The sequence below is a fragment of the Anabrus simplex genome, chromosome 2 (genome assembly GCF_040414725.1).
Source record: "Anabrus simplex isolate iqAnaSimp1 chromosome 2, ASM4041472v1, whole genome shotgun sequence".
NCBI lineage: Eukaryota > Metazoa > Arthropoda > Insecta > Orthoptera > Tettigoniidae > Anabrus > Anabrus simplex.
Window position 1 is genome coordinate 1,015,248,102 of NC_090266.1, and position 144,179 is coordinate 1,015,392,280.

The window sequence follows — 144,179 nt, forward strand, 5'->3', positions numbered from 1 at the left end:
AGCTTCACTTCTAAGATGTGTTTTCAGAATGACACAGGTGGTGTGACTCAGCAAAACAAATGATCATATGCTTGAGTCATCAAGCCCTTCTTGGAAAGGAGCTCAAATTCCATTCAACTATAAGTTTCTAGTCATAATATTTCAAAAATGATAGACGAGACTATGTTTTCCAAAATTCATCGTGCTAAATAATTGAGACGATTTTGTTAGTTCTAAACATCTTGCGACAGGACGAATATCCAGACTCCTAATAAAATCCCAAACCTAATGTCGATCAAATTGAAGCAGGTTCCCGGCGACGGAAGGATTCGAATGGACTGCGATTGGAAAGGTAACGCCGTAACATTTACAGCATTTGCCTGGTGTGAAAATGGGGACAAAATGAAAACCATCTACAAGGCTGCCGACGGTGGGATTCGAGCCGACTATCTCCCGAATGCAGGATCACAGCTGCGCAACCCTAACAGCAGAGTCAACTCGCTCGGTATATCAATAAAACAAGTTTTATTAGGAGAGAGGGCTTCAACACCGCATGCATGAAAGCTGTATATCACAAGACATAATTCAAACCCTAGGATTCGTATTCCATCGTCACAAAGTTGTTCATGAGAATGAAATGATCACGGTGCATATCATAGGAAATATTAGTCCCCATTGCTTCAGGGTCTCTGCGAGAGTGTTAGGAAATAGTATCCATATGTGTGACCAAACCGGTCGTTTAGTATGTTCTATGCAGATTTGTGCTTCGGAAATAAAGAAAACACGTAGTGAAGTGTACACCAAATGTGATCGGATTCACAGGGTGGTTTTCTACCGACAGTGCCTCCATCTCACAAAGAGCTTAGAAATGCCTTTGACACTTCTCCCTGTGTGCCCATGTTCTTGGCAAGAAAAGCATTCCCGCCATGCCAACGACATTTTATCGGTTCAAAAAACTTCCCGCAGCTCACTGAGCTAGTAAATCAGCGTACAAGGGCAGAATAAAATATCCGACTTACGAAATGATATTGGATATGTCTGAAGAATCTTCCAGTTACTGAATATACATAGAGTATATATGTAATTAATTGCAGTTCTTCGCCTCTTACAGTTAACATAAAGCTCTACCATTCATCCCAACCTCCGAGGTGCATTTGGTTAGTTGTTGTTACCTTTCTTTCTTTCCTAATCCGTTTATCCTCCAGGGTTGGTTTCTTCTTCGGACTCAGCGAGGGATCCCACCTCTACTGCCTCACGGGCAGTGTCCTGTAGAGTGATACTTTGGGAAAAGGGTACAACTGGAGAGGAGGATCAGTACTTCACCCAGGTGCCCTGACCTGCTATGCTGAACAGGGGTCTTGCGGTGGAATGGATATACAAGGAAGAGGGAAGGAAGCGGCCGTGGTCGTGAGTTAGGTAACATCCTAGCATTTGCCTGGAGGAGAAGTGGGAAACCACAGGAAACCACTTTGAGGATGGCTGAGGTGGGAATCTTCTCCCCCTCTACTCAGTTGACCTCTTGAGGAAGAGACGACCCCGTTCGAGCACTCGTACCACTCCTCAAATTTCGTCGCAGAGCCGGGAATCTAACCCGGGCCTCCAGGTGTGGCAGCTATCCCACTAAACACTACACGACAGAGGAGGACGTTACTAGTTGTTATACGGTTCACAAGAATGCATGTTCATCCTAGATAAATTTCGTGGTATTTCAGAGTCTATTTCAAATGACCGAGTAGTTTCAATATATAAATATTAATTTATAACGCACTCTAATTCACTGTAAGATGTTGAAAGATAATATTTCACGTGATATGCACCAAGAGCATTTCGTTAGAAATAATAACTTTATGTCGAGAACTTTCAGAACGGAAAAGCACTGTCGAAGTAAGAAATTTCATGTACCCGTCGTCACCAAAAATCTATAGTACTCGAAATAATGTTCGAAAATGTATCACCTTATCTTTCATGCCAACTAAATGGAAACGAAATAATATACACAATAATTTTTGAAAGTCCATTATTCGACGAGAGATGTGAAATGGAAGGCTACTTACCAGAACTTTGTAGTAAATTTAATCAATTTAAATTGAAATGCCCTTGCTTTAAAGTGGGCTACGTTTTGTTTCTACTGACGGAGGTATAAATGAAATCATGGAGTAAATGAGCAATTTGCGGACAAGAAAACCCATGGCGCAACAGCCCCAAAGATTCATTGCCCACTAACCGACATCTGCTCAGGCCGATTGCCGGCAGTTTTTGAGTTGTAATGTGGTCAGCACGAGGAATCATCTCTGCCGTTATTATTGGCTTTCTAAACTGGGGCCGCCATCCCACCGTCGGAGAGCTCGACCTCGATCAAGCCCTCAGATCGGGTAAAAATCCCTGAGCTGGCCGGGAATCGAATCCGGGGCCTCCGCGTAAGAGGGTGGCTCGCTAACCCTGCACAACAGTGTCGGCAGCAATTTGTGAATACCTTAAGAAAATAATTTTGTCTGATGGTAGGCTTAATATTTCTTCCTTGCAAAATTTTTATTTTCCAGAAAATTGTGAGAATTTCATAAATATAATAAGTCTGGTGCCGAGAATTTAAATATTTTGGCATTACATCTTCTTATACGTTTTGTTATTTAGTTTAATTTCAGAACGTATGAAGAAGCCATCATGAACTTTTATACTTGGTCTTTCGATGTATTAATAAAGGCACCTATCAGAATCATGTTGAGGAATTAAAATTTATGAAAAATGTAATTATACACTTTTAGTGGTGAACAATCTTCAGGTATATGAGGTCATTATTAGTTTCGAGGTCAAGCCTTTAACTTCGGGACGGAGTTAATTTGCTAGGATGACTCCTATTAAAGTTGTATATTTTTGTCGTGAAAATCGACCAATTTGCAGTTAATCATCTGATTTCAGAACATATTTACCGACTATATGTGGGAAATAGTTGTTGGTGTTTTGATACTAATTCTAGTGATGGCCGAAGAGGTTCAAAGGCAATGAGGATACATTCCAATTTCTGATTATTCATTTCAACCTATATTTACCATCAGAATGATCGGCAGTACCATGAATGTTATTATAGACCTAGTTATAATTTTTATCTGAAGGATGGTGTACAGTATATAAAACGATTATTTGAAATACGCTGACACGTAACGTGGTGCTGCATACTTACTTTAGTTCTGCAAGTATGAAAGTCGGTGTAATACCAGAATATTCAACAGAGAGTATATTTCTCTGACACGAAAGTCAGAAGTTAGTGATTGTCGAATTTTAAGAAAAAAGCAATCTTTATTCAAACATTTTGCATTAACCACAATTTTGATCACGTGGATGTTGTAATTTCGATTAATCATAATACTTTATTCAGCATATATCGTAATGTTCTTCCCTAACAAATTAATTAAATCATTTTAAGGGAAAATAGTTTATTATTAACTAAGTAATGAAAGATAATATAGTATTGTGAATGCGATAATCTTGAATGTAGTGTTAATGTGAAGGGAGTGTTGGGGTTCGTGTCTTATTCATAACTTAAAGATATAAAATTACATTTCGAAATGGAATTTTGAGTGAGTGGGGTGTTTACACCGAAGGATGACCAAGCGCTGATTGGCTGCTGTCGGTCACGTGACTGGTGAAGTCACAAGGGTGGGCACTTGCGAATTGAAAAGTCGCGTAGTTGTATGTGACAGCTGCTTCGCCACTGGGGGCGTGTGCTGCGCTTTATCTACGTGCGCGGGCATAACCTAACCAGCTGGCTAAGAGTGCAGGCTTAACCTCATGCTGACCACGCGTTAACCTAAATTAACCGGCTGTCCTTTCGTAAACCAGCTCGTAGGCAGGCTTAAACTAACATGACTATAAGGTTGAAGGCTTAACATCACGATGACCATGCATTAGCCTAACTTAACCGGCTGCCCTTCCCGACACCAGCTTGAAGGCTTCTGGCGCAAGTGCTACTAGGCATTTTATCTGCTACTCATTACCTTTATGGGAGGTTTTGTACTCTCGAACTGTTCTTTTATGTTGTTGTTGTTGATGATGATTTTGTTAGAGGCTTTGCAACATAGTGGTTATCAGACTAGTGCACTTAGAGGTGTATAGAATTTGTCTAAAAACCTGTATTGCTGTATTAACTGGAGTGGAGTATTGAAGGGGTGAAACATTTCTTAAATTAAAAAGTCTACACCTCTTCAACCGATGATCGTAGAAATATTTTTACCTTAGAATTTGTCTAAAATTATCATCAAACCGGTCATATACAGCCTATATAAACTTATCCTCGACAGTATCTTTCCAAAATGTTGGATTAAAGTTACTTTTAACGTTAGAAAGATTTGGATGACACTTGAAATGACTTTTAGAGTAAAAAAAATAAAATTAGGGTGAAAACAACCCTAAAATTAAAAATGTAATATCTCCTCAACCGATGGTCCTAGAAAATTGATTTTCAGCTTATAATTGATCAAACATTATCCTCTAAACGGTGATATATATCTGTCAACCCCAAACTGTTTTTTTCAAACGTTTTGGCATAAAAAATTACTTGGAGTGTTAAAAAGGTCTCGGAGGATAATTAAAATGACGTTTCGAGTAAAATATACGTTGCGGTGAAAACATCCATTAAGCTAGAAATGCATTATCACCTCAACCAGTCGTTGTAGAAAGCCGTTTGTGACCTCAAAATATATCCTTTTGTTTATACTGCATCTTCGCATAAAGTTTATGCTCTTTATCTGTATATTTGCAAACATATGGGGTAGCGGTGCATAGAAAATAACGAATTCAGATACCTTATAGGTCATTCTCTGCATGCTCTTCTTAGACCAACTCTAGTTCTAGGTCGATCCTTTTTCGCTTCGACTAATTATGTTAAGATGATGAGGTTGAGTTGGAGATTGAGGCGGAATTTGACGTAGAAGTTGAGATTTAGGTGGTGGTACAAGCGGAGATAACACACACACAGACAAACGAAACTTTCATCTACAATTAGGTTTAACGAGTGGAACAATGGAGGGAAGATGAGGTGGCATACCAAGGTCAGCCACGCAGTGATTACGTGGACATGTTTATGCATGTTTAGACTTGTTCTCTAACAGGCTCTCTATATCTGCTCTCAAGACTACCTTTTATGGCTTCAGAAGAAATGTAGGAACATATGAAGCAATTCTGACTTTACGTCTGAACTTAGAGGACCGAAGACATGCCCACGTACGTGGTATTTGTAGATCTAGAAAAGTCATTCTATAATATTGATTGGACCAAGTTACTTGAGATTCTGAAGGTGATCGGTATCAGAAACCGAGAAAGGAGAATTATCTACTATCTGTATAAAAATCAGTCAGCAGTGATAAGAATCGAGGGTTCTGGAAAAGAGGCAGCAATCCGGGAAGGAGTGAGGCTAGGCTCCAGTTTGACCCCTCTCCTTTTCAGCGTTTACATAGACCAGGCAGTAACGGAAATAAGAGATGAATTTGGAAACGGAATCAGAATCCATGGAGAGGAAATCAAAACCCTGAGACTTGGCTATGATAATGTTATTTTATCTGACTCTGCAAACGATTTGGAGAAATTCCTGAATGGTACGGACTGAGTCATGCAGAAGGAGTACGAGATGAAAATAAATATGTCCAAAACAAATGTAATGGAGTACGATTGAAGAAAGTCAGGTGAAGCAGGAAATATTAGATTAGGAAATGAAGTCTTAAAGGAAGTAGATGGGTATTGTTACTTGCGTAGTAAAATAACAAACGATAGTAGAAGTAATTAGGATATAAAACACAGACTAGAAAAGGCAAGAAGGGCCTCTCTTAAAAATGAAATTTGCTCAACTCGAATATTGATAAAGGATTTATAAAGATGATTTTGAAGACTGTCACCTGGAGCGTGCTATTGTATGAAAGTGAAAGATGAAGGATAACTAGTTCAAAAGAGAAGGGAATATAAGCCTTTGAAACGTGGTGTTACAGAAGAATGCTGAAGGTGAGATGGGTAGATAGAATCACGAAAGAAGAGATACTGAATCGAATTGATGAGAGGGGATCGGTTTGGCTAAATTTGGCGAGAAGAAGATATAGAATGATAGGAAAAATCTTAAGACACCCAGCAGTTTTTCAGCTGGTTTTTGACGGAATTGTAGTTAGTAAGAAAGGTAGTGGAAACCTATGAACAATATTTCCTGGACGCTACGTTCTTACAGAGGGCAGCATGTACTACACACTTGCGAAGTTCTTGTTTCGTTCACTTCAGATATCATGAAAATGAAATTGCTGTTGTATATCATGACCCAGTATATTGGGGAAATAAGAATCAGGCATACTTACGAATTCGTTGTGTTCTTTTCGTCCAAAGGTAGGATCATGTTGGTATGTCATATTTAGTGTGGGCTTATCTGGTTCATACACCGCTTGTCAAGTTGATGTAACAATTGGGGAACTGAAGGAGTAATCATTGTACATCTCGCAACCAAGTCCTTCCAGGAACTTACACATGATGGCACCTTTACCAGAACAGCTGTCATAGTATAGTTTTTGCCCTGGTATAAATCAAATTCATACAAATCATCATTTGATGAATCGCACCGACCTCACTTAAAACCCTACTTAACCGGTTTAAATTTCATATAATTTTGCAAGGCATTATGTCCCTTGAACTTCATCATATGTTCGTAAATAGAGCGGGAATTCGGTGGCTCTTTTTAGACTGGAAAGCTTCACTGAAGTGTGTTATATTAGGAGACGCACTTCGTACGCACGATGAGATGTTGGATCATTTTTCTTGTTATCGTTGAAGTAGAGAACGCCGTTAATTCCTTAAAATTGATCATTTGCTTTCACCGATTATTTGTAGAGCACTTGGATATCAATATGAGTGAACCAGCAATCCCTGATTGTAGGCAAGGAAAATGATACCCCCTTACAAAGTTCGTCTATAAGTAAGCTTCGTATCCTTCTGCACTAATTAAAACGTCAGAACCTTTTGCGTCATGTATAGTTCATTCACTTTTATGATCTTGGTTACGAGTTCAATAAGGCGTACTGCCTAATCAGGAAGAGAAAATTGTCAAATCTATCCATATCAAAATTATTTTGTATTTCACAAAATGGATAACTGTGTTCTACAGCGCTGAGTCACAAATAAAACACATGCCCACAAATGGAGCAATATTCATAATTCATCCGTTTCCTCTGGTATACCTGAAGTGTCGATGAGAGGACGGGTATCTGTGACTTAGATGGAAGGTTGCTGTCGGGATTAGGAAGTTCAATTTTAACTCCTTCTCCAACAATATCAGCGTCCTCTTATAGAAAAACAAGGAATTTATCATCCAGGGCAAATCATCGTCATCGCCACTTTAATAAGTGAAGTGGTGTAGCTCAATCTCCTCATCTTTATAATCTATATATATAAAATAACTTTTCCTGACTGACTGACTGACTGACTGACTGACTGACTGACTGACTGACTGACTGACTGACTGACTGACTGACTGACTGACTGATTCATCATGGCCGAGCCAAAATTTCTGGACATAAAGAAATGAAATTTTGGGGATGCGTTCATATTAAGATGTAGGTGCTCGCTAAGAGAGGATTTTTGGATATTCCATCGCTAAGGGGGTGAAAAGGGGGTTGAAATTTTAAAATGAGTGTGTCTATATCTCTAAACTTTAAAAGTTTACAGAAGTAAAAATTGGTATTAGGAACGTCTTCAAAAATAAGGAAACACGTATTTTTTTTGTTTTCAGAAAATCCCAATAGGAGGGGTGAAAAACGGTGAAAAAAGGGTTGGATGCCATTAATCAGAATACCGGTACCTATATCTCAGAAACTGAAGACATTACAGACCTGAAAATTGGTACTTTTGATCTCTTTTAAAAATAAAGAAACACGTATTTCTTTGTTTTTGGAAAATCCAATTAATGGGAGGGTGAAAAGGGGGGTTAATTTTTTTTTTGCTAGGGGCTTTACGTCGCACCGACACAGATAGGTCTTATGGCGACGATGGCATAGGAAAGGCCTAGGAGTTGGAAGGAAGCGGCCGTGGCCTTAATTAAGGTGCCTGGTGTGAAAATGGGAAACCACGGAAAACCATCTTCAGGGCTGCCGATAGTGGGATTCGAACCTACTATCTCCCGGATGCAAGCTCACAGCCGTGCGCCCCTACACGCACGGCCAACTCGCCCGGTGGGTGAATTAAAAAAAAGACAGTGCATCTATATCTCAAAACTTTTAAAAGTTTACAGATGTAAAAATAGGTATTTAGAGTCTTCATTAAAAATAAAGAAACACGTATTTTTTTGTTTTCGGAAAATCCCAATAGGAGGGGTGAAAAGGGATGAAAAATGGATTGAATGCCTTTAATGAGGATACTTATATCTCAGAAACTGAAGATATTACAGACCAGAAAATTGGTACTTTTGATCTCTTCTAAAAATAAAGAAACACGATTTTTTTGTTTTTGGAAAATCCAATTAATGGGGTAAAAAGGGGGGGTGAATTTTGAAAATGAGTGCATCTATATCTCATAAACTTTAAAGTGTATAGATGTAAAAATTGGAATTTAGAATCTCCTTAAAAAAATGAAGAAACACTTATTTATTATTTTCGGAAATTTCCAATAGGAAGGGTGGAAAACGGTGAAAATGAGTTGAATGAATTTAATGAGGCTATTTATATTTCAGAACCTGAAAATTGGTGTTTGGGATCTCCTTTAAAAATATAGAAACACGTATTTTTTGTTTTTGTAAAATCCAATTAATTGGGGGGGGGGTGAAAAAGGGATGAATTTTTAAAATGAGTGCATATATACCTCATAACTTTTAAAGTTTATAGATGTAAAAATTGGTATTTAGAATCTCCTTTAAAAATAAAGAGACACATATTTTTTTGTTTTCGGAAAATCCCAATGGGAAGGGTGGAAAAGGGGGAAAGAGGGGTTGAATGCCTTTAATGAGGCTACTTATATTTCAGAACCTGAAGATATTACAGACCTGAAAATTGATATTTGGAATCTGCTTTAAAAGTAAAGATACACGTATTTTCGGAAAATCCAATGAAGTGGGGGGGGGGGGTTGAAAGAATTGAAAAATTAATTGACTAAATTTATGAGAATACATACATCTAATAAAATCTAAAGTTGTTACAGACGTGAAAATTGGTATTTGGTTCTCCTTTAAAAACAAAGAAAACCGCGTTTTGAAGGGGAAACCATCTTGGGCGGCGGGAGTGAATAGGAGATGAATTCCTTTCATGAGGACACACAAATCATTAAACTGAAGAAGTTAAGAGACGTGATAATTGGTATTTAGAAGATCATTTACTATTAAAGAAACAAGTATTTTTTGCCGTAAAATTCACCTTGGAGGCGGGGGGGGGGGGTGAAAGGAAGTGAAAAAGGTGAATTATTATTATGGGGATACTTATATCTCAAAACTGAAGGTAATAGACGTGAACATTGGTGTTTGGAATCTCCTTTGAACATAAAGAAACCCGCCTTCTTTTAATTTTTCTTGGGGGGGGGGTGTAAATAAACTTAACGGCGGTGGTGTGTAAAAGGAGGTGAGACCAATTGATTTTACTGTTCATAATGTACTTACAAGGAGCCTCCGTTGCTCACTCGGCAGCGCGCCAGCCTGTCACAGCTGGGTTCCGTGGTTCAAATGCCGATCACTCCATGTGATATTCGTGCTGGATAAATCGGAGGCGGGACAGGTTTTTCTCCGGATACTCCAGTTTTCCCTGTCATCATTCATTCCAGCAACACTGTCCAATATTTAATTTCATTTGTCATTCATTGCTCATTGCCCCAGAGGATTGCTTCGGCAGCCGGCACAATTCCTATTTTCGCCGCTAGATGGGGCTTTATTCATTCCATTCCTGACCCTATCGAATGACTGGAAACAGGCTGTAGGTTTTCAATGTAGTTATTCTGATCATAAATCGGTCATTTTTAATCTTTCCTTGTTCGATTTCTGCAGCCATCTTTTCCTTCGGAGAACATTCTTAGATTACAGTAGACTCTCCTGGCATATAAATAAAAATTTAAACACATTTGAAATAAGCGATAGGAATGAGATTGACCGTCAAATTATTCACCTCTATAATAAGGTCAATAATGCACGGAAGTATGTCATTCGTATCGCCAGAAATCCCGCACACTTGCCTACGCGCTACAATGGTGCTGGTCACATTGTCAACACTGACAATGGTAGCAGATGTAATTTACCGCCAAGTAGCGGTCTTGCATCTTGCTGCGGGGTCCAGAATATCTACTGATAATAATAATAATAATAATAATAATAATAATAATAATAATAATAATAATAATAATAATAATAATAATAATAATAATAATAATAGTAATAATAATAATAATGTTCTGGACCGTCGTCAAATTGTGCGGACCGCGCTGGAAATGAGTGCTGGCCAGATAATGACTACGAATACAGTCAAGCCGCGGGTTCAGTACCGCCAAGGCACCCAAGACTACACCACGCCGGATCTCCTTCAGGATTTGTTCCATACTAAAAATGCTTATAGGAAAAGATGGCAAAGATTTAGGGACCGAACTGACCGCGTGGAATACCTGGACCTACCTCGGGAAGTACGAAATCGGTTGCTGGAAAGAAAGATTGAAAAATATGAGGAATTTTCCCGTAATCTCTCAGAAAACCAGTCAGATCACGAATTTCGGCGGATTATATATAAAACAGTAAGCATTCAATATAAATTTCAGTATAATACTGTAGCGAAGCACGGGTATCTTGATAGTAAAGTATATTTTCCTTCTGGAAACCATGTTCAGTAAATTTAAAATTAACTACAGACATACGAAGAAACATATTTGTACTTGAACTTAGAACTCATACAAAATTTATATTGTGACTTTCTTATACATGAGAGGAAAGAAGTGGAAATTTGGCAGAGGTAGTACTCTTCTTCTGATACCTAAATAATGAATGAATGTAAGACTGATTGCCAAATATTGAGGTATGCACTCTGATTTTTGCACTAATTCTTATTCATTATTGTCACACATAGATAGGTCATTGTTTCACTGGCAGTGTTATTTGTCACGTCTAGACCACAATTGTTGCAAAACCTTGATATTATTTTGTATCCCGACAGTAAATTCCAGATATATTAAGCTTCATAATTTTTGTATATTTTTACCCTTACCGACATTGGGGTCACCCGTTACGCATAAACTTCATCGGATGATATTGGACAAATGATTACAGGAGAAAATCAAAAGAGATAACAATTATGAAGTGTGCAATTTACAACCTCATTGCGATTAGTTGTCAAAATATCACTGAGACCCTGATGTACTCCCTGTATACCAGGTGGCCCACGAGCGCCGTACATTATACTTATAAATGTCCCGCGTAAAATAATGATGAATGGGATTTCTACTAGCGGATTTTTACAGGAGCAAGACTGCCTGCAGGCACGTTACATCAGAATATGAAGAGATAACATCTGGTCGGCTGCTTGCAGCATGTTCCTCAGCGCTAACCGTCTAATGCAACCCCATGCATTAGTAAATCTCGTTTTCGACCGCATACTACTACATTCGTCTATGGTAGAGCAGCACTACATTTGCTGTCTACATATCAGCAGTGGCTAGTGAGTTCATCGTTGACGAATAAACAGAGGTGAGTCTATGGAGAAACTGGTCGGAATGCAGCCGTACCTAGAGACGGTATGCACGGGAACTTCCAAACATATGTCCGCCTTCTATATATGTATTTCGCCAAACAGAGTGGCAATTAAGAGCTAATGGATGGTTCAAGGCACATATGAGCAACGACAGAGCCGTCTGCGACAATGCTGACGGTGTTCAGAATGTACGGCAATGCTATGAACGCAATCCTTCACACGGTAAGTTGAAATTTACCTTACTGTGATGAAGTACTCGAATTTGGAGAAAATAACAGACGTGATGCGTAAAAGGTAGAATATTGTTATGGAAATATAGCCCGAATGAAGCCAACACAGTTAACAAACCGAATTTTCATTTACCTCCACGAGAAAAAGGCAAACGGGGCATGGTTCAGTGAGGTACAGGAAGATCTGCTGGTGATTGGGATCTCATTTGAAAATATCCAGGACCGTGGCCCACTTAAGAAAAAACTCCAAGAACATCAGAGTTTCCAACGAAAGCGGAAGCTAAAAAGTGGAAAGGCATGGACGAAAGATGGACAGGAGCAACACCGTCTACGAATGAAGGATTGCTGGACCAACATTAAAGCTCAAAGGAGACGTTTGGAATAACGTGGTCCTTAGTTGGCCGGAACGAAACCACAACAATAACAATAAATATAGTAATCTTAATAGTAATAAAATAATAGTGCAGAAACCATCATTGTTACAACGTCCGCATGTTTAATGTTACTTAGGGCAAAGATGAGCTGCAGATGAGCTAAGAGTATCCCGAATGTCAATACAAAGTATCATGAAGGAGGGAAAATGGCACTCTATAAGGCGCACCTACATCAACAACTCTATGGAGCTGAATTTGATCGCAGGATAGCGTATTGACGAAGAACGGCCGCGGTATTACAGCAAGATCCACATGTTATCAGTAATATCCTGTGGAGCGAGGAATGTTACTTTTCGAATGATACCGTCGTTCACACTCGCAGTCTGCCTTATTGAGCTCCAGCAAACCCCCACTCGGTTCGAAGCACAGCATATGCAACTTCAGTTGGGATATTAATGTGTGGTGTGTTATTTTCGGCTTGTTTTCATAGCCCCAGGTTCACCGGTTGGCGTTATCTGGAAATTTTAGAGACCGACTTCTCTCCAGAAAACCTTCTAGAAGATATTGCACTACAGCTAGTAGTGCAACATTAGTTCCAGCACAATGGTGCACCACCTCACTACTTTCGAGCCTTTAGGGAATATCGCGGGGCACGATACCCTGAATGCTGGATAGGTCGTAGTTGACCATGGCAGTGGCCACCACGATCGCCTGGTCTCACCCCTGGGCTTTATTCTGTGGGGATGCATCAAATCGATAGTGTACGAAAATAATCCAGAAAATGCTCAACAATTACAACAATGAATTCGTGAGGCCTATGCTGCAGTGACACCTGTTATGTTGAGACGTGTCCTTGGAGATACTCCGAGATGTGTTCAGTACTGTCTGCAACATCAGGGACATGTTTTTGAACATATATATTATGAGTAATTTTAGAAGTAAACATTCTGGTAAATCCAAGTGTGACATGATACTTGTCTGAGCTTTGAAGTGTTAAAAATATGTAACTTTTTCGTTTATCAAGAATAACTTTATTGGATTTACGTCCCACTAACTATGTTTCCGGCTTTAGGGTACACCGATGTACCAGAATTTTGTCCCTCAGGAGTTCATTTACGTGCCAGTAAATCCATAGACACGGGCTAACGTAACAAATACCACCGGATTGAACCAGGATCGAACCTATTAGTTTATGTTTCATACAAACATCTCTTTTATAGAGTGGAATGCCCGCTCGTGTATACATTAATAAGCTATTTAATATTCTTTTTGTATCTTTGGCGTATTTCAAAATGCACCCTGTTTAGAACCTGTCCAGTGACTACTATTTGTTTCGCAACATCCGAAATACAGCACGTTGTAGCGCTCCTTGGAAAACAAGTGATTAGGCATACCAGCATCACTACTACAAACGGGACATTTGTAAGTAGAATGTACGCCTGGTATATATGGGTGTTTGAACCTCAAGTGTCAATTCGGCTCGGGACTTCAAGAATGCTACTTTAATTGTGGAGGTCTCCCCTGGTGGCGAGATGTAGAGTTTGGGGCTAACTACGGCGTAGCTGTGGCAGTGTAAGGTAAGGCAAAACTATTACCTAAATATGTGAACTTAAGTGTAAAAGCTAGCGTATTTCACAGGGAAGTCACAAAAAATAACGGATGAAAAGATCCGGAACGCTACAGGACCTGAAACTCATACTACACGGCCACATAAGCCCAAAACAAAGGTTACTGGAAAGACCGAGAACAAAACGAATGGTATACTGAACACCTCAAGCAATCCTGCGAGTTGACTAGTCAATAAAACCCAATAGGGCAGAAATCCCATGACACAGGTGATAAGCAATGCTACTTAGTGGCTAAGAAAAGTTGAAGTCCGTAACACAAGTTACCAGAAATAAGGGAAACGAGGTTACACGCTCGTGCGTCCTTGCATTTTACATAGTCCCCGTGGGTTTTACATTCGGGCATAGACTGCCTAGAAAAACTATATTCTAATTCCTAACAGAAAGAAGGAAACACTGCATTAAAAAGTGAAGGAAAACCTTGCGTGACTAACAGTTAAATGCTAAGGGGATTGTTGGAATCGTCCCTTGCCACGTGTAGATAAATTTCACATACATAGGTAATAGTTCCTGATATTTTCGCTCACCTTAGGTTGAGGAGAATCACTTCCCTTGAGTTAAATTTGATTATAAATTTAGGAGTAACACGCCACATGCATATCATTTTCGTAACGGAATTGGCGCAAAGTTACGAATGTACCTCGTATCTCCAAATTTCTATGAGATCATTGTCGAATCCCAATGACGAATATGTAATAATGTATTTGTATAATATATCGTAAATTATGGTGTAAATTTAACCTCATGTCTAGGAGACATACGTCTGATGATTAACACAGAGTCAGAGTGAAATGAGCAATCTAACTTCGGATATGACACCATTCTGCTCACGAATAATATTTTCCTCTTTCTTCTTAAATGACACCAAAATGTTCTGCCGATGAATAACTTTCCTTCGTGATAAAATGCGAATTCATCTCCGTGGAGGTAAATAAGGAAGTTGGATATGTAGGAGGTACATAATGGATAGTAATAGCACGTAATCATTGCTTTCGTCTTTGGTATGGTGAACATCAAATCCTACGAGTTGTATTTTCTAAAATTAACTCGCATACGTCTACAACCACGCCGCCAGTCTCAGACACACACCATACTTTGTATTCGTACTTTGATTTAACGCATCTGTGATATACAGATATATTAGGCATACCACAGGACGAATAATTGAATATGGTTACAGGTAATAGGTAAAATGTTTGCATCGATCGTATGCTAAGTCCGGTTTGGAGCAGTTGTCTATTTAGAAGATGATTCGGAATGTAAGAAAGGGACTTTCGGCTTGTTTAGCCTTGGAGTCACTATAACCACGAACAATTTCACCTTCACCTTTCCTGGCGCGGTAATGCATCGTTACTCATACAGGGATTGTAATTTCATGCTTCTTTTCTCTAGTCATCTAGACACATAGCTGCAAACATACAACGTCCAATTAAAGAACTCATATAGAGTTTTTGCTTCCACGCAACTCATAAGAGTGAGGGTCTGTGTTTATTTTAGCGTCATAAAGCTCCTCACTGTGTTATGATTACCTACAAGGTAACAGTGTCTTCAGGAGTATTATTTGCAGTTGACTTACCCTGAATGGGAAGAATTATATTGTAAATTACTGCGATACCAAGCATTCAAACCCTAAATTGCTTTCTTTTAGTCTGCAGAGATAACTTAATGATATCTGAGAAGATGATCCTTCGATCGAACGACAGCTAAGTGTTCCTTGTATAGTACAGATAAAGCGGTAGCCATCCGTTTACCCATAGTGACATTTAAGTGGATTATTGGCATGATATTCAGCTATTTACAGAAACATTAAACACTTCTGTGTAGCAGTACGATGTGTGAAGAGTATACACTACGTGATTAAATGGATCCGGACACCACTGTGTAATGCGGAATTGAATCCTAGATAATACGAGAGGTGGACGCACTAATATAAAACGAGGTGGGATGTTTTTATGTCAGTAGAGAAGCAGTAACACCAAAATGGGCCGGTCAGGAGAGCTCAGTGACTTTGAACGTGGACTAGTCATCGGATGTCACCTGGGTAACAAATACATCCGGTACATTTCAACCCTTCTAAAGCTGCCCAAGTCGACTTTTGATGATATGAGTGTAAGGGGAAATGAGAGGGAACGACCGCAGCTAAACCAAGACCTGGCAGACCTCATTTAATGACGGACAGCGATCGTTGAACTTTGAGGACGGTGGTCGTAAAAATCTCAAGGAATCAGCAGAAGAAATCGCTCGTGAGATCCAAAGTGCTACCAACAGTCCAGCCAGCACAATGGCTGTGCGTCGGGAGTTAATAAATGGGGCACAATGGTCGAGCTGGTGCTCATAAGCCAAACATTTCCGTAGACAGTGCTAAGCGACGCCTGAGGTGGTGTAAAGAGCGACGTGACTGGACAGTGGATGACTGTGAACGAGTAATTTGGAGTGATGTACCACGCTGGACTCTGTGGCAATCCGATGGAAGTTTACGGGTTCGGCGAATGCCTGGAGAACTTTACCTGCAATCATGTGTAATGTCAACAGCGAAGAACTGAGGAGGTGGTGTTTGGGAATGGGGGGTGTTTCCAGTGGTTGGGATGTGTACACCTTATTGCACTTATACTAAATGCGGATTGATATGAACACATTTTAAACCATTGTGTACTGCGTACATTATAAGGCCAATTCGGAGACGATGAATGTTTGTATTAGCATGATAATCCACTCTGTCATAAAGCTGCATTTGTGAGACAATGCGTATTGGACAATAACATTCCTGAAATGGACTGGCCTGGCACGAGTCCCCACCTTAAAGCACTATACATCTTTTGTATGAGTTAGAACTTCGACCTCGCTCCAGACACCAGCGTCCAACATCACTAGCTTCTCTAGTTTCTGTTCTTGAGGACAAATGGGCTGCTATTTATCCACAGACATGCATAAACCTTACTGAAAGTGTTCCCAGCAGAGTTAAAGCTTCATAAAGGCGAAGAGTGGACCCACCCCGTATTAATGTCTAATAACAGGAAACGTGACACGGTAAAATCTAAGAGCAGTTTCATATACTTGTCCAGATACTTGTGATCAGGTAGTGCAGTTGGTGATTTTAAGCATTTTTAAACAAAGAGGATAGGAAATAATGACAAGTAAGTATTATCTTCGAAGAAGAGGAAATAAGTGTGTGATATTCGCAATAATGATTTATAATACAGTATAATGAATATTTCTGAAGTTTTCAGAAGTGACAAATCACCCATCCAAGTACTAGAGCGAAGTGTGTAACATCAGATGAATTCTCCATGTAGATTAGACGAGTACTAATGAATACCATTCTCATGAAAATGAAGTAACAGCCCCAGTACTAACCAAGCGGTTACCTCATTGTCTAACACGTTTATGGCTTGCGCTATAACTGTCATGCCAAATTCACTGTGTAGTTCCTCTCGTGTATATTAACGAAGTCATTCCTGGAATTTGAGTGGCTTGCAGTGGTGAAATTGACATTCCACCACATATAACTAATCATATGACTGCATTACACATAAACAATGGCTCCTCGCAGGTAACCGGGATAATGTGTAATGAAGGTCTTCAATAGCGACCTCGAAATTCATGATATGTACAGTTCGATACCAAGAGACCCATTTCTTTTTCAGTGACTCGCCATGTAAGAGTGATTTTAACAGAAAATATTATAATAATTTTCGGTAACTGAATCGAGTTTTGTCATTTTCACTTTTCCTTTTTTTCTGATTCTAAAAACATAGGCTGATCTAGTGGTTTTAAAACGGCGTTCCTCTTACCTATACTTCAGTATAAAATTGAATTTCAAATATTGCTGTTTGTTTTAAACAGGTGTATCTCACTGACATACGCCCTTTTAAAAATGGCTTGGCTGCGATGTGGCAGCACCGTGATCATCTGTTACATTTTCGAGTTTCTAATAATATTATTTCCTTTACGTCCCTTTAACTACTTTCAGACATTTTCTCGATACCTACTATCAGTAATTGATACTGGTCGATTTAACACTATTCAGCAGTATTTTCCACTAAGAGGGCATAGTTTATTTCCGTGTGATCGAGGTTTGGGGCTAATTCGTTTCTGCCTAGTGTGCCATATATGGCACAGTGTAATTCTGGTATGATTGTCACTAGAAATGAGGAGAATTTTCATTTTTCATTGTCGGTTGCATTTATTAGTTGTATATACTCTGTGACTCAATTGTCATTCTTTATCAGATACGTGCATTATTGTAGCATTGCATTATTGAAGTGAGAAGTGTGTGCGTTGATGAGAGGAAATGAATGCACAAGAAAGGTATGCAATTATTTACGAACAATATGAACTATTCTGTAGAAAATTTTTCTCATGATAATGTACTGTAAAGGCCATAGTTTAGGTGCATTGTAATGATTTTTCTGATTGTTTATAATTGACCGATAATGCTGATGCTTGTTTTTTAAAGGGGCCAACATCTAAGTTCATCGGCCCCAAACAAAGTTTGACCAAGGTGATAGAACTTGCATCCTTCTCAAATGACTAAAATATTTCGAGAGTTAACACATATAGAACAGTTTCGTAAGACTTGTTTTTTCTTAAGTGATTAACATTTTCAAGTGACTGAAAAATTTATCTGACAAACTGACTTATACATAGTAACAGCGCTATTGAACTTATAATTTTCCTCCAGAGGAGAATAGTTTTCAAGAATTTAAAACATTTCATTAAATAATAGACTAAGAACTGTGTGTTAGGACTTGTGTTTATTCAAGTAGAATAACATACGAATGTTTTAATTACATTTCATTTTTTTAAATCTACCTATAATCCTCAGCCAAGTTTACATTTAAATATATCAGACTAGCAGATAACTAATAATATAGAAATATTAATATTTGCATTACATTTAAAACATTTCCTATTACTAGTGACTACCATACTTTTACAATATTTGCAAACCAAGGTTATATTTACAGGAGACAACATTACCTAATTACACAATAAATTTCGCTTAATGTAGTTTACATATGAAAGTAATTTAATACACATATTAGAATTTAATTTACCTAACTTCGATACTCGTATTCATTCAGAGTTGTTTTCACTCAAATAATAATTTCCAAATTGTAAAGTTTATACCTTATTGTCTCTATTAAATCGCTTATCATCGTTTGATGAAATTGCCAGTTTGTCCTGATGACGTGGAAGTACTAAATATGATCTAGAAATTATACACACTTGAACTTTGTTGACTTCACCATCTTCATAGAGACACTTTCGATGTCCTTCAATCCTCATATATTTGGTGATACTCTTCTTAACACCTTTAGCTTTGCAAGTAACCTCATTTTGATTAAAATCTTTTAAATCATACATTTTTGGTCTTTAGCCCACAAATTCTTCAACAATCTTACCCGCGTTTTCTTCTTTCATCAAACCAATGCCACCAATATTTTTCCTTTGGAGATCATAGGGATTATCTAGCTTATAATTTCATTATCAGAATATTCTGGATTATTTTTCATAAATTCATAACTTTTGAAAGTACAATCATACATCAAACTATCTGTATCTGTGTACAAAATTTGGGGCAAGACGGTACTTTAGGTAGTGTCAAATTATAATGAAAGTGGTTCAATTTCAGTTTAGACAAATCTGAAACAGATGCACCAACATAGATTTTTTGATTATCAAATACTGACAATCTATTCATTTCAATTGCCATACACTGATCATCAAATATAGTTCGATGTATAAAATTAGGTATTGCAATTAATGAACGACCACCACTTCTTCCATAAGACCAAGTAAAACATTTCACATCTCTTAAATTCCTTACATTCATAAGTGAACGACCGAATTATGCGTTGTTCGTTAGCTTATAATTATTCTTTCCAAATTCATTCATTGATTGTTTTCTGTTTTCTGTATTTACTTCAATGTAAGGCTTTAATTATTTACTTTGGTTAAACTGGATTGCTCTTTTTATTCGTACAACTTTTATTTATAATTTACCGCATCGATTTAACACTCTATGGTGTAAATCATATCGCTCCTTATCAGGAAGAATAGTCAGAAGTTTGTCAGGTTTCTCTGGACACAGAGGGTAATCTGAGTGTTTATCATGCAATTATTCTGGGTAATTTAAATCAACCTCTAACTTATAATCAATCTCAGAATTACTATCCACTTTCATAATACCCATACGTGAGACATATTTACCAAATTTAAACACCCTGTTGGAAGAGTCTGCATCGTTGCATTTCCATAGAAATTATTTATATCAAAATATATTTTGTACGATTGACGTTTCTTTTCGTCATAGGTTGGCAAATATTAATTGTTTGCTAGCGTATGAAGAGTTATAAATTGGAAATTTCCTCCGCGAATTGATTTCCCTAAAAAGTGTAGCATGTCAATGTCCTGAAGCAATTGCAACTGAATATTCGTTATTTTTTCATTGTACACCATGCCATAGATGGTGCTCTATAAAAATGAGTGTCATCAATACCGTATGTTTGCATCCCATTTGATCAAAATTTGTCGAATACATTAGCAACGTTTTGCGTATCTACCCTTAAATATAAATCCTCATACTTTTCCAACGTTTTGCGATTAAATTTCTGCCACACTAACTGTGCGAAGGCATAATCTTCTTCTTTAATTTGTCTATTCTAAAGTGAACTAAAGAAGGAAGATTTAGAAAGCAAATTTGTGTCTTCTAACACATATGAACTTGAAATATATTCATAAGTAAATACTCCTTTGCGACATGCAATTTGAAATTTTGCTTCACCATTAAGGCGACACTCCGAAGATAATAATCGATATTTGGTCATTATGGTGAAATCATTTTTATGACTGAAATTGAAAGGATTGCGTCTCTTTTTTTTGTTACGAAGTTATTCCGCTGAATTCAAACAAATTATAACTGAAATAATGCTTTGTTGCCAATTGTAATGTTATATTTAAATCCCATTTCCCCCCCTAATATTCCCCCAGATGTAACAAACTTAGTATGGTATATGTATCACAGTCATATTACCAAACCTGCGTATGGAATATTCTTTTGCAGATTTTTCAAGTAGTAGGGTTTTTTAATCCAAGATTTTAGAACGTAAAAATTACACAAACTTGAGTACGATATATCTCCTTATATACATTATGTACAGAGAAATTGATACGTAGTACTTTGATAAGAAGTACTATCTACATAAGTACGAATTTACATTAACATATTAATCAAATTTCATGATAAAAATGAATTGAACATTTCAAAAAGTTATTTTGGAAAAACAATAAATTGTATATGAAGGAAATATTCGCCATATCTCCATTTTTATGTAGGTGAGATTTCCACAATATTTCGTGAAAATCCATGCGTTAGGTAAAAATTCTTTTTCATCTCTGGAGTGTCGCCTTAAAATACGGTTCTGTTATTCGCATTAAATCAGCATTTAGCGTAGATGCATATTTTCCAGCGAAGGACACAAAAATTAAACGTATCTATAAATCTAATTTGAATATATTGTACTCGTTTATAGTGTAAATATTTCGTAAACCCCTTTTAACTTTCCATATTTAGTGCTAGTAACCTCATTTTACTGGGCATTTTTACGCCTAGCTTTCTTTTACCTCACTTATTTCTTTAATTATAAAATTAATATCAAAAGCCGTTAAATAATGTAAAGCTACTGGCAAAGTCTTTGTTACCTGATAGCTTAAACTACGCGAGTTGTATGCACAACCTCTGTATTTGCTAGTCAAATGACAATAACCACTAACCTTTATTTCATCATCTGAAATGAGGATTCTCCAAATGTGACATTCAGTGGAAGACAAGAGCGAGCTTTCTTCTTCCGGCGATAAAACTGAGATTGGTTTAAGAGTAAAATATTAAGGTGCTAATCTATCAACAATGTTATAGAGTTCCTTAAAAAACCATTCTATGCAATATTTACCTCTATAAATTTTAAATGAGCACAATTCACTATCAACACTGCAGTGAAGGTTATAAGCAATGCTATATGGTTTATGTTGATGTATAAAAGTAGAATCTAATATCTCATCGTCATCTATTGGGGACAGAACACACGCTGTGTCCTCATAAATTATAAAGGGAACCTTCCCTTTAAAATTATATTCAATAAATCTGACGAACTTCTGGCTGTCTTTTGGTATTACGATTTTTGCTACTGGAAAATTCTTTCAATCTACAGTATGCAAATTTAATTTGTTCTCATGATGAAACACGATAGACATCTCCTACGTGCATAAATTCGAGATTTGTGAGGAGTAAGGCCAGATCGTAGGAGACGTGAAAGTCCTTTAATCAAACAGAAATAATAGTTCCTTGTATCTCTGACATGTAACAGTAATAAAACAACCCCTCTTTCACATTCCTTATCGGGGATGTATAGAGGAACAAGCGTAACTTGTTTATTTACGTTGTTACCTCCTATATACTCCCAGTTATCATCATCAAATTGCGCACCAAAAACATTTACTGAAATATCATTATTATTTTCAAGTTTATTTAAATATTGCATTTTCATTTGTATAGGAATGTCTTTCATGTTTGAAACTGCTCTGTAATCTGGGTATGATGAAAGGTAATTAACATTGTTATCTCCAGGAAACAACCTGCTACTGGACTGCATGCAAAACAAGATTCATTTTTATTTAGCAAGTTTACAACAGCTCGTTTGTGAACGATTACAGATGGTAATGATACATTACTTGACATTCCGCCACTGAACCCTACATATTTGTTTATATTCATTCTTAAATCCGATATTTTTACTAAGGTCCAACCTGAACCACGACTGACAATTTTAGTGAAGTTTGTATCAATTACGGTATCCCCACACCAGGTTCTTAAGTCTGTAAATTTGTTTATCTCTTTGCTTCAAGGACCAAAATACTTATTTTCTGTTTCATCCGTAACACATATTCTGCACATAAAACTGTATTTGATTTTATTGCAAATCTAGATAACGCCTTTTGCACATACTTACAAAACCAAATGTACGCTTATTCTAAGAATACTATGAAATAAAAAATGTAACCGGCTTCCAGTTCAATATGTAACCGGTAACTGGCTACATGACACAGAGTAAAGAAATAATAGAATAGAATAGAATAGAATAGAACTTTATTGTCGTTAGGCAACTGACTGTTGCAATGGACAGAGTCATATGTACATAGTTACACAATATTATAAGTATCTCATTAAGCACAGTAAATAAATACAACTATATACACAAGAGTAAGAAATAAACATAACACTATTCGTCCAAAAGAGTGATAAATAAGTACTAATTTAACAACGTGTTAGGATGGCGTTGGCCTTTATAACCCACCTTGAAAATGTGTTATTTTTTCTTCAAATTCAGATACTGAGTATAAGGTATTGGATGTCAACCAATTTTTAAGGGTTCTTTTGAAGTTACATAGGGGCATATCCTTTACATGAGCAGGTAGTTTGTTGAATAATTTAATGCCATTATATGTATAGTTTTCTTGCGTTTTCCTCAGCCTAACATGTGGTAAATCTAAATCATTCCTATACCTTGTGCCATATGAGTGTACATTTCTGCGAGTTGTTAGGTCGAAGAGATTTTCTTTAGTATTGAGTATACTATGATAAATGTATAATGAAGGAAGGGTCATAATTGCAAGGTCTTGGAACATGGGTCTACATGACTCCCTTGTGGCCTTAACTTTAATACATCTTATTGCCTTCTTTTGCCACTTGAACACATCTTGAGCCTCTGTTGAGTTACCCCATAACATGGTACCATATGATAAGTGTGAGTGAAGGAAGGCATAGTATGCATTCATCATCTGACTACTACTGACTGATCCCCTGAGTCTGCGAAGCAAAAATATCACTCTAGCCAGTTTTGTACATAACCTTTGAGTGAGTATGTTCCAGGTAAATTTACAATTCAGATAAAATCTCAATAATTTGATAGAACTTTAATCATTATTACCTAGACTTGAATTGATTAAATGGAAGTAGATCACTTCTGTCTTGATATTATTTAGGATAAGTTTATTTGCCTGGAACCAAGATGATGATTTATGTAGCATTTCTATCCTTTTCTCCTCAACATATTTTAAGTCTCTATCGCTTGTTATGATAGTAATATCTTCTGCATAGAGCACTGACCTACAGGGTAAATTACTAACCATATCATTTATATACACATGGAAGAGGAAAGTTCCTTTAACTGAACCCTGAACCATCCCTGATTTTACTTTGAGAGTCCTATATCGTTGATTTTCTACCAGTACAATTTGATACCTGTCATTGCGGTAGGATGTAATTAATAATAACTCTAAACATTTCACGCCATAGTAGCTAAGCTTACTTAATAGTATATTGTGTGGTACTGAATCAAAAGCTTTGCTGAGGTCTAACAGTGTAGTACTTGTAATGTAGTGAGACTCAAAGCCTTGAATTACTTCAGTCACAACACCTTCTAAGGCTTTAATGTTGGATTTATTTGTTCAGAACCCAAACTGTGCAGCATTTAATAAATTATGCTTTTCAAAATGTACAGATAGCTGTTCCTTTATACAATGTTCTATTATTTTAGATATGATTGGAACAATTGAAATGGGTCGATAACTGCCAGGATCCATGACATCTCCATTCTTAAACACAGGAACTGAAACTGTAATTTTTAGTCAGTCTTGGAAAGTCCCCTCCGCCAGTATCCAATTGATGAGGCGAGTTAAAGGAATTATTATATCAATAATTTGTTTAGAATAAAAGTACTCATGCTATAGTAGTCTTCACAGTTTGAAGAATTTAATTCTGAGACTATTTTGCAGACTTTCTTAGGATTTATAACTTGCCATTTAAAGGGCGTCTGTTATTTTCAGGATTTACGCTATTCCTTAGTAGATTGTTGTATAAAGTTTCCTTGTCCCCCAGGGTGTTACTGATATTCATATGTTTGGCACTGTTTATAAAGTATTTATTAAGTACGTTCGGTTCCATTGGCACAGATTTCTCCCTCTTTGCCCTCCCAGTTTCATCATTTATGATGGACCTGGCCGCCTTACATTTATTTTCAGAGTTATTAATTAAAGAAATATTAGCTTGTTGTTTTGCCAGTTGAATTACCTTACGGTAGATTTTTTAATGAGGGTATAATTTTATTTATCTGTTTGTTTTCCTTCTTTTGCTTATTGTAATAGATCATCATTAATCATGATAATAAGAGTAATGCTTAAAATCATATGTACTTTCGACAGTTGTAAGACAAAACAAAACACCAGCTGAAACTACCTCGAAAAATAAACAAATGAACATCAGGTTCGACAACGTGACGACTATAACAAAGAATGTGAAACGGGTAAGGGAAACCATACCAGGATCATGGGGATACGTGGGCTGCAGATTTAAAAAATCAACAGTGATCCCTTGATCTATGAAATTATTCTCCCGACATAAAAATTACAAAAATAAAATGTGAATAAATTTCGTCAATACCAAAACAAGTTACAATAACAGAAAAATGACAAATCATATGCAGTGTGCTAAGGGCTATTCTTCTAAATCGAAGAGGCTAAGTTAAGGATATAAACTAACATAACGCAAACTTCCAAAACACAACAATTAAGGATAATAAGGAAACACATGATATAAGGAATACAATAGTAAGTGAAAATTAACGGAGCTTTCAGTCAATCGCGCCACATAATTGAAACAAGGTGGAAACCAGGAAAACTTAAACTTGTTCCAGAGGCCAGTTCAACTTACTCCCCACACCAAAAACAATTCTGATGCGGGGCAGAGGAAAAACTAGAGTGCAAGAAGAGACTCGAAGTTTCTGGAGGCTACCCCGGAGGAAGATACAATTAATCATTTAATTAAACAGTTTACCAAATTAAAAGAAAGGGGAAACAAACAGGCAAGCCCAGGTGAAAAGCTAATGCATCTTAATAATTGAGTGGTGAGTCTGGGTGTGTAGGGGTAAACTCCTTATGTGAAAAGAAAGGAAATAAATATTGAAGTTAAATTAAGGTGGAAAAATAAACTAACAGCGCTTACCCCAAGGCGGGACGTCCTGGGCGGAAGGATCGCCGAAGTACGTCTGACTCCCTGGACAGGTTAGAAACGAAAGACGACGAATGATTTTTTCGCTCTCTCAAGGAGGGCGAAGCTGGCCCCGATGCGATCACCAGGTAACCAATCAGAGCACAGAAGCTCACCTCCCACCACCCAGACTCACCAATCAAAACTGCTGTATTTTTTTCAAACGCAAGTACTTGTTGTGAATCTTCCTTTTACGAAACTCTTAAAGACGGAGGACGTCTTTCTAGAATCGACGTTTACGTTTCACAATATTAAAGTCTAGAATTTCAAAATATTAGAAAAGATCACTTGACAATAATGAAAACAACCCTTTACAATCTTTAATGTTACAAAATATCACCGAACGATAATGAAAACACAATATTACAAATATTCAACAACAATAATAATAAGGCCACGCGCCGCTTCCTTCCCACTCCCAGCCCTTTCGTATCCCATCGCCTCCTTTCTGTGTCAGTGCGACGTAAAGCATTTTTTTAAAATCTTTCTACTCAATTTTACTTGTACACTGGAAAGAAGGCGGCTATTTGGAAACTCCTGCGCATATTTTCTGCGAGTTTCGGAAGCATTCCGACCACATTACCCATTATGTATGTGTATTTGTCGTTGCTGGACATACCATGTTGACAGCAGCTCTAATACTGCTCTACCAAAAACCACCTACTACTCTGCGTTCTAAAACGAGGCTTACTAAAGCAAGAGGATAGGTTAGACGGGTTCGCTGAGGAGCAAGCAGCGAGCAGTCGTCCGATTGTTATCTCTTCTTATTGTGACGTAACCTGCCTGAGGCAGTAATACCCCTATGAAAAACAGTTATTAGACATACCATTCATCATTATTGCATGCGGGTCACTATAAGTAGAAAGAATGGGGTTGGCGAGCCACCTCGTATACATACGTCCGAATTATTTAAATACCGGTATTGCTAATTTAATGTGAGAACGAGTTACATCTTTGGCAAAAGTACGTTATCTCCATGTTACAAGTAAGTTAATGTTCTAGGAAATATACTTTGATTGGTGAGAATACTGATTCTTAAATAAAATTACAATTTGAAAGCAGTTATGGAACAAAATCTGGGCGTTCGCTCACCATTCTATATCAGGATGATACTATAAAAAAATTTCAGTCATGTCACTGTATACTTTCACTCAGCTGTAATTGCCAGAGGTTCGAAGCTATTATTTTTAAGTTTATATTAGGAAATAACTATTTCCTGTTGCACATTATGAGATGTATTGGTTTGAAGATACTTGATCAAGATAAGTAATGTCTTCTGTTTACACTCGTATCAGCTGGTAATTATTCACGGTTTTTTTACACGGTCAATAATAAATCATTAACTTGGTAATAGAATCAGTGTGTTTGCTTGTACAGAGGTGTCAATTCAAACCAATACGCAGTTCATCAAAGTACCCAATCTTATATATACTGAAAATACAGACAGTGTTCAGGTTACATGATGATAAGCAAGATCCGTCCGCGCTGAGCGTAATTGAACACTTGCAAAAAACGTGTTCATTATCAGGCATGTGACGGGTTATCGAGAAGAGAGACGAGAGCAATTCAAATCACAGAGTAGCATCGTGATCATCGCGAAATATATTCAAATGCCCAAATTGCACGCATTGGAAAAAGAAAATCTAATGCTGGAACTATAACATATAACAGGTTTTAATAAGGATGACAATATGATAATAAGTGAACAAAACTTCGTGAACGTGGCAAAATCCCGAGATATGAAATCCACAGTTACTTCTCTTATCTCAAATAAATTAAGTATTCGTGACTATTTATGTCAGATACCTTGCTATAAAGTACAAATTCAGGACTTGACAAGGACGATGGGATTTACGCTTATCTGACAAAATCATACTCACTTCAACACGTGTGCACACACACACACAAAATGTACTGCTCAAACTGTTCAAACTGCACATATTGGAATAAGAAAATCCAACGCTGGAACTGTGCCAGTTGCCTTCACATATAGCAATTGTTAATAAGAATAAAAATATAATAAAAATATAAGAATAAGAATAAAAATATATAATAAGAATAACAATATATACTTGATTAAATAAATAATTGTATGAAATATCCAAGTCATGCATCTTACTTTAAGCAGGTATTTTAGTGGTCGAACTGGTTTTTATTGTGACTTGGATAAGTTATCATACTTGCCTTCTGCCGGGTAATATGAGGAGTAATTGTTCAGGAAATTCAGAACATTCTTCTGTATAACAGAGATTGAAAGGCAACTTGTTCATTGCCTGATCTAAGTAGGCTGATAGGAAGGATAATTATATTAAACGCACAGAGCACGTGAGTGCTGACACGGCAGGTCACAAGTAAAAATTCTCTACTTCAGTTTCTTTCATGTGTTAAAGATGTTCAGTTCAATCCTGGATGTCTGAGCGTGTAAAAGAGACGAGTTTGAAAATAAAAAAAGCAAAATGTCAATAATAATCCATTATATAGAAACGAAGTACCATTAAGCATAACTCTGCCGCCTTTTACTTCCTTACTTCTTAAGGCGATTGGTTGTAAGCCAAGCAACCGTTTGTATTATATTGACATTGAACAGTTCAGAGGAAATGGGCTTTGAGATAATGTCGAAGGTGATTCTGAAAATTTGTATGGAACCATTTAATTACCAATTCATCATTTCTTGAGTGAATCAATATATAGAGCTCTCTGATTTACGTACCACAGTCTACTTTCTGATTGGTCAGAAGCAGTGATCTTCAGTGTCATTTAACAGTAAGAGTATGAAGAAACATTCTAGTCATCAAATAAGTCGAGTATATTGGAAAACAGGGCTTAATTTTCACGTTGTGCACGAGAGAAGGAAGAATTTAACGAAGTACCGTCGAACACATGACCGAAAATTAGCCCAGGTTCATAAGCTTGAAGCACATATAAGAAAAGGAAAATCAAGTTGAGATTAACGCAACATTTTAACATAAAAAGACCACAGACATTCACTTTGCAGTGAAACAAAACCCAGACAATATTAATGAACATACACAAGCATAAAACTCCAAAATTCTCAATTTTGAATTGAAAGGAAATTAGGTTCTTTCTATGTGTCTCCTAAAAAACAATTTTTGTTACTTATCAGTACTCCTGGTTGATTTTGTTTTGTGGTTAGTATTATATTATTTAGTGAGCAACGGGTATGTTCTGCAAGCAATTTGGGAATGGGACACCCTGAATACCCCTGTTTACATTAACTCTTCAAGATTGCAAGCTGCACAGTCTTCTTCAGTCTTAAATCCACAGTAAAGCCAGGGATAAATTCCACAGCCTCTTAGCCAGCCGCTGACTATACAAGCAATTGTATCTACCTGCGCAGGCAAGTTAAGTAAAAAATAGTGCTACCAAAGTCCTTCGTGAATTCCTATTACTTTATTTCTGTACTTGGAGTGTTATGTAGTATTATGAATCTTTTACTTCTCCCTGGGAGAACTGAACGAGAAGAAAATACCTTACGCAGGTGCTGCAAAGAAAAGGCCTAGGACAGTCTATCAGAGAGCAGGAAAAACTGTAAAAGGAAAGTGGGCTTAAGTTGATATTGAAGATGACACTGAAAATTTGAATGGAGCAGTAACTCAATGACAAATTTCAAGATTCGTCCATTGTAAATTTATTGACTAGTTTCTCGAATTCTATGAACTTTGACAACTGAAACTTACGGTATATGGGAATGATTAACACATTTAGATCGAGCTGTTTTAAAACTAACTTCCTACAATATTTCAAGTATTGAATACAAGTTTGGAAATTGTGAATAAGAACTTGAAATCTGTCATATAGAAATTATTTGAACAACAACTATGATCACTGTCGAACAAAAGCCACGCGAAATATCATGATCACAATATCGTGCTAATTAGGTCCTTTCTTTCAGTTTTGACGTTAAGATCATGGACACTTATGGATGGCAGGTCAATGGAACATTCGATGGTTTGATGGGCCTTCTTCAAAGAAAGGAAGTAGAAATAGCCGCCTCTGCACTCTTCATGAGACATGACCGAATGAAAGTTTTGGACTTCGCTGCTGAAGCCTTCTATTTAAGGTACGCATACTCGTAACTTGCTAATATATAACTCGTTGAAGAATTTATTGTTGTCTGTAATGTGCCAAATTCACTGAAGAATGGTGTTCCTGCTAGATTTCGAAACGAGATACAGCAAAATCTTTCTTCTTCCAAGAAATCCGCAAAAAGAAATACGGGGAAGAGAAATTTTGTTCTTAATAATAATAATAATAATAATAATAATAATAATAATAATAATAATAATAATGTGTGAAAATGGGAAAACCACATTCAGGGCTGCCGACAGTGGGGCTCCAACCCACTATCTCCCGAATACTGGATACTGGTCGCACTTAAGCTACTGCAGCTATCGAGCTCGGTGAAATTTGTTTATCACATATCTCATACCAATGGCTAGGTAGAGTAAATGCTGTTTGATAGAGATATTTCCCACTGCAATAAATGCAGTTGCGCCCAACAAAACGGTTCACGATTGCATAAGGAATTATATTTTCTTCCAGTGTATACTCGTACTTTTGCTGAAACTCATCCATGGCAGGAATGCACAAATTTTGCAAACAAATTGCCCTCAAAGTCTACATCGCCCATAACCTACATACGTAATGTACCGAGTAAAGTGTGGATTATCTTAAGGTTAAGTATAAAATAATATTCTTCTTTCATCTCTCATTCATCAGGGGAGATGCAATCATCCCGAAGTGGAGTGTTTTCGAAGTGAATAAAAGTTATCCCGATAACGTGCGGAACTCTGACGTCTGAAGATGTCAGTGAAGAATCACGCAGAAAACGAGCCAGTGAACGAAGCGTTTTATGTAGATGACGCCGAAACACAACACTTAGTTTATTGGATCTTTGTAATTCACCAACTATCCTTCATATAATTGTTTACGTTGATTGCAAACATGATCAACTTCTTTCTTTATCGCACCCGAAGTGTTCACGAAGACTTCCCTATGTGGAGTGTTTTCAATGTGAATCAAAGTTATCCTAATAATGTACGGAACTCTGACATCTGAAGACGTCAGTGAAGAATCACGCAGAAAGTGAGCCAGTAAATGAAGCGTTTTCTGTGGATGACGCAGACAAGCAACACTTAGTTCATTGGATCTTAGTAATTCATCAACTATCTTTTATATCATTTTTTACTTTGATTGGAAACATGGTCAAATTCTTCCCTTATCGCATCCAAAGTTTTCACAAAGTCAAAGTGAAGTCGTGGGGAAATTACCTCCAAGGTGCTACAACCCTTGGCCTACAAAGTGACCACTGCTCAGCCCTAAGTCCCATAGATTACGAGGTGACACGCGGTCTGAGGGATGGATTATCACGGCCGTAGATCTTGGCTATCAGGACCGTCAGGTAGCACCTGCATTATTCTCATGTAAGCTGAGTTCGACTACGAAACCAGTCCTGAGAATCGGATATACACCTTGAATTCGCATCATAATTTTTTCCAGAGAAATTCTGATAATTTTCTTTTAAAACTTTTTATCCCTCTATTTGAACAAATCCAGTTAAAATTCCAATACCCCACCTTTGAATTGTTCGCGAATATTTAAAATCACTTTCGTTTAAACTATTCCAGTAGTGGCAAACTTTGTTGCACAAATATTTAAATACTGTTCTCTTACGTCAGAGTCTTTACATATCTTCTCATTTTAAATAATTATATTCTTATTTATTTATTTATTTATTTATTTATTTATTTATTTATTTATTTATTTATTTATTTATTTATTTATTTATTTATTTATGTACTTATTTATTTATTTATTGGCTCAGTATATGAAGCCTGCTGTTATGCAAAACCATCTTATACTTCGTCGCTGCCGGGACAAAAACTCCTATGTGGAATATTTTAGATTAGAACTTTGGCCGGTAAGGTTCTGTAATCTAAGGTGCAATTTTGTGTGAATATTGTCAAGGTATTCTCGCTCTTGATAATACATGTGCTGTGTCAGTATATCTCCAAATATATTATCACATAGGTGGTTTTTGTCTCGGCAACGACGATATGCTACATTGTACAAACTAGATTCTTAAATTTCCTAAAGTAATTATGAAATTATACTGTAAAAATTGTGATAAATGCAAGATAAATTTCATAGTTACTATAGAGGAACATTACATTGTATACTCATTTCTAAAGTCTATGCAAAATTTACAGCATTTTCTTTAAAATACATTTCTTCTATAAATGACTCTAATTTAAGCTGAAAGGTAATATCTGGCGCGTATGGTTGCAGATATGAATGGAATGTGTCGATATTTTTGCGATCAGTCCCGTTTGCGATCACTCAGATAAAATGCAAGATTAATTTATTTTTGACGTGCTAAGCATTGTCCCATTTGCGACCACGCTTGTCGGTGTGATCACTCTTGGAATATAATGGGTGGTGTGTATAAAATGAGCATTCACACTTTACTCGCGAATTTAGAGCGGGCACTCCCATTGAGGTGAATAAAAACCGCTGGTCTGTAGCAACCACTCACAGCAGACCTGTGCCCTTGAATACACACTCCAATCCCTCGAGTAGCTGAGTGTGAGCTCCACCTGGTGAATAAAGGTAAAGCAGGCACTCTTCCAGTAAGCGCTTGCTTCGTGTTTCCTTGAGCTAATTCAGTAACTGACACCAAGCGATAGTGCAGAGATCAATATGATGCATATGATGCATATGATTACATTATATAAAATTCGCAGAAAATCATCTCAACTTGAATGCAAAGTGTTATATAGGTTCAGTAAGGAACGCTTTGAATGGGTAGCGGAGAATTTCCTTGGGAATTCTGAAAAAAACAAGAGACGGTGCACAAAAAACGTAGAAAGAATGAGAATATTCTTGCGTTATGATCGTGACCCTGGCTTTCAGAGTGGAGTTGGCGAACACATCGGTGTAATTCGGAGCACTATGTCAAAAACATTTTCTCATGTTTCGACAACAGTAGAGATGAAAGCCGATTATTGGATAAAATATAGAACAAACGTAGCTGAGATGCACGAAGCGCAGCCTAAGTAGCAAGAACGTTTTACCTGCACTCATGTATACAAATTACAAAGCCGCATATTCATTAACAGAAAATGCGCCCATAGCATTAATGAAAAGACCACTTTCAATGTAATGGAAGACATCACCGATGTAGATATATCATGGCCTGGCTCTGCATGTGACTCCCGAATTTGGAGAAACTCCGATGTTTGCAGAGCTATCTGAAAATTCACACCTGCTTGATGACGCAGGTTACGTAATCTCTCCCTGGATGATGACACCGTTTCAAAACACTGTCAATCTTGAACCCAGGGCTTATAATGCTTGTATCATGAGCGAGCAAGTCGTGATAGAAAGATGCCTTCGTCAGATAAAACAGCACTCTGATATTTCGCTAAGCAAAATTAGATTAGCCAGAGAGAAAATCCCATGTGTCATTTTATGCTGTTTTATTCCTCACAACGTCGCGAAGCATTCCAAGATGAATATTCGAAATCAGAATATTTAAATTCTAAGACGACGATTACGTACCGGTTGAACATGCTGGTGTTCGATCGCTATTAGACAGCAGATAAATCAAAATATATTCATGTAGGCCTCTTCATTTGAAACCCTCTACAATTAATACGGTCTCTGACTTTTAAACCTCAAACTTATGTCCTGACATGAAGATACTTTTGACTGATACTCTTCAGCCCTGGCACGGAAGATATATATATAGCATGTGCCCGACCTTGATCATTGTCAGTAAGCGGCTGCTACAGACACTTTAGTTTGGGCTATGTTCATATTCTACATTTTTGTTCACCCGAAATGCGGAGTGGATGCTTATCAGCAGTTAGACATTCAGATACTCAGCAAGCATACGTTAAAGGGATTAGACTAGTTCTTATTCACACCACCCTATAACTTACAAACATTCAGTTTGCTATGGGGGAATTCCGTACTGAAGGACTGGAACGGGGAGACTGCCTTTAAGTAACTGGCGACAACTTCATGCTAGGATTGTGATGCTTAAATTAAATTATTTATGTTTACCGTACCGAGCTCGATAGCTGCAGTCGCTTAACTGCGGCCAGTATCCGGTATTCGGGAGATAGTAGGTTTGAACCCCACTGTCGGGAGCCGTGAAAATGGTTTTCCGTGGTTTCCCGTTTTCACACCAGGCAAATGCTGGGGCTGTACCTTAATTAAGGCCACGGCCGCTTTCTACCCACTCCTAGCCCTTTCCTGTCCCATCGTCGCCATGCGACCTATCTGTGTCGGTGCGACGTAAAGCAACTAGCAAAAAAAAGTATATGTTTACCGTTTGGGTCTGATACGCTAATGTCCTGACTGACAAACAGACACTAAATAGGAACCACTTGTAACTTTAATTCATGGTTACCGGATGGTGTTGTATGTTTAGTCCTCAGCCCGAAGGCTGGTTGGATCCTCAACAGCTCCGCCATTAGCTGTCATAGATGGCCTAGGCATCACTGAAGAGGCGTACTAGGGAAATGAGGAACGAGGTAGTTTCCCGTTGCTTTCCTCACCGAGCCAGAAGTTGCTATTACATATCAGTCTGCCAAGCCCACTGAAATGCATGCACCAACCGACCCTATGAGCAATATTTTCACACCATTCATAACAGGGACTGGCTGCAGAAGGAATGGCATTACTAGCATCACTCATACCTCAGTCACTTTCATTCTGTCAAAGCCAAGGTTAAATCTGAGACAGATCAATGAAAGTAACAAGATTGCTCTGGCCCATACCAGAAGACATAGTGCACTGTAAACACTAGGTCCCGCCAGCAAAGGCATAAAAAAGGCGGTCAACTTCCCCGAACGCGCGACCGTTTTTAAAGCAACTTAGCAGTAAACTTACTTTCTTTTCCCCGTTACACAACAGGAAACACTATTAAACGAATGCATAAATAATGCTCAAACTGTTCAAATATGCAAACTGACACGTTAAACAACTGCTCAAAATATAATTTGCCTACTTTCAGCTATGAGTATGTATGTCAATCACTTTGTCCCTTTTCTTATTACGGGGTCGGAGATGAGGTGAGATGAATTATACGGTAGGTTTTACGGCCGCATTTCTTTCCTGTTACCAACGTAAGTTAAGAAGATAATGAAGATGACATGCATTCTTCATAAGCAGGCAATTGAACTGTTTTCAAGTGATCCTATCTTGTCATCTCATACCAGATTTAAGACAGGGGGTCAAGTGAGCCATGGACCGGCCTAGTCTGCCCTGACACGGAATAAGGTATCGAAATCACCTTCCCATATGTGAAGAAAATTAGCTATTCGGCTTCTCGACAGTGCAATGTTCCAAGCACAGTTTGTTAAAATGTTTAAAAAACACAGGGGTAAACTTCGTAAACTGTCCAGCTTCGCGCTCTTCCGTTTTGGTAACAAATCTGAGAACACATAACAGGTAACTCAGTCACATTCCATTCATTAGACTTTGAAATATTTCAACTCATGTACTGCACATACAGTAATTCATCCAAATGCCTGTGTGATTATCAGCTCTGGCATGATATAACAAACCAAACACTGCGTTCATTTCTGTGAAATTTATGCTAGAATCATCCCCATGACTATTTCAGGTTTTCCTAGTTTCACTAATTATACACTGACCGATGTGATAAAATATTTGCCGGAAGGAAACGACTTCAAGCATTTATTGGGCTACGTGCACCCGGATCCTGGCCTCTGGTTCCTGGCAGACCTAGCAATATAAAGGGTGAATCACCTAAAACGTGCACCCCAAATATTTCTGAAGTGAAAGGTGCTACTGATGTGCTGTTTCTACAACAATGAAGTGTAACCGTGGGCTCATAATTATATCCCATACACATATTTTGATCATTGTTAGAATGTGTATTATTTTAGAAAGATTTTAAAATGGAACAATGCGTACTGACATTAACAAAATAAAACTATAATAAATTAGAATGTCAATGGCGTTCTTCAGGATTACAGTACAAGTAGTGAACGGGCTATCGTAGTTTGGATATTGTAAATACCGTCAGTTGTCTTCTTCATTATACTTATTCATTATTCTTATGTTTGTTTCTTTGCAGTACACCGATTTCATTGTGAATGCCCTTTTAGTTACTTTGTTATAGTCAAAGAAGTAGGACGTGGTGGAAGGTGGCATTTACCAATGCTGAAAAATCCGACATGTTAATAGGGTGTGGAGAATAGAGGAGGAATTCTGTTCGTTCTTGGGATTTTTTACGCGGAACGATATAGCTATCTCAACAATTATTTCTGAACCTGTTCAACCAATTACGTGAAAGTGGAAATGTAACATTTTGAAAATGTAAGTGAAACAAGCGAGCGACTGGTATTTTACTCTGGCAGGGCTCTGCTGCCATCTCAATTTTCACTTATCAGCACCATGATCTTTTAAATGAAATATAAGAAGAATGATTCGATGACGGTAAAGATATTTTAAGTGAACTGCTTGTGGACAAAATCCATTCTCATTTCCTGCTCCGCGAAGTGGTATATGACACCCTTGTTGAAGCCACTGAAGGCCAAAAGATGTCTTTCGATTTATCACATAGCAAGTGACGGACTAAATTTCCTTGTGTACGCATTTTTGTTCTTTATGTCCTTTACGTTATTTTGAAATATTTTAATTCGGTCGACGGGGCCTTAACTTATTTAATTCTGACCTATGTAAAAAACTTTAATTACCACCACTACTTAAGGTACTATAGTGTAAATCAAAACAAATATAATGTTAGTTTCTAACTACGCAGATAAACATTAAACACAAGAATAATGAAATTAACACGAGACTTAAACCCTGACGGTAGAATTTACCCTGCTATTGAAAATATTTACTGTATGATAGTTTTATCTACTGAACGCCTGCACTACTACAGTCATTAATTAATTTACCTTACAGTAGCTAAATAATGTACACACACACTAACAGGCTAACAGCTACTAGGGCACTCTGCGGATGAGGAAGTACTTAACAATTTGACCAACATACAAATGGTGCTATCTCCTTATAGCTACATTTTAATTATTTATAGAATTGAGTTGTTTAAATGGTCGGTAGCCTAAAATTATATAATTATTTTTTAAATGTTTTGGATTGTACCACTAATATTACTCAACGTAAGACTTTGGGGGAAAACCTAGGTACACGTCATTGTTAAGAGTTTGACGATGTTTCTAAGGGCCCGACTGGACAACCCTCACACTTGCCTGCACTCTTCGTTCCGCTGACAAGCCCGTTTCATCGTCCACGCTCCTCCCTCTCCCCGGAGACAAACCAACTCTCGCAACCAGACTGAGGGCTCTATTTCCATAGCCCCAGAGCCTCATGTCTAAAGAGAAAACATCATGCTTGCTGATCAGCATCCACGTACTGCATTTACTTCATCATGGAAGAAGAAAGTGAAAATATTAAACCAAATAATGAAGAAAAAATTGTATAACAAAGTAGCATCCAACAATAAGTTTGAGTTCGCTACATTTGTCCGTCCCTATTGTACCAGTAAAATAGCCCGACATTATGAATTAATATTAAAATTAGCACGAAGTAGGTCTCAGGGCAATTCTGGGTGGTTTCTAGCTAGGGCTTGGTACAGGAGGCAGGGTCCTATCTACAAGAAATTTTTAAAATAGATTGAATAATATATTTTTATTCAGAAAATGAATTTCAAAGTGCACATCACCTTACTGTTGATAGTTGCTGTCTTCAACATCGCCTTTTGATGACCCGTGCTCCCAGTTCACCGAGCTGAACGGGGCTGGAACACGTTCTGGAAGTTGCCAATATTTCGTTGAGATAAGGCCGGAACACCCTGGTTGGTCTGATATGGGTTTGAGTCTCGAACTATCGATGTTCTGGACGGTCTCCGACGCTCTCCGACGATGTTGCAGGGTAATCACTAGTCACATAACTTACACGAGTGTCCAAATGTACACAGCCCCCCGACACTTTGGTTTAACAGCACTGTTTCATTTAATATGGTTGGGATATGCCGTCGAATTCACTCTTTATCTTGTAGATAGAATTTATAAGTTCACTAAAGATGAATATGTGGGTAGCATCCAGATCGGAAGGAAATAAAGCACAGTTCACACATAGAAATAATGAAACTGAAAATTGTTCACGCACTTGGCACTGTTCGTCGTGATTTTCCACAAAATAGAGTAGCACCTGACATCGAAAGAAATGTATGACTGCTCTAGAGTGTATCAAAGACACTGCTGTCAGTTACGTAATAATACTAAACACTTTGACGAAGAACACAGTTCGTTGTTAGGCGCACTTGACATTAAAAAAGGCGACTGTTCGAGAGTTTAGCAAAGACACTGCTGTCAGTCACACACAAATAATTTACACACTGTTCAGAAGAAATAATACACAATTTTGTTTGAATATGGTAAAGAACACAGTTTGAGTTCGGAGTGGAACCTTGGTGTCGTAGCACACGATTATGGTATTCACTTGCACATTGTAATTAATGATATGTTTGTTCAGAGATTAAGTTCTGACTGATATTTTAAAAAAATATCACAGTTCCTAGTATATCGCAGTAGTGTCATATTTAAATTAATATTGATTCAGAGACTAATTTTCTCGCAGGTAAAGTGGTAATAAACTCTGTTCCACAAGAACGAAAGTAAATTATATAGAGAAGTTTCTACATGCGCACAGAATATAAGTTCGATTCGACTGTTGTCACCTAAGTTCAATACATGACTTGTCATAATCAGAGTTCCAACACACGCAAAATGTGCAAGTTCAACTTGACGGATATAATCCGAGCCTACTATAAAAAGACTTTGAATAATTTGATCTTCATCACACGCAAAAATTACAAGTTCAACTTAACTGATAGGCTCAATGTTCATTATAAAGACTTTGTTATACATTACAGTTCACATGCGCACAATTTATAATTTCGACACGACTGTCAGAGTTCAAGTCCCACATGAAGACTTTAAATATTCGAAGATAACCTCTGTCAGCACTTCGACGAACACTGCGGCGTGGAGAGTCAGACTGGACACCCAGCTATGACCGTGTGATCGGGTCTAGTGAGCTCAGCTTATATTCAGCTTGGGGCTCCTACGTCATCAGATAACGTGATCCCCTTGAAGCAGATTATCTCGTGAATCCCTCGACAGATTTTCTTGAGATTCATAATTTGAGACGTTTATGTTATCCTCTTCAATAATACGTATCGCTTATGTCACTGTGATTATTATTACGGAAGTTAAAAAAATGTTCCACATCGAATGTTCACGAAGGCGTGACGTTCATATCAAGAACATACCAGGCCATGCAGGTTACACGCGGCGTCAGGCGGGTAGTCTATCCTGTCCCTGCAGCTACGTCACACACACAGCTGTCTCTGGCTCGCCTGCTCGCTCCTCCGAACGTAAACTCACCGAGTTCGCTCTGAACGTCTTGTGTGATGATGAAGTACAATTAATAGTAAAAAACAGGTCGTGACCGGTACACTATATATACCGGTAGAAGTCGTTCCAATGCAGCCTAGGAGGAACATGCACTATAAAGTGAAATATGTTAACTGTCCGTGTAAAGACGGTGGGCTAGCGCCTTAAAGACCCTCATGCACGAATCGGCACTGGTTAGTTCCCCTGTAATCGAAAGAGGAATTGGCATGAGTCGGGAAATTGTACTACGCGTTCCGAAACGTCGTAAGTTCCATCCATATCAGGACTCTCCCTCCATCAAGAGTTGCATGGAAAATATTACGAGATCATAGTAACTTTTGTACACGGGTATTAAGACAAGGTACAGCCGATTCATCATGCATTTCTTTAGTGATGAAGCAATAATTACAAATATTGGGCTAGTAAACCCCCGAAACATGCACTATTGGTCCGTAAACAGTCCCCATTGGCTTCGTCAGGTGGAAAGTCAGCGTCCATGGAGTTTAAATGTATGGCCGTGGGTCATTTTTTTCATAGAAGGAACACTAGTTTTTCAAAAGTACCTGTTAACAGACCAAATTTAACAGATGTTAGAAGACGTTCCAATGCAGTCTAGGAGGAACCTGTGCTATCACCATAATGGCTGTGCAGTGTATAATGCACGATGTACTACGGCTTGTCCTCACCGATTTATTTCCAAGTAGTTGGATTGGACGAACGGAACGTGTACCTTGACCAGCCCTCTCAACCGATTTGACCACTTTAAAAAGTTTTCTCTGGGGAAAACTAAAATATTCTGTTTTCGACTACACCAGATACAGTTCAATCTCGATACTTCGGCGGTTGGTTAGTCTGGCACGTTTGACAATCCGGCGCTCTCGGGAAACACGTAGACTATCATATTGTCTTCCCTCCCTCCTCTCTTCACTATCTACTAATTATGTACGACGCTTTCTCGCCATAAGCTTTTTCTCCATTGTTATCAACTTTACAACACAGTGTATACAGTAGTACGTACTGTACGTATGTGTGGTACTGTATTTTGTAGTGTGTTTTTCAAGTTTACTATTTGCAATGCCGGCCGAAAGAAGGCACGTGACTTTAAGTTTGTGTCAAAAACAAGAGATAAAAATTAAACTTGACAAAGAAAAAACCATGGCAAACCTAGCACGGACTTATGGCGTCGGACGATCTACAATCTACGACATCAAAGTCAACCGTGTTAAAATCCTGAAGTACGTTAGGACTGCTGACGGAAACTTTAAGGGAAGAAAGAAAGTTAGAACAGGTGAGTGTCCTGAAACGGAAAATGCTTTATTCACTTGTTTTATACAAGAGCGTGCCAGACACAAGCCATTACCGGGTGACATGCTTCGTGAAATGGCAAAATATTTTTACTAAAAAATAATGAAAAAGGACGATTTCCGGGCTTGCGATGGCTGGCTTGACAATTTTAAGAAAGGACTTGGGATTCTTTTCTTAACTGACACGGGAGAAAATTTATCTAGTGATGTTTCAGCCTTTGACTCTTTTCAGAAGAATTTTGAATTAAAAATCCAAGAATTAGGTCTTCTGCCAGAGCAAGTTTACAATACGGATGAAAGTGGTTTATTCTGGAGGATGTTGCCGCATAAGACCTTCGTACACTCTTCCGAAGAAAGTGTCCCAGGAAGAAAAATGTCAAAAGACAGATTGATATTCATGCCTTGTGCAAATTCCACTGGCACACACAAACATCCGTTACTGGTTGTAGGAAAAGCCAAGCATCCGAGGGCATTTCAAAATGTATCTCACTTACCAGTCACCTACAAGAACCGAACCAAAGGATGGGTTACCCGAGATGTTTTTACCGAAGGGTTCATGCGAGATTTTATACCGGCTGTAAAAAGATTTTCAAAAGCCCACAATTTACCTCCTGAAGCTTTGCTACTTCTAGTTAACGCTCCTGGACACCCTAAAGAAGAGGATCTGTATTCCGAAGACAGGCAAATTCAAGTCCTCTACATGCCTCCGAACAGGACACCACTCTTGCAGCCCATGGACCAACATGTAATCCAGCAAATAAAAGTTAATTACAAAAAATAGCTCCTTTCTGGTATAATAAAACAATCGGATGGAGTATAACATTTTTTGAAAACACAAACATTAAAGACGTCGTTCCCATTCTTGCTCACGGCTGGAACAAAGTTAACACTATCCAGTGTTCGTGGAAAATGGTTTGGCCAACGCACCCTGTTTTCAATTATGAAAACGTGGTTGAACATTCTGAAGACGATAACTCTTCTTTACAATTGGCTTCCCAATTTTTGCAAGAGTTTTCTAACAAATGTGAAGTGGATGTTACCCTGACAAGGGACAAGCGAGGAAAATCTTCAGTCCGTGTCTGGCGAAGGAATCCTCAGCCAAATTTGATCCCTGGATGACTAATCTAATGATGACTTGGAGGTTTCCACTCGGCAAACTGTGACCAACAGCGACGCATTGAATGCTCTCAATGTCTGCACTCAATGGGCAGAAGAATATGGCATGGCAAGTGATGATGTCCTGGTGCTTAAACGGATACAAGAGTGCGTTTTTGATAAAATGTATTTAAAAAAATCAAAGATTATTTTTTCATAGGCAAAACCTGTTTAAGTATTACTATTCCAGAAATGGAAATGTACTGTACTTATCTGTAAAATTGTTCTTTACTCCCGATAATCCGGAATTTTTCGATAATCCGGCTGTTGCGAGGTCCCGTATATGTCGGATTATCAAGACTGTACTGTAATAGGAATCAACGTGTTAGTGTTGCCTGGGCTGAAATTTCTGATGAACTGCTAGAACGTGTGCATAAGTCTTTAAATGGCACATTGCAAGCTGAAGCTAGTTGTCGTCATTTTGAACACGATCTTTGAAGGCCAATTCTCTTTCTTCTTCAGAATACAGGTAATGAGCTTATTCACATTTTCCTTAAGTTAGTGCTGACAATTGGATCAGAAAACCACCAGTATTTTAAATTTCCACACTACGACACCTCATAAACTACTTCCTCTGGAATCCTGGAATAAACGCCATTGGAGAACTATTTTAATCTAGGTTTATTTTGTTAATGCCATCCGCAAAAATAAATACACATTCTCATAAATTGAACATTCTGTGTTAGATATACAATTAGGAACTCTTGATTAGACTTCATTTCTGTGAAAGCAGCACTTCAACAACAGCTTCGATTTCAGAAAAATTCGGGGTGAAAATTTTAGGTGAATCACCCTTCTATGGTGACGAAGGGTGCGCACATTCTCAGGTGGTAAAAATTTGAAGTTTAGGCTGTCACTGTACAGGATAGGATACATGGGCTGGGGGGAAGGAAAGCCAGAGGAGAAATCGTGGAAGACAGGTGGGCTAGTGTTGTAATGCCAAGGAAACTTATGGCTAAGGGTTTTTCCCAAGGATTGGGATTATGAGAGTTATCAGTGAAGAATCGGTATGTGTCAATAAAGGTAAATCAGCAGAGTGAAGAGGGAGGTCGGGGAAGTTTTAGAGAGGAAGGATGGGGCAAGGGGAAATGGACCGGTAGGATACGTGACCCTAAAGTAGAGGAGAGGGAAAGGGAGGTGCAACAGATTAGTGAGAGTGAGAAAAGGGGGAAGGAAGTGGATTATGCAGGGTTAAGCAGACCATGTGAAGATGGGATCTAATGAGGAAGGTGAGGTTGCAGCTCTGATCATGGGTGACTCAATTGTTCGGCATGTGGGGAAAGTATGTGGAGGAAAGGGATCCAGGATACTGTGTTACCCAGGAATTAGTTTAAGGCAAATATTGAGGAAAATAAAAGAGAGGAGAAGGTGGTACTTTTTCACGTCCGTAGCAAAGATGTAAGTCAAGCAGGAACAGGTACTAACGTACACTCATGTTCATTAAAACCAGAAAGACTAGATATAAGTAGTTCAAATTCACAGGACATGTGCATTAGTAAGTTCTGAGGAAGTGATTAGCATTTGAACCATATCGATCCTCAGGTGCAAGGTCCACATAGATATCTCGGCGCACCACCACCGACTGCTAAAATGTCCCTGCGGCTCACGTTGTCGCTATAAAGAAGAGGTAACGGATCAGTGTGATATGAGCAGACGTGCCGGATGCCACGCAGACGTATACGAGGATCATACCGTCAAATGACTGAGTTGTAAAGAGGGCGCATTACTGACATGTGAGAACGGGATGCATCCATCCGGGGAAATTGCCGCTCGTGTTGGACGAAGTGTGTCGGCAATACAACGGGTGTATACAGAACCGTTTACAGAAGGCCGTAGAATACGACGAGATGGGTCTGGTCGCACGACCTAGACCACCCCCCGTGAAGATCGACACCCCATCCGAATGGCATTGCAGGACAGATCTCCGTCCTCCTCGGCTCTGGCGCAACGGTGGAGCAGTGTAACACATCGTACACTATCAGGAGTGACAGTCCAGGGTCGTTTATACGGTCTGGGTTACAGGCGCGTCTTCCACTTCTCCGCCTACGTTTGACTAATGTGCATAAACATGCTAGATTGCAATGGTGTACGGAACGACGTCCCTGGGGACAGGAAAGGCAGCAGATAGTGTTTTCGGACGAATCATTGTTCTGTTTGTTTGAAAATGAAGGCCACATTTTGGTTCGCTGCAGACAGAGGGAGAGGCCTTATATTGACTGCATTCGCACAAGACATACAGCGCCAACTCAAGGCTTTATGGTGTAGGGTGCTATTGGATACAACCATAAATCACAGTTGGTGCGTGTCCAGGGCACTGCGACCAGTTTGACCTACGTAAATGACATCATGCGACCAGTAACTATACCCTTTCTGCACGACACTCCAGACGCCATCTTTCAGCAGGACATTGAGCGACCACATGTTGTTGCATGAACACGTGCCTTCTTGTTGTCACAGGATGTCAGACTGTTGCCGTGGCTAGCCCGATCATCGGACTTGTTGCCAATCGAAAATATGTGGGATATGATGAAACGAGGCGTGCGGCGCTGTGAACCAATGCCAAACACCAGAGACGAACTATGGAACCAGGTGAATACAGCATGGATGGCTAGATCCCAGGACGCTATTCAAGCCTAATACGCATCGATGCCATCAAGCATGGAACAATTTATCAATGCGCATGGAGAACCCAGTTCCTACTAGGCAACAGGACACATGTGAACCTAGGTGACTGAAATGCTAATCGTTTCTGCAGAACATGCATACTGTGAATGTGAACTTTATATCTCTAGTCCTTCAAGGTATACTGTTTCATATTAACATGAGTGTAGTTAGGGATTTGTGGGATCTTGTTATGGAAACATGGAAGAAGTATAAGGAAGCAGAGATTGTTATCAGAGGGATCATGCGTAGGAGGAATATTGACTGGAGGGTGATTCTGGGTTTAATTGAGAATATGAAATCGGTATGTTGGGAATTGGGAATGAAATGTGTAGATCATAAGTGTGTGTGTGTGTGGGGGGGGGTAGATGATAGGGATATACGCTCAGATTGACTTTACTTGAACTGCAATGTTTCATAGAAGAAGTTAGGGAGTTTGTTTGGTTATATGGAGTTGCATTGGTAGAATCGGGGTGAACTAGGAATCGTAGGAAGCCTGAAGTCAATTCAGTATGATATAAGATAGTGTTAAACTGTAGAAGTATTAAAAAGAAAGTAATAGAAATAAGGAATTTCATAGATACATGTAGTTATTACATATTGTAATAGGAATTGAATCATGGATGAGAAATGATTGTATGGACACGGAAATTTTCTCACGAGACTGGTGTATTTATCGTAGAGACAAGTTAGGAATGACAGGAGGCGGAGTATCAATACTCGTGAAAGATGTGTCATTGTGTCTCATATCTAGGCTCCTTTTGGTCTGCAATTGCCGTAGAGAATATGTTACTTCAGATAACAGCACTCACCAATCCATACCTCGTAACGAGCTGCATATTATTGGCTTAGGGAATTGACAATATTGCAACCTGTGTGTTATAGATACCTATATTTTTGCTTCAGTGTTTTATTCCAACAATTTCTGTCATGTTGTACGTTACTGTCTGTATTCTTCCGGAGAGAATGCTGCACAGCACCAACAGAAGGTAAAATTAGTAGCAAGTTCGGCGGTTCAACGTTCACAGTATTGCGACCAATCACTTTAAAACGCTGGGAATTCCTCCAGCATCCGACTAAAGGCGGGTTAAGAAATTTCGGTAGACCAACGTCCAAGACAACTAACAGTCATCACATTCATTCACCATATATTATATGATATCAGTACTCTTCACTAAGTAATCGAAAACTCTCCCTATGTTTATTCATACGACCTGAGCGCTGTGCGATTGAAATGCAGTCCCAGTCGGTCAGATATACTATTGTATACATGCACAAGCTGATATATATTGACTGATTATCACAAATGATGGCTGTACATGATTCTCTTAGGTGCTGTGTACAGCATGAGTATACAATTTGCATCTGTACAGTAGATGATGAATTATTTGTAACTTCTTGTAGGAATTAGAATGGAGTTGAGAAAATTATGTCCAAGAGGTACCAAATTCAAAAGTAAAATTTAGCAGAAGAAAGGAAAAACGCTCAGAGTGAAAAACTTAAATTGAAAATTCATTTTAGCACTTTTATTATGTCCATATAGAGTAAATGCACTATTGTAGGAAGCATTTCTGTTAAAACATTTCCAATAGGGTAAGGGACCAATTTGGTAAATTTTGGCACGCACTTATCAGAAAAGTGACCTATTTAAAAATAAAATGATCATATTTGCGTTATTTGGAGTGAAGTTACAGATTAGTTAAACAATATGTAATAAAATCTTCGAACTCAACAATGCAAATTAAATGGAATTTTCTGTTTCTATTGGTCAGGTTCCCCAGGAGTGGATCCTTATTGGCTGCATGGATACGGCCTACAGTGTGTTTTGCCAAATTCATGATCTGGGATTTGGTACTTAATGGAAGGAAATGTGATTTTCAAGGCCATGTTTGACATCGATTTTGGCTGTCTTGGAAGTTTCTTTTCTTTCATGTTATGGAACTTCCTACCAAAATACACTGACTGACAGAGCAAATGCAACACCAAGAAGGAGTGGTCAGAACTTTATGTCAATTGCAGGGTGGACTGACGTCACTGAGGTATGCTCATGATGTGAAATGCGCCGCTGTGCTGCGCACGTAGCGAACGATAAATGGGACACGGCGTTGGCGAATGGCCCACTTCGTACCGTGATTTCTCAGCCGACAGTCATTGTAGAACGTGTTGTCGTGTGCCACAGGACACGTGTATAGCTAAGAATGCCAGGCCGCCGTCAACGGAGGCATTTCCAGCAGACAGACGACTTTACGAGGGGTATGGTGATTGGGCTGAGAAGGGCAGGTTGGTCGCTTCGTCAAATCGCAGCCGATACCCATAGGGATGTGTCCACGGTGCAGCGCCTGTGACGAAGATGGTTGGCGCAGGGACATGTGGCACGTGCGAGGGGTCCAGGCGCAGCCCGAGTGACGTCAGCACGCGAGGATCGGTGCATCCGCCGCCAAGCGGTGGCAGCCCCGCACGCCACGTCAACCGCCATTCTTCAGCATGTGCAAGACACCCTGGCTATTCCAATATCGACCAGAACAATTTCCCGTCGATTGGTTGAAGGAGGCCTGCACTCCCGGCGTCCGCTCAGAAGACTACCATTGACTCCACAGCATAGACGTGCACGCCTGGCATGGTGCCGGGCTAGAGCGACTTGGATGAGGGAATGGCGGAACGTTGTGTTCTCCGATGAGTCACGCTTCTGTTCTGTCAGTGATAGTCACCGCAGACGAGTGTGGCGTCGGCGTGGAGAAAGGTCAAATCCGGCAGTAACTGTGGAGCGCCCTACCGCTAGACAACGCGGCATCATGGTTTGGGGCGCTATTGCGTATGATTCCACGTCACCTCTAGTGCGTATTCAAGGCACGTTAAATGCCCATCGCTACGTGCAGCATGTGCTGCGGCCGGTGGCACTCCCGTACCTTCAGGGGCTGCCCAATGCTCTGTTTCAGCAGGATAATGCCCACCCACACACTGCTCGCATCTCCCAACAGGCTCTACGAGGTGTAATGATGCTTCCGTGGCCAGCGTAATCTCCGGAGCTCTCACCAATCGAACACGTGTGGGATCTCATTGGACGCCGTTTGCAAACTCTGCCCCAGCCTCGTACGGACGACCAACTGTGGCAAATGGTTGACAGAGAATGGAGAACCATCCCTCAGGACACCATCCGCACTCTTATTGACTCTGTACCTCGACGTGTTTCTGCGTGCATCGCCGCTCGCGGTGGTCCTACATCCTACTGAGTCGATGCCGTGCGCATTGTGTAACCTGCATATCGGTTTGAAATAAACATCAATTATTCATCCGTGCCGTCTCTGTTTTTTCCCCAACTTTCATCCCTTTCGAACCACTCCTCCTTGGTGTTGCATTGTCACTGTCAGTCAGTGTATTATGGTTTCCATTATCATGTCAATTTTGAATGTCTTGAATTTCTCACCTCCCGTAAATAAGCTTCTTAGATGTGATGATGATCAGATAATTACAGACCTAATTTAGCCGTAGATTGTCGTCAAATGGATATTTTTAAAAATTCCTTTCTGTAAGTGACACAATGAATGTTTAACTTGCATAAGTTCTCTTTTCTACGATAAGAAAGTTTGTATTTCCCATCTTATCTGATAAAAACTATACAGTGATGTGTAACTGATGGTATACCGTTTCATTTGAGAAAATGATTTTTGCATGGATACGAAATGAAACTTCCTGCAGCCTATATTCATATAGTTTGATGAGACACATGTAATTAAATCCAGTTTTACTCTAAATTTCGGTTGTGATTTTTTAAATATTCTTGTAATAGGCCAGGGTTCAATAGTGTTTTCGTACCACTTATTCATGAATCATTAAATATTATCGTTAAATGAAATACCAACGATGTGCTAAACTGCATCATAATTATTTAATAAATTAAAAATATACTTTATATTTTAACTAAATGTAAGACACATTTGTGTATTTCAGAACGGCGATAATGTTCCGCCAGCCAACGTTGTCCAGCATGAGTAATATCTTCGTCATGCCTTTTAGTAACCCCGTTTGGGTATGTTGCGGCCTCCTCTGCATAATCACTGTGGGTACCTTTGGACTGCAAGTTTTCTCGACCACTAAGCGCAATATTGAAAAGGAAATGACTAATGCCAAATGGATGGATATTGTAACATTTGTTCTGGGAGCTATTTGTCAGCAAGGTACGTGTTGGTGTATTTTCAGTCAATTTTTATCCCATTATGACATGTGTTTGAAGAATCAATAATATTACTAATTTCATCCAACTTTAGATTGCATTAATCAAATTCCACCTGTAGAGCTGTCAAATATATGGCTTCTTTCTCGGACCTAATTTCCATTATTGTTTCTTCACAACTATTCGAAGACAAGCGATGTTACATGTCGTTCTGCCACGGTCCGAAGAGACTTGATATCATTTGCTGTATCGAATAAGTTCTACATTTTCTATTTTTTGTAGTGATTATGAGTTGGGCAGATATTCATGAGGTCGTACGTTAAAACACAACCTGATACTCGTTCTTCAGGGAGAAAGTAAATACAAATGGTCCTGTATATTTTGTAACTGATTTAGTAGAATAGAATAGAATAGAATAGATTAGAATATTCCCATCCCCTAATTCCGTATCTCTTGTAACTGTGGAGTGAGTAATCATTTATTACAATTCATATTATTCAGGTACTTGCATAACGATCTTTTGACATAAAATTTTTTCTGCTATTCCATTAAACATTACACTTACACCTAATTACTACTTCCAATTAATTTCTAAACTGTAGCTTAAAATAAAGGAACTATTTATTTTTGTCCTAGGCATTAATAATGTTCTATTGTCTAGGACAACATGCATCTTACCTTTACTATTCATTGGTTCGAGTGTGTGTTTGTTATGAGTCCGAACAGATTTCTCCGCAGCTTACAATAGACACCGTGGATTCTCGACATACAGCTACGGAATTTCGGCAGATGAATAAGACACAGTTCGTCTATTGCAAGCTAAGTAGATTCACATGCAATTTAACACATTAACAGTTACACTGACACTACAGCGATGACCTTAAACGTTGACTTTTTTCTTGGTTTCTTTTCATACTTTTAGTTAGTGCTAATCTATTTTTATTTCCTTCTGCCACATACTTCTTTAAATACAAAAAAATTTATATTAGTCCTGGTGTGATCCATTTTTTGATTAACAATTTAGCTATAGTATAGAATTCCTTCTCTCTTTCTATTTTCAATTTATATTCACCACCAAAGTATTTAATTCTAAGTGCATCAGTTCCCCTACATACTCTCAGTAGATGAGCCAATTCCATTATTTCTTCACACAGTAAGCAATGATTTCATTATGTTTCTCTCTCAGCCACTTATATATGCCCATTAGGAACCACTCCACAACCTTTAGTTCTCCATTTGGGAGTCTTTCTTTCCTTATTGACATATTTTGAATAATTTCAAAAAATTCTGAAAATGTTCTTTAGTCTCACATCCTGTCCTTAATATCTGTTTCTCCATGTCCTTCGCTCTGTTCGTAACTTTTTGATAAATCTCTTCCCCTAATAGTGCATCACTTTATCCCTGAATTCTCTCATTCCTGTTCTGTCTAGCACAATTTTCACTTTCGTCATCCAATAATCATCATCTAGGGCTTTCATCTGGTGTTGGTATGCTAGGTTCAATATTTCCCTCCCACCTCCCCTTCTTAGTTACTACTTCCTGATAATTTCTTCTTGGATGCGGATATATTCATATAGTCTTCTAGCTCGACTATTTGCTATGCAAACTGTTTTAGTAATTAACACCAGTTTCATTAATACATCATGCGATGATATTTTCATTACTTATTACGACATTTTGGCTTCGTGCAGAAAGAACGAAATATATTATTTTCTACGAAATTTATTTTATGGCCCGCTCTGTGGTGTAGTGGTTAGTGTGATTATCCGCCACCCCTGGAGGCCCCGGTTCGATTCTCGGCTCTGTCACGAAATTTGAGGAGTGATACGAAAGCTGGAAATGGGCCCACTCAGCCTCGAGAGGTCAACTGAGTAGAGGTGTGTTCGATTCCCACCTCAGCCATTCCGGAAGTGGTTTTCCATGATTTCCCACTTCTCCTCCAGGCAAATGCCGGGATGGAACCTAACTTAAGGCCACGGCCGCTTCCTTCCCTCTTCCTTGTCTATCCATTCCTATCTTCCCATACCCCCGCAAGGCCCTGTTCAGCATAGCAGGTAAGGCCAACTGGGCAAGGTACTGGTCATCCTCTCGAAGTGTATCCCCCGACCAGATGTCTGAAGCTCCAGGACACTGCCCTTGAGGCGGTAGAGGTGGAATCCCTCGCTGAGTCCGAGGGAAAATCCGACCCTGGAGAGTAAGCAGATTAAGAAGAAGAATCATAAACTACTGTCCTACGACTCAAAACCTCTCACAACTAAGGCCCACTGAGGTTTCAACTCCTCTGCTGTCACCAGATTGCATACAGTATGGAAAACCGTCACAATTGAGGAGTTGGATGCAATAACAGCGTAAGTAGACTTACGTTATTTTGTGAAAGAGAAGGTTGAAGTTTATAAATGTTCTGAGTTAAAAGTAATATTAGGAATCAACCTGAATTTCATTTAAGGACAATTAAAAGAGCCAGGAAATGTATTTCCCAAAGAATTTTATTGATCTGATAGCTAATAAGAAAAACAGAGTTATTTAAAGTTTCATTTATACGCTGTTATTGCATGAAGAGCAGGAAAATTATATTCTGCCATACACCAGTATTGATCAGGGAGTTAGGAAAGCATGACCGCCCACTATAGAGGAACAAATGTGGCAGTTTATCGCACCTCAGTTCTCCAAAATGTCTAAACTTACTAAAATTAAGAACAAATTCCTAAACAAATATATTTCTCAACTAAGAAAGGTTTATTCGTTATTTAATATTCACATTTTTGTTCTTTTTGCGCAAAGGGTCGAGAGTATTTTCTTACAGTGCTCTCTCCAACTGTGGTATTAGGCTACGGTAATTTCCCCACCACCACCAATTAGTTGAAATATTATAAAATTAGTAACATTCCTTTCTGAACAACTTTTATTCCTATTTTCATTTACAAAATGATTCTCTAACCTAAAAGAAAAGGAACAAAAAACAGATCACAAAGTATATAACTGGGATTTAGACGTTGTGTGTCTTAATTGTTTGAAATACTCAAATGCATCACTGATCAAAATCAGGATGATTTATCTTCACATGCTGCATTAGCAGACTCTAGGGAATCATTACACTCAGACATGTCTTTCACATACCACTCAACATTTTCAGTTTTAAGTATTTCATTAGTGAAATAACATCAACCCTTTTGTCTGCTTTTATGCCACACTTTCTTACATCATGTAGCCTCAAATCATTAAAACTGAGAAAGCTATCACTCCTCTTTAAGAAGGTAAATGGCACATAGTTAGGAGTGTAAAACTATGACTCTGATACAACACTATTATGGTAATAAAGTCACACAAACTTCTGTATCATGAATCTGTTGCTTTTACCAGAGTGCATTCTTAGAAACATAGGTCAAAGTGCAGATACCAGTCTTTTATGAAATGTGACGCCACAAAACCTTCTCTTCCACTCGGTGACATCTTCTCCAGCCAGAGAACTGGCGGCAACTGAACGTGCCATTCATGAAGCATGCATCATGCAATATCCGCGTAGCGCATGGTACCAGTTTTAGTGAGCTCCTGATATCTAGCGGCATCCTAGAGAACTAAGACCTGAACTGGGTTGTAGTGAAGGGACTAGGGAATCTGAAAACAGTATTCATGCACGCTGTTATTGCATCTAACTCCTCAATTGTATTCACGGAAACAATTCTATAAGTCAAGCTGAATAAATTACACTTTTACATTTGATATTTTCTATTGTGTCTAATGTCCTGTGAGCATTTTAAATAATACCTTCACAATATCCAACCTAGGAATTATTGAGATTATTACAGGTAATACTTCACCCAGACGATTAGAACAATTCACCATGTGAAATGCCAATTTCAATGTCCTACTGGACTATTGGATTATTTTGATAGGAATAATGTTTCCTCTCAGAGCTCATATCATTAATATCTGAAATTGATTATAAAATAAACCCAAATAATGCAGTATTATCTGGAAAATACTCGAATACTAAGTTTTCTTTTCAGATTTGTTTGTGCTGATCCATTATAAAAAGTCCAAAATATACCTATGATCACCAGACTTCATCACGCGTTTGTGACTAGGTGGTGTTAAGGAAGCGAGTGGTCGTTGACTGCAAAGAGATTTGGAACTCGTATCTAAGCAAAATGAATGTTAGCATTGCTCCTATATTGCAGTTCACTTAGCCACTTAACGAAAAATGTGAATTTATGAACCTCTCCTATGCTGCAGTTTTATAATTTCAAAATATTTACCATGTCTCCTTCACTAAGGGTATGCGGGAAAGTCAAAATCCGATTCCCATCAGAATCAAACCAAATTCCATGACACAACAGCCCGGAAGATCCATGGCCTACCAAGCGACCGTTGCTTAGCTCGAAGGCCTGCGGATTGCGAGGTGTCGTGTGGTCAGCACGACGAATTTTCTCGGCCGTTATTCTTGGCTTCACAGACCCGGGCTACTAACTAACCGTCAGATAGCTCCTCAATTGCAATCACGTAGGCTAAACAGATATTGAACCAGCCCTCAGCTCCAGGTAAAAATCTCTGACGTGGCCGGGAATAGAAACCGACCCCTCCATTTAAGAGGCAGACACGCCACCCCTGCACCGCGCAGCCGGCTTTGATTGCTATAAATCTTAATGCATATTTGCATTCACTTCTTGTATACCTGCTTCTTACAGATCATAAGTTCTCATCCTGAAAAGCGAGGTGGCTGAAACAGTGTGGCACAAATAGGACTTCTACGCCTTAAGAAGTTCAGATGAAAACAATCTGTGTTTTATAGAGTTCTTCTTCTTCTTAATCTGCTTACCCTCCGGGGTGGGCTTTTCCCTCGGACTCAGCGAGGGATCCCACCTCTATCGCCTCTAAGGCAGTGTCCTGGAGCTTAAGACTCTGGGTCGTGGGATACAACTGGGGAAGATAACCAGTACCTCGCCCAGGTGGCCTCACCTGCTATTCTGAACAGGGGCCTTGTAAGGGGATAGGAAGATAGGAAAGGATGGAAAAGGAAGAGGGAAGGAAGCGGCCGTGGCCTTAAGTTAGGTACCATCCCGGCGTTTACCTGGAGGAGAAGTGGGAAACCACAGAAAACCACTTCCAGGATGGCTGAGGTGGGAATCGAACCCACTTCTACTCAGTTGACCTCCCGAGGTTGAGTGAACCACGTTCCAGCCCTCATACCCATTTTCAAATTTCGTGACAGAGCCGGGAATCGAACCCCGGCCTCCGGGGGTGGCAGCTAATCACACTAACCACTACACCACAGAGGCGGACATTATAGAGTTAACTTCATTATTCTCCGGTCGCTGTTAGTACCACAGTCTTTTATCCTCGCACACAATAGCCTAAGGTGGAGTAAGAAAAATTACGCAGCTTTTTGTTATTTACTGGACGTTCCATTTAGCACTTCGAACTAGGAAAACAGTCTCCCATTAACAGGATTTCGCAGTCCGATTATAATTACAAATAAAACACCACCGTATCATAATATTTTACTATGGTCATTTTTTTATCTTCGTCATTCATATTTCGTCTTGAATATATTTAACTTGATATTTATGAAATATTTGGTGCTTAGAGAAAGTCATGGTTCATACTCACAGTTTATCCGGTGACACCCCTGAGAATAATCCATGCGTAAAAAGTGAAAAGCCTAGTTAATAGACCTGGAAATTGGCTTAATAGCTACTTAAGAATTTATAGTCCTTCAGAGTGCAGGCTGTTAGTAATACGCATTCACTAATAGCCCCTGTCGGGCTCCATGGCTAAACGGTTAGGGTGCTGGCCTTTGGCTACAGGGGTCCCCGGTTCGATTCCTGGCAGGGTCGGGGATTTTAACTATATTTGGTTAATTCCACTGTCCCCGGGGCTGGGTGCTTTGTCGTCTTCATCATCATTTCATCCACATCACGACGCGCAGGTCACTTACGGATGTCTAATCAAAGGACCTGCATGTGGCGAGCCGAACTTGTCCTCGGACACTCCCGGCACTAGAAGCCATACCCCATTTTATTTTACTAATAATCCCTAAAGCAATGGAATTTAAATTCAATGCTAAGACTCTCAACCTCCATTTCTGTCGTATACCGGTGTGCTCTAACTGTAATTTTATACGAAACAATTAATCAGAAATTATACATGGTACACTGTCATATTTTGTATGATTTGATATCTTTTTCAAGAGATTTATACATTTTAAATGTTTTTTCCAGGTGCTTACATGACTCCGACTTCAATTTCAGCAAGAATTACGATGTTCATCATATCACTAGCTTCACTATTCCTCTTCACTTCTTATTCGGCGAACATTGTAGCCCTATTGCAAACACCTAGCAACGCTATTAAAACCATAACCGACCTCGTCAATAGTCCCATCAAACTTGGTCTCCAAGATGTAATCTACAATCGGGTGTATCTTAAGGTGAGTGGACATGTTTTCTTGTGTACGAGGAACCATCGAGTCTCAAGTTAATCCCTAAACTCCGGCCAGAAATGTAATTTTCTCCAATTGAATAACTTGGTCATATTTATGATAATACAAAAGCTAGGAATCAGGAGTTACTCCATTATCATGTTGGTGATGTTCACAGGGATCGTACTAATTTGAAGTGTACACATTCCAACATTATTATTTTATTAATATTTGGTTACCTTTCTGTAACTAATTCTATCTCATCGTCTCCTGTGCAGCATATCTCAAAGTGTTGGAGTAACGGTTACACCTTTCGTTGAAAATCACATGTATTGAAAGTGTGGGTAATTGGGACTGCGGTTCCTTAGTACCAATAATTGCGGTGGAACATGGATACTATTTTATTTTTTTATGTATGCAGTGTTTTATTATACACTGAATCAGCAGAACTATGATGTTGGAAGTTTTTATTGGTTAGTCATTAATTTGATATCACTGACCATCATCTTACTTCTTTTACGCATGTGTTTGTTTAATCCACATCGTATGGTGAAATATTCACAAAGTCTGTGTAGTCCATTTCCAAAGATATCCTAGTCACGTTTATAAACATATCACGGTATTTAGCACAGATACCACGGCCTATTGTAAAATACTTCTGGAAAATTTACAGCTTAAAGTAACCACGCAATTTTCTTCAAATAAGTTACTTTTCATGGCCCAGAATTCTCTTGGAACAGCTTAACGGGAAAGGGCCTTTCTGAACTGTGCCTAAATTAAAGGTTTCGCCCTGGAAATGTAAGTAAAAATTAGAGGCATTCGTTTTATTTTAGAATGAATATTCATCTGGAAGACCGTTTATTTACTCCCTGTTATATTTTTAAATGCGCTATCTTCCTTTAAAATTGACATAAATCAAAATAATTTCAGTCAAATTTGATATATTATGAAACACCTCGCCGCTTTCACATAGACAGTGTAAGAACAATCTTCTACATCATAGGAATTATGAATATTTTCTGGCCATTCCTGAACTGATAACCGAACGAAACCCAAAGCATAACACTCAATATGTTCGACAGTATTATCTGCCTCTCTTCATTGCTCGAAGATACTTTTATTTACACAAAGTCATCAATATCCTGCAAAAGTCCACGTTCATTTTCATCTCCTGAATTATGTTGTTTTCTTTGAGAAGATGTTGCTGTAGAACTTTATTTACGGCAAGCTTCCACATCCAGTACCACCATTCAGTTGAAATTTATTTATATTATATTTACACCTGTTCCACTGCAATATCAAAGTTTGATCAAATGAGTTTTAATCGCTACTGCATTCCAATTTTTTTTTTTTTTTTTTTTTTTTTTTTTTTTTTTTTTTTTTTTTTTTTTTTTTTTTGCCGGGGAGTATTCTCTTTCACTTCTGTCAAGGAGGTCAAGAGTTGGTGTACATTCTCCGGTGATTATACACTTCTAACAGACAGTAAAGGGGAAGTGAGGTTTGTTAGGGTTTCTTCAAATGTTCCCCTCGTCCTTCCTTCCTTCCTTCCTTCCTTCCTTCCTTCCTTTCCTACCTTTCAGGCGTACATTGTGGAGTCCGTCGCTATCTTGACGACAATATCTTTCTTGTCAAACCCACTGTCGTAATCCTCAGGTTTTGGATATTGAAATCATTGTGTTAAGCTTCTTTTCGTTGTAACAAAAAGGGTGGTGGTGTTTATAGTTTTAAGATGAAGTACTACTAGACAACTATTTGCTAATGCACTCATACGCTTGATGTTTGGTTCTCGTGGTTCTCCGATTGGTTTAAAGCAATGCACGCGGATAATGGCGCGAAAATGCCCGCCAAAACTACAGGAGCTAAAATAGTAATTATATTAATCATTAGCGATATAAATGAGTTGAGATTTCACACAGAGGCCAGCAGTGTATGATCACACAGATGAACCACAAGTTCGAAGCACCGTGAGGTCTGCATATAGTCGAATGGGGAAATTGGAATTGCTTGCTCTCACGTGACCTCTCGTGAACACGGAGAGGGGATGTTACTCACATAAATACCGGTTCGGGCGACTGATAAGACACACTCTCTGAAAGTTATTAGAACCGTGACTACGTCAGCACGTGTAAACTACTCTGTGAAATCTATTCTAGCCGTTGCTACGTCAGTACATGTCACCAGGCACTCTGTAAAATGTTGTTCGAAGCTGTTACTACGTCTTTATGACAGGGGAACTTCCATAAATGTATCGTTACCAGCAGTAATTGCCTACCGGCACCTAGCCAACAATTACAAATATTTGTAAAAGTGATTGAAGTAAAATTTACTGTGTTAGCATCGAGGAAAGACGATTCAGGAAAAATAAAGTTTCGCCTGTAGACTTTCTGATACGGGAGATACTTGGTCGGTCGCGCGGACGTGGATATTACTGAAGTGCCACGTTCGGACAACGAGTGCGCGCCGGGCCGATAAGTTGATCGAGATATGTCACCGGTTCCTAAAGTGCCGTGAAGAATGAAAATGAATGTGTAAATTAAGCGGGTCAGATAGAAGTACAGAAGTGTAAATTGTCAAAATGTTAAATGTTTAATAAGTAAAAAATTTGTATGCTTCCAAAGTGCACTGGATTACTACTTCAAGCTGACATGAAAGCTACCGGGATGCAGGGCTAAGCCGTAAAGGGCCATGAGACTCTTCGTCCTGCATAGCAAACCATAGCAGAAATGAGTACCAATCGCAATTCATTTATGTAGAATAGTGTTAGCGGGGGAAAATCATATCATTTAATATGGTAACTCGAACGTCAAGTGAGCTGTTTCATGGCTCGTATAATACACGTAGATAGACAAAGGGACAAATTGATATGCAAATAATTGTGTCAAGCACTCTTTTTATTCTTGTAGTAGAGTAGATTAGGCTTGGTTTTGTATTTTTCAAGTGCTTGATGTATTCATTATGAATTATGAGGGAGCATGATTCACTTAAAAGATAAATAAGATTCATGTTATAAGTGCTCCAGATGTGTTTGTCTGACTTAGGTCAGTTTCTCGTAAATGTTATAGATATTAAGGCATGTTGTACTATTATCCAGAGGTAGAGGGTTGCCAGTTAATTTCAGTATTGTGGGACTGGAATGATGTCCGATTGTTTTGAATATAATATCAATGATTATGTGTGCCGTGAAATTTTCGCCAGTAGACATCAATAATATCATTAGAAGTATCGAAGAGATAAAAGGTCACGGCTTATGTCTAAATTAATGTTTAATAATAATAATACTTTGTGAATAAAGCACAGGCCGAAGTTACAGAATAATTTCAAAGTAAATTAAACGTGAAAAAAGCATGTGGTACGTGGAAGCTTTTTTAATTCAGGCAGTACATGGGATTTAATCTTATTTGTTGATTTAATGTTTTTGGACTCAGTTACAATGAAAATAATTTATTTAGAAGCGATAGAGGCACTAGGATATGGTGGTCAGGCTATGTTGAAGGCCCAGTGTGTGTGAAACCCATTTTCAATTTTGGAAATCGTGCGGGACAAATATTCGGCATGAGATATAATTGAGTCGTACTGATCTTGATTATGGAATAGATGAATCCAAAGGCATATGTTGACACTATATGCCAATTCCGGTGTCATGAGTGGCAGAAGAGTTCACGCACCGAGGATTAATGAATAAAATGATTTGAAGAGTTCCTGTGGAATAAATGGACTTCAAATGAGAAGGAAGGAATAAGTTAGTCTTCGCAGGGACTGGATGGAGATTGCCAGCCGCGAGGTGCCAGGGTATTTGTGATTTGTCTTGAGAGACCGTGTGTCCCAGAAATTGCTTGCTTGTTGTTCAAGGGGGCCTAACATTTCCCATAAATTAATGACAGTACGAAATAAAGTAAGGTTGCAGTTCGAGTACAGTTATTATGTCCCGACAGATGTAAAATCGGATCATGGTTGTTCATGTGGGATTTAAATGTGTGATTAAATTAAGAAGATTGGGAATTATAATTTTAAATATAATAATAATAATAATAATAATAATAATAATAATAATAATAATAATAATAATAATAATAATAATAATAATAATAATAATAACAATACCCGTGCGGGGATTTACCGGTTACCTCCATCGGGCGCGTCCCATTGGAATTGGGGAAGCTCGCTGGCTCTGCCGCCAGCTGAGTCAGAGGGTAGTAGGGAAATAAAATACCACCGTGAAAAAAAACTGGTTCCTTGCCAGGGTTACGGCGAAGACTGGTAAATGACCAGAAGCCAGAAAACATCTTGAGGCAACCTCTAGGGCTAACAACCCTAGTTGTAAAAGGATGGGTACCCGTCCAAAGCAAAGTCAAGTCAAAAAGCATGATGGCACAACATTTCAAGAAACATACCCCAGGGGGTAAATCTTCGGATAAATCCCTCGTCGTGGATGCCACGGCGCACGAGTCTCGTTCGGAGTCTGGGGGAGACTCGACATCATGCAAGAGGCGAGTCGGAGCGTCTCGGTGTACCCCGAAGAGTCAAAAACTCAGACCAAAATCTAAAACCTTTCTAGCAACTTCCAACATAAATTCACTTACACAAACTGGCAAGCTGAAAACCCTCGCCAAAGCTCTTCATGAAAATCAGATATCCATAATGGCCCTACAGGAAACAAGGTACCCAGATGAAGAGATTTTTGAATCTGAAGGCTACTGATTTTTCAAGAGCAAAGCGCAAAGAGGAATCCTCAATGGAGCTGTGATGCTTGGAACCGCGTTTGCTGTGAGAACCAAGATCCTTAAATCGGTTGCAAATTTCGAACCTGTGAATGACAGATTGTCTATACTCACAATTAAATGCGCGAACAAAACCTACGCCCTAGTTAACGCACATGCTCCTACAAACGATAAGAACAAGTCTGATCCAGACGAAGTTGATAATTTCTGGGACCTATTGGATGAAAAATTAAACAAAATCACCAAACACCATGTCAAGCTTCTTTTGGGTGACTGCAATGCCCAACTAGGTCGTGAACAGAAGTACAAGAAAGTTATAGGAAATTACCCTGCTCACAAAAGAACGAATCTCAACGGCAAAAGACTGGTGTCCATTTGCGAAAATCACAACCTGCAGGTCATGTCGACCCACTTTAGCCATCTACCCAGAAAGCAAATGACTTGGCGTTCTCCCGTCCAAGCTCTCGGAGAGTTCCATATTGATCACGTTGCAATCTCCAGGAGAAACAGCCATGAGATTATGAATGTCAAGGTAAAGAAAGGCATCAATGTGGCCTCAGATCATTATATGTCTCTTATCAAATTCAAACCAATTCCTGCAAACACAAGGAAGACAACCAAACAGATCACACGCTTCGACAATGATAAACTTCAGCAAAGGTTCGAGAAGTTCCAGGAGAAGGCTAGACCAAATGACTGTGACTTTAACAACGCCAAAAATCTCCTTGTTGAGGCCGCCAAAGACGTTGCAGAAATCAAGAGAAGCAAAAAGCATGCCTGGTGGAATGGTACCTGCGAATCAGTCCTCCAAGAAAGACACAGTGCATGGAAATAGTACTACTATACGAAATCAGAAAATGATTGGGAAACCTACAAAACCCAACGTGCCCAACCAGCTATGGTGTTCAGAACCGAGAAACGTAAATACGGAAAATCTCTCATTGAAAAGATAGAACAAAACTTTAGGAAGAATGAAGGCAGAGAGTACTACAGAGCCTTCAAACGCAAACTCACTGGCAATAAACCACCATCTCTATGCTTTGAGCGAAAAGACGGCACACTGGCAACGTCAAATGAAGAAAATTGCAGCATTCTGGCAGATTACTTCAAGAATTTACTTAATTGCTCTAAACCGCAAAGCGCCATTGAGACCAAGGAACCCTTACTCAGGTACCCAGATTCCAGACCACCCGACAGAGATGAAATCAATCGCCACATTGCCCGTCTCAAAAATAACAAAGCGCCCGGTGAAGACTCAGTAGTAGCAGAACTATGGAAATATGCCCCAGGGGAATCACTTGATATCTTGCAAAAACAAATAGAAGAAATTTGGAACAAGGAGACCCTACCCGAAGACTGGAAAATAGCTTTGATCCATCCACTACACAAAACAGGCAGCATGAAGAACATCAACAACTACAGAGGAATATCTTTGCTACAACTGACTTACAAAATTCTATCACTTGCCATCCTGGAGCGTTTGGAAGCACAAGTAGAATATCAAATAGGTGAATACCAAGGAGGGTTCAGAAAAGGTCGCTCAACAGCTGAACAGATCCAAAATCTAAAAACGATCATCCGATATTGTACACTAAGGTCCAAGCAATATGTGTCTGTCTTTGTGGACTTTAAGAAAGCGTACGACTCCATTGACCGGGAAGTCCTGCTAAACATCTTAAATGAATTTGGAGTTGATTGGAAACTGCTGGCATTAATTAGAGCCACCCTGACCGATACAAAATCCAGGGTGAAGTTCCACGGATGTCTCTCGCATTCCTTTGACATCAAAACAGGAGTCCGACAAGGTGATGGGCTATCCCCGATACTCTTCAACTGTGTTCTTGAAAATATCATCAGAACCTGGCGGGTGAGATTACAGGAAACCAACTACAGTCCATTGAGAATAGGAACCAAATCCAAGGGGATCGCAACAGACTGCTTAGCATTTGCCGATGATATTGCTGTTCTCTCAAACGACATAGAAACCGCTAGAGCTCAAGTTGAAATGTTAAAGGAAATTGCCGAACAAACTGGTTTGCAGATATCGTTTGAGAAAACAGAAGTAATGACTAACATCAAAGAGGCTCCACCAAAACTCCATACAAAATACGGGTACATCACCCGAGTAGACAAATTAAATACCTGGGTTAGATCATCATGAAAAATGGACTGGACAAAGAAGCACTTCAGGAGCGAGTACGCAAACTGGAAATAGCCTACCAAACATCCCGCACAATCTACAACAAGAAATGCCTTTCCCAAAACACCAAGATACGTCACTATGAAACAGTTCTGTAGCCAGTAGTTCTATATGCAGCCAAAACCCTGTCTCTAAATGCCAACAAAGGACTCCTTGAAGAACTGGAGAAAAGAGAACGCAAAATTGTGAGAAGAATCTTGGGATCAAAGTACAGAAATGGAATCCATCAAAAGAGATCCAACAAGGAAGTCTACATCAAAATAGAGAAAATTACCGACACAATCAGAAAAAGACGGGCACGATTTTACGGTCATCTGAAAAGAATGGACGGAAGAAAGTTAACTAAAGAAGTCTTTCACTTTTTAATTCAAACCCCAAAACCACAATTCCCTGGTTTACAAATACCAAAGAAGACCTGCAAATGCTACATAACTCAGCTGAAGACGCCCTTAACAGAGATCTCTTCCACAAGAAAATATTGACGAACGGGCTAAACCGAGACGAGCAACCGAAGAGAAGACACGGTGCCCCTTGGACAGAGGAGCGTAAGCAGGCCCACTCACAAAGAATGAGGGAAATTTGGGCTCTAAAGAAGGCCAAGTTCAGTGTCAAATGCAACAAGACTTAACGTGCTTCTTGATGGCCCCAGCGATTTATATATATAATAATAATAAAATAATGATATTCCAAGTAAATCGTGAATTAACTGATCGCTTAGTGCCAAACAGGATCGGAACCGTGACGGATATAGATTAATAATAATAATAGATAACGGCTGTGAAATTTTGATAATTATTGAGAATAATAATTTGAAGTAGCATAACAATAACAACTTACCGGATTATTTCTGAGAATAATAATAATGGTGAAAAATGAAATCAAAATACTAAATCAATTATGATTGCGGGTTAAGATACTAATGATCCCCAATGATAATAATAATAATAATAATAATAATAATAATAATAATAATAATAATAATAAAAATAATAATAATAATAAAATAAATTATTTTCATTATGGATTAGTCCGGATGATATGTTGACAGTGAATTGGGAAGTCAGCTGGCGAAATGACGTAATAATGTCAAGATTTTCTAAATAGTAAGCTATGTTTATGATAATATTGACGGCATATCCCTACATCTGGATGTTTAGGTTAGTGTCCCTTTGTCGTTATCCTTCCGTTCACATTAGCATACCTTGAATGGGAACCCGGGAAGGTATTGTAAAATCTCGGGTTGGTCTCCTCTCGGGAAAGGTGAAGGCGACGATATATTATGAGCTAGCACTCACCTTTCCAACAGGTAAGGGTCTAGACTACACATTGCCGCGGTAATATCACATGGGTCGTGGTTCCATTCCTCGGCAAACAATGGTTCAACCACCCAAGTGGATGGATGATCTACAGTGTCGAATTTATTTATGTATCATTTTAGGAATTATTTGCAAAAACAAGAGGCAAGTAAATATTTAGAGTGTCGAAACTACTTATGTAAATTTTCAGGAATTATTTTCCAAAAAAGGGGCAAATAAGGATTAACAAATTTTGTGTATGTTCCAGTTTATCTTTAAATAAAATGATCCTTAAGCTTTTGCAAAGAAATAGTTCCAAGTCCTTTTTATTTTGAATAGTAAACCCTTGGTGACGGTTTAAATATCCGCCGCCTTTATCTAGGAGGGAGCCTTCCTAGTATCCCTTGTGATCCGTCTTAGTATAATTATAGGTTTCTTTATGGTGGGCCTTAAAGTTAATAATTTGCGTGCTCCGTTCAACCCTGTAGTACTAATTTCTTGACGGCCATATGTAATTTGGAGATTCCGTAGCTTCATTGTTTGTTTTTATTTTATGTTCTTGCTTGTTTGATAGCGCCATATCACGAACCGTAACACCCCTGAGATTAATGCAGGTAGGTACTCAGGCTTGGACGTGTGCAATTCATAGGGACTATTAGAAAATATACTTATATACATCTCGAATTGCGGCAAGGCTCAAGTAATTGGAACAGTTCTTCAAAGGTCAACCCGAGATTTCCTGCAAACTTCTCAAAACTGTTGCTTGGTTAACTTTACGCCCACCTCCCACAATCCACTAAATGAGAGGCATGAGTTTCTCATTTACCGTACATCGTAAATTATATCAATCGCTACCAATGTATCTCACGATCAAATTTCGTTATGTTGCAGGAAAGTACTGACACGGAGACTCGCCACTTCTACTTACAAAAGGTGGCCCCATTCGGAGAGAAAGTGTTCCACAATGTGTCAGTTGGTATGCAAGGAGTGCGACAAGGAATGTACGCTTTTCAGGTGGATAGAGTTCAGGGTTATAAGGAAATTAGTGATACATACACAGAGCGTGAAAAATGTGGACTTAAGGAAATAGAGCTCTTCCCACTGGCCCCTTTGACTGTAGCTACTGGAAAACACTCAGGATTGAGAGAGATGTTCGCACAGAGGTAAATACAACAACATGCTATTTGGCCGTAATGTTTCGTGTCTGTAGGGTACCCAAAGCATTCCTATCATACATTTTTTCCGTATTTACAGTCCATTAACGTGGATAACTTTGTTTTTCATGAAAGACAAATAGTCGAGGATTAATGAAAATGTTCAAATCAGCTTTATTTTTGTAGAATCCATATACTAGAGATAATTAAATTTTAATTTAGCTATTACTTTAAACGACAATATTTAAGTTCCTTTCTGTTTCATAATATTGTGAAATCAACCAAGATTTTAGAAGTCTAATACAGAGTTGCTTGCTGCGACTTGGAATATCAGGTAAGTATTCCCAATTAGATCTATCATCCTCTTGGTTCAGGGATTAATTATTCTCTAGAATTACTTCGTACTCTGACGATTTAATTTACTAATGGAAAAGGAGTGAACGCCTCACTTACTTCCTACTCTATCCATACACACTACTCTGTAGGTGGTATAGAAATTACAAAAAATTCTTGGTATATCGAACGACGGTATTAGTACTCCACGCACCTTGCTCTAGAAGCTACACAGGCTAAAATTCATTCGAAAATTATATCAGGTGTGAGGGATATACAGTAGTTCTACTGAATGGAATTCCATTCGTAGGGTATGAGTTGACGCCACATCGAAGAACCGAACAGAGGACATCCAATCCAGACAATGGTCAACAGAGAATAAGTCCGTGATCATATTCGCCAGAATATTTGATGATCACTTTGGAGAGTGCATTGCCTTGCACGTTATTTATGAGGGCGGGCAATATTATGTAGGAATAGCATACCTCCGTTATGTCACGAACAGTAAAATCAAGAGATGCTCGATATTTTGTACTCACCGTACATAGTAATGTAACATATGTAAACATCACAGGTGAAGGTACACTGTAGGCTATGACTATCCATGTAATGATTTTAGGCGTTTGTCCATTGCGTCTTTGTCGTATAAAATGTGGAACGATGTCGTTCACCTAGTCAGTGACGAACAAGCAAATTCATATCAGTATCTTGTAAACAAATATACTCTCTCCTCTGAACACAGTGCTTCACCATTTATTCAACTAGGCGCTCCATTGTCAGTACGACTGAAGAAAGATCTGCTTGCTGCCAATGCCTGAGTGGAAATCTGTTCAATGGTCATATTTTTCCACAGCCCAAATTTATAAGACTTATTGTATAATGTCGCTGAGGGCATTTTAGATTAGGCAGTTCTGCTCCGAATCAACATGCACGTTTAACGAATGTGTAAACCTCCGGAACAGTGTTTATAATGAATATATTTCAGTGGAAAAATCTAATTATTTATTAATATGTTTTCGTTGCTGTACAAGAATTAATATAAGAAAATCTCCTCCCAGTACCATGACTTTGCCACTAAAAAGGGAGATCCAGATTTCCAATGCATCATAAGTGTTTAATCATGTTATTCGATCCGTATTTTGGAAACACCGGATTTTCGCCCGTAAAAAATATGTTTCTGCTAATTTCCTGGTTTGATACAAAAAGCTGACTATGGTGTTAGAGGTAATTTGTGTCCAAAGGTTTTATGAGAAGTACAGTACGATCATTATGCAATAGTATGGAAGCAATATCAGTAAATGCCAACATTTTACGTTGCGATGTCTTCCAATAAGCACGTGGTAGAGAGTTTTCTCAGTATCATCTGGCCCATCAATGAAAAAGCATTTTTATCATTTGCATTTCTTACTGCTTGAGGTGTTGACGATTTCTATTTGTTTCTCTCTAAGAATCCCACACATTTGCTCTTCTTGTGCCTCTGACTCGCCGGCATTTAGAATGTCCTGATTTCTTTCTTTCTCGTTATTATCATTATCCTCAGACCCAAAAGATTGTACCCAGTGTTGGTAATTTCCGCTTTCCGTTGCTTCGGTGCTTAATTTACAGGCAATAATATGATAAACGCACTTAATTTCGTCTCCTGTAGATTGTCTATTTCGCCAAGGTGTATGTATAAAATACTCTGCCAAGTTTACTTTAAATGTTTTTTTTTTCGGAGATGCAGAGATCATTATCAGTATGAAAATGCTTCGCATTTCTGTGGTCGTTTGGGAATAAGCAGATTCTCTTAATCCTACTACCGTTTGTAGACAGTTTTAGGCTAGACCATGAGCATATTGGGCTTGTTTATGTCGCATTTCGGATGTCATTTACAGTTCGAAGATCTTCAAAATTTGGTACTTCTTTGACAAGATTATGCAACAATTACAAGTTGTATATTTTCGGTTGCGCAATGTAATTTATACTGAGAATCCGGCAGAAAACTTGCAGCTGATGAACTCTTTGCACCCATTCACCCGATCATCCGACCAATCTGAAATATTCAGGCATCTGCCAGTAACATCCATTCAATCGAATGATTTATTCTTGTTGTTCGTTATCTTGTATTGTATCTGAATAAAGCATCTAATGTTGAACCTTTTGGGCCGATTTCGGCAAAATCTTCTTATGACTGGTGTAAGTTTCGAATGTATGTTGAAGTGAGGAACGCAGTAACTTTTCATTTTAATTTCAAAAGGAAATAATTAGGAAAACGCTTCTGGTGAAGTGACACTCATACATTATCTCTCCCAGTGCTGCTGTGTTGTCGGCGCTTAGAATATCCTGATTTATTTCACTCTGGTAATCATCAATGTCCTCATAGTATGTCATTCTAAATAACCGTTCTTTGTTCTTCAACAATTTTAATCGATGCAGAGTGAGGTCCCTTGCATACGTATTTCTAAGGTATTTCAAAGCAAGTCTGCTCCCCAGATACTCAGCGATAATACAATTGACCTTTTCCAATAAATATGCAACGTACTGGACTATATGGCGATTGTCCCTTTTAATTCGACGGCTAGTTAAGCCCTTGAGATCATATTCATGTGGAAATTCGTAACTTGGAAGGTCCAACTATGTACTGTAGCGAAGTCGATAACTTGGTTTCCCGCCGTCTACTAAGGATGTTTCTTCCTGAAAAGATTTAGGAAGTAGAATCGACATTTTGTTTGTCCATTTTTGATCATACACGTCACATTTGGATTTAACTATCCTGATGGATTGTGAATCATCCATGTGTGTACCTGTTTTTGTAAATGTGAATCGTTGCTGCCAGGTACTTCAGCTGAAATCAAGTAATACATATTCCCTGGATGACGAGTCATTTCATCTGTGAGTCATTTCATCTGTAGTCGTATTCACATGCAAGCGCATATGCCGAGATTTCCCTTTCGTAATCATATACTATAAAAAAGCGGAGACCTTTTCAAAGATCTAACATTTGTCAAAATCTTCTACTATTTGATCGAAGTACAACCTTAGCATTCCCTGCTACGATAACAGGACGATTTTGTGGGAGCAGTCCTAAGGTCTTCTGAAGAATTTCGCAACATTTATCTTAATTCCAGCCAGTTAGAATTTGACGTCACTGTGACAAATAATCAGGGGATCCAAGCTGTCGAACGATAGCCATCACATTTTCAAAATTCTCCATGTAATATCGACTTGAACTAGTAAACGAAGAACGTAAATATGTTCACCAGCTGTGGTATTATTTTTCCTGCTATTTACCGTAATTAATGAAACGCGGTTTTCCCGTGTATTTTCCCGCGATAATCTTATTTTGATTAATGTATCTGTTGAATACGGTCACGTTCTACAGGTGTACGTATCCAGTAAGTACTGTTTACATAGTAATCCACCGAAATTAAGTACGTTGAATGGAATTGGTCGTAAATCAACCTCCCTTGTAGTTACTGCCTCCAATAGGTATTTAACGAGCTCAGGTTGAAACGGAAGCCTGTATTGTGCCGTATCATGAGGAGTAGGATGATGATGGCTAGCACAACTTGTATGCAGTTTCAAATATTATGATGATATCTGCTGTGTAACGGGTAAATGCGTTTGCGACGCATTTATTAATAATCATCAAATGGGAAAAGTTTTTATTAAGCTGATGTACTATCATTCCAGTATCACGAAAGCTCTGTTCAACATTAATTGTAAACACCACACAAAGCTCATTACAAGAGGGTGTATTAAACATTTGTGATCAGACTGCTCCGGCATTCTAAATAAAAATTTAGACTATTATGGTGGTATTTCTTGCGTTGTAGCTTGTGCATTTACTTCCCCTTCTATATCTCTCATTATGGTGTATATTACTGTCATGCAAAACGGTTCATATTTGTCGACCATACCGACAGCCGAGCTTTGCTTCTCAAAAGCGAGGCGAGTTATGTTCGTTCGACCCTGCCCTGTGATACTCGCTCCTTCTCGCGCTGTCTCAATCACGGGTAGAGATATTCCCCACCCGACCGTTCTTATTTCGACTAATGGTGGAAGGATGTGTAACACATCATCAGTAGTTACATTGCCAAAGTTAGCGCCGATGTTAGCAGGTTCTTTAAGGCTTTCTCCGGCAACAACGTCCAACGGTCGGAAATCTTTGGAACACACGAAAACAAACACGCTAGTTATGGTTTGCTTTGGAATGCTTCGCGAGGATCCCTATCATTAAATTTGCAAACGTGGTTTGTTAAATTAATTGTACGGAATTTATGTGTCGCTGCACGTTTGACAGGATACATAACCCTGTCTACTGACTGTCTGCAGTGAAAACAGGCATAAACGTCTTCCAAACATCAAAATTGAGCCCATTTCTCTTGATTAGTTTATATTCACTGTTTTGAATTTTGGTCATAACACTGACCGTCAATTCACGTGGCACGGTAAACTTGAGTTCAAAACTAATGGTTAACTCAACCATTCCATCTTCCATTCATACCTGAAAATTCCCGCCCTTTGCTCTTTGTATAAAAGAGCTTACTCTTTCTGCATGAACTACAGTGCTTGCAAGGTCAGCAAAGTAAGTAAGGTTATCCTCCCTATTCAGCCAACTTCGCTTCGAACATGACCCGTCGAACGAATAATTTGGTCAAACTCGGACAGTTTAGATTACACGCTCCACTCATGCGTGATAGTGGTTGCATATGCAAAGAGGCACATCTTGCTCCGTCTTCGTTACCCGTTTTACGTTCGAACAGTCCACGCCCCTAGTGTAGGGCCTTTACCAAACCAAACCGAAAAAACCACGGCACTTAACGCCCTTGAAAGGACTTTGGCCTGCCCAGCGACTGCTGCTCAGCCCGAAGGCTGGCAGATTACGAGGGGCCCTGTGGTCAGCACGACGCATCCTTTCGGCCGTTATTCTGGGCTTTCGAGACCGGGGCTGCCAGTTTACCATCAGATAGATCCTCAATTATAATCACGTAGGCTGAGTGAACCTCAAACCAGCCCTCAGGTTGGGAGAAACATCCCTGACCTGGCCAAGAATCGAACCCGGGGCCTCCGGGCGAGAGGCAGGCACACTACCCCTACACCACGGGGGCCGAGTTCCACTAGTGTATACCTATGCGATCAAATGGTTCTCTCTAGTAATTCAATCAAATGCGTACTATTTGAAAAATTGATTGTTGGTTCCACCGGCTACACGCCGATAATCTCATTGCCGTTGATCTTGTAATCGTTGTTCTCTCCTCTCACTATTTTCAGTATCTCGTAATTCTTTATTCTCGTAAATCATTGCTCTAATTCTTTATTTTCTCGTAAATCATTGAAACTATAAGGTACATCTGCACCGATAATTTCAGAGATTAATGGAATACATCTTACTTTAGCAGCGCGAATATGGCAACTAAATGACTGTGTGTCTAGATTACAAACAGGGTTAGGACGAAAGTCAACTGCATCAATGAAAAAAGATAGACAATGAAAGGTTACTGTCTGGCCTTGACTCGCTAATAATTGTTTGTTTTAAAAACACCATCTGTTGCTTGGTACTCAAAATTTACTGCAATCATTGGAATTGTCAGAGCTGTTGTGGAGAAAACCGCCATCATCTACTACGTATTGAAACTTCTCGAAACGCAACTGTCTAGCTGACCTGACGTTCTAGTGAAAAGATACATGTCACATGTCACAATCACGATAGATTTCAGGCTGCAAAAATGCACTTAAATGTCTGAAATATTTTTTTCCGAAAATAAGGCCCTGACAGATTGTTTTCTAGACCTTAAAACACACCTAATATGTGATTTTCATCCAAATCGTTAGGGACATTTTCAATAAAGCATGTACATACATAAAAGAATTGCTCATTTAATAGTATATTATTATTATTATTATTATTATTATTATTATTATTATTATTATTATTATTATTATTATTATTAAATTCACTTTAGAAGCTGGATAAGGTGTCAGATATCTTCATAGAAGAAATGATATCAAATTGTAAGTACCTGCGATTCATTCAATAATTGAAACTAGAATGGTAAATTCGTCTCAGTTAAAAGTCTTGTCGGTAGTTGCAACACATTTGAAAGCTACGAAATCGCATATGTGAGAAATATCTTGTTTCAGGTTTAACTTCTTGTATACAGGATGCGACAACAAAGTACGGCCAAACTTTCAGGAAACATTCCTTACACGCAGAAAAATATGTTATACACTTATGGTTCCGGAAATGCTTTATTTCGATTTTAGAACAATACAGAGCGAAGACTCACTGTACCTTGTACCGGAGCTCGATACACAGAAGCTTCCAATTGCCCCACAAATCAAAGTCTAGAGGCTTCAGGTCCTGAGACAGTTGAAGCCAGGGAAGCATTTCAGTATCCATGTCCATGTAACATATTTCCCTCTTATCCATATGATGAATGTGTTCTGAACGTTTGGCCAATATTATTGTTAAATCCTGTATATCAGAACGGATTTTAAGGCTCTTGGTACTTTTGAACATCTTTCGATGAATGTAATAACAATATCCGAAATGTGTAAATTAGTACTGCTTTATCGTTAACGAGCGGAGTACAGCTACGAATACGGATCCACACTCTGCAATCGGGAGACGAGTAATTTGGAACCCTAAAGTCTGCTGTCCTGAGAATGGTTTTCTGAAGTATCCTACTTGAACTACCAGGAAGTGCCGGACAATTGCTATTAATAGTCCACGGCCATTTCCTTCCACCTACTTACCGAATTTCATCACCCTCATTCATTTCATCCTCATCTGGTCCTAAGTTTAGTTTGGAGTCGGGAAGGGCATCAGGCCGTATCATACCATATATTTCATCTTAATGCATCCCCGACCCCGTGTCAAAAACGCCACTACGGGGGTGGATATACATACATACATGAATGATTCTTCTATATTTAAACATATAGCCATATGAAAATCGAGAACTTATAGTCTTATCTGTGGCATAATTGCACTCACAATACTATTTGTGTAATTTCATTGGAAATACAAAACCGTACTGAATTCCTGAAATTATTTGAACGAATAATAAACTTCCTATACCGGTAGTAATTTATACACACCTTTAAACGTTCATATACCAACCGAGTGGCTGCGTGGATTGGATCACGTCACTGTCAGCTTACATTCGGAATATAGTGGATTCGAACCAGTCTATCGACAGTCCTGTAAATGATTTCGTGTGGTTCCGCAGTTTCACAACAATTCAGACCAAGGTCACATCCTTACCGCTCCTAGCCCTTTTCTATTCCCTCGTCGCCATAAGACCTATCTGTATCCGTGTAACGTAAAACCAGTTGTAAAAAAATAAAAAATGAAGGAGTGAGTCATAACTATCACGCAGTTACTACACATCACGTCCTTAATTTTCATCACTTAAATGACATGTAGTTCCAGTTTTAATTCAATAAATTTATTTCTGTGTAATTTCCTCTGAAGTTCACCAAGTGTATGAATTTGCTGCGGAAACAATCTCAACCAGAAATAAGATTTCTCTTCCTGTGGTTTTTCATCTTCATCTTACATTCATTCATTATTCGCAAAATTTTAGTTTACGATATTCATATAATAGCCATTCTAACTTCGGAATTGTAATTTTTCTAGTTAACTTAAGAAATGAAATACCCTTGTTTCACAACATGTTTTGTAACTTGAGATTTCTACATTTGCAGAAAGTAAAATAATTTTCGATTTTTAAGTAGATGAACTCGGAATAATTTAAGAAATGTTACTTAATCTGTGGGTATTTAAAAAAGGAACGAATGGTTCATGTAGAAATTAATAGTGAATAAATAAATAAATACCTGTACGAACACTGTATGAATAGGAATGAATCAATATTGCACATTTCGTCATGTTGCTAAGTAAATCCGTTTCTGTGAACGTTTGAAGGAAACGGTTTAGAAACGAATTACGATTTTATTCAATATACTTTCAAGATAAGTGGAATTTCGTTTGGATGCTCTTGAAAAACACTGCAGCAACGTTGAATAATAACTGAAGGATCAAATGCAAATTTTCTGCAAATTTACTTTTAATATTTGAAATATTCTTTGAATTAACATTGTTGTCTGAAGAGAAATAATTTTTGTAACATGAAAAACATATTCCATTACCTTTCCTGTGAATGAACTGCAAATAATAATTAATTTCCTTGTAAAGTGTCTATGGTGAAAGAAATTTGACTCAGGCACTGTTCTCCGCAAATATTTGAAACCAGGAATTATTGTTGTTTAAAAATACATTATTAGCTAGAGAAATTATACGCCTATGATGTATATATATTTAAGCATTTGACGTACCGTATATACAAATACAGATCATCTCATTGTCAAATACCAGATTCCATTTTTACTTTATTACATTCTTGATTTTAAGCTTCGTTGGAACCGGATGGCGTATGTACTCCAGTCTCGTCGTAATACCAACATGTTCCCAGCAATGTATTGTAGCGGATGTGGTTAGGCATTAGCGTAGCAATCAACGGACTGTGCAATCGGCGATTCGAATCCTGCACTATTCGAACATATTTGCATCGGTAGGCTTATGATATTTTAATACGTAAACACAGGCCCACGTTTGCCACATTCAAGCAGTAAAACGACGCTGTTACTCATCTTGTACCCTGCGCATACTTCGCTGATTAGGGCATGAACGTAATCTTCGCTGTCATTCGGCATGTACCGAGCTCGATAGTTTCAGTCGCTTAAGTGCGGCCAGTATCCAGTAATCGGGAGAGAGTGGGTTCGGACCCCACTGTCGGCAGCCTTGAAGATGGTTTTCCGTGTTTTCCCATTGTACATCAGGAAAATGCTGGGGCTGTACCTTAATTAAGGCCACGGCCGCTTCCTTCCCATTCCTAGGCTTTCCCCATCCCATCGTCGCCATAAGACATATCTGTGTCGGTGCGACGTAAAGGAAATAGAAAAAAATCATTCGGCATGTTTTCCACAGAGGAATGCATTGACATGATCCTCATTTACGGGGAAGAAAGACAAAATCCGTGCGATGCAATACGTCTGTACCAGGAACCTTATCCCTACATGCGACACCCAGCTGCTAGGACATTCCGCCGTGTTGAAAGATGCCTAAGGACAAAAGGCGTAATTTCCAAGCAGCCACCAGTCCGCGATAGGCCCATTACATCGGCTGAAACAGAAGAGGCCGTTCCGGAGGCAGCTCGTAGTAATCCACACATCAGTACAAGGGCGACTGCACAACAGGTGAACACCATCCAGCCGTTCGTCGGGCGATGACATTAACATAAATTTCACCCATACCATCTTGAGCTTCACAAAGAGTCCCATGGGCGGGATTTCGAAACTCAAATGGAGTTCTGTCCGTGGCTATTAGGCAGGCTGGACAATGATGCACCATTCGTATCGCACATCTTTTTCTCGGACGAATCGCGCTTCCACAATAATGGGAACGTCAATCGCCACAACATGTACTATTTGAGTCCGGACAATCGTCAATGGGTGCGACAGACGGCCCATCAAGTACGATGGCGAGTGAATGTGTGGTGTGGAATCTTGGTGTATCGCCTGATTTGACCTTATTCCTTTGAGGGCCATTGGACGGGCCCACGCTACCTGCACTTTCTGAGTCTGTAACTCCCACTGCTGCTGGAAGATGTGCCCTTGCACGATAGATTGACGATGTGATTGCAACCGGATGGAGCTTCGCCACATTCGACTTTATCCTTTCGTAATCATCTGAACGAGGAATTGTCTGAAAAATGGTTAGGACAGAAGGCCCTGTTTCTTGGGCCGCCTGTTCACCAGATTTAACACCGTTAGACTTCTTCTTGTGGGGGCATTTGAAGAACGTCGTTTACACTCAAGTGCCGTTAAACCCCGACCAGCTCTGGCAACTTATCACGGGCGTCTCCCGAGCAATGACCCCTGGAATGCTTCAGCGCATATGTGCATAAACCAAAACGGTCATCACACCGAGCATTTGCTGTAATAATATATTGTCAGGGCAGTTGTGATACTATTATTTCCTGTCCGTATGTGTCAGGCCTGCTGACTAATCGGCCATTCTTAGGGCCACAAACGCATTCATTCAGAAAAAATTTGCGTGAAAGCGGGTACTTAAATTACATTACATGCGGTAGGTAATAAACGAATATTTCAAAAAGAAGGGATCTTCGCCCGGGCTCGTACCCCCCACATCACGCGTAAGCACTCTCAGCCGCGCCTTCAACAACTACGCTACGGTTCACTACCGCGCAGTCTGTGGCTTACAGCATGTGTTATATTCACTTCGGTCACAATAACAATTTAGTGTTTCGCCGGCGTATGAGGTCCATATGATCTAGGCATACTGTAGAAGGCACACGCATGTCTTCCATTGTTTAAGGCGAGTGAAATATTACAGCGTCCTAGCATGGTGAGGCGGTAAATACCACGATAACTGGTTGTGTTCTCTGAGCATACCGGCAGGTAAGATGTTTTCAGGACGGAATTAATAATACGGGTTGCATACAACTACATTGGAAGGGGCGACTGAATCACACTGTCTAGTCATATCCCCCTCGACGTATAGTGTAAACCTCTCCACTGAAAAAGAGCTACAATTTTAATACTCTAGTTCAAGTAGGACGTCCCTACTTACAACAAAAATGGAAATGAACGTTATCCTACAAATCACGAGCCCTTAATATTAGAAGTAAAGTAAAAACCGAAGCTGAGAATGTGGACTTAGGCGTTTCTTGCATTTGGACCTTCAATTCCTTCATCAACTGTGCTGTTTTATGTTTATTGTTATTAGTAATACACCTCATTTCGTCTTTTAGAGTGCGTTGGCAACGCGAGGTCGGCATCTTCAATCGCCTGGCTAGAGTATGGCTGCCTCAGAAACCAGTCTGCGAGAACAGGGTGAGTGGGTTCGTCAGCGTCGGTATAATGGACTTTTATCCTGCACTCCTGGTTCTTCAGTATGGAATCGTGGCTTCTATTATGGTGTTCTTTGCGGAGCTCTTGTATTTCTATAGGTAAGTCAAATGAAATTAGGTGCAAGTTATGTAAAATTATGGTTTAAATTGATCTTTGTTTTACAAATAGTCACATTTTTATCAGTTTCCTCCACAACTAGATATACTCAGACGACATCTCACAATGTAAATTTCAACAAAAAGTTATTCAAGACACCCGGATTTTCACAGAAATTCGTGCGGTTAAAGTAATGCTAGTAGTTTGTAATAATAGCCAGAGTTATATGTTAGGGGTAATCCTTACAAAATATAACACTATGCATTCAACAATATTCCCTCTTTCCGTCTTTACCACAAGAGCCGAACACCTAATCAAATGCGTTACAGAGCCGACTACATTTCAGAGGTACTATAGCGTTCAGGTATTGATTGCGTAGTAGAATGACAAATACGCAATTGGATATATAACCTAGCTGTAATTAGCTGCATGAAATTTAAGACCCACAAACTAGTATATCACAAGGTTTTTAAATTTCCTCGAAACTTCTGAAACTAATTCATAGGATGCATTCGAAATTAAAAACAGAATGCAATGCAGTGCAAATAAAATTCCCTCCAGTAAGGCGAAGTCATATGCTGCTCAAAGACGAAAATACACAGGCATCACTTGCCCCATTAAAATCATTCAATAATGGTTAATTTAATCTTATTATAATGCTGTCATATTCAACTAGCGTCATATTCTCATTTATATCTACTAAAACACTTAAGCACCTCACAATGTAAATTTCAACAAAAAGTTATTCAAGACACCCGGATTTTCACAGAAATTCGTGCGGTTAAAGTAATGCTAGTAGTTTGTAATAATAGCCAGAGTTATATGTTAGGGGTAATCCTTACAAAATATAACACTATGCATTCAACAATATTACCTCTTTCCGTCTTTACCACAAGAGCCGAATTAATACAGGGTCTTTTTAACTCGTTTCGTGTGTCAGGGGAACAAATGCGGAAGGCGACAGCGGGGCCCGGTGACTCATTTTCCGAGAGATATATTGCTTCATGACCGGCTAAGATGATCTAATGCAGTTCGGTAGCGATAACCATTGCTTCACAGCAACAGTTTAGTTTAGCATCTGTGATATTGGTAGCCTGTTAAATGTGTTCGCTTTAAAATAACGTCCTTTCTGAAGGAATATTAAAGTAATCGTGTGTTTAAGGAGGGATGTATACAGTAGAACAGCGTGTATTCATTGTGTTGTGCTATGCGAAACATTCTTCTTACACAGAGTGCCGCTTTCGATTCATTCGCAAATTTCGTGGCATCCTCCCTACCCATAGCAGTATTGTACGTAAATTAGTAAAGAAGTACCGCACCACCGGGTCCATTCTTAACAAGAAATCACGCAGGAGACGAGCCGTTTTAACAGAGGAAATGCTTGATGAAATAGAAGCTCTTTTGTAAAGAACTCCAACAATATCCCTGTCGCGTCTCTCCGTACCAGCTAATGTGTCATTATCTTTTGACTAAAAAGCAACAAAACTGTTAAAAGCAATACCGTACAAACCCACCCCTGCCGAATATTTAACAGGACCTGACACTTTCCCTAGGTTTCGGTATTGTAACTGTATGCTTCAGTCAGTTCACGATGGGTATGTTGACCCAGCACTTTTATTTTAAAGTGATGAAGCATGGCAATCGATACTGGTGTTCAGAAATTCCATCAGCTGCATGTCCGTCCACTTCATGATACGAAGGTAGGAGTTTGGTGCGGAAAAACTGTTGGAAGAATTATAGGGCCTATATTTTTCCGTGAAACAATAAATACTGATCGATATATAGACCTCATACTCAGACAATCCTTGCAAGAGCTGACGGAAGAAGAAAGGAGTAATGGTTACTTTATGCAAGTTAATGCGACGGCACACACTGCTATTTGGTTTATGGGGGTAATACGGGAAGTTTTTGAAGATCGTGTGGTTAATTATCGCCTTAGATCTCGTGATGTAAATCCCTATGATTATTACCTCTGGGGAATGCTGAAGGGAAAAGTGTATGTGATCAACCCTCACACAAGAGAAGAACTACAAGAGAACATTACACAAGTCATTTCGAACATCACACGGGCTGAGTTTGGCCGAGTGTCTGCAAAAGTATTTACGAGGTGTCAGGCGTATTTGACAGCTGATGGACAACATTTTGAACATCAAATGTAATGCCACGTAGGTTTTAGAATAATAGTTTCACTAGAAATAGATTTCTAAAAGTGTGAATTGCCGTGAGTAGTGGGGAGGTAAAGCGTGTATTATACCGGCTAGCGACGGAGTGTCATTGCGCCAGACGTGCCGTGCTCTATGTGGTGCTACGAATCGAGCTAAAAAAGATCCTGAATATAGTCATATCCCTCTCGGCGTAGAGATTGTCCTCTCCACCGAAAACGAGCTATAATATTAATACTATAGTTCAAGATGTTCTTAACAAACTTCATTGCTAAGCTACATGCTACCGAGCTCGGTAGCTGCAGTCGCTTAAGTGCGGCCAGTATCCAGTATTCGGGAGATAGTAGGTTCGAACCCCACTGTCGGCAGCCCTGAAAAAGGTTTTCCGTGGTTTCCCAATTTCACACCAGGCAAATGCTGGGGCTGTACCTTGATTAAGGCCACGGCCGCTTCCTTCCTACTCCTAGCCCTTTCCTGTCCCATCGTCGCAGTAATACCTATCTGTGTCGGTGCGACGTAAAGCAACTTGCAAAAAAAAAAAAAAAAGCTACATGCCATGTATAACCCCTGAGGGTTGCGGCCAGCTGTGGCGTAGCTGAGCGGTCGGTAACAGTCACCAGTACCGTGAAGATGACAACACGTTGCATGTTAACCGACTATGAACGTGGGATGATCATCGGCGCACGCGCATGGGTCATAGCATTGCAGAGATTACGTCCGAATTCGGGTTTCCGAGTCAATAGTGTGGAGGGTGGATCTTCAATATCGCAAAGAGAATGATACCACCGGCGTAAACCGCCGCACGGGAAGACCACATGTGTTAAATGAACGGGCATCACGTCGCAATCGCAGAACCATACTGGACGCTCGAAGGGCTACTGTAAGTCAGATCATCGCCCAGTTGAAAGTTGGCAGCCAGGAACCCATTTATACCAGGAGCATAAGGAGGCAACTTAACCCCAAAGGCTTCATCAGCCGATGACCAATTCGTGTCCCTTTGCTGACACCTCGACACAGAGCTCAACGACGTGCATGGGCCCGCGAACTTCGGCAATGGACCATGGAACAATGGCGGCGTGTGGTATGGTCTGATGAATCGCGGTTCCAGTTGTATCGAGATAATGGGGGCATGAGAGTGTGGCGTACGTCCGGGGAATCTGTGGAACCTGCGTGTCAAGAAGGTTGTGTTCAGGTAGGAGGTGGCTTAGTTCTGGTTTGGGCGACGTTCTCACGGTCGCAATGATGCACCATTGTCCGGTTGCAGGGAGCCCTGACACAGGAAAATTATGTGGACATTCCTTCAGATCATTTGCATCCCTTTCTGGCCCTAGAGTATCCTGATAGAGATGCAAATTTTCAACAGGACAATGCCCCATGTCACCGCTCTGTGGTGGCACGCAGGTGGTTGGAGGAGAACTCCAGTGAAGTTACGACCATAGATTGACTCTTCAAATCTACCAAACTTTATCCAATCGAGCAATTATGGGACACTGCTGATACTGGTGTACGCTCCATGAACCGCGCACCAACTACACAAGAACTATTGTAGGTAGCAGTGCAAGAGGCGTGGATCCAGATTCGTCGTTAACGATTCCAACACCTTTTCGAGTCGATGCGTCGCCGAATGGCTGCCGTTTTGAGAGATCGTGGAGGAGCAACACGTTGTTAACATCACATTGAGTGTCTTCCCGTGACGTTCGACCACTCTGTGCATAATGCTTATGGTGGCCCTAATCACTAAGCATAATATTGCCTGCAAAAAAGTGTAATGAGTAGTAAGTTCTCTGAATTATTAGAAGCCTTACCTTGTGTTGATATTTAGAATTACTTCATTCGATTTTGTGCAGGAAATGACTTCTGGGCAGATTCAGATGTGGTTGGTACGGCCAATGCAAGTAAAATTGTACTATTCAACAAACATTGTGTGGAGTTATTTCTGTGTGTTGCCAGTTTATGAAGGCTTTGTTCACGAAACTCCTCCATTGACTGTAGGACTGTCAGTTCATTTTTGAGCCGAACTATATCAGGTACTGCGTTCTGATTTACCTTAAGCGCATTCAGGTTAGAATTAGAGAAATGTAGACCATAAATTTGAAATTTGGTCGGAACAAGGAATGAAATAGAAACCGTTTAAAATAAGTTTACAAAACTATCTATAATGTCATTTGTTACTTCTTCCATTATTTCGGAATATATAGGTTCATATGTTTTAGGATATATCTTTCCAAGCGTTCTCTCTTTTGGGGCCCTCCTTTGGATTATGCGTTGTTACGAACTTCATTCAATAATGTTTTAGGTCTCTCCCTCTATCATTTCGAACAATATATTTTGTTTCATTCACCTTGTCTGCACAATACAGTACTGTATGTCCAAATATTTCGTTTGAAGAATGTTGTGCAAAATATTTATGCACTATTAATCCTTTGATGAAATACAAAGAAGGGAGTTGGTCTCAAACTCTGAAAGGAAAGACAAATATGCACACGGCAGTACTACAGTTCTTGAGTTCCCAGTCCAATGAGTTGTCTAGTATAGACTGAAAAATTCCCCCAGCAGTTCACGGTTCTCCTTAGCATTTACTACTTTAAAAGGAAAATTCCAAAGTGTTCATGAATGCCGTGAAATTTTCTTCTTGGAATATTGAGTTAGAGCATGTGTGTTGGATTTGTGAACTTGAAGATCCTTAGGAGATAACATTACATTAATGCATGGTTGACGAAATGAACAGGGAGAGCTCTGGGGTTAACTTCTTGAGATTTGCTATCTAGGACATTTGTTTCTCCAGTCGTGTGCCTGGGCAACCAATGTTTCTTTGTGATACGAAGTGATTATACCCATTACATGCTCCAATAAACCACTAGAGTATCTGTCGCATTCATGGTAACGAAGGAGACAAACGCATTATGAACCTGTACTCCCTGGTGATAAACGAATCTGAGAATAGTGGACAGTTGTTCGCTTTTTATTGTTGCATATATCCTAAGTTTCATCTGTAACAATTGCAAAAGTTGGACAATGAAAATCACAATCCATATGGATTCTATCAACACGCAACTGATACTAGCTATCGATGCGTTTTTAATCTAGTTCGATATATCCTTTAAATGTTGTTGACAACTCCAAACGTTCTCTAACGGTAAGAATAGTGATATAGTTGCTCAGCAAATTTAAAATTTCTACATAATTACCTTTAGTGAACACTCACCTTCACCGTGTTGTGAAGTGGAACTTTCGCATGGATACGACGCATGTTGCATCAATTAAGCGCTGTGGTATCTTCTTGACCACTGCACGTTGACGCTCCACATCAACATCCAATTGCTGATCCAGTTGAGTATCTTCACGAACCCATCCGAAGTAAGTAAGCTAAACAAATAGAAGCATATGACTCCGGGGTTTTCGTGTCGTACAAGGGCTTTGCTAAGATTATTGCTATTCTTCTTATTATTGTACTATTTATTATTATTATTATTATTATTATTATTATTATTATTATTATTATTATTATTATTGCTATTTTTTTGCTAGTTGCTTTACGTCGCACCGACACAGATAGGTCTTATGGCGACGATGGGACAGAAAAGGGCTAGGAATGGGAAGGAAGCGGCCATGGCCTTAATTAAGGTACAGCCCCAGCATTTGCCTGGTGTGAAAATGGGAAACCACGGAAAACCATTTTCAGGGCTGCCGACAGTGGGATTCGAACCTACTATCTCCCGAATACTGGATACTGGCCGCACTTAAGCGACTGCAGTTATCGAGCTCGGTATTATTATTATTATTATTATTATTATTATTATTATTATTATTATTATTATTATCTACCCCCCAACGCTCGCGAATGAATATCGTCGTTGCCGGGACAAAACCTCCTATGTGATAATATTTTAGCGATATACTGACCCGCAGCACTAACATTATGAAAACCGAGAATGCCTTGACCACATTCACACAATATTGCACCTTAGATGACAGAACCTTACCGGCCAAAGTTTGAAGCTGAAATATTTCATGTAGGAGGTTTTGTCCCGGCAGCAACGATATGTTGTTATGCATTTTCCTGTATTTCTCTAAGTGGCCTAACTTCATATTAACTCAGTAGTTTTGGCAGTTGCTAAGGAAATGATGTTCCTGGTTTAATTCTAGGCAGTACCACTCTATTTCTAGCTCTGCACTTAATATCTACCTATATGGCACTTATTGTATGTTATTATACATGGTCTAATATGATAGCCAGACATGTTGAATTAGAGAAACATTTTTGACTTCCTCTTTGACCAAAACCATCTGATCCCCACAAAATAATAAGCATGTCAGGAAAAGTTATTTATTACAACAACTCATTTTAACTTGCGAAGTAATTTTCTCATGTTGGTTCACAATAACACAAGGGAAATATTCTCAAACCTTTCCCTTATATAAAACTTTTACGTTAGGTATCAGTCTTCCCACTGTTATAATTTCATTAGTTTTTTCGCTAAACTCTCGACAACCGAATTACCCCTTTTTTAGTATACAAGAATTTTCTATCATAATACAGCAATATATATTCCAAATTATACTTCACTCTGTTTGAGCAAAAACTATCAACATAGTCGTATTACCGCCCGATGTGCTTCAAATAGCGCCAACCAAAGAAAGTTTCACGACAAAGTGCTGCATATACAAATCACGGCACATACACCAGCCTTGTAGGCCTATAATACTGGCTATGAAAGGGAACATTATGCTCCTTGCGTGCCAGCTTCAACGCACGCAGCACAAAAGGGAATAATCATCGGTGAAGAAACAATACCTCGTATGTCACAATACTATTCCTAGTTTTCCTGAAGACTTGCCACGCCCCCCCCCAGATATGTATGTACATGCAGTCTATAATAACAATGTTCGTTGTATTCATTTTCCTATGCGAATGTGTAAAGGAAAGTGAATCTTAAATACACTATACTGCAGGAGTGCGTAAGTACGTCACTCAAACATACATTCCTACAGTATGGTACGGTAAGGTTCATTTTCCTTCACACGCACATGAAAACACAACGAAAATGGTTTTGATAGCCTGCATATCCCGGTATAGAAAGTCAAGAATAACGGTCGACAGGATTCGTTGTGCTGACTCACGACACCTCGTAATCTGCAGGCCTTCGGGCTGAGCACGGTTGTTTGGTAGGCCAAGACCCTCCAGAGCTGATGTGCCATGGGGTTAAGTTAGCCGTAGACTGCACATCCGTATGTGGCTGTGAGGTATGACCAAAGTTAAGGATAGGAACAGCACTGTGTCATACGAGATTTTGTTTCTGCAACGACGATACAGCAGAGCTCACAGCTGACAGATACAGGAACAAGCGAGTGTGACCACGCCGAGTTTCTATTCCGTTGACCACACAGCTGAAAATACCAAAGAGTTAGAGAATACCATTCTAGCTCTTTGGAAGATACCAGTGTGAATTTCACAGACAACACTAGTCAAAAGGAAATGATTATTAGGATATCAATATTCGTTGAAAATACTTGATAACTCAGTAGAATTTACTAAATAATATTACATTAAAGTATAAATTTGATTAGTGTAAAATTGCACCTCAGTGCTACTAAGCGGCTTACATGTGGCGAGAAGGAATTGTTCGTCTGGTACAAGCCATTCTGTTCTATGTTGACGTCTGGCACGCCATTTTTACAACACGAGCTTTCTGCCACAGTTGTTTTGAAGAAATATCATTTGCATTCGCTTTTAGATGACATCTGAACAAGGAAAGGGCTTAAGACTTTACTGCCTTGGGCATATCATTCCTGGCTACTGTATCCTACGGATATGGGGAGGTATTTCATTGGAAAGTAAATGCTGCTCTTCCTGAGATACATGGTGACAGATAACCAGTATTAATATTATTATATATTTGCTATTCCACCTTAAAGTTTTAAGCTACTTATTGTAACTGACGGTCGATTCAGTTATTCATGCGTCCTGACTCTCGTCTCTCGTATTTGCGATCAAGGAATCAAATCCCACCCAGGTGCATTGTTTGTCATTTTAATGCATTAAATGTTTTAGATCCACTTTGAAAAATCGGGTCGAGGTAGCTACACACAAACGTATGTTAAGCTCAACCACTGTACGGAGCCACAGCCACTTCTCTAATTTTAGACAGATTAGGAAAATTATTCCAAATTTTGCTTTTAGAATTCCAACTGAAAGATATATAACCGATTTTATTTTTTCTTATAGATCCAGAATTCTTAAGCTGGTGTTATTCCATAACGAGCTTCCCAAGAAGAAGACATCAAAGAAGACCAAGGCACCTGCAAAAGCTAAGACCACGATAGCTTGGGTGGACTAGCTGCATTCAAACGAAAATGTTTCCATCACTTAAAGCTTCATTCCATACAACTCAGTAGTAGCTATTATAAATAGATCATAAGTAGAATATATTTCTGTCCTATGCACGAGACATCCCCCTCCCCCCTGTGGGAACGAAGAGGTTACTTCCTACCGATTGCCATTTTAATACTGTATATACCACATATCAAGAGTAAGCATCAAGTTTTAAACTACTGTACAAATTCCCGATTAAAAACTGCTATATTCTGACAGATGCCAGGAAAGGGTAATATTCCAAAGAAATATTTATTGTCAAACAAATGAATAGAGAATATGAATAAATAAATACTCCAGGTACTATCTCGTTCAGTTCTTCTTTCTGGGAGCTTTACAAGTTAATATACTACACAGTGAGGAAAAATGTAACTCAAACGAAGGATTTTTCTACTACGGAATTATTTGTCGCATTTGTTAACTGTAGCAGTAATTCAGGTTGCAGAAGATTAAATTATGTGCTATACTGAATATTGTTGATAACCACGTGGAATACTGAACGCTGAAAAACTAATACTGAAGAATAGAGAAAGACTTCTCTAATCTCGAGAAGGGAGAAGTCGTTTACATGAACGGAAACAAGAAGTATGTTAAGTTACAAATCGTACAAACTCTGTAAAATATTTTGGGCCTACATGACATACATTATGTAATTGTTAATGTGCACTTGAGAGTTATTCACCAAAAAGGATAGTATGTTTAACCACCTTAATTCAATGAATAAATAAGAAATAATAATTTACATAATAATTCAAATACTGACAATGACTTTTAAAATTCTTTCACCTAAATTAAGATATTTTTGCGTATCACAACTAACTGTGTACGGTGACATAAAACACATTAAATTGATAAATTATTAATGAATGGAATAATTATATGACCTACGAGACAATGACTAATTATGACAAATATTTGCATAAGGTGAGACTTTTCCTGCCTAAAAGTATGGCCTATTCAATCCGATTCTCGTAAATGAATTCTTGTGCACTGGCTCTTACTACTACTACTACTGCTACTACTGCTACTAGTACTACTACTACTAGACTCCATAGAAAGCTGAGTAACGATAAGAAGTTACGCTCATTTGGGTAACAGTGTTCATACTTAACCATCGGTATTATGTCCGTCGGTACTGATTTGTTGTATAACATGGGATTTAAATCACAGTCTTGATCATGTTTGATGAAAGTCAACATCTTCACTAAGAAAGAAAAATTCGTGTAATAAAGAAACTATTGTTGATGGCATTTATATGTTACAGCGGATTACAATTTCTCAACTGATAATGTTCACATTTACTTTCAGGAATCTTAAAATCTATAAACAGCGAAGTAATGTTAAAGCTACATTACTGCTCGAAAGCGTGCAGAATTTCATTATACATTTCCAATAGCCTGCTTAGTTTTGTCACGTTATAACATACTTTCTTCTAAGGCCACTGCACGCACATCACTTTCAATGTGCATAGAAGCTACGGTACCTAGTACGGAGTCATGTTCCTGTTTGTTTAGAATCTGTTTACAGCTCATGGTCCTGCGGCCGAAATTTACAAGATTTAAGGATGCGTGAAACTGTCATTTTGTGCGTGTAGATGGTTGTCAACTTAAGTAAGACATAACGAAAAATGTAAAATTTACCTTGAAAATGAAGATAATATGGAGGTTAGAGAAATACACATTCCCGCTGCGGAATTGCATGAATTCGAACACCATGGTAATTACATCTTCACTCCAGATTCTGCATTTTGTTCCTAATCTTTTATAAAATAACATGTTTGAAGGTAAAAAAGTACTCTACGAAGAAGGGTGCACAAATGGAAAGTGTTGCAGTACTGTTAACAGACGTATTGTAATGAATTCTGTGTTCCGAATTCCTATCACATGGTTGCGCCATTAATTCTGTGAAAAATAAACTCTGTTCAGCTGAAACTCTTGCAGATGATGAAAAATAGAAATTTGTTTTGAATTTGTTGGTTTGCCGCGAATAACAACATTAGGCTTCATACTTCTCCATATAGAAGTGAAATGCAGACCACATATGTTAAATCACCTGCCCTACTCCCCAGTTGCTCGTTCGGACTAATATGTCTTTGTTTCATTCCATGATCTTCTGGATGATTATTAAGAATTCTTACAGAAATGAATACCGGTACAGTCCAAGAAACATTAAAATAATTCATAAGGAATCGTAATACAAACAATAATTTAATAACACTGAGCTGTATCAAGATAAGGAATAACATACAACAGTTGTATATTTTAGTCAACCATTGTAGTGTAATGGTTATAGCGTCGGCCATGCCAATTTGGGATTGTGACGTCATCGTCCACGGCCCACCCACTTCCACTTCGACCGCACCATTCATGAACCAGTCTAATGAAAGCCCATGCCCCTCCCTAACTCACCGTAACGGCAGCCGGAGATCAGCGTGGAAATTACGAGAGCGCCGAACCTGGAGCCTTCTGCCTCGAAAGTTGCCCACATGTATCTAGCTCCCGGACCATTCTGAAAAGTTCGGTGTCCTTATATAAAGGGAACAGATGTCCGCGAAACAGTTCAGATTTGAGCTCAGACAGTGACTGATTGCCAGTGATCATGACGGGAAAGTGCAGCTGAGGACAGTGCTGTGAAGTGCGCCAACGGCTGCGACTGTCGGACTAGCGTGCTACCGCATGGTCTGACGGCGAGATACGTCTAGTAATTGTGCGACGTGGGACCGTGAAGAACGAAGTCCATCTTGCGTGTGTATGTAAGGCTATGGTTTCCAGCCGCTGTTTGAATACAATGCACAGTGAACTCTGCAAGGGTACAAGTGATTGAGTACAAGTGCGTGTGTACGTGACTTGTGCAACGTAACTGTTTAGCTTGTAAGAATAGTCTGTAGTACTAGTGCGAGGAACTGAGAGAGAGAGAGAGAGAGCGCTAGCAAGCGTAACTGTGTAAATGCGAGTCTCCGTAAGCCTGGGTGTTATTGCTAATATTAAGCAACTAGATAATAAACCTTAGTATAGAAGCTACCAGTCGAGAGTGTTTACTTGTCTACTACTCCACCAACTCGTTACAGTGTTAATTAAGTTAACGATGAAACGGCAAAAATCATCATGAAACAATTTCAGCATGGAGAACACTCACATGAATAATAGATATATGAGAGTTTCTATCGTTTTGGTCATAACCTCTTACAACATTTCAATACATCAGCTGAAAATTCCGTATTGTACCCAAAACGTTATGTTAGTGAACACGATAACTATAAAGAGTGTCTGAAACATTTTGGGTTAAAATTAAACAGGTGGTAATGGGTTCACAACCGATTATAGTGAGATGGGGAACCAATGTCCGGAAATGTGTATTTATTGTGCTATGGACATACACAGCGTACACTGCATAACAACAAGTAGCTCATAGCAATTGCTCAGAGTTGTGACAGCCAGTCTCAATGCATTCATGGCAACGGCTCAACCAGTTCTGCATCACTCTCTCAACGATCCCTGGTGTCTGTTGTACCAGGAAGTAGGTACCTTGTCCCTAGCAAGCAGGTCTTCATCAGTTTCTACGAGGATTTCGTTCACCAACGACTTGACGTAGCCCCTGAGGAATACGTGCAGAGGTGTGAGATCCAGCGATATTGCTGGACATAGGACATTGCCTCCAATTGCAATCCAATGATGAGGGTACGTGTTGTTCAGGTGCTCGCGGACATTATCATCAAAGTTGGCTGGTCCACCGTCGTGATGAAACCACATCCCTTTGCGGACAACAAGTTGTAGAGTCTCCAGGAACTGTGGCAGCACATCTCGCAGTTACACCAGATAACGTCGACCAGTCAAACTGGAAGGCAGCTAATAAGGTCTATTAGGTGATCTTGGACAATCCCATATGTTGACAGAGAATCGTTGCATGGAGGCCACCGATATGGGTGGCGTGGGAATTGTCATCACTCCACACATGGCTGTTGCGGCAGTTGAAAACACCGTCATTTGTGAACGAGGCCTTATCCGTTAACAATACCAACTGTACAAACCTCGGTACTACAGCACTGCGGTAGATAATAATAATTTCGTGTGGCTATTTCTAGCCCAGTGCAGCCCTACGGCGGTAGATAATCCACTGAGAGAAGTGAACGCGGTGCTCAAAATCATTTGGTCCCGGTGCTTGCGCACGTTCTTTATGGTAGGGGTGTAATACCTGTTCCTTCAGTACTCTCCACACTGTATCCTTCTAACTGTGCGTTTCTCGGGCAAGTTGACGGGTGCTTATTGCTGAGTGGTCGGCAACACGATCCAACACCATATCCTCAATGTCTGTGTTCGGACATGTCTTTGGCGGGAATCTTGGCCGGCTCTCTGTGGCATAAACGACCCCGTCACTCGTAAGTTGGTATCCATCGTGATAAATTTCTTCCGATTAGGATGGAAAGCGTTCTCTGTACATTCGTGCTGATTTACGGGCATCCAGCTGCACCGTATATTAAATGCATGTCTGCCAACTGTCGTGACGAGTAATGTTCCATCTTTGACTACGCGTCATGCACTGTACGCAGCAACCTACCTCACCATGGACGCATCACAAGCTGTCTGATGCAATGGACAACTGACTCCTGGGACAGTGGTTTGCCTGCGGCACAGGTTAATGCGCTGGCGCGGTGCATGCAGTCGTCACATGACACACGTGCTATGTCCCAATTTCTGTACAGCACGCGTTTGATGGTCACGGGTGTACGCTGATTATCACCCGCTGCCGGTTCCATTGTACAACAGACACCAGTGATCTTTGCGAGAGTGCGACAGAACTCCTTACGCCATTGAAATATATGAATTGAGCCTGGCGGTCGTCACATTGAACAATTACTATGAGCTACGTTGTTGTTATGCGGTATACGATGTGTATGTCCATAGTACAATACATATGCATTACTGACAATTGGTTTTCTGTCACAATATAATCGGTTGTGGACCCACTATCACCTGTTTCAATTTGACCCTAAATGTTTGAGTCGCCCTGCATGGTGCGCTTCAAAATAGACCTAACCTTCATATAAACAATGCTACTAGAATTTATGATATATCTCCGATGCATTGTTCTTCACACCTCTACATCAACCTTATCATGCTCAACACGCAGAAAATCCCTGAACTTTCTCAAGTAACGGTAAGTTATTTTATTATGTCCACATACCTGTCTTACTTATAAAGGTTCCATACTATTTCATTATTTTACTTAATTCTAGAAGTCAATGGGTTCGAAAAATATGAGTTCGAAATATTAGTAAAGTATGTGTTCCACAATGAAATGTTAATTATAAGAGATTTCTGTGAATGACAAAAACGTAATCTGGCAAGAGGTCGTGAAAATATTTCCTCAAGTGCACCAGCATAGCTCATATTAAAATTTAATTGGAATATAACTCGTATTGTGCAAGATAGGTGTTCGTAAAATACAATATTGAATACATCCATATATAATATGAAATATCAACATCTACCCTTTGCGAATAATATTGTGTATAGTCCTATTATGTTCTTTTGGAAGTTTTTCACTGCTGATTGTGTTCAGGTACGGTCATTACACCTACTTTCTACTATTTTGGTCAGTATCTATCGTCTATGAATATTTTCTTTTCTCTTTCTTACTACGATAATTAGATGATTTACAGGTCACCATATCAAGTATATTCTCCAATACGAACTCAGTAAACGGATTATATCTTTATATGTATGCATGTCTATAGAAACGTGTGCCATCTCTGTTGTGGGCTATCCATAATTTGAAACAACCAAAGGAACTGCAAATATTGGTGTAATGAAGATATGTGATATAATCGTACTAGTTAGTAGATATTCAAAGGCTGTGATCGAGCTCCTTCATACATGTACCGGTGCCATGTAGAATTTTCCTGAATTTCTTCCTAACTTACATTAATGCCTGATTTCTACCCTCACGTTCAAAGTAGTCTCCCTGGGCATGATTTCAACGATTCCACCATTTTCTCATATTTGGAATCAATCACGAAAATCTCCCAGCTTCCTTGTATTCTGCACCTCCAGCAATACCACTCGGAACTCTTCAATAGAGCCAAAATGCTGTCCTTTCAACAGGTGTTTTAATGTAGGGAAGATTTGTAAGTTACAGGGGCCGCAATCAATCAAGTCGGGAAGAGGGGAGGACTGGAACGGTGGTCATGTAATTTCAGTCATGAAATCCTTCACTATAAGCTAGTTGTGTGCGGGTGTATCTTGCATATGTGACGGCGTTTGCGCCTCACATCTTTCCCCAGTCGCATCAAAACGCCCTTGAAAAGCTCCGCGTTGCCAGTGTGATGCTGAGGAAGGAATTCCCCGAATGTCAAAACAAACTTTAATCATTGATTTGATGTTCGTGCGAACTTGACGTGCTTTATTCGATCCTGGAGCAAAGGGTGATATCCACTGAGAAGGCTGCTGATTTGGGTCCCGGTCATTTTATTGAGCTTGAAATAACTCTTACTGCCCCACGAAATAGTCTTTCAACTCATTAGGCCCAGCTCATTACATATACGTATAGTACATATCGGTGATATATTAACTAGAGAACAAGTGTATCACAAGTGGGATCCGAACCCACAAAGTTCGGATTTCATGTCGGATGTTCTTACCACTTGAGCTATGGTGACCTAGGTCATATTTGTTCTGTGAGCTTGCATCCGGGATATAGTGGGTTAGAACCGCACTGTCGGCAACACTGAAAATGGTTTTCCGTGGTTTCCCATTTTCACACCAGGAAAATGCTGGGTCTACCCCTTAATTAAGGACACGGCCACTTCCTTCTCACTCCTAGGCCTTTCCTATCCCTTCGTCGCTGTAAGACCTATCTGTGTCGGTGCAACGTGAAACAAATAGCAAAAATAATATTTGTTCTATTGGAAAGTATTTGAGGTACAGATCCAAAATTTCGCGACTGCATTGTAATCGTAATAGACTTCCACATATTCACTTGTGTTCAGTACAGTTACAACATACCGAAGATATGTTAAGTACAGAATAAAAATGGCCCACTGGTCACCAGTGACGTCCGAATCTACAACATTCCGATTTCAAGTCAGATGCTCTTACCATTTGAGCTATGGTGTTCTGGGTCATATTTGTTCTGTCGGAAAGGATCTGAGCTTCTTGTGGGCACTACAGCCATCACAATTGGATGCCGTTATGCATCAGTAGACTAAGCGCCATTTGATGAAAATTGAGATTTTAGCGCCATCTTGTAGAGGAAGGCTTGAACTATTTATAAAAAATTCCCCACTGCATTACAAGAGGCCGTTAGTTGTTAGTAAACAGAAAACCTAAGCGACAAAGCGGAAATCAGTAAAAACGTAAATTGCATCAGTAGACTATGCGACGTGCCAGTCTGCATCATTGGATCAAGCGCCACATTCCTCACATTGCGCGCGGATGACAGCGTGGGAGCCTGCATTTTCGATAGTGCTGACATTTTTACGTGGTGATACATTGAGTGGTTTATCAAGTGACGAAATTCAGCGATGTATCAAGTACTTCCAAAAGTAAGGAGAAGGACAATGTTACTAATGCAGCTTGCTAAGAAGGTTGCGTCTGAGAATCATTCTCTAGAATTTGATGGTGAATCTCAGGAAGTAAATCTAAATAAGTCAAGACAGGGACGACCACGGGAAAGTAGAGTTCCATTTCACCAGGCATTAATACCTCTGTGGCCAAAAGGAAACCCTATCTCTGAAGCCAAACTAAGAGACTTTGGTTCGCTGATGCACCTAATACCTACAGATGCCAAACAATTTTACCAGAATCTTCAAGCAGATTCTCAGATCGTGGATGACGTAGATGAATTTAATGGAGATCCTGATTTCGAGATTGAATGAACTGAGAGCAACAATCTTATTACCTGTCCAGTGATTTGTGTGTATTTATGGGAGAAAATATCTTTAATCACATTTTCTGTCTCAAGCAGAACAAAACTTGCCCATAGGCTTAAAAATATCACGTCAATACTGTACTCTCAGAATATAATAGGCCTATCGTGAAGGAAAATCCATTAAAAATTGTATAGACTAGAATGGCTCATGTCTTACCATTTGTATTTGACTCAAATAAGTTGAAATTCCTAAAATCAGTAAGTCGTTATAGCAACGACTTTAGAGAATAGCTTCCCTTCTAGAATTTCTCCAACTAAAACTTGAATAATGTACCGGAGTTGTGGCGCGGCTCGTGGTGGATCAAGCACTTAGCGGGCCTTTTCAGACAGTAGGAGATTCAGTTTTTAATCATGGCTGCCGCCACGTTGTATTTTTTTGAAGTTTTACTCAGTAGATATTCAACAGTTAGGTGTTATTGGTGTAGCATCGTGATACATTATTCGCACTTGAGAAAAACCTTAAATTGCATCAGTAGACTAAGCGCCATTTCTTGAAGAAAATCTATGTAGTGAGATTATAAAAATGTTGAAATTTGGTGAGAAGGTACAATCTATTATCCTACAACACCAGTAATACCATATTTAGCAAAATTATGTTCGCCCGAATTTACACATAGAACCAAATTTAAACGCGATTATCTCGCAACCAACTTTTGGCGCTTGGTCTAGTGATGCATAACGGCATCCAATTGTGGAGTGCACGCAAATCACCCTTGTGGGCCAAAACATTGAATATTGAATTTTTACGACCACATTGCACTCGAAATAGACATTCAAAGTGTTTGCTTGTATTCAGCACATATAGTGCATACCAAAGAGATGTTAAATACAGAATAAAAGTTTTCAACCATACACGAGTGGGATCTAATCCTACATCCTTCATATTTTGCGTCATGAAGTACAAATTTGAGGCAATATCCTGGTGCTAAACTTTCAGATGAAATGTGTATATAAATGAGTTCTTTTCCGGGAAACACACTAATCACTGATAACGATTAATAACTGAAATTCAGGAAATAGATATGAAACCTATCGCTATGATAGTAACCACCCTACATGCACACGTGCTGAAACAAGGCTACGTTTACAGTGTTTTAGGTCAACTACATAATTGTCTCTTAGACATCGGGCCATCGGGGACTACGATAGCCACAGAAATTCGTGCGGGGATGTATCCATCAAACAACTCCCGGTAAGTATTGATGATGATATTGCTTATTGTTTAAACGGGCCTAACATCTAGGTCATCGGTCCCCTGGTAGGTATTACTAAAATAATGTCCTAGTTCGAAAAAAAGAGCTAGAGTGAGTAAGTGGTCCAGTTAGTAGGGATACCAGTTACTGTATGAAAGGAATTTGCTTCGCGGACAATTCTGAATCTCAACTATCCACACTCTTAGGGGGCTCGGTCCATCCAATCTGTCAGTTGTTTTTAAACTGTATGAATTTGAAAATCACCCACCCTATGTGTATGACGTACATATTTCCCGATATGCATTCACCACTGCACCGTGTGCTACAATAGGTCTTTTGCTGAGCTAGGGAATGTAGACGTGACAGAAAACTGCTTCTACCATACTAGTAGACTCCCGTGAATGACCAGGTAAAGGAGCATCCACTCCAAGGGTCATTATCAATAATTTGAGCGGTGGTAGGAAAGTGTCTGAGTGACAAAATAATTAGTGTAATTCAAGTTATTGAGCAAGAAATGAGGACGTTGGGTATTATGTATATTATTAACAAGGATAGAATATGGGTAGGACAGAGAGCGAAATAGGATTGTTAATCAGGAGAACCCCACTATACTGTAGCACAAAATGTGTGTTAGTCATGTGAATGAACAGAAGATGTGGGTGAACTTGGAGATTATCGTATAAAGATCAAGGAATACTTCAGCGTTCCAAAATGTAAAGGATAAAGTAAGAATTAGGTTGAAAACTTTCAGGACATATCAAGCGATGAACTTGTAAAGGTCGTCAGTAAAAAAAATTGTTATTTTAATGAGTAATTTCAACGCATGATTTGGAGGATGGAATGAAGAAGTTGCAGTAGGCGTAATGTGTACTAGCAATGGACGATTTCAGTACAGGATTTGTAAGTAGAGCGGAAGGTTGCGACAGGAAAAATCACGAAATATAGAGGGAGGTGCAAAAGGAAACGTAAATGGCATTTCGTTACTAGATTTGAAATTAAATAAAATTTAAATATTATTAACTGATTATTCAAGAATGTTCTGAATGGATGGCGAAACATTGGAATAGGAATGCACTTTCCCACATGCAACTGACATACAATTCAGGTGGTTTTATGTATATTCGACGATGACGATCACATCTGAAGAGTGATACACAAGCTTGAAGTACTGTGTGATTATTAATTTAACGGTCATACGGTATGTTTCCTACAGTCCTGTGTCAAATCTTGACCTTTATTAACCTAGCCCACAATCTGAATTAAAATTTAAAAAAATAAAAAATAAAAAGTAAAATTACAATTATCGGGCATAAGATGTAGGAAGTGAGATCTGCCATCAAATAAGTAAAGTTGAGATTACTCTTAAATAAGGGAATTACCCGGACTTGCATTACAATGAATTATTCAGTTAGCAAGATCTGGGTGTTTAAATGGATTGGGCAAGCACAAGTAACTACTGTAGTATTGTTAACTGCATGACATTTCGTATAATGATTAGTGTGGAGAATAAAAGATGGAGTGCACATTTCATTGGAATGAGGTTGGCAAGCCAACGTGTAAACTTGATACGAAGTTACGTACGTAAAAGACTCAGGCTATGGTAAAACACGGAATTAAATCATGGTACGATTTCAGAAATAAATCTTATAAGCAAATTCTTAAACAGTGAAACACTAACTGCTATTTACTCACAAATCCAAAAATGAAATGTTATTTCCGTATAAATCTGCGTCTTAAAAATGGAGGGAGAGGGGATATGAAATGTATTTTCTAAACTAACTCAGTGTAAAGGGAGACACTTTGTTTATAGACTTCAATAGGAAATGAGGATGAAGTTTGAATTGCTTCCCTGACCAAACCGGAATTTTAAATTAAATGTAATGCCCCGTAATACAGCAGGCGTGGGGTGATGGGTGGAGAAATGTTTTGAAATTATGACCTTGGGCAGGCCAACTACACCGAAAATATGCACCTTAATGCCTCAAAATCCAAACAGCTTATTTTACAATTCTGAAGACCTGGTGGTTGTGTGGAGACATGAAGACCGTGCGGGAAATGCGAAGATCGAAAGCAGGTAAGTCAACTTTGGTAATCTTTATTAATCAGAATGTTTGTTTTCCTAGGATTGTTGAACAGTGACAGAAATGCTATCAAGGTACAATAAAACAGGTGATATGAACTCTGTTATCTAACTGTGTAATATGATGTAAACGTAAGAAGTAGAAGGACGGTGGTAACGAGGTTTGAGTAATTGTTAAGGTCATTAAGAACCAGGCTTATATTAATTGCTGTTACACCTCACCTACCCAGGACGGGAAACATTAATTCGCACAAATGTACGTCGAAAAATCCCTCTGTAGCATTATATCGTCAAGAATGGAATTATAGTTCTTAATTGCTTCGGTGTTACATTCATGTATATGGAGTAAGTAACACTTCAAACAAAATATGTATAATTCAGTAGCAAAAATAGATGGAATATTCCCTCAAAAATGGTTTATATTTGGTGAATAAACTTAAGTATGTTTCAATACAAGCAAAGACAATGAAATGTTGAATGAACAACTCTAAATTATGTTCAAAGTGAAAAAACCGTTGAGAAATCATACTACGCTTGTCGGTTTCTTATGAATCAAGGAGTCTTTACGAGGTCGTCATGCTTTTCTCATACTGTAGGAATGGATGTCTTTCGGTGGACCGGAATGCTTCATCGCACGTACGGTCAACTATAATTTCACTATGAATTGCAGTATGGTATGGTTCCATTAGAATGACAAGGGAAACCTGTGAGAGTAGGCCTTTATTTTGAAGATAATCTCTCGTACACATATGAAGGATGGTGCAAGAATGGTTCAGATTGCTGTTGTTATATTACCTGCTGTCTCTCGTAATATCAACAACACTAAAAAGGTGCAGTCAGATATGAAATGAGTGACGCCAGATAATGGAGTGCCTTAACGTTAAAACCCATGAAATCCTTTGGATATTGATGTAGTTGATAGAAAGTATTTAAAAATTATGATAACAGTTATATAATTCGTTTAACATCCCTTCATTTATACTACTATATATATTTAGAGGTATAGAAGTGTAAAAATGTTGAACGAAAGGGGTTCTTTAAAGTACTGAACGTCAACAGCTTGGAATCGTTGCATTTAGTTCGCCTCATATATCGTTGACCTAATCCAGATTCGTGGTCACTGTACAACGAATAGAAGAAATGACTGATTTTTGCAACACTAAGTACATTATCTGCACGTAAACAGTCTGTTGTTTACTCTAATGACTGCAAGGTGCAAGGTAAGTATAGTAATCGAAGTTGAGGAACCTTCGACGCCCTGTTAGGTTATGAGGAAGGCTGTGGTTCAGAATATTTTAATACGTATAGCAATTTGTATAATCTTCCTTCTGTATTTGCTCATTTTCAAACGCATAAAGATAGCCGAATAAAAAATACTAAAACATCAATCGCAGGTGCATGTAGTGTAACAACATCTCGTTTATATCAATTTAATACTCTCGTAGTAGCTGTCGCAATCAGGTGTGATATTGCCACATAAAAATTTATTCAGGTACTTCTGATTAACAGTGAAGGAAAACTCAAGTCTTTGAGGATTAACAGTGAAACGCAAGCTTTGAAATGTTGATGCAAAAATTATTCTATCACGTGGCGGAGAAGCAAAAACACAAGTATTTAAATGCAATTGCTGGTATATTTCTACCACTAGGCACGATTCAAAATCACAAGTTATAAAATTAGGTCTTATAAATTGTACAAACACTTACGGGTGTTGTAGGTTCGACGAAGTTCCAAGTAAGTAGACTTCATATCCTAACTGTGCTGATCATACACTTGGTTTCTCGCTCGTCTGAGTCACCGTGCTAACAGCTAGCCGTGCTAGTAATACGAATATATATTCTGAACTTCCTTGCTGTACAGGAGTGAATGCTGGGCGGACTGAGGATATCTTATTAATTAGCTTGAAATAACGGACATGAGTACGGCGAGAACGATCACTTTTAGAAAGAGATAGGAACAATGGCTGGAAGGCACTCGCAATTAGGAGGGAGGGGTCAAGTTAGAAATTAACTCCATGGTTGAAGCTGGTTAACCTGCTTCGATGGTGGAACTATATGAGATTAAATATAATTGGAAAATAACGGACTCGGTCATGGAAAGTAAGAGAAGGAGAGGGAGGCCATGATGGACATGTTGGGCTCCGTGTTTAGTGGTTTAAAGGTAAGGGGAGTGGATGTTAACGAGGGCACAGAGCTGGTCGCAAATAGCGGATTGCGGTGACGTTTTGTTAACTCACAGGGGCTTGCAGACTGAATGCTGAAGGATATGAACTTTAATAAAGAAGATGTATGTGCCTTATCATGATGAATTATTATTATTATTATTATTATTATTATTATTATTATTACTATTATTATTATTATTATTATTATTATTATTATTATTATTATTATTATTATTATTATTATTATTATTATTATTTACCGAAGATCACCTGTACCGTTAAAATGTTGGCCTTCTGGTTATAATGTTCTGATTTGTTTCTTCCAATAAAATCAAGAACAGTCCATATAACTCGTGAATTAACAGCGTTTCATTCATTAATAGTAGCACAAGCTATAAATGTACTATGAAACGTGATAACGTTCACCATTTCAACTGAAAAGCATTTGCTATGAGAGGATGCTGCTCTATCAGTTATCCTCCATTTTCCGTCGTTACAATTTTGACGCCAATAACTTAGGTAAAACGTGTTTAGATTAGCATAAGAATTGTATTTCACGTCACAAATGATGGGATGATTGAGGAGGGCAGTATCCTATAGGCTAAGTGCATGGCGCGTCATGGCTCATTACGGCGCTAACCATGCACAGCTTGTAATGATTAACGGTGCTAATTCCAGCCAGGCACGCCCAGCTGCCTGCGGAATGGGCTCTATTAGCTTCACAATAGCAAGGCGACGCTCCCCTCGGTGTCTGCATTCCGCGTACCGCACGGCATTTCTCCATCACTCGTCTTCACCGACTTCAATTCACGCTTTTCTTTTATTCAAGCACGTAACTTCTAACTGCTTTACTTAAACTGAGTCGTAATGATTCCTCATTGACTCTGAGAGGAACAAAATCCTGTACTCACTAACACACCAGAGCTCAGTAGACAATGCAAGTCACGGATAAGTCGAATTTTTTCTCGCGGTTAGGAAACAAAAAATTGCTTTCGGATGATTGAAAACAATCTTTGAATGAGGAAAACCAAATTATTTCCTCTTCTTTTCGCATAATAGTCTGCCAAGTGTTATACTTTATAAAAGACATTATGTGTACATCGAAGATTAATAGATTTCTTACCATTTTACTGTGATTGGTAATAAATAAGGTATTAATAAAATAATTCTAGATACAAGGGGACTGCATCATTATACACAATGCCACAATATGTTATTAAATGAGAATAAACCTTAGCTATATTCTTAGGATACGGAATTTACTAAGTCGTTTTCCATAGCAACATTGCCTCTGAAATTCTTAACCAATCTACAGTCATGTATCAGGAAATTATTGAGCATTTAGGAATTATAATGGATAATACTCTCTGTCGGTTCTTCCGTGATAAATATTTGGTCGAGGAGGTGTCTGGCATTTTGTATCAATTTTCTGAAAATTTGCGTTATCTTACTTTTCCTGTGAGGAATATGTTGATCCAAACTGTGGAATTTCCAATTTGGTATTACGATGGTGTAATCGTCAGCGATAATTCGGAAAAAATTTAAAAGAAGATCGGCATGTAATGTCTTATACCGTAGCGTGGTTGAAACTTTGAGATTGACGATCTAGCTCATCTGGTTGCTTACTGACGATCATTTTAAAATCTAATGCTCTCTCATCTTCGGCCATGTTCAGTTAACATGAATACTGTGCACATCCAATATTCTTCAGGTTCTTCAGAATCGAATAGCAAAGTGTCGTAGATCGTTTATTGTAACTGCCTCGCAATTATACGATGACCTTAAACCATTTGAAATTCAGCTGAGAAGTATCAAAATTCAGAAAAATATGATTCAAATACCGCTACCTCTCTACCCATTAAGACTTATAAGTGAATTTTTGCTTAATTTATTTATATTTCTGAAATGTTAAAGGAAAATATTTATCTCGTAGATATATGTGTCCGCCTCTATGGTGTAGTGGGTAGTGTGATTAGCTGCCTCCCCCGGAGGCCCGGGTTCGATTCCCGACTCTGCCACGAAATTTGAAAAGTGTTACGAAGGCTGGAACTGGGTCCACTAAGCCTCGGGAGATCAACTGAGTAGAGGTGGGTTCGATTCCCATCTCAGCCATCCTGGAAGTGGTTTTCCGTGGTTTCCCACTTCTCCTGCAGGCAAATGCCGGGATGGTACCTAACTTAAGGCCACGGCCGCTTCCTTCCCTCTTCCTTGCATATCCGTTCCAATTATCCCATCCCCCACCAAAGCCCCTGTTCATCATAGCAGGTGAGGTCGCATGGGCGAAGTACTGGTCATACTCCCCAGTTGTATCCCCCGACCCAATGTTTCACGCTCCAGGACACTGCCCTTGATGCGGTAGAGGGAAAAGCCAATCGTGGAGGGTAAGCAGATTAAGAAGGAAAGAAAAGATATATAAGTTAAATGACAACTTTTAATCTTACTGTAGGTTTTCCTCAATGTGAAAATATATTTTACTTTCTTTTTATATATTGCATCCTTCTTCGTTGTTAATTACATTGCTTTATATCATTTGACTAATTGGGGTTTTTGAGGCGAGGAGTTACAATTCAATTTTATTCATTATTTGTATACTTCGGTTTCTTGACTTGCTCCTAAAGGAATTTACTTGCTGAAAAAATGACAATATTTTAATACGGCATTAAGAGCGTGATCTGGAGAATTTGGGGACGTACTAAACCAAAAAATGTACTTTATTGTTAATGTGATTCCTTTTTATGTCCCATCAACTAATTTGACGGTATTTTATTGTCGCATCACTTACTATAATTATTATTACAAATGTAACTTTTCTTTAGCTTGACGGGGACCAGCTCCCAGTTTTGCCCCAAGAATGTTATTTACAGGAAGTGGATTTGCGTCGGTTAACTGTTTCCGGATTTACTTCGGTCATCGATATGTAGTTAGACGGCAAAAACATTCTGATTTGACTGTAAGAAAGAATCTGCCTCTGTGGTGTAGTGGTTAGCGTGATTAGCTGCCACCCCCGGAGGTCCGGGTTCGATTTCCGGCTCTGCCACGAAATTTGGAAGGTGGTATGAGGGCTGGATCGCGGTCCATTCAGCCTCAGGAGGTCAACTGAGTAGAGGTGGGTTCGATTCCCACCCCAGCCATCCTGGAAATGGTTTTCCGTGGTTTCCCACTTCTCCTCCAGGCAAATGCCGGGATGGTACCTAACTTAAGGCCACGGCCGCTTCCTTCCCTCTTCCTTGCCTGTCCCATCCAATCTTCCCATCCCTCCACAAGGCCCCTGTTCAGCATAGCAGGTGAGGCCGCCTTGGTGAGTTACTGGTCATTCTCCCCAGTTGTAACCTATGACCCAAAGTCTGAAGCTCCAGGACACTGCCCTTGAGGCGGTAGAGATGGGATCCCTCGCTGAGTCCGAGGGAAGAACCGACACTGGAGGGTAAACAGATTAAGAAGAAGAGGAAGAGGAAGAAGAAATCTAAGGTAAGGTAAGGGTGTATTCTGCCCGAAGGCAGGTCCGAACCATCGCAAAGGTGCGCCTGAGCCGGAGTTTACGTGCGGTAGGATGGCCAGTTCCTCCATTCCCTTACCCCCAACAACAACGCGTGCCAACCCATCCAATTCTTGACCATGCCCAATGTTGCTTAACTTCGGAGATCTCACGGGATTCGGTGTTTCAACACCGCTACGGCCGTTGGCTAAGAAGGAATCTAAAGAAATATATTTTAGATTAAATATAGATAAGACGGTGCAGACGACCTTCAGAAGATAAAGTTTTCGTGTAGGCGTTCAGTATTTTTCTTTCAAATGGGCTTTCAGCTCTTATACCGTGTTCAGTATATGTTCTTCTTAGTACATAACAAACTGATGTTAAGCACAAATCAATAAAGGCCATCTGGACAAGAGTGCGACCCAAATGCACAGTGTTCGTATTTCACAGCATATTCTTGACGGATTGTACTACGGTGGCACATTGATTTGATCTCTTCTGGGCATGAATCTTAGATTTAGATCTTGTACTACTGGCAGCATCACTGTAGAGTGCAATAGGCGCTTATTAAGGGCTATTCCAAACTGTAAGCCTATTTGCAATATGTAGTGGTCATGAAACCAAGATATTCGGGATCATCACAGTCTGATTTTCTCATAGCGATTAGTTTTGAACAAAATTATATTATGTTCTTATCTTTCCTAATCTATTTTAAAATTATCCGCAGAAGGAACATGTTCCTCGTGTGTTTCAATGAAGTTATTAAGTCTGAGATATCTAAGATTTCTGAAGAAATCCTGGAGTCATTTTACTGGGTGGGGTTAAAATGTTACCTTTTATTCATATTCCATTAGCATTTATAGCATAAGTTACTTCATGCTTTTGTCTCTCTGTTAAACACTGCTATATGCACTCTACTTTAGATTAGAAGGATGGTATGCAGATGATGTACAAAATTTATACGAAATAAGAATTGTAGATAAAAAGTGCTAATGGAAGACCTTATTGTTGGAATCATGACGTACAACACGCAAGCTAGAAAAGAGGGTTTTGTGAAGACCAAGAAACCAGTATTTAGAATGGTTCTCCGGATATCGTTGTGGGTAAATTTCAGGGGAAGAAGATGATAGAACGATAGGACATACCTTAAAACACTTAGGAATTGTTCAGTTGGTTTTTTAGGAAAGAGTAGGGGGTAAGAACGGTAGGGGTAGATAAGGTATGAATATGACAAACACATTAGTGTAGATGTAGGACGCAGCAGTTATTTAGAAAAGAAAAGGTTAGCACATGATAGAGTGGCATGGAGAGCTCCCTCAGATCAGTCTATGTACTGGTGACTCAATCAACATTCCAGATATTTTTTGGTAAAATTTTTTGCTAAGGGAGTGTAATGGTTTTGATCGTGGCAGGTTTGTTCACGGGTTTTTAGTCTTGAATAGTGAATGTTTAAGGGAAGAAGAATTTAAGAAAACTTCTATCATTTCCGTAAGTAGGTTAATTGCGCTCCGACTGAACAACGCCGGTTTCAATTGACAATATGGCAGCTGCGATGGCGGCCAAGATGTCGGTGCAGTGCTGCCAACGTGACGGAAGAAAAACTTCCCTGCCAAGATCATGATGGTGCTACGCCGTAGAGGCAGCCTGGGAAATTATTGCAGAGCAGGTTCTAATATATAAGCTGGCGACGGCTGCAACTCCCCCCTTACGCCTCTTCCGACGACCAATAAGAAAAGTAAAATTTTGTAGCATTAATACCTTTAGGGCTGTCTACCCTTCCCCACTTGGGTTCATGAATGAAGCCTGGCTTGACATCTGACTGCCCTTCCCTATTTGGGTTCCTGGAAAACGCTTAATTTTACGGTCGTATCTCCTTCCCTGTTTATGTTTATGAGTGAAGTAAAGTTTTACGCTCAACTGACCTTTTACCAAATTTGCCAAATTATATAATAGTTAGCATGATAGTCTTTGGTGCGAGGGGTCCCGAATTCTATTTGTAGTCGGGCGGTGTTTTAAAATTATTAAATAATACCTATGTCTCGGAGGTGGTTGATTACTTGCTGTTATCGTGCATTCGGGAGATGGTGGACTTGAATCACACTATCTGCAGTCCTGCAGCCACCGCTTCTTCCCCAGGCCTGACATTTTGCTTTTCCGTCGTCCCGTTTGTGCAACCTTAAACTACTAATAATAAACTAAGTAATCACGTATACAATAAATAATATAAGAAACGTTCTATTATAAAAAAGTATAGTGGGCGACAATGATTCTTCCATACAAATATCTAATCAGCTTTTGCCTTGGGAAGATGATGAGTGATGATAATGATATTCGATAGCCTCAGCTGCCGTGTACGGAACGTTGATTTGACACTATCTAGGCTGCCCGTGTCTATATCAACGTCCCAGTTTTCTCTCAGAGGGGCGGATCTCCAACTGCTAATGAATTTTGTCGGGTAAACAAAAAATGTCTTATCAGAAATCATTTACTTTCCCACTTCGTCCGACATGAACAGCTGCGTGAACTTGTTTTACTCTTCAAACTAACACTTGTATACACCTTATAATTTTCTATCCCTTCTTCTGTTCAATGTTTAGCTAAACCTTACCACCAATAAGAATTGAATCCTGAATCTCCGTTACTTGATAGAATCCAACAAGAAACGAACATTTAAAGTCAGAAAGCGTAGATTAAACCATCATGTGACCTATAGGTATAATTTCATACTTAACCCCTTGTCATTTAAATGGCTGCTACTATTGGAAGTCTCCCATTTCCATCGTAGATTGCGAAAAAATCTCTGCATTGCTTCACCTGATGCTGGTCTTTCTCATGCACCTTTGAGTGTAAGATATTGACAATGAAGTAGGGAGAAGGTAAAACCCGATCCCTGAACATAGACTTCTCCTAATGAATAGCACCAAACAGCTTGCTCGAGGCAATATCAAAAAGCTGAATCCCTGTCATATACAAACACACATAGCGAGCTATAATGATATCGATGGCCTAGACTGAATACCTCGTATCTCAAAACGTTCTTCCTATCCATTATTTCCCTTAAGACTGGTCACGCCTCCCAGGCACATTTGGATATGCAGTCCATCAGAACAATGTTCGTTGGGTTTATTTTCCTATGCTGATGCGTAAAGTAAAATGAACCTTATAAAAGTTATACTCTAGGAGTTAGTAAATAAGTCACGCAGACATACTTTCCTATAGTACGGTACGGTAAGGTTCATTTTCCTTCACACGTCGGCATAGGAATAAAGAACACAACGAACATTGTTCTGATGGACTGCATATTCATGCGTGGCTGGGAGGCGTAACCACTCTTAAGGGAAATAATGGATAGGAAGAACTTTGTGAGATACGAGGTTTTCATTCTAGGCCATCGATATGAAATAAAAAGTATTTTAGCGTACAGATTTTTAGTGTGAGAATGTCCTAAGTCACGTTACTTACTGTACTACTGAGACTGGCTTAATTAGTCGAGCACATTTGCAGCAATCCCTCTCGGTAACTAGTTGACGAATTAGTTAATTCCTATGGCTCGGAGGTTGAGTGTTAGAATTGAACCCGAGCTTTTAGCACACAAACTAGAACTTACCATTCTGATCTTTGATTTAAGGGAGGGGTGTCTCGAGTCCCATGTATGGTCGGGTCAGTGATTTTAACTTTTAATTGAGCCTAGATCAAACCCGCTGACTAAAGCTCAAAAGGCGAGCGCCTTGCCGTTGTAGCTAATCAGCCTAGAAGTTGAGGAGAGTTCATGAGTCAGAAATCAACAGCCCAGTTGTAGCGCGGATAATTTTCGATTATGAACACAAGCGATCGAGTCCCAAGTCACGTAAAAACTGCTGTAAGCTACTAGAAATCTCTACAGATCAAATTTGTGAGCTCTAAAATGTAAAATCAACAACTGAGCGTTCCAGTCGTTAACAACATGTAGGCTTTCAGAGTCAGGCGTATAGGTCACCTCAAAGTTCAGCTGACTCCGCGGACCGCCGTACGGTGCCGACTCAGCAGTCATGTACCCGCCTCACTTACGAGTTATGAGTCCCTGGAGTAGTTCACTACAGTTATCCCTATAAGTGTAAAATATCACCAATAGCCTCTGCACCAGATCTCCAGTGTTAAACCCATTGAAGATCGAACATGAGCCCCCTTCCACTAACAGAATTAGCTGAAGCATAGAAGAATCGAAGCCTTGAACTTAAGCTGATGATTGGATTCGATCCTCCTTCCAGTAACAGAATTAGTTCCAGTATACAAGAATCATATACTCTCCAAACAGTATGCTGCGTCATGTAAAGAGCGTGTGATCTTCATTTGTATTACATTTTTCGCTATCGAGGTTTGGTTCTGAGGAGTTATATTCGCTGCCCAGGATTGTCTTACGTAGTTTATGAAGGTGAATTTCATGGTAAAATCGACGTCTCTAGATATTACTTCGTGTCGTAATTGTGTGTGAATTCTCCACAAACATCAATAAATTGCTTAGAATTGGTGATATTCGAGATTAGGTAAAAATTGCAGAAGTAGCAAGATCATTGAAGATAGCCTATTTAACATGAGATGGACTTTGTGTACTTTCTTTTCAGATGAAAACGTGACAGAATAAGTTCGAAGATTTTAAATTTGATGAGGTTTAAATTTGGATGTTTAGATGTAATTCTAGAAAATGTGATGAGATTCTCGTTTCTATAATTTGCAAGTGTTGGCTTCGTGGATTGTGAATATTTTGACTTTATATCTTACACGTGTATTAATTTAGTGTTTTTCTTAGTACTTTATCTTATTGTAAATATTGTATTGTGCGTGTTATTTAATTTTACCAGCAGTTTTGATCAGTGTAATTATTTAGTGTGCGGATCCCTTCAGATTTTAGGTAGTAAATAATTAGCAGTAGACTTTCCCCTAGAAATTTAGGAACCAAGGGTAGGATCCAACGGAGATGTGTGCTTGGGAATATGTTATACTGACTCATCCGACGTGAATTTTAAAAATGAATCAGCAAGCAAGTGTAACATAAATTTCGATAAATCGCACATATTTACTTTTCATTGTATCCTGCATTCAGCAATACATTCTGTTTTGTAAATAACTTTTCCCTGACATTTATAGAATTGATGACAATATTCCATGTCCGTTTGTATTTAATTATAAGCACATGAAATTTTACCCCCCTTGATTATTATTATTATTTTGTGTCACGTACTGGGCACGCCTGAGTTCATTGACTAGTCATTACCAGACTTGATATTCGAACGGAAACAATATATCAACTCATGATTCGTTAAAGCGCATAATGGTAATGTTACTTTCCCCATAGATTGAGGTATAATCCTCATTCTCTCTTGAAGCCTTTTTCATCGCATGAGCTTCCATCGTCTCATTATGTCTTTGATTTTTGTAATATCTGCTGAGCATCAGACGTACTACTCCGAGTACTGACAATTCCAGCAGTACCTCAAAGTATTCTCCTTAACGCTGACAGCCCAGCAAGAACAGGAATCGAGTATAAAATACCACTAAATTTTGGTAAATACAGATATCATTCATAAAGGGGGTGGTGGATTTATCTTCCTATTCTTAACAGCCACCTTGGCCGCTCGCAAGGCAATATCTATAGCATGCTCAACGAAACTGCCTGTGTTAAGATGATGGTTCCCTTTCTGTGCTGCTTGCACAACATGATAAATTATTTTTCTTCCTCTAGATTTTTCCTTAAATTTGACCCAAACTTGGTTTTCCGCATCGTCGTTGGTGCGATGGACATAGAAGTAATCCGCAATTTCACGGAGGCATCTCGCGCTTTAGAGGCCAGCATTTTATCTGCTTGACGTCGTCTTTCCCCATCGCTGTCCAAGTAAACAATGTCATGTTCTTTGTTGTTTGGGTCTAGAGGACTGATGCCTGGATCACCACTCTGTAAACAACTTTGAAAACGTGTTCCAGGTCCACAATGCTGATTTTCGCCTGGAAGGTGCATTCAATCGTTAAGTAGTGAACCCTTATGCCATTAAGCAGCTCATATTTGGAAACAAAACATCCAAATTTTGTACATGTGCACACATATTTACTGCGCCGACACACGGCCTCAGAGCCTGCTACTGCCAGATCCGAGTGGAGGAAAAGCGGACAAAGCAGCTTGCGGGGAGATAACCTCCTTTAAATGAACGGACAGAGAGACAGAGCGGATATTTAAACGAGTTCGCGGAATAAGAATGATCACGTGAATGAAACCAAGCACTTCAATCCATCCTTTAAATTCTCGAAAACCAGGTTTGTTACCTTGAATTTCAGTCAATTAAATTCTATAATTTTTAATGAAATGCGACGAGTTGAGAGAAATAAAAGAGATGCATAATTATGACAGAATTCGTAAGGTTTAACGAATACCAAATTGCTAGTTCTTATTGCCTGAGTATAGTAATTACGTCACTATTTGGATGGAAATTTTCCGCCGAGTCACTTGAACAGCAGATGGCCCAGTGAAACGGACAGTGAATCCCAGTCGTCAGTTTATATAGCATGGACGCCATAATATACCCATTAATTGTGCGAAACTCCGTGATCTGATATTGATCACAAATATACTAACAGAATCAGGATGTGAGAGGATACAGCATGATATTTTTCGTCTTATCTCCAGAGACCTACCAAAGTAGCATAATACTCGAAACCCAAACATGATCACGTGAAACTTGGGTAAACATAGAATCTCTCACCCTAGACCAGAATACACATTGTCTACTCGTGAACTTCAGGGCGGAACTACGTTCCGTCGGAGGTCCGCTCGAAATTGCAAGAATAGTGCTAAAACCCTTGTTGGGTTTTCGGAAATGAGACGCAAGTGAGTTAATTAGTGAAATAGCATCTGTGATGAGTAGATTAAGTGCGGTAGTCATATTCAGAGAGCAGTGAAATTATACAACTAAACGAACCAGACAAGTGTACACAAGTAATCTCATACCGTGTGCAGAGGTACATGGACTGATATCCTTGAATAATAAGAGAGTAAATTTTATCGAACGTGTTCTAAAATAACGCCATAGACAGACTAATATTCTGAATATAAATGAGTAAGTTGATCACAGCATCGCGAAAGGGAGACGTACAATCGCATACAATAAATTAGCATCCGAGTGCACGTGTAAAATTACCCAATAGCAAAGCCTAATCAAGGTCAGGATAGGCACTGAACTGCATAAACAGTGCATATGACAGAGCCGCAATAATTAATTGCATGTCGCAGATCTAACTGAATCACTGTTCGACGCCCGCTCAGGACGGACTATCTTGAGTGTCGGAGTATAACCCAGTAGGATCCGTAAAATTGTGTGTATCGCATGTGTTGCTGCATTAATTGTTTGTAAGTTCGCCCGGGGGGCACTAATGAGGTTGGATCCATACGATAGGATCAACTTCAGAGATTTAAATCATGAAAGTCACATATTGAATAGAAAGAAAGTATTTTCCACATAAGCTTATATGGTCAGACAGACATTTACTATTTGACAAAGTTCAAGGGATATTAAGAGCAAACTGTAGAGTAACATTAGGCATAACATTCAGCATGTTTACAGCATTGTTCGAAGAGGCAACCAATCTTCGGGCAAAGCGCAGTTGAAACTGTGAACACTGAATTGTGAAGAATAAAGCAAATTATGAAGACCACATTAGTGGCTTTTGCTATAGTGATAAACATGAGGGAAATGTGCTTATTTAAGTTCAGAGATCGCAAATTTACAGCGTTAACGTACATTGGTCGAGAGGTGGCAACATGATTCGAACCAAGGCTATGAAGGTCTAGAGTGAATATCTATGAACAACCATTAGCGCTGTATTATCAAATAAAGAGCTGTATGCTACGGTGTCGAAATCGAGTTGAATATCACCACTTTACCCTTTTTGAACAGGATCATACGGGACTGTCAGAATGCAGGAAGTCGGACGGTCTGCTCGTCGTATAGATGGCCATATTTACTGTGCAGTCACTGCAGTGACACGTAGTATGACCACATGGGTATAGTCGTACGTTACAAAGACAAGGTAACGGTCCCACAAGTTGCACTGAAGATATTCACTGAAATAGCACCAAACAGTCGCACATCACCTAGAGAAATCCTGCGGTCTGAGGTGCTTGCACTGCATTTGCTAGATTGATAGATAACTATATTCATAGTCATGTTAATGCATTCCGGCTACATATGCGGTACCCTCTGAAATGTGTACCATTGACCCGTAATCGGTGGTAAAACGAACGTCTCAACTGGCGGCAGGAATAACAATGTATTATTTTCTCTGATGGATCCAGCTTCAGTATCAATGCAACTGTTGGTTGCTTCAGGATTTTGTGCTCCGCAGTACAAGACAACAATACAGCAGTGATTCGTCAGTACCGTAAGTCCCTGACACCTGGCAAAATGCCAACAGTTACGAATTTCAGTCACCTATTTTGTTGAAAACATGGAGACATCACAGCTAAATGTCACTGAATATCGCCGGAGCAACTCCCCGCCATTTTTATGCACCATACCAACTTCTATTGAGCAGCACGGCAATGGTCGAACTAATTTAGATCGTATCACTCGAGTATCTCTACAGAGCATGGACATAATTTATTTACCAGCTAGGTCACCAGAATTCTGACTAATTTAATACATATGGTACGTGATGTAGCTATGTCTGTAGCACTCTCAACAACTTTCAAAAACACTGGAATTACTTGCTGTATAGTTGCCGGAATGTTGGATAAACGTGCCTCAGGACACCGTCCGAAAGCTATATCAGGGAAGGAGTCGTCGCACCGCTGACTGTATAGCTCCAATGAGGCCATTCTCCATACTGAATGGTGTTTCTTAAATGTCAAAGAAGGAATACGCCTACATGTTTGAACATTGGCCACTGCCGGTTTGTAACCTAGTCTATCAGCCTGTGATGGTTTCATAAAGTTTTAAACTCGGAAAAATGGTCATGTAATATCCGTACATTTCAGTGTACTTTATTTCTGAAGTATGATTCAATGTACTATACTATCAGCACAAACTATTAATATGATACGTCGAATATGACCAAAATATTTATAGCAGAGTTCTTTTCAGTTAACCTGAAATAAATGTGAACGTCTAAGAAGTACAGCACCAAGGGAATACCGTCATTTGGATATTGAATGCAAGTGTCGAATTCTTAGACTTTAAAGACATCAATCTGGATTTATTTGAGAAAATGTCCATTGGAATAAAATATAACATTCTGTGAATATTTGGATAGGCATGCACGATATAAACAAAAATAGATCATTTCAACTAAATATTATTAATTCTGACATATCATACAGATTCTAAATTATGTTTGATATCCTTTGCTCACGTTCTTTAGGGTATTGCGTTTCCGCTGTCGTTCTACTGTCCACTGGAAAAATAGTAAACTAGTTTGTTGCATTGTTGAATCAGGCATCTCCATTGGAACTTTCTGTTGCTACATTTAATATGTTACTCTTAATATTGGCACGTTAATGATTGATAATTTTACACATACAGACATTCTTAACAACCAGAAATCACAGATTGTTCATGATAGGTGATCGGGATGGAGATGCTACTGAGAGCTACCGTCTACTTATTCTGCAAGCATAAAATATGTTACCGGGTAGCTTCCAAATCTTACATGAGATTTAACTGGCCTTCTATGCTGCAAAAATACATTAGTATTGGGAATAGTGGTAACGTTGGCCAGTCTGAACGAATGTGGTTTTGTTTCGATTTTAACACTTTTCCTTGCTCATCCCGCGGTAACATAGCCTTGTACTTCATTTATTCTTGAAAAGTGAGTCCCACTAACAGATACAAGAACAAATATATTGCAGTACTGAGTCCATAATTATACATTGCAGAAGAACCGCCGCACGGCTTTGCAGGGCCAGCTGCGAGACGGCAAAGCACGCATCCATTATTGTAAATAGATAGCCTTGCTTATTATTCACAGTAGTATAATTGGACAGTTCGGGCGCCGCCACCGCCACCGGGCTCCCAGAGGCCACCTCCACCACCACCACAGCCAGAGGTCTCCCAGATGCCTCCTCCACCACCACCACCACAGCCAGAGGCCTCCCAGAGGCCTCCTCCACCACCTGCGGGAAATTTGAATTTGTAAAGAAAGCCACGTGCTTTTTGACAGCTGCCATCGACAACAACGCATCGCTAACCTCAGTACTGCCATCTTGACGGGCCTAAACCTCAGTAGTACCAACTTAACCTAACTAGCGCGAGGTAAACAAAGCCACGTGTTTTTTGACAGCCACGTGCTTTTTGACAGACAACAACGCATCGCTAACCTCAGTACTGCCATCTTGACGGGAGTAAACCTCAGTAGTACCAACTTAACCTAACTAGCGCGTGGTAAACAAATCCACGTGTTTTTTGACAGCCACGTGCTTTTTTGACACCTGTCATCCGCAATCTTTAAACTACAGAGCACTGTGCTGCCCTCTTTATCGCAGTAGCTGCAAATTCGTCACCTGTCAACAGCAGTGCTGCCATCTTGGCTGGCCTAAACATTAGTGCTACCAACTTAACCTCACTAGCGCGAGATAAACAAATCCACGTGCTTTTTTGACAGCTGTCATCCGCCATCTTTAATCTATAGAGCACAATGCTGCCCACTTTAGCTACTTACCTTTGAAATGTGGTGGCGGGTAATTTGAAATATGCTTTTTGACAGCAGCCATCTTTGAGCACAGTGCTGCCCTCTTTGTGTTGGTGGGAAATTCCACGTGCTCTTGTTTGGAAACAAACTCACGTGCTTTTTTCTGACAGCTGTCATCCGCCATCTTGCATCACAAACCTCAGTGCTGCACTCTTTAGCTAGATGCCTTTGAAATGTGGTGGCGGCAATTTGAAAAATTCTATGTGCTCTTGTTTGGAAACAAAGCCACGTGCTTTTTGACGGCTGTCATCCACCATCTTTAATCAATAGAGCACTGTGCTGCTATCATGCGGGCAATTTCGTCAGCTGTCATCCGCCATCTTTAATCCACAGAGCACCGTGCTGCCCTCTTTATAACATGTAGTAGCGGGCAATTTGAAAAGTTCTGTTAGCTATCATCCACCATCTTTAATCAAGAGAGCACCGTGCTGCCATCTTTAGCTAGATACCTTTGAAATGTGGTGGCGGCAATTTGAAAAATTCTATGTGCTCTTGTTTAGTAAACAAAGCCACGTGCTTTTTGGACAGCTGTCATCCACCATCTTTAATCAATAGAGCACTGTGCTGCTATCATGCGGACAATTTCGTCAGCTGTCATCCGACATCCTTAATCTACAGTGCACCGTGCTGCCCTCTTTATGACATGTAGTAGCGGGCAATTTGAAAAGTTCTGTTAGCTGTCATCCGCCATCTTTAATCAAGAGTGCACCGTGCTGCCAGCTTTAGCTAGATACCTTTGAAATGTGGTGGCGGCAAATTGAAAAATTCCACGTGCTCTTGTTTAGTAAACAAACTCACGCGCTTTTTTGTCAGCTGTCATCCGCCATCTTACATCGCAAACCTCAGTGCTACACTCTTTAGGTACGTACCTTTGAAATATGGTGGCGGATAATTTAAAAAGAAAAATTCTACAGCAGCCATCTCTCGGCGCTAATTGCACAAGATGGTGGCTATACATGACTCTTTAAGGGTGCTTATGCAAGATGGCCGCTATACATAGGTTCTTATGAGACGCCCTTGGGATGCTTGCGCAAGATGGCGGTTGTACATGGCTCCTTATGAGGTTCCCCTAGGGATGCTTGCGCAAGATGGCGGTTGCTCTTATGAGGCGGCTTAAGGGTCCTTGCTCAAGATGGCTAGAGACGCCCTAAGGATGCTTGCGGAAGATGGCGGACGCAAGATGGCGGCTATACACGACTCCTTATGAGACGCCTTAAGGGTGTTTGCGCAAGATGGCTGCTGCTCTTATGAAGAAAGCTAGCTTAGAGGCTAACGGGTCGTGCTAGTTCGATTCATTAAATTTGGGGCTTAAATGCAAAATGTTAAATATCTCGAAAGCGGTGCATCGTAGAGCAAAACGGACAAAAATTTTCTGCCCAGTACCTCGGTTCGCAGTACGAGGAACAAGAAAAACATAGTCTAATGATGAGATCAGCGGTTCGATTCCTACTTAGGCCCTTTGGCATTCGCTCTGTTTTAGCTTGTATTGAAGCAAGTCTTCGTAACGTGATCAGGTTTAGCTATGGTAGAGAGTATAACGTGCCGTGCAGGTTCGATTCATTAAATTTAGGGCTTAAATGCAAAATGTTAAATATCTCGAAAACGGTGCATCGTAGAGCAAAACCTGATACCTAGGTTTGCAGTATCAGGAACATGATAGCATAAGAAAAACATAGTCTAATGATGAGTTCGACGGTTCGATACCTACTTAGGCCCTTTGGCATTTGCAGCTATCTAATTCTACAAGATGGCGGCTATACATAGCTTCTTATGTGACAGCTTAAGAGCGCTTGCACAAGATGGCTGCTGCTCTTATGAGACGCCCTAGGGGTGCTTGCGCAAGGTAGCAGCGACAAGACGGTGACTATACACAGCTCCTTATGATACGGCCTAGAGGTGCTCACACAAGATGGTGGCTGCTCTGATGAAGAAAGCTAGCTTTGCATCGTGCAGGTATCTTTACAGCACTAAACCTCATACCTTTGAAATGTGGTGGCGGGTAATTTAAAAAATTCTACGTGCTTTTTCTTAACAGCAGCTATCTTTAAACAATAGCAGCTATACATAAGCTGTTAAGGCCTCCTCTTATGTCAAGGCATAGCTCTATTGAACAAGTTTAAACCTGCATCGGGATAGCTAGAGTAAGCACGTGCTGCAGTGATGACGTCATTATGCATGTTTAGATTTGCAAATCAATAAAGAAACGTAACAAGACTAGAATCGAACACTGCACTCTATGCCGTTAACTTTATCATGTGATCGGAACATTGATTGAAGTGTTTAGAACGGTAAATAAGTAGAACCGAACACTGTACTCGATACAACATGTGTTTAGTACATGTCAGGGGATACCGTTGTTCTAAGAAGATAAGGTTACTGCACATTCCTTGTAGGGCTAATAGGCTAAAGGACTAATGGGCATAAGGGCAAAAGGGCTAAAGGGCTAATGGGCTAAAGGGCTAATGGGCTAAAGGCCTAAAGGGCTAGGGTGCCTCTACTCTCTTTATCCGGGCTTGAGACCGGCTCTACAACTAGAGGCGGAGTTAACACCCTACGGAAGGAAGAATGTTGGGAAATAATCTATAGGAATATAGCTACTCGATCGACTATATACTACAGATGGATGACTTAGGTGAGGGTAAGCGCTTACTTAATACCTACACGACGTAATTCATGCTCTATTTCAAAAATATCTTCTTTGTACTGTGTGTAGCCAGCATCATGATAGGCTCTTAGCAGTTGTATACGTTTTACGAATACGTTGGGTTCTTTACAGTACCTTATATCTACATAGGGTAACAGAGGCTTGTTGTGAACTTGGAGTCTATATGCAGACAGTTGATGTGTAGGGACTTGTTTTGATGTAATACGTGCTTCAGCAGTAGCGTTTCTAGGTACAAACTTAACTTGTTTCGATAGCGATGAAGCGTTGAAATTTCCTTCTTCTTTACCTTGCATCTCTTCTTGAGATGTTTGCACTGCGACAGAATGTGTAGTAGGCTTAGGAAATGAAGTAAAATCTTCAAGCTGTAATGGCAATGAAACATTAAGATTTTCTTCTTCTACTACTTTCCCTTTACTACTGTTTTGATCAACATCATTATCCTTATTATCATAATCATGATCTTGCCTCGCTTTATCTTGAAGTTTGTGCTTAGTAACAGAACTCGCAGCAGGTCTAGACAACAAGGGAGAATTAAAAATCTCTCTCAGAGGTGTACTTTTTAAACATAAATCAGTGTTCCCTTGAATATGGTTGAGCTCTTTGTATTTTGTTCCCGATGAAGCTACATTACACGCGGCTTCATGACGTTGAGCGTTGTATGCGTTCTTGAACTCTCTTCTACAATGTTTGCATTGAAAAATTGTCCTACATGATATCTCATGACGTCTCCTGTGATAGCTTCGGGAAAATGCTTTTCCACACTCTTCGCAAATATACCTAGAAGTGGGTTTTTCCATGACGGACTTTTATCTTTTACTAACAGATTGTTCTTTAAATCTACTTGACATTTGTTACTCTCTACTTCGATGATGCGAACAGCTTAGCGATTAACAGTAAACTAACACAAAAGCGTATACCCAAGGTAGCAACAGTAAGGTTTAAGCCCACCAAGATGGCAAGAGTGAGGTTAGCGACGTTCTGTTGTTGGATGTTAAATTCCGCGCTATAACATGCATAAGGTGGTAGCCTTGAGGTTTACCGCCGTAAAGATGGCAGCAGTGAGGATAGCGACGCTCTATTGTCCTTCAATGTGAGGTTAGGGTCCGTCAAGAAGACAGCTGTCAAAGAAAAGCACGTGGCTTGGTTTACTAAACAAGAGCACGTGGCAGTGACGTCACGGTCACGCAATCAATCCTCAGCTCTACGTCGTTAAGAGTAGCATTAGGATTCGCTATGTTTAGAAATCTTGGAAACAGAGCAGCAGTATGAATTGCTATGTTTCAAAGCGTGTACACATTACCTATCGATTTGCATGCATCGACTCTCGTACTAAACTTCTTCCGCTAGATTGTGCTGCTATCTTAGCATAACCTATACGCATGACCTTAAAGTACAAAGAATAGTCATGTTTCAAAGCGTGTACACATCACCTATCGATTTTACATGCATCGACCCTCGTACTAAACTTCTTCCGCTAGATCGTGCTGCTATCTTAGCATAACTTATACGCATGAACTTAAAGTACAAAGAATAGCCATGTTTCAAAGCGTGTACACATTACTTATTGATTTTGCATGCATCGAATCTCGTACTAAACTTCTTCCGCTAGATTGTGCTGCTATCTTAGCATAACCTATACCCATAAATTTAAAGTGCAAAGAATAGCCATGTTTCAAAGCGTGTACACATCACCTATCGATTTCGCATGCATCGACTCTCGTACTAAAACTTCTTCCGCTAGATTATGCTGCTATCTTAGCATAACCTGTGTGCATGAACTTAAAATGCAAAGAATAGCCATGTTTCAAAGCGTGTACACATCACCCTGAACTTCTTCCGCTAGATTGCACTGCTATGTTAGCATAACCTATACGCGCGAACTTAAAGCATAACAAATAACGATGTTGAACGGCGTGTACACATCACCTATTGATTTTGCATGCATCGACTATTTTTTACCGCCAGAGTGTACAACGATCGCATATGTGTATTGCTAACGTATGTGTATAAAGCTAAAGCACAAAGGATAGCTATAGTACAAAGCGCGTACACATCACCTATCGGTTTTTCATACATCGACTATCGTACAAACTTCTGCCGCTAGAGTGTACAACGTTTGCAATTCTGTGCTGCTACCTATGTGTGTGAATTTAAAGAATAAAGAATAGCGTGTACACATCACGTATTGATGATGCATGCGTCGACTATCGTACTAGGCTTCTTCCGCTAGAGCATGTAGCAACCGCTTTTGTGTATCCCTAACCCATGTGCACGAACTTAAAGCACAAGGAAGAGCTATGTTCCAAAGCGTGTACACATCACCTATCGATGATGTATGCTTCGAGACTATCGTACTAAACTTCTTCCACAACAGCGTGCGATCATCGCTTGTGTGTGCTGCAATCTTAACATAACCTATGTGCATGAAGTTAAAGCACAAAGAATACCGAAGTTCAAAGCGTGTACTCACCACCTATCGATTTTGCATGCATCTACTTTCGTATTAAACTTCTTCCACTAGAGTGTTCGACAACCTTATAAGTATGCTGCTAACTTAGTATAACTTAAACACATGAACTTAAAGCATAAAGAATACTGATGTATAAAAATCTTGTGAACATAGCAGCAGCAGTAAGAATAGCAATGTTTTAAAAGCGTGTACGCATTGCCTATCGATTATACATGCATCAACTAGAGTACAAAACTTCTCCCGCTAGAGTGTGCTGCTACCTTATTATAACTTATACACATGAACTTAAAGCATAAAGAATACTGATGTATAAAAATCTTGTGAACATAGCAGCAGCAGTAAGAATAGCAATGTATTAAAAGCGTGTACGCATTGCCTATCGATTATACATGCATCAACTAGAGTACAAAACTTCTCCCGCTAGAGTGTGCTGCTATCTTAGCATAACCTATGTGCACGGATTTAAAGCACGAAGAATAGTTAAGTTTCAAAGTGTGTACACAACACCTATCGATTTTACAAGCATCAACTATCGTACTAAACACATCCTGCTAGAATGTACAACGTTCACATGTGTTTGCGCTGCTATTTTAGCATGACTTATGCAAATGAACTTAAAGCGTAAGGAATAGCGATCTTTGAAAATCTTGCGAACATAGTAGCAGTAAGAATAGCAAGGTTTAAAAGCGTGTACATATCACCTTTTCATAATGCATACATCAACTATCGTACTAAACAACTTCTACGCGAGCGTGCGACCATCGCTTGTACATGTGCTGCTATATTAACATAACCTATGCGCACGAACTTAAAGCATAAAGAATAACTATGTGAAAAAAAATCTTGTGAACATAGCAGAGTGTTAACTACGTAGGTGTAGACATTGAACTTTGCATTCTGAAGCAGCATACTACGTGACCGTGACGTCACTGCCACGTGCTCTTGTTTAGTAAACCAAGCCACGTGCTTTTCTTTGACAGCTGTCTTCTTGACGGACCCTAACCTCACATTGAAGGAGAATAGAGCGTCGCTAACCTCACTGCTGCCATCTTTACGGCGGTAAACCTCAAGGCTACCACCTTATGCATGTTGTAGCGCGGAATTTAAAATCCAACAACAGAACGTCGCTAACCTCACTCTTGCCACCTTGATGGGCTTAAACCTTACTGTTGCTACCTTGGTTATACGCTTTTGTGTTAGTTTACTGTTAATCGCTAAGCTGTTCGCATCATCGAAGTAGAGAGTAACAAATGTCAAGTAGATTTAAAGAAGAATCTGTTAGTAGAAGATAAAAGTCCGTCATGGAAAAACCCACTTCTGGGTATATTTGCGAAGAGTGTGGAAAAGCATTTTCCCGAAGCTATCACAGGAGACGTCATGAGATATCATGTAGGACAATTTTTCAATGCAAACATTGTAGAAGAGAGTTCAAGAACGCATACAACGCTCAACGTCATGCAGCCGCGTGTAATGGAGCTTCATCGGGAACAAAATACAAAGAGCTCAACCATATTCAAGGGAACACTGATTTATGTTTAAAAAGTACACCTCTGAGAGAGATTTTTAATTCTCCCTTGTTGTCTAGACCTGCTGCGAGTTCTGTTACTAAGCACAAACTTCAAGATAAAGAGAGGCAAGATCATGATTATGATAATAAGGATAATGATGTTGATCAAAACAGTAGTAAAGGGAAAGTAGTAGAAGAAGAAAATCTTAATGTTTCATTGCCATTACAGCTTGATGATTTTACTTCATTTCCTAAGCCTACTACACGTTCTGTCGCAGTGCAAACATCTCAAGAAGAGCTGCAAGGTAAAGAAGAAGGAAATTTCAACGCTTCATCGCTATCGAAACAAGTTAAGTTTGTACCTAGAAACGCTACAGCTGAAGCACGTATTACATCAAAACATGTCCCTACACATCAACTGTCTGCATATAGACTCCAAGTTCACAACAAGCCTCTGTTACCCTATGTAGATATAAGGTACTGTAAAGACCCCAACGTACTCGTAAAACGTTTATAACTGATAAGAGCCTATCATGATGCTGGTTACACACAGTACAAGGAAGATATTTTTGAAATAGAGCATGAATTACGTTGTGTAGGTATTATTAAGTAAGCGCTTACCCTCACCTAAGTCATCCATCTGTAGTATATAGTCGATCGAGTAGCTATATTCGTATAGATTATTTCCCAACATTCTTCCTTCCGTAGGGTGTTAACTCCGCCTCTAGTTGTAGAGCCGGTCTCAAGCCCGGATAAAGAGAGGAGAGGCACCCTAGCCCTTTAGGCCTTTAGCCCATTAGCCCTTTAGCCCATTAGCCCTTTAGCCCTTTTGCCCTTATGCCCATTAGTCCTTTAGCCTATTAGCCCTACAAGGAATGTGCAGTAACCTAATCTTCTTAGAACAACGGTATCCCCTGACATGTTCTAAAAACATGTTGTATCGAGTACAGTGTTCGGTTCTACTTATTTAGCGTTCTAAACACTTCAATCAATGTTCCGAACACATGATAAAGTTAACGGCATAGAGTGCAGTGTTCGATTCTAGTCTTGTTACGTTTCTTTAGTGATTTGCAAATCTAAACATGCATAATGACGTCATCACTGCAGCACGTGCTTACTCTAGCTATCCCGATGCAGGTTTAAACTTGTTCAATAGAGTTACGCCTTGACATAAGAGGAGGCCTTAACAGCTTATGTATAGCTGCTATTGTTTAAAGATAGCTGCTGTTAAGAAAAAGCACGTAGAATTTTTCAAATTACCCGCCACCACATTTCAAAGGTATGAGGTTTAGTGCTGTAAAGATACCTGCACGATGCAAAGCTAGCTTTCTTCATCAGAGCAGCCACCATCTTGTGTGAGCACCTCTAGGCCGTATCATAAGGAGCTGTGTATAGTCACCGTCTTGTCGCTGCTACCTTGCGCAAGCACCCCTAGGGCGTCTTATAAGAGCAGCAGCCATCTTGTGCAAGCGCTCTTAAGCTGTCACATAAGAAGCTATGTATAGCCGCCATCTTGTAGAATTAGATAGCTGCAAATGCCAAAGGGCCTAAGTAGGTATCGAACCGTCTATCTCATCATTAGACTATGTTTTTCTTATGCTATCATGTTCCTGATACTGCAAACCTAGGTATCAGGTTTTGCTCTACGATGCACCGTTTTCGAGATGTTTAACATTTTGCATTTAAGCCCTAAATTTAATGAATCGAACCTGCACGGCACGTTATACCCTCTACCATAGCTAAACCTGATCATGTTACGAAGACTTAATTCAATACAAGCTAAAACAGAGCGAATGCCAAAGGGCCTAAGTAGGAACCGAACCGTTGATCTCATCATTAGACTATGTTTTTCTTGTTCCTCGTACTGCGAACCGAGGTACTGGGCAGAAAATTTTTGTCCGTTTTGCTCTACGATGCACCGCTTTCGAGATATTTAACATTTTGCATTTAAGCCCCAAATTTAATGAATCGAACGCGTTAGCCTCTAAGCTAGCTTTCTTCATAAGAGCAGCAGCCATCTTGCGCAAGCACCCTTAAGGCGTCTCATAAGGAGTCGTGTATAGCCGCCATCTTGCGTCCGCCATCTTGCGCAAGCATCCCTAGGGGAACCTCATAAGGAGCCATGTATAACCGCCATCTTGCGCAAGCATCCCAAGGGAGTCTCATAAGAACCTATGTATAGCGGCCATCTTGCATAAGCACCCTTAAAGAGTCATGTATAGCCACCATCTTGTGCAATTAGCGCCGAGAGATGGCTGCTGTAGAATTTTTCTTTTTAAATTATCCGCCACCATATTTCAAAGGTATGTACCTAAAGAGTGTAGCACTGAGGCTTGCGATGTAAGATGGCGGATGACAGCTGACAAAAAAGCGCGTGAGTTTGTTTACTAAACAAGAGCACGTGGAATTTTTCACCACATTTCAAAGGTATCTAGCTAAAGATGGCAGCACGGTGCTCTCTTGATTAAAGATGGCGGATGACAGCTAACAGAAATTTTCAAATTGCCCGCTACTACATGTCATAAAGAGGGCAGCACGGTGCACTGTAGATTAAAGATGGCGGATGACAGCTGACGAAATTGTCCGCATGATAGCAGCACAGTGCTCTATTGATTAAAGATGGTGGATGACAGCTGTCAAAAAAGCACGTGGCTTTGTTTACTAAACAAGAGCACATAGAATATTTCAAATTGCCGCCACCACATTTCAAAGGTATCTAGCTAAAGATGACAGCACGGTGCTCTCTTGATTACAGATGGTGGATGATAGCTAACAGAACTTTTCAAATTGCCCGCTACTACAGGTCATAAAGAGGGCAGCACGGTGCTCTGTGGATTAAGGATGGCGGATGACAGCTGACGAAATTGCCCGCATGATAGCAGCACAGTGCTCTATTGATTAAAGATGGTGGATGACAACCATCAAACAGCACGTGGCTTTGTTTCCAAACAAGAGCACATAGAATTTTTCAAATTGCCGCCACCACATTTCAAAGGCATCTAACTAAAGAGTGCAGCACTGAGGTTTGTGATGCAAGATGGCGGATGACAGCTGTCAGAAAAAAGCACGTGAATTTGTTTCCAAACAAGAGCACGTGGAATTTCCCACCACCACAAAGAGGGCAGCACTGTGCTCAAAGATGGCTGCTGTCAAAAAGCATATTTCAAGTTATCCGCCAACACATTTCAAAGGTAAGTAGCTAAAGAGGGCAGCACTGTGCTCTATAGATTAAAGATGGCGGATGACAGCTGTCAAAAAAGCACGTGGATTTGTTTATCTCGCGCTAGTGAGGTTAAGTTGGTAGCACTAAGGTTTAGGCCCGCCAAGATGGCAGCACTGCGGATGACAGGTGACGAATTTGCAGCTACTGCGATAAAGAGGGCAGCACAGTGCTCTGTAGTTTAAAGATGGCGGATGACAGGTGTCAAAAAAGCACGTGGCTGTCAAAAAAATGTGGATTTGTTTACCACGCGCTAGTTAGGTTACGTTGGTACTACTGAGGTTTAGGCCCGTCAAGATGGCAGTACTGAGGTTAGCGATGCGTTGTTGTCTGTCAAAAAGCACGTGGCTGTCAAAAAACACGTGGCTTTGTTTACCTCGCGCTAGTTAAGTTAAGTTAGTACTACTGAGGTTTAGGCCCGTCAAGATGGCAGTACTGATGTTAGCGATGCGTTGTTGTCGATGACAGCTGTCAAAAAGCACGTGGCTTTCTTTACAAATTCAAATTTCCCGCGGGTGGTGGAGGAGCCCTCTGGGAGGCCTCTGGCTGTGGTGGTGGTGGAGGAGGCATCTGGGAGGCCTCTGGCTGTGGTGGTGGTGGAGGTGGCCTCTGGGAGCCCGGTGGCGGTGGCGGCGCCCGAACTGTCCTATTATACTACTATTCACCACAGGGGATGACCGAAATAATCGAGCAAGGACGGAACATTTCGGAAGACTTCGGGAACTTATACTAACATTTGTGGCTAATAACGCCTATTGAGCGACACTTCGGTAATGTCATTATAGATGAAGCAATTAATAAATATTTGTGAAATCATTTGATAAAGCTCACTTCACTGGGAGAAAGATAATTATGCCTATAGGCAAGTTCGCCAGAGTGGGAACGGCATGAGGCAAGGTCATCCATTCAGAAGACGCGAGAAATTCACGCACGGAATCAATTAATTAATTACTCCCTTGAAAGGAACAGGTGAAATCAACGAACGACACCATTGTGATCGGGAAAATAGTTGGAATCTCTGATGTGCGTTTAAGAAAAGTCGGTCTAGCGAATGTAGAAGATGGGATGGTTGCGCAACAAAGGGCCGCGTTTTCCGGCGATACTAAATTTCGTAAAAATACCCCCCTCTTCCACAAGAGAAGCCACTCAGCATCCACCGGTCCCAGAGTGTGAACTTGTGACAATCGACACCAAGAAGAGAACTTACCAAAATTCAAGAACTAGCTGGTAGACTTGGGATCTCGAAAGCCGTACCGGCTTGATTAAAGTCTGTCTGTCTGTCTGTCTGTCTGTCTGTCTGTCTGTCTGTCTGTCTGTCTGTCTGTCTGTCTGTCTGTCTGTCTGTCTGTCTGTCTGTCTGTCTGTCTGTCTGTCTGTCTGTCTGTCTGTCTGTCTGTCTGTCTGTCTGTCTGTCTGTCTGTCTGTCTGGTAACACTATCTTTGCTTACCTGACCACGGGGGAACATTTGGTTTGCGGGTGATATGGTGAGGCGAACGTTATCTCTTCCCACGGATACGCAGGAACGAACAACTGGCTGTTAGACGTCAGTAGTCCCGAGGTGAGAAGAGTTGTGCACCATACCTTTCATTTCTGTATGTGTAAAAGTGTTATTGTACTAGAATATAATTTATCACAAGAAGAAATTATTCGTGTTGCATCAAGATAAGAGCAGAGTCAGTGCAATTGATAAGTTAGTATTTTAGAAGAATGAGTGCCATCATTATGAGGCACTAAGTATAGGAGATTGCTGGCTTGCTAAATGCAGCCAAAATGACGCCACATCAATGAGCACACTTACAGGTGTGCCTAATTCCAATATTACGTCTTTGTAGTGTTACGATGATGATTTTGGTTCATAACCGCAGGAAGTGTACCAAGAAACACTGTAGATGCGATTTTCGGTCTTTTTTCAGCTGCTTTGAGATTATCATGAAGTTGTTTGATAGTGGGATAACTTGTACTTAAAATTTGATCAATCTCAAGAAGAAATGGATAGAAATAAGGAATGAAATATTTATGAAAATAATTAGATACATATTTCAAGGCAGTGTAAGTCCTGTATTTCTAAGTGGGAAGTTCTGAGCAGGATGCCGAAGAAAAAGGGCCCTGTATTTTGATGGAGAGGAATTTTTGTGACAGGGTGTATATCTTGATGTGTAATATTTCCGAGACAGGCTGCATGAGAGGAGTGACACCCTGTAGCGATCATTAATTATGTTAAACAGAGCGATTAAAAATATAAGGTTTGTAAAATCCAAGTGAGTGCGCTGTAACGCAAATTTTACGTACAAGTGATATCCTCCCATGTTTATTATTTTACGTAAGACTGTAATTAAAGTTAGTGTAAGTCAAGTTGACGATTCCATTTAGTACCAGCGAAGTGCATTTGGTATAACCAACCTCACGAACAAAACACATTCTTTCACACGGTCGAGATAGTATTTCCTTATTGAAAACTGAAATTTTCTGTATCTTTACGAGGGAAAAACCACGAATTTGAAACATTGTGGTTGACAAAATGAGTTTACCGAATTGAGTGTTTACCCTGCGTATGTTAACGATAGGTTACTTCACTGGAGAGTTTACAGTGACACATGTTTGGAGTGTTGACATTGTAAGTTATTTGGAGCCTCACACTCTAGGCTATGCCACAAATATTGTGGTGGTTGTGATTAATGTTTTCTTATTATTACGTAATATCAGACGAGATTTGAGTTTTCGTTTATTTGGCGAACTTCACTGTATGTGTTTGAATTTTAAATGAGTGATAGATTAAACTATTCGAACCTGTAATTTGATTTCGATTTCACACTTCATCGTAGGAAATGGATATAGTTAATATTTCCAGGTTCGAGTTCATTTCTGTAGCAGATTTGACGGCATGTGTTTGAATTTCAACGAAAATTACATTTATATATCCTGACATTGTTTTAAATTTTCTATTTCGCCCGACATTATCAATGATGTGCAGATACCCTAGTGTTGGCTCAATGATAGATTCGGGTTGCCGCGTGTTCTTGATTACTGCTACGTAGTGTTGTCTCAACGATAGGTTAGTGATGCAGCGTGCACCTAGTCACTGTCAGAGATGTGTAGACACTTCTGTGTTGGCTCAACGATAGGGCAGAGGCGTGTGTACATATTGTTATAGGTATGTAGACACTTTAAGGTTGGCTCAGTGATAGGTTTGGGATGCCGCGTGTACATGATTATTGTTAGGAGTGTGTAGACACTGTAGCGTTGGCTGAACGATAGGATCAGGACGCCGTCCTACATAGCTAAGTCATAGGTCTGCAGGACTATGGAAGATATTAGCAAGTACTATTGGGTCGATACATAAGTTCGTGCGGTTCTTGTAATTTATTTTATTTTATTTTATTTTATTTTATTTTATTTTATTTTATTTTATTTTATTTTATTTTATTTTATTTTATTTTATTTTATTTTATTTTATTTTACTGCCACTATCACGCACTGTAACTCACAATCACAATCATAGTCACTCAGTGATGTGTTCACCTCCACTCTCTATGACCTTCTGCCAACGCTCGGGTAGCAGTTGAATGCCTCACCTGTAGCACTGATTTGGTTTTGACTGGAAGACATCTGTTAGCCATTGGTCAAGAGAAGCTTTGTCAGGAAACACTTGCCCCTGAATGTGGTAATAAAGAGAGCGGAAAAGATGGAAATCTGAGGGAGGAAGTTCAGGAGAATACGGAAGACGGTGAAGAGGTTCCAGCCAAGTTTAGCAATCACACCTTTGATCAATTGCGCGGAATGCGGAAGAGCGTTATCATGGAGCAATACGACTTGTTGTTGTCTTTGTCTTTTGTTATCAATATCTACGGCAAGCCGTCTTAGCTGATTGCTATACACAGCAGGGGTAATCGTTACGCTTTTCGGAAGAAGTTCGTGGTGAAGAATGCCATCTTTGTTCCACCAAATACACAACACGATCTTCTGTGGATGGGCACTATCCTTGGTACGGGAAGTTGCTCTTTTTATGGGCTGAGTCACTCTTTCCACCTCGTCATGTTAACATACAGGCACCATTTCTCGTCACCGGTGACAATGTTCGAAAGGAATGCTTCGTGCCTATCACAAGCCAACCGGTGCCGGGAAAGCAATAACGAACAGATGTTTACTCGTTGATTTCTGTTACTGTCACTTAGCACATGCGGTAGCCATGTACCCAATTTCTGTACCATACTCATCGAATGCAAATGGCGCACAATACTTGACTGATCATATTTTAAAAAAATTGCGCCGTTTCCCGCGTTGTTTGACGAGGATTCTCATGAAGCAAATCATTCAAGCGATCATTCAAAATCTGAAGGTCTTCCAGAAGATGGATCATCATAAAAGTCAAATCGTCCTGTTCGAAAGCGGGAAGACCATGTTTGTGCTGTTCTATCAGCAATTGCTTCATTCCCGTACACATCACAAATTGTTCTCGCAGGTCTTGTTGCACTGGATTCTCGGTTAAACTGAAAGAGTAAAATGTGTCGGAAATGCTCCCTTTTCTCTATTTGACATTCCATATCCGTTTTTCTGAAATATATACAAATAATACGTTCACAATCAGGAAAACCTGTGTTTCACAACACACAAACTCCAAACTCAGTTAAAACAACGGAATAATGCACGCTGGTAAGTAGTAGGGACCAGTCTCCACCAGTCTCCATTAGCCAGGTTTCCACGTGGTACAACCCTTACATTGAACTCAATATTGATGCAACGTTATTATAGAAGCACTTTCCTGCTAGAAAAGGTTACGCCGCATTGTTGCCAACCCAAAGAATACCGCATGAACTTATGCATCGACCCTAAATTTAGGCCACGTTTCGGGAAACATTAACTCACTATGCATTTATATGAAACGCCAATCACTCAATTTAAATAAAAGTGGGAAATCACTCGAAAAAGTCTTCTTACTAAACCAACTTTCAGGTTATGAAACAGTTACGTCGGATCAAGTGTTGCTGGTTCATTTTGAACATTTCTTTGTGGTGATGAATATTTCGGCATCGGGATTTATCTATAACTTAAGGGTGTCACGCATGGTGTGATTGCATTTCAGATTTTGATAATTGCTGATAATTTGTAACAAACACCATGCTTTCAAATAATATTTCACAATCTATCCAGAGCAACTGATAGATAATTTGGTGCCATTAAGGACCCATTCGGAGGATTTTCCTGTATTCGACTGATGGATAATCTTATATTAAAAGTAAATCTGGAATTTGTTGAAGGTCAAATTTTCGACGGATCGTTTGGGTTGACTCTCAGGTATCGTTTGAGTCAATGTTGCCCAATTTTCAGGTTTTCTGTTCTTTTTTATGGTTTTGCTGTCCACAGCGTTTTCAAACCTTGGAAGACGGTAATTTAAATAATTTCAAAATACATTCGCCGTCCACGTTATGCAATGTGACTGATTTAAAACAACATTTTGTGATAAATATAATTTGTTTTTGAATGGTTATTCATTAACCGAGATTGTCGGGACTTCGTTCAATAAATGTTTAATAATACAGTCTTCTCCTCATTTGAGGTAGTTATGCTCTCCTCTGAACCCTGTCAATCGGTCAGTGAAGTGACAGAAAAGAATCCCACACGACCCCAAGATCTATGAATCGATATTGTTCCTTCGAAGCAGCCGAGGCAGACGATGGACGGTATGTTCAAGGGTTCAGTACTTAGTGAGGAGTTTAAAAATGTCATCTTTGGCAACCCATTATAATATAGCACTTAGTATATATAACTTATACGCTTTTCAGTCTGTCGAAACAAGAAATTTAACTCTTAAAACACTATAACATACCTTTAAAACAATTGTCCATTTCTTGAGGTACTTTCTTGCTATAGTGTTCTAAATGTTACAGTTCGTGTTTCGACAGACTGAAGAGTTTATAATTTACATTAACTGTGCCGATACAGAAAAATGGCTTTCTTATCAATACACATATTATATGCATACAGTTGTTTCATTATGACTTCAATACAGTTAAGTAATGACAGGGGTAATAATGTATATTCTTGAATACCTTACTAATTTTCTCCGAATAAAGGAGACACGAATTTAGGGCTGCTCTAATCAGTGATAATATTATAGTTTAGAGATCATTATTGAGATTTACAGTGGAATTCCCCATTTTGATACACAGAAGTACCTTATTTCTACAGTGATAGTTTTTGATTATGCAAACCCGTTCAACATTACTGTATTTTATTTCATCCTCGTGAATAAATAATGACTCTCCTAGTTTCAAGAACATAGAATTCCTGCTGCCATTCTTCTCTTCACTAGTCCACAAATATTATTTCCATGGATCTGAGTCATAATGAGAATTTTATTACACTATGACTCTGTTGATGGAGTATGTTGCCAGCGTAGAATGGGTGGTTCAATTTTTCAATTTGTATATTTCTAGGAACTGAGCTTCAGTAGAATATTCAAAATTCATTGAAAGCGTAAGTGAATATTTTAAAATTCACTCTTCCTTGAATAATTTGTTTGGAGCCTTGTGTAGTAATAATGTTACGTTTTTACGTCTCATGAACTATTCTTACAATTTTCGGAGACATCACAGTACAGGAAATGTCACTCACTATCAAATCCACCGTTGCTAGAGTGGCGTATTTGCGGACCTTCAAATACCACAAACTAAATAGCCCGTAAACTCGGGGTCAGAAACCCGACACACCACCATATGAGCAACTCAGCGCGGTGAGCACAAATTTAATGAGTACTATCAATCACTGTGAGAACTATAGATGTTTAGTGCTCCTTAATCACCCATTTCTGGAGAAATTCTGGGAATTAATCTCATTGTGGTAATAGAAATCAAAACGTGTTTTAAATAAAGAGATAGCATAACATGCATGATTAATAATTTTATTTCCTTCACAGTCTGTAGTACTGTACACCATCTCATGTTCAAATTAATACTTTCCTTGTTCCTTTTGGCGATGAAATACATATCAATCAAAAAGTGCAACTTTTCAGGAGACACATATTTCTAATACCTATGAGGAATGCACAAGGAAATGGTACATAGATAACATATCAGTAATAATATTATTACAAAGATGTGTAGTTCTTAAAGAAATCGTGAAAATCACTTAAGTTACACAAGAGTGGAGCAAGTGGGAAGCAAAGTGTACACATGTTGGCTTCGGTGATTTTTCAATTACCTTAGCACGACAGCCTCGATAAAATAAACACAATAACTTCAATTGACTTACTTGGTTCTACACCTACCATACCTGAACAGTTCTGAAGTAAGTGATGTGTTTTCTCTGTTAGACTTTTTAAGAAGCCAGACTGGCATATGTCCCTGTATCGCAATGTTATTTCGACTCTATATACGGTAAAGGTGAAATAAATAACAAATGAGATTATTTCTACCCCAACCTAGTGAATCAATGTTTGCAAAACATACAACCCTTCGACTATCCTTGTAATTTTCTCAATACGTCGGCCTGCAATTATTTTTTCACTACATTTAAAGATCACTCTCCGTTCATCAGAATCATATTTAAGACATTTTTCGTGATTCACAAAAATATATTTCGAGAAATTTTTCATATGGAGTAAAGCAAAGACCTAGAATAGAATTTTCGGATTCCTGATTTCTAACAACTCAAGTACCTCTCCCTATTCCAGCTGTCTTTACGCCTTAAATATATAAATAACTTAGGATGGGTTCCTGCATGAAATTACTCACGGTTTCCTGCTCGGGCAAACATCAGTTCACAAACTATACGAACGACGTTTTATTTACAGAGCTTACCAAAGGACATTCATGGAGAAATACAGGTACCGACCCTCATTTTAAAATGGGTTAATAGTCTACAATTATTTACGAAAAGGTTAATTAGCATTAATGTAATGCGTAAAATTGCTCACGTAATCTGCTTCTAGGCAAGTGCGTGGCCAGGAGATGATTCCTATTTTAGCTCCTATGTATACAAACTGACTTACAATACTTATTACATACTTCAAAGATGAATATTGGAGGGTTATGGGCTGGGGTTGTAAAAATGTGGCCAGAAATTGAAAAGCCTGGAGAAAATGAAATGGAATGGCATATGGCTTTTAGTGCCGGGAGTGTCCGAGGGCATTTTCGGCTCGCCAGGTGCAGGTCATTCAATATGACGCTCGTAGGCGACCTGTGGACCGTGATGAGGATGAAATGATGATGAAGACAAAACCCACACCCATCCCACGTGCAAGCGAAATTAACCAATGATGGTTAAAATTCACGACCCTGCCAGGAATCTAACCCGGGACCCCTGTGACGAAAGGCCAGCAAGCTAACCATTTAGAAATGAAGAGCCTAGAAAAAATCCTTCCTATTAGTCGTTTCACATACATCGACTGAGATTTGATGCCGTAATGGTAAATACCCATGTTAAGCCATCTGAGATACGAAAGATAGATAGACATAAGCCAATATTTCACACACATTGACGTGAAGATCTAATTAACAGAAGCAAAATTTCCCCCTTGTTTCAGTGGTGGTATTGAATTTGGTGTTGTGTTATACACATTAGCTGTTTTAAGCATAATTTCCAAGCGAATTTCAAACTCAAGTGCCAGTCGATACTCCAGCTTATTTCATAGTTTGCAATAAGTAAACAGTAATGTTGAGGTTTGATTCCTAGGTACTGAGTATAAGAAGTAGCAAGGAATTCAACAAACAGTGGAACATCGGCCTTTCTCAGTTGGTCGGTGACCAGCTGTGTTTCCTGGAAAATGCCCCATAAAGCCCGAGCTACAAGCCGATTATGTCATGGCCATTACCACCGAACTCAGAGACCGACTGCAATCTCCCAGTCCGTGAAACTTCATTCACTTGAGTGTAATGCGTCCCAAGTTGGGCAGCCGTCACCTGCTACCACTCACTCACTCCTTGGGGACAGAGACCATTTCGATCCAGTGAGGTACTTATATACATGAAATAACTTGCATATATCAAACTTAATTGTTAATGAGATCCTATAATAGTACATTCAACGTTATAAACGTAAAGATGGTGAGAACAGTTTACCATCCCCAGATACCTATGTAAAACGTTACAGTTTTCTAGAGTTAACTGATATTCTAAAACTATTCAACTTAACAAAACAAATATTGAGAAGGAACTTTCAAGAATGCAAAACAAATTGTGAGAAAGTATAATGAAGTGGATTTACAAAACATTGATACCTACTTTCACCTCAATCGGAATATATTCATAGAATTAGAAAAGCAATATTGCGATGACATAGGTATGGCTTCCGATTGAAGTAGAAAAACAAAGTTCATGAAACTCAATTGTAATGTTGTGCCCCAATGCGAAATGGGCTCGTCAGTTGGTTCACACCTTCCCAAGACATTGGACGGCTAGCAGGCCGGGAGCTACACCACAACGAGCTATCATGTGATAATCACAATGTAGTGCCGACGTACTAGGGGAAAAATATATCTCCACTTGCTATATATACCATTCCGGGCTTGCATGACCAAAAATATGGTTTCAGATTGAGATAGATTAATAAGATTCAGCCAGTGTCTTGGGAAGATGCGGTATCTAGCTGATGAGCCTATGTCGTATGCTACTAGGGGAACACTGGTAATCTTGCGATTGAGTTTCGTGGATTTTAATGTTGCGATAGTTTACCATGTGGTACAAAATTCCAACCCCATGACCTATTTTAAAATGTATAACAATTGGTGAGGCTTTAAACAGTTGACATTATTGTTATTCTAATTATTCCAGTGTGTGAAGGAATCTGACGTCCCGGAGTCGAGGAGCAAAGCGTGTTGAAGAACGGAACGGAATGAAATGCAAGTCTAGTATAGGAAAAATATTCGAATAGTCCAGGGAACCGTCTCAAATAAGTCAGTATTTTGAAGGCATATTAATGTGACGTATTTTATGTTACGATTACAGCCACTGAAATAATATATACACAACCACCGGAAATATTTTTAACAACAAGAAATTCTGAAAAACTGCATTCCCAGATAGAATGTTACGACAGAGATTCATGAAATTAGAGGAGACAATTGAATTAAACATATACGGAAGTATAATTTTCAACATGAACATACGTATTTTTTAAATGGAAATATATTGTCTATAATATAATTGAAATCGGGAAAAAGTAATAATTTGTTTTTACTTTGTAGTGCGTTGTTTCATTCCCGACTAATTGTTCTGTAATGCGAAGTTTTCCCTTGAAATACACCCCTTAGCAGTTCAATCATGTGTCTATCCGAGAAAATGGGATGAAGGGATAATAGTGATCAGGTGACTTAGTAGTCTGAACGTTTTATAAATAAACGTAAACAGCGCATTACAGGCACATACCAATAATGTATTATCTTTGCTCTTATACGAATTCGGTATAGGACGGATTCCTTTGTAAGAGAATTGTACTCATTCAATTATACAATTAAATGTTCTGTGTGTTGCCCATTATTTACGGCTTACCCTTTTAATCAGCCGCGTAATGAATAGATAAACAACACAGCATATCTGATGTAATCCTACCGCAGGCCGCCTCATGTCCTCTGCAGTTATAACTACTGTGGAGTGTAGCTCAAGCATCAACCTCACGTTACTGTTACTGGGTCGCATAATAACAAACGACATGATTAATCCCATATTACCTTATTCAGATTATGCTGAGTTTAATAGGGGTTTTTCTATCCAGAATTTCGTAAGTTGGTGTCGAAAATTGTTTCCTCTATTTTAATGAGCTCCTCGTCAAACACGCTGTTTTAGAAGTTGCTTTTTTACAATTATTTGTTGTTTAAGAAATATTTCCGGTGGTATTGTTAGGTCGGTCCTCCTGTATGTACAATGCATGTTCTCTAAGTAATCACCGTTTTTAAATATGGGCGCCGCAGCGCTTCGATCGTCGTTCAGAGCATACGCGCTCAATACGAACATCTATAGGCTAGTCACAAACGCGATTACGTTTGTTTGTGCGCATTGAAAATCCCTCTGGCAATAAACGATCCCGCCGACTATGAAGTACGAGCTGTGATTCGATTTTTAAATGGAAAAGGCGTGAAAGCTGTTGAAATTCGTCGGCAGATTAGTGAAGTGTATGGAGGACACACTATCAGCCAAGGAATGGTAATAGAATGGGTTAGAGCATTTAGTGAAGGCCGTACTAATGTCCACGACGAGAAGTGTAGTGGGCGACCGTCTGTCAATGCTGAAGACTTGGTGCAAAAGGTTGATGCAAAAGTTCGAGGAAAAAGATGCTTTATGATTTCGTCATTAAGTTATGAGTTGCTTGAAATGTCAAAGAGTGTCCTTCATGAAATTGCTACAGGAAGCTTAGATTATCGGAAGTTGTGCTCACACAATCCAAAACAAACGGCTTATCGTGCTCACGAGGGGATTCTTTTGCTTCTAGAAAATGTGCAACCACACACGGATAATCGAACCCGAGACCTCATCGCTTGGTTTGGTTGGGGAAAATTTGATCATCCCCCGTATAGTCGTGACCTAGTGTCGAGTGACAACCACTTTTTTCCTGCGCCTGATAAAGCATTTAGGAAATGAACGCCACGACATCGATGACAACCAAATAAGCGACCACGCGGCAATGGCTGGGACGTCAGGCGGCATATTTCTATGCGGATGGAATTCAGAAGCTGGCTTCACATATGACAACTGCCTTAATATGCATGGAACATACCTTGAGAACTATTTTAAGGTACAGACACATACAAAAAAGCGAATTGTTTAAAAAATTTCATTACTTTTTTCTATATCGAAATGGTACTTACTTAAAAATCTCCTCAATCTTATTGGCAAAATGAATATGGGCACCATAAAGCGATCGCGATGAGACAACGAAGGTTGCCCCACAGTGCCCTCTTAGGCTAAAATCTTTCCCATCGGTTTGTTATGAAACTGATTGCTTGCATGGAAGTGCCACAAGGTGGCGTATATATCCTCCCCCATAATTTATATAAGCAAGACACCCAAGAAGGCTTTAGTAGTAATGTGAACTGTGAGAGTCAAAGAATTAAGTAGAGTGAACACGCAGCATGCTCCACAGCACATTTGACAAGTCTTTCACCGGCTAGGTAAGATTGAGAGAGGCCGTATCGTCGGACTGAGAGAGACAGGTTGGGCGTTTCGATGCACTGCCCACCGCTTGAACCGTTCTGAGGACAATGTACCTCGGAGCTGAGCGCAGCGGAAGCATGAGGGCACATACACGCGTAGAGAAATTTTGGGTGGTTCCCATCTGGCCACCTTTAGGGAGGATTTTCTGTTGTGCGACAGGCTGCCACGGACGTTGCTGGGCATTATCAAGGGATATTTCGCAGCAGCTACGGACGCGCTTGTGTCCACCAGTACCATATTCGGAGCAGGATCAGTCGTCGCGACTTAGCTTACGACGTCCTGGCAAGCGCAGTGATCCACCCTTCATATCTTAATTGCATGTTTGTTTCCAAACCTGGTGCACCTCGATAACCCTATTTTCCAGCAGGATAATGCCTGATGTCACGAAACATGTGTATCTCTGGCCGGCGTTCGTGGTGTCAACATGATTCCTTAGCTAATGAAATCCCCAGACCTCTCGACCATAGAGCACATTTGGGACTAGATTGGACGGCAACTTCGGCCAGCCACAACTATGGTAGACCCGCAGGGTCAGTTGCGCCAGCTGTGACAGGATCTTCCTCACGAGAACATTGGACGTCTGTATGCCTCCGTTCCCGACCGCATTTGTGGCTGTCTCAGTGATAGTAATGATCCTAAAATGTACGAATTACATTATATCAGATGTAAGGCTTTTCAGGTGTTTGCTCTATTAACCAGCATTTCGTCATAGGTCTGACACTAGACTCATCAGATTGGGATGTGTCAGACCCTACCCACTGACGTTGGGTGTATGCAGGTGAACTGCTGCTGCTGAGTATGTTTACATTCCCCATCGCTGAGGGTGGGGCGGGCCACCTAGAATGTTACGCCTTCTCGCTGGCCGGGCGAAGTGAGAGAAGCAGGAGATGTGTAGGACGAAGAAGAGGGGAAAGACGAAGTGACGAGTAAGGAAGATGTTATGTTGGGGCGTCTTGACTTGGAGAAATGGCTACGGATGGAATTTATACAGGAGTGTCGAGAAGGAAGTTGCGTGGAAGTGTAAAGTGGTGAAGTGTTGAAGCGATGAGATAGAGGACGGTTATGAGGTGTCGGAGATGTTCAAGGGTCGGTGGAGGTGGTATGGAGATATTAGCAGAAGAAGGAGGTGGACGGACATAGTTAGAGCGCTGGAAGGGAAGATGATCAGGCCGGGTATGGCGACGAGATGTGGAGTGGTGATATCTAGGGCTGGGAGGTGAGCGAGAGGGTTCGACGGGATGATGACGGCCGTAGAGAAGTGCTCCGTTGGAGATCAGGTGGGCGACGGCTGCTGCGCTGTGAAGCTGAAGTCTGATTAAGTACGTCGGACCGGTGGAGTTGTAAATACGGAACGCCCTCTGGACGGGTATGGCTCGAAGGCGAAGTTATTCTTGAATGTCGGTTGCCGGGATGGGTGGACTTGCGCCGCGGACGACGCAACTGAAAACTTCGTTTGCGGCTGATGTGTCTGACGGTGATGGCAGTTGATGAGCGGCTGCTGCTGGTACGACGGACAGTGGTGGTGGTGACGTAGTGGTTGGCAAGGCAGATGTAGACAGCTTAGAAGGGCGGGTGTAGTAGCGGGGAGGAATACGTAATAGTCGAGGTGGATCAACAGGAGGTAGCGCAGGGAGAGAGGTGGATAGAAGCGGCGATGAATGGGACGACGTAACAGTTGTGATGGAAAGGGAGGAAAAGGTGTGAGCAGGAGTCGCAAAGGTAGTGGTGATGGTGGTGGTGGTGGTCGTCATGGTGGTTGATTGTAGGGAGGCTGACATCCAACGAGGAGTCGGCCTATATGCTTGTTGGCTCGGCGCGAGCGGATCGTAAAGATGTGTAGCCACCCGGCCGATCAAAAATAGCAGGAGTGTCTTCTGCGACGAGTTGCGGAGTCCACTTGAGAGACGTCGATGAAAGACCAAAAGCAGGTGAACTTATCAGAAGCCTATATAAGAGGCACAGTCTGATAACTGCATACGGGAGATAAATCTCCACAATGGAATTATAGCCCGCCTAGCAATTACAAATGAAAAATTCTAAATTCCATTGGGGGGAATTAGATATTTTTCACCAATAGTGCATGTCAAAAATATATCAGATGTAAGGCTTTCAGGCGTTTGCTCTATTAACCAGCGTTCCGTCTTAGGTCTGACACTAGACTCATCAGAGTGGGATGTGTCAGACCCTACCCACTGACGCTGGGTGTATGCAGGTGAACGAAGCGAAACGAAAACAAGTTATTTCATTCCCTCTCCTCATACGAGGAGGGGGACCATCAGCTCAACATAGGAGCTCTTCGGCCGTATAAAGGAAAAATGTCAATGAAGAAGATTAAATTGGACGGGGTATGTGTCGTACATACCAGAGGAGGAAGACATTTAATGAAGTTGGCGTAAGGGCAACGTTACAACAAGCCGGGACCTAGGGAAAGGCCCCCAAAGCACCCCGCGCAGGCAAACCCCCACAAACATCAGGGGAAGGGGGGACAATTTATTTATTTAATACCGATGTAGCTCGGGCGTGCATTACAGAAAGTGACATAGATTTACAGAGAATTATATAAGTGTATTACATAAATTGAGCTGGAAGAAAGTTGGAGTAAGGAGGAAGGTAGTATTGTGAGAGAAGGTAATAAAGGGTTGTGGTAATGTTGGTAATGGAAGTGGCAAGGAGGCGAAGAAAGTCTAGTGTCGGGTGGGGCGATATGAGGAAGTTCGGTTGTGGAGCGGGTAAGGGGACAGCTTGAGGTGGTGCAGTGGGTGGCGGGGCGGGCGGTGGGCTACGAGAAAGGGTAAGATGAGGGTTGCTGTCGGGGCGGGGTGGGGAGCGAGAGGGCTCCACTCGATATGTTCGCCTGCGAAAACGGACGCCGGTGGTGAGTAGATGGTCTACGTCGGCTGCAGAGGAGAGTTGTATGCGAACGATGAAGGTCGGGCCGTTGGCGTTGAAGATACGAAACGCCCAACGGGCGGGGACGCTTGCCAGTTGTAGTTCTTCCAGGATGGCCCGGACGGTGATGGCGGGGTCAATGCCACGGATGACACAGCTCGGAGATGGAGACTGCTGGTGAGTTGGCGTTGCTGTGGTTGCTTCGTCTCGGAAGATTGGCTGAGCTGTAATGGTGGCATATGTGGAGGTGACAGGGGCCGGGTGTGGACTGGATAGTGTGGCAGATAGGGAGGTGGTGGGTGTGGACATGATAAGAGTGAGGTGGCTAGTCGTTGTATGAAGGATAGAAGTGGACGTTGTAGTATGGGCAGAAGTGGTGATGGTAGTAGTAGTAGTGATGAGAGTGGACGTTATGACGGTAGGGGGCGCTGGAGACTGTTGGGATGTGCGAGGGTGACGCACATGAACAGTGGAAATGGGATGAGGATGGTGGCGCCGTGCCTCGATGAGTTCCTCCGGAGTAGAGACCACTTCATAGAGCCTGCCGTTGATGGTTGCGCCGTTGGAGATCAGGGCTGCCGGGGCTTCTGAATGGAGGAAGAAGGCCAGAACCTCCGGCGAAAGTTGACCAGAGAAGTCGTCCCGGAGCCGCAGGACATCGTAGATGGGGTAACCAGCCTAGCCGATTTCACGGCGAATAAACAGGTCGGGGAGAGTGGTGTCCACATCCTTAATAAGGCAGGTGTAAAACATCGTGGAGTGGGGAGGCGACAGCCAACTAGGCGTCTGCCCGTTGAATTGTGCTTGGGCCGACTGAGTTGCAGCAGAGAAGAGCGCCACCCAGCCGAAAAAATCGTGGACATGCGACGTACGAGGAGGATGCAAGTGAACTATCTATCTATCTAAGAATATTTTCATTCCCCACCGTGAAGGGGTGGGGCGGACCACCTAGAGGGTTACGCCCTCTCTCTGGCCAAGTGATGCGGGCGGGTTGGGGAGATGTGATGGAAGAAGGAGGTGGGTAAATGATGTGAAGAAGGAGGAGATGGGGGAGGAATTTTGCCCTTGCCTAAGGATGTTACTACTGTATTTATACATGTATTATTGCTTTTCTTTTTTTAGAACATACATGCAAGCAACAAGTATATGCACAATAAAGTGGAAGGGTTTCAGACAGTTGTTTTTTTTTTTGTTGGTAATAACATAATGTACAGCTTTTACAAATCTTCAGGGATTGTCCATTAACCGACGCCTGGGATACCAGATATTAAGACAGACAGCGAACGGTGAAAATATTTAACCATAGGACATTGTTCTTGCAAAACACTTAGGGCTGGTTTACACGGGTAGAGTAGCGAGGCGAGTAGAGTGGATAGTAGAGCTACTAGCATCGTGTAAACGACCGGGATAGTAGCAAGTAGAGTAGAGTAGTTAGTAGGCAGTAGAGTAGAGTGGGTTTACGCTGCGGTAAAGTAACTCTACCACTATCCTTCCCCCTCCACCGGAACCGAGCTCCGAGAGCTGGCGGAGAAGTCCGAGGACGTTCGATTTTTCAGCTGACGCGTCATTCGACTGCTGTATTTGCATGTGTGTACATTCGGTGGTATTACGTCGAGCGTTTATTTGGCGGCAAAATGAAGTGGACGGAAGAAGAAACTTGCAAATTTGTGGAGCTCTACAGCGAAAAAGAATGTTTATGGAACATAAACAGCGTTACTTATAGAAATAAGAATATGAGACGGGCGGCGGTAGAGGACTTGATTGCGAAAATGGGTAAAGAGGGTTTTGGGTTAACGGAACTGAAACAGAAAATAAAAAATTTACGATGTACATACAATCAAATACTCATGAAAATACGAAGATCCAAGAAGTCTTGAGGTGGTGCCGCAGACATCTACACTCGAAGATGCAACATAAAATATAAACAAGTGTCAGCTGGATTTCACTTAATATGAAGATTTCTCACGTTTCAATGTTACACAGCGCGTTCATCATGTGTCTCGACATGTTTAAATTAGGCAATACAATGGTGCAGGACTGTGTACATTAATCATATTAATAACATACATAGGGATCTTCTACATATCACTTGCCACTGCCGTTAATTTTCAGCAATAACAGTAATTTCCCCAACAAATTGAATAGTTTCCATATGTTGTTTGGAATATCCAAAATAATTATTGTTTGCAGTACAGTGTCAGATCTAGAAGCTTAAGCTCTACACCTGGGCCGTAAAAGCAACGAACAAAAAAAAATAATCAGTAATTGGGATATTTATGGCGAAGAAGCTACTGCAAATTACGCCTACGCCAGCGTAATTTACAGTGTACTTATGGCCGATTACGTCTCAAAACTCACGTGCAAAAATTAGTAGCAAATGGTATCAAAACTCACGACTGCAAACTAATAGCTAAATTAATATTCCAATGAGTCTCAAAATCCACGACTCCGGATAGCAGGTGCCTGCGATGACGGCAGGAGGGGTGAGGTGAGCGGTGACTCACTGACCAGGCCTCTCCTGAGGCCACAATACCATTAACATTAAATTTATATCAAAAGGAAAAATACGTTATATTACCTTTAATACCACAGAAAAATGTTTTGATGATAATAATAATAATAATAATAATAATAATAATACACCTCTGTGTCATTCACCGACCATTATTTTCCCCTGTGTGTTGGGGTGGCAGAGTAACATCCACAGTATCCTCTGCCTATCGTAAGAGGTGACTAAAAGGGGCCCAGGGGTACTTACATTTTTTAGAAAAGGCCCTTGTCTTTCTTTGACCGAAACCTTCATTTTCTCGAAGTATGGGCCACCTTCCATTTTTTCCCTCTGATTAGTATTAATAGAGGATGGCTGCCCAGTTGCACTCCCTCTTAAAACAGTAATCACCACCACCACCTTTTCCTTCATTGTTTTCAACACTTATTGATTTTTAATTAACCTTTCCACATTTTCTTGGCTGGGTAAAGAACCACCATCATAAAATATCATCAACATCAGCGCTGTGGAGTCTTTTTTAAGTCATATAGCAACAGAACGTCAAAGATAGCGATTGGCTACTTCGCTATATTTCAGATAAAATTCTGACACATTTTAATTTATGATTTTATAAATTTAGTGAGCCAAGTAGTCAATACTACAAGTATATAACATTGCGTATCGTGTAATCGCGTGGGGGCGTGATGTAATATATTAATCTATGCTAAGTAAGGCATCTGGGAGTACATGACTCAGTCATACGTGTGGAGCATGAGTTCATATTATTTTCGGAAAGCGTATCAGAGACCGTTCATCATGCTCGCCCACTTTCTGAAGGGAATGGAGATAAGTAATTTAATTTCCCTGCGATGAGATTCATGACCAAATTAATCTCTAATGAAATTAATGAGTGAATTAACAGTCGCAATATTTAATATCGGTAAAATAAAGTTTCTTATATAAGTAAATGCCGTCTTCTGGCCTCATAATAGAACTAAGCCCCGGTAATTACTACCAACTTCGGTGCGACGTAAAGCCCCTAGCAAAAAAAAAATTACTACCAACTGAAAATTTATTTTAACTAGCAGCAGGCAATATACCTACTTTAATTTTATGTCATCCGGCTGCATGGATACATGGTTAGCATGCTGGCCTGTGGTCCAATGGGTCCAGGGAGTCCCTGGTTCGACTCCTGGCCGGGATTTTCACTTTCATTTGTTAATTCCTATGGCTCGGGAACTGAGTGTTTGTGTCGTCTTCAGCATTGGATTTCATGGATTGCAAAAAAGAGGCATATTTCTATTTTTCATCTATTCACATAATTCAATCGATTATCCATCCGACACACTTACACCGAAAATTGTATTCATGACGCAACCGATTATTCTACGCGATATAACTGAATGATATTTGAAATTCATTTGATTATTTATTCCATTATTTAAATAACCGGATGGAAGCTATTTGATTTTTAAAAAATATCCGATTATATCATCACTAGTAGGGTGGGCATATATCCATTCAAAGAAGAACTGGTCCTGCTCGTGAGGTTTGAGACTGGCCCAGATAGAGAAACCTATTCTTGCTAATCCTCTTCTTAGAATTCGTGAATTTTGATACTCGTGAGTTTTGAGACTCGTGGGTTCTGAGACGACACACTGATGGCCAATGGGTATTCTTTCTATAACTTTTGAAATGAATTCTGTAAAATTTCAAGGTTGGCTGAAAAAAAAAATACAAAAAAAATGGAAATAGAAACATCACTACAGTCTAACTGGGGAAAGGAGTACCTCACCCCTTCACCGTGGAACAAAAACCTTCGCCAGAATTATGATCTATAATTAGACTGGAGCTCGTTCATATAGTTTTATCTTAGAAATCACCACTACAGTATTCACAGACGAAGACTAGTAAAATCCTGAGGGGATGATTACACTGTCGTTACTTTCTGTACAATAATGAATAAAGTCATAACAATTCAATCGTTTGTGTTCCTGGGTTAAAATACATGCTTGTACTGCCAGGGAACTGCTCCTTCATTAACAAAATGATTCCTGAGACGATCCCTCATGTTCTTGGCCAACTGTGTCGAGTTTGTCCCCCCATATTTCTCCAAATTGCCAAGTTATCTCAGAATTAATGCCGATGCCCCGAGTGTATCTCTCCTACTAAGCCAGCCTCTTACCCATTCCCTTTTTCCTCATTTACTTCTTCTTCTAACGCTTCACTAACCTCTTGCAGTAATATGTTTGTAAATGTCTTTAAACACTTCCTTACGATGTGCTTACGTCTTGACATGGTGCTACTACTGTACTCTACTCTACTGTATGACTCTACTCCCGTATGAACGATACGAGTGTCAACTCTACCAGACAGCGGTAGAGTAGAGTAACGTGGCTACTCTACTAACTACTCTACTCGCCTCGCTACTCTACCCGTGTAAACCAGCCCTTAGAGACCTGGAAGATATACGGGAGAGTACGGGAGGGTAACCATTGTGTCCAGAGGAGTGAAACTGAGATGAGAATTTCAGCCGGAATGCGTGGTGAAGTGGAGGTTTAAGGTTTGGTTGGCTACGACCTGTAGGTGATGGAGGACTAAGGAGTGATTGTAGGGGTGAATGTTGAGTAGGGAGAGAGTGACAAAACGGATGAGATTTTCTACGGTGGGTGGTTGGATTAGAGAGCGTTTGGGGTCTATGGTTCTAATAGGGGCCACCAGGTCTGGGCGATTATGGGTAGGGGAAGGGCGGCTTCTACGACCGCGGGAGTATACGGGGTGAGTGCCTCCACAGGTATGACACTGGGGTGGTTGGTGGGTGTTGGGACATCGGAACGTAGCGTGTTGTTGGTTGCAGTGTCCACATGATGGGCGTTGGGCAGTGCAGTGCGTGGTGAGATGATGGTTGTAGGTGAGCAAGTGAACTTCTCAGAAGCCTATATAAGAGGCACAGTCTGATAACTGCATACGGGAGATAAATTTCCACAATGGAATTATTGCCCGCCTAGCAATTCCGAATGAAAAATTCTAAATTTCAATGGAGGGAATTAGATATTGTTCACCAATAGAGCATGTCAAAAATATATCAGATGTAAGGCTTTTAAGGCGTTTGCTCTATTAACCAGCGTTCGTAATTCTTTTCCAGCATCCATCATGACCACAGAAGAAAGATTTCGCAGTAGAACCCCATTCAAATCCCGAAACACCTACCACATCACTGGGTATGAGTACTGCCCATATCTTTCTTTCTTTCTTTCTTTCTTTCTTTCTTTCTTTCTTTCTTTCTTTCTTTCTTTCTTTCTTTCTTTCTTAATCTGTTTACCCTCCAGGGTTGGTTATTCCCTCGGACTCAGCGAGGGATCCGACCTCTACCGCCTCGCGGGCAATGTCCTGGAGCTTCAGACCCTGGGTCGGGGATACAACTGGTGAGAATGACCAGTACCTCGCCCAGGCAGCCTCACCTGCTGTGCTGAACAGGGGCCTTGTGAAGGGAAGGGAAAATTTGGATTGACAGGGAAGGAAGTGGCCGTGGCCTTAAGTTAGGTACCATCCCGGCATTTGCCTGAAGGAGAAGTGGGAAACCTCCGAAAACCACTTCCAGGATGGCTGAGGTGGGAATCGAACCCACCTCTACTCAGAAGACCTCCCGAGGCTGAGTGAACCCCATTCCTGCCCTCGTACCACTTTTCAAATTTCGTGGCAGAGCCGGGATTCGAATGCAGGCCTCCGGGGGTGGCAGCTAATCACACTAACCACTACACCACAGAGGTGGACACTGACCATATAATAACACAGATTACCTCACGGTGTCCGGCTCCATGGCTTAATCGTTAGCGTACATGCCATTGGGTACAGCGGTCCCGGGTTCGTTTCCCGGCAGGGTCGAGAATTTTAACCATAATTGGATAATTCGCCTGGCACGGGGACTGGGTGTAAGTGCCGTCTTCATCATCGTTTCATCCTTATCACGATGCGCAGGTCGCGTACGGGAGTTGAACCAAAAGACCTGCTCCAGGCCTCTTGGAGGCCAGACGCCATTTATTTATATCTGACGGTTCTCCAAAACACACAAGTATATTGGGAATTGTAGAGTGGTCCAACAGTCAATTATAATTTAGTTTCGTGCAACCGACGGCTTTTAGACAACCTAAAATATCGATACCTGTTCCTATGCGGGGTTAGCACAAATATATGCTTGGGTTTAAGCTCGGCAATATGGACGAAGTCTTTAGCCCTAATGGTACTTCAATTACAGAAATAGTAATGCACATAAGAAACAGCTGCGAATAACACTTACGTTAGGACGGGAAGTTTACATTAAGCCTAAGAACTACCTACTGACAGCACGGGTTCACCGTAGCTAAGAGGGCAAAAGCGCACGCCAGTATGTTCAAGAAAACAGATTTCGCAGAGGATGGACGAAGTCCAAGAGTATGGTTTTGCTTTTACCGTCTATTGCAGGTTTAGGCACATACCCGTTTCCAAACTGCAAACTGGTATCAGGCCCTGAAAAGGTTCATTTGTGTTAATTGGATCTTTGGATATTCACCCGAAAAGAGGACTACAAATAAAAAGGCTGCATTACTGCCCTCATTGTATAACATCCTTTGGCAAAAATATTCCCCAAACATCGAAGTCAGATCATGAAGATTGCGTAATTGCAGATGGTGCGAAGGAAATTAATTGTTAGGCGTAACTCGCATAACAGATGACAGACTGTTGTTGCCCGGTTGTACAAGTTCCTGTGTACCAATAAACATGTGGAACGTTCCGAACACCGTCCAAAATGACCACTACTGTACGTCCAGGCTTTATAGGATTATC

At 39.9% G+C, this 144,179-nt stretch overlaps 1 protein-coding gene across 1 annotated transcript; it reads left to right on the plus strand.

Annotated features, from left to right (window-relative positions):
• The first annotated feature begins 11,816 nt into the window (after positions 1–11,816).
• Positions 11,817–84,389, plus strand: LOC136863762 (ionotropic receptor 75a). The gene is made up of 7 exons (XM_068226075.1): positions 11,817–11,870; positions 29,880–30,061; positions 48,533–48,759; positions 54,974–55,182; positions 64,278–64,549; positions 75,694–75,891; positions 84,278–84,389. The coding sequence occupies exons 1-7, from the start codon at positions 11,817–11,819 to the stop codon at positions 84,387–84,389; spliced, it is 1,254 nt and encodes a 417-aa protein (XP_068082176.1).
• Positions 84,390–144,179: the final 59,790 nt, after the last annotated feature.

Coding starts and splice junctions, on each gene's coding strand:
- LOC136863762 (XM_068226075.1), top strand. CDS start 11,817: ATGCTGACGGTGTTCAGAATGTACGGCAATGCTATGAACGCAATCCTT. Junction 55,183..64,277: donor ACAATCGGGTGTATCTTAAG/GTGAGTGGACAT, acceptor GTTATGTTGCAG/GAAAGTACTGACACGGAGAC. Junction 64,550..75,693: donor AGAGAGATGTTCGCACAGAG/GTAAATACAACA, acceptor TTCGTCTTTTAG/AGTGCGTTGGCAACGCGAGG.